The sequence below is a fragment of the Diceros bicornis genome, chromosome 27 (assembly GCF_020826845.1).
Source record: "Diceros bicornis minor isolate mBicDic1 chromosome 27, mDicBic1.mat.cur, whole genome shotgun sequence".
Classification (NCBI taxonomy): domain Eukaryota; kingdom Metazoa; phylum Chordata; class Mammalia; order Perissodactyla; family Rhinocerotidae; genus Diceros; species Diceros bicornis.
The window spans coordinates 17,297,135-17,441,313 of NC_080766.1; the positions used below are offsets into that span (position 1 = coordinate 17,297,135).

The following is a 144,179-nucleotide window of genomic DNA, read 5'->3' on the forward strand; positions in this document are numbered from 1 at the left end:
AATCTGGGCGGGGCTCACTGGAGACAGCTTTTCTCTACTCCAGTTGGCAGCTCAAAGGCTGGAATCATCAGAAGGTTCGCTGACTCATATGTCCAGCAGTTGATACTGTTGGTCGGAACACCTACACATAGGCTCTCCATGTGCTTCCTCACGACATGGTGGCTGGGTTCCAAGGACTAATTGTCCTAAGCATAAGAGCCAGGTAGAAGCTGAATCACCTTTTATGATCTAGCCTTAGAAGCCATACAACATCACTTTCACCACATTCTATCATCAAGGCCGTTGCAAGCCCTGGCCAGTTATACACGGAGGGAAAATAAGACTCTCCCTCTTGACGGAGAGGCAAGGTTCTGGTACCAGAAAATATTGTGTGGCCATTTTTGGAAAATCCAGTCTGCCACACAAGGATATAAGCTATGTACAAAGCATAATCCTGACACTGTAAAACACAAATATAAAATTACTAGCAGATTAGAAGAAAGGAGTAATAACATTTCATACTAATAGAGATAACTAATAGTATTTATATCTTGGTGGTAGAATTACAGGTAATTTTTATTTTCTTCTTCATGTACTTTTCTGAATTCCCCATAAATTTTATGGGTAAATATAATTGTTATGATTGAAAATATAAACATCCTTTTTAGAAAAGAGAATATATGAACAGCACTTGACACAACATTCTCATATGTAATACATTATGTGATCCTACCAATAATCCGATGGGCAAGAGGTACTCAACCAATTTTCAGGCCAACAATCTGAGACTAAGACAGGTTCACTGCTCGTCTGGGGTGGATCTGGACTTCAAATTCTAGGTTGTTGTTTCCAAAGTCTTGTTTTCCATTATACCGTAGTTCCCATGGTTTCTCTTTAAAAATGGGTTGGAAATTGCAACTAATATACTTACAACCTCTAGGGGAGAACCTCTTCTGCCATCTTCTTACTCCTTATTGCCACAGTGATAGAAAGAGGATTCCTCTTCCCTCTCTATGCCATTTTTTTGCTCTAGAGGTAAGTGTGGGGAAGAAGTAAAACCAAAAACCTTTGAGAAGCTTCTGAAAAGGTTTAGGGAAAAAAGAATGGGGAATGCAGAAGTTTGGGATGGAGACTTGGGAGAATTCTCTTGAGGAAGCATAAGTAGGAGCACAGGGATGGTTTGGGCTCCTGTTGAATACAGGCTCAAATAGCACAGGTAGGGACAGGGGCATGTCTTGATCTTGACCATGGTGATGCTGAGACAAGAAAGATGAGAAAAAAAGAAGCAGAGATGACTTCTCCAAGGACAGCAGTTTCTGTAAGGAAAAGCTTCTGGGGATGGACTAACAAAGGAGGGAGTACCTATTGCTAGGAACTGTTCATACATACATGAAAGATTTTCACAAGGTGGGTACTGGTAAGTCAGAAATTGCCAACAAATCTTAAAACAAAGGTGTCTATTTTGCTTAAGAATTCAGGAGCAATTAAATGAATTTGAAATGACCTAAACCAAAATTGTCTTTTGAGTTGAAGTTTGCTTCAAGATATGTTTAGGTTCAAATGGAATATCCCATTTTGGAGAGAGAAGAAAAACTTTAATCACATAAACAAACTGAAATAATAGTATCAATAAATGCATATGGATATACAGCTATGCGACACCACGAGTGAACGTCTCTCTGTTGACACACAGAGCCTAAATGAAAAGAATGCATCTCCATTTATTTTGAGTCCTACAGCATCAGCAGCGTCAACTCTACCAGTCACAGATTAGACCTCACGCTCAGACTCGCATTGTCTTCCGTACCCAAAGTCTACAGAGCTTGTGTTACAACCAAAGCCTTTTCCTTTGGATTAGTAAATATTGTTTGAGCCCTTAAGGTTCATGAATTTTAGCTTCTAGCCTATTGTAATAGTGTGAAGAGGGAGGCAAACATGAAAATATAATCAAATTAAATTTAGTGATCAAAAGATCGTTGTTCTGTGCTCAGGCAAATTGAATATTAAAAGTACATATTACTGAATGCTCATCAATATTTCTGATTCTTCTTCTTCTAGGTAACTATATAATTACATTTCCTACTCCCTTGAAGTTAAGCAGACCAATGCTTTGGTTGGTGTCATGTGAGAAGGTGTTACGTCTTTTAAAAGTCAGTGTTCAATTCATCACGTTCTTTCCCCTCTGCCATGGCAACCAGTGACATTTCCAGGTAGTGGAGGCTCCACCACCCTGGGTCCCAGAGTGAGCATGACCACGAACAGAGCCCCTGCCAACTCAAGTTGGACATGTAGCAAGACATAAAATAAACCTTTGTGGTTTTCAGTAACTGAGAGTTTAGGGTTGTTTGGTACTGCAACATAACTTAGCTTATCCTAATTGATACATCCAATGAAATTGATGGGCTTGGAATTATTGATGGTTAAGCATTTCTTTTTTTTTGTGTGTGAGGAACACCAGCCCTGAGCTAACATCCGTTGCCAATCCCCCTCTTTTTGCTGAGGAAGATCGGCCCTGGGCCAACATCCATGCCCGTCTTCCTCTACTTTATATAGGACACCACCACAGCATGGCTTGACAAGTGGTACATCGGTGAGGCGCCTGGGATCCGAACCTGCGAACCTCAGGCTGCTGCAGCAGAGCGCGCGCACTTAGATGGTTAAGCATTTCTTAAGCATAAGAGTGGTGGGAAATTTGAATTACTGGAAAGTAAGCTAAGTCCTCTGAAAACACATATCAAAGAAAAAAGAAATAAAAATGAAAAAAATCGTATAAAAAATATAAAAAAGTTTTTTAATCAAAAATAATGAAAGAAAAAAAAAGAAAAAAATGTCCATGCAAAAACCTGCACACTAATGTTTATAGCAGCTTTATTCATAATTGTCAAAACTTAGAAGCACAAGATGTCCTTCAATAGGTGAATGGATAAACAAACAGTGATACAAATATACAATGGAATATTATTCAGTAATAAAAAGAAATGAGCTATCAAGCTACAAAAAGACATGAACCTTAAATGCATATTGCTAAGTGAAAGAAGCCAATCTGAAAAGGCTACACACTATATGATTCCAGTTATATGACATTCTGGAGAAGGCAAAACTATGGAGACAGTAAAGTGGTCAGCGGTTGCAGGGGCTGGGAAGAGGTGGCGGTGAGGGCAGAGGTGGATGGGAGGAATGAATAGATGGAGCATAGGGAATTTTTAGGGCAGTGAAACTATTCCGTATGATACTATAATAATGAGTGCATGTCATTATACATTTGTCAAGACCCATAGAGTATATAATACAAAGAATGAACCTAAGTATAAATTATGGACTTTAGTTAACAATAATGTATTAATATTGGTTCATCAGTTGTAACAAATGTACCATACCAATTCAAGATGTTGATAGTAAGGGAAAGTGAGAGAGGGGATGGTGGTATGGAGGTATGTGGGAGATCTCTGTAGTTTCTGTTCAATTTATCTGTAAACCTGAAACTACTCAAAAAAATTAAGTAAAAAAAAAAAACTTGAAAAAAACCAAAGAATAATTTTACTGAATCAAATGCCAAAGAGCCATTTAAATTATTACAAATTGAATACATAAGTGGTGGCAGGTTGTTGCATTGAGGTTGATCTGGTGGGTTCAATTGTGGAACATTTGATGAGCAAGAAGAGTTATGAATCTGAATATTATGCTGGAGAGGACATGAAAAAAATTAAATGAAATTCTTGAAGAGAAGAGAATAGATTTACTAAATTATGGTTAATGGGAGGGAGGAAAAGAGTCTTTCAAAATAGCATGTGATTTAATCTTCAGGGCCAGAAATATGTCATCCTATGGTTAGAAATAATGTAGCACAACGTTGCTTAAGCAGGTGACCCTGGAGGAATGCGGCTCTGAGAACATCTATTTGGTGATCAGAAATAAGATAAGTAGGAGCAATCCACTTTGGGAATGGCAACACGAGGAGTTCTGCAAACCCACTCCCAAGCAAAACAACATAACTGGTGAAAAGTATTTTTAAAAAATGCTCTGAGAGTTTCCCTAAGGGCATACAGCAAATGAGGAAACATTTATTATGAGAGAATCCCCTTAAGTCTTGGTAAGAACAGTGAGAGTCTACGGCATTTGAGCCATGACCTGCTCCTTCTCCCCCACCACAGCTTTGTGTGATGGAAGGTCCACTCAAGTTGGGTGTGTCTGAGGTGAGGATCTGTGTCCCCAGCTCCCAGTTAAGGGTGTCAGTATCTCCTTGGAAGGGCCAGGTCACCAGCATTTCTCATCCTCTGCAAAGCTCTGTGTTAAGAGGCTAAATTCCAGGTGAGAGCCACTGCAAGTCAAGGGCTCTCTTCCTCTACCCAGGTTCCACTCTAAGGGCAGACAATCTACGTTAAGTGTGGCAGGTCAAGAATAGTTGGCTTTGATTGCCCTAAGCCCAGCTCATTCGTAGGTAGAGGTTCCCCACTGAGAATGGTAAACTGAGAAGACTCGAGGCCATCATCCCCATCTAGCACCCTCTCAGCACCCTCATAAAGCAGGGGTGTTAATCTGAGTGAAGCACGTCACTATCTCTGCCTCAGCAATGGAGCAGTGGCTCAGAAATTTTGCCCAGGGGATGAGGCAGGCCATAAGAACAGAGAGTTCTGAACTTTCCCCTTCGTTTAGAACAGAGTGTGAGGAAGTTCAAGAATAAAATGTTCTTGGGCCGGCCCCGTGGCTTAGCAGTTAAGTGCGAGCGCTCCGCTGCTGGCGGCCCAGGTTTGGATCCCGGGCGCGCACTGACGCACTGCTTCTCCCGCCATGCTGAGGCCGTGTCCCACATAGAGCAACTAGAAGGATGTGCAGCTATGACATACAACTATCTACTGGGGCTTTGGGGGGGAAAAATAAATAAATCAAATCAAAAAAAAAAAAAGAATAAAATGTTCTCGAAAACAACGAAGATCTTGGTGGTAAGCAATTGAGAGGAGGCTCATAAATCCATGAGCTAAATAAATAAGCTAAACTATAGGCTGGCTAGTTTACCAGAGAGAATCAGGAAAAGAGACAGCTAAGAGCCCTCCTGGGAACAGAACAAATCTCCAAGACTGGCCTCAAAAACCACTCTTGCAAAGGGGCCCAAATGTAATTGGATCAGACAATGGAGTTATTCATGCCCCAGGTCATTGTCAAAAACAACAGCGCAATGAGCAGGCAATTAGTGGAGCCTAACAGCTGGGTGTGACGCCAAAAGAGGCAGACAGCTTACCAGAGAGACCAGGGAAAGAGACAGCCAAAGAAGGCCCTGCTAAAACCAATGTCACCCCAGGGTGACTGTGTTGAAAGAAATTAAAGAAGATCTAAATATATGGGAAGTCACCCTATGTTCATGGATTGGAAGATTTAATCTTGTTAAGATGGCAACAGTCCCCAAATTGATTGACAAATTCAACACAATCCCTATCAAAATCCCACCTATCATTTTTGTAGAATTTATCAGTCTTATCCTAAAATTCTTATGTAAATTTAAGAAATCAACAATAGCCAAAACAATCTTGAAAAAGAAGAACAAATTTGGAAGACTCAGATTTTCTGACTTCAAAAATGGCTACAAAGCTACAGTAATCAAGATGGTGTGGTACTGGCATAGGATAATCACATAAATCAATGGAAGAAAATTGAGAATCCAGGAATGAACCCCCACATTTACAGTCAATTGACTTTACACCTTCATGCTGCATGTGTGGTAATATCCAAAGATCCAATCAAATTTTGATTGGTTGCCCATCCTGTTTTTGAGGAGTGACTATAACAACAAATTCATAGCACAGTTATTCATAATAGCTAAAAATGAAAACAACCCAAATGTCCATCAACTGATAAATGGATAAATAAAATATGGCATATACATACGATGGGAAATTATTCAGCAATAAAAGAGAAGGAAGTGCTGGTACATGCTACAACATGGGTGAACCCTGAAGACATTAAGCTAAGTGAACGAAACCATTCACTAAAGATCACATATTGTATGATTCCATTTATATGAAATGTCCAGAATATGTAAATCTAGAGACAGAAACTAGATTAGTAGTTATCTAATGACTCCATGAATATACTAAAAATCATTGAATTGTACACTTTAAATGGGTAACTGTACAGTATGTGAATTACATCTCCGTAAATATATTACATGAAAAAACGAGAGAAAGAAAGAGAGAGGAAGAGAGAGAGAAAGAGGAAAAGGAAGGAAGAAAGGAAAGCAGGAAGCAAGCAAGGAAGAAGCAATCTGATACGGAGGATGGTGTGTGTGCTCTGGCCTGTATTCCTGCTTCACTAAGAGTTTACTTGGTGATGATCAGAAGCAGGCTCGAAGTACTATACGGTCCCATTCACCTAGTGGCATCAACGTCACCATTATTTGAGAAAGTTGCACTTTTGACTATTCAAAGATGGTTGGCTCTGGGAACCTTCCTCACATTACTATCAGTTATGATTTGGAGCAAAAGAGTCCTGGAGTACAATTTAGCATCATCACCTCACCCTTAATCCTGTTTTGCTAATTGCTAAGGCCAGTTGGGTGAATCAGCACGAGGCTTAGACGGTGTGTTTGTTAGGCTGCTGTGTGGTTTGTTTAAGGGGAAATGTTAAGTTGATAAGGCCTCTTATCACTCTGTATGCCATCGTTTCACGTTCCACTTCTACAGGTCTGCAACCTTACCTGAGGATGAAGAGATGCTGGGAAAAAATTTGATTTTAGACGTCCAGACATACAAGAAACTCCTTATCTCTGATGAGAGTAGAAGAGTATAATTATTCTCTATTAATATAGTTAAGATTAGAAGCCCTCTTGATTTGCTTAAGCTAGAGAGGAGCTCAGAGGGAGAGAACAGCTTAGGGAGGGTCCCCTCTTCCTTAGCAAAACTAGGGACACTGTGCTTCAAACTTCTCTGTCCTCTCTCTCAATACACCTAGCCGTATCCATGGTCCCTCTAATCACATAAACGTCCACTTGAAAATGTCCCCTTTATTGGAGAAAGACAGCCTTGAAGCCAGAGGCTTCCATCTGTTTCTTCCCTGTGGCCTTATATTGGGCAGAAACCATGAGTCATGTTGCTCAGTCCTACCTGGCTAGGGAAAGGGGACTATTCCATCCCCACTGCAAACCCATCTCCTCATCCTGAAAATGCTCTGTATTGGCATTTTCCACTGCCATTTGGACATATAACATGAGCAGTTTCAACCAAGACATTATTTCCTCTCTTGGGGGTTGAGCACAAGAAATGTGTTGTTTCTGGACAGTTAAAATGCAACAGTTAAAAAACGTTTATGACATTAATTTTATGGTATCAGAATAAAAAGAAATTACATCTATCAGCCCTATTCCACCATATGAAAGAGGTGAGCTTCTGCCTTCACGTCAATTTAGCACTCTCATTAAGCATCTACTGAATCACTGAAAACATGTATTACTTTTCTAATACTCTTAAAACCTAGTAATTAGGTCTTATAGATAAGGTGCCACCGTCAAGGCCCTCTAATGAATGAATACTAATGCTAGTGAACTAGACCATATGTGGCACTGCACCCACAGGGACCCAGATTTCCTCAAGGATCTGAAGTAGCCTAATGTTAAGTCCAGCTCCTACCCTGGTGAGGGTCTTAACATCAAGCAGTTAGTTGTACACACTCACTAAGACAGCATGTTCTGCCTGAGTTTGATCCTGGATAGTTCAGGAGAATGTAGCCCTCTGGAACATGGACATATTCATGCGTGGCAGGAGAGGCAAGAATAATTGTCTCAGCACAGTGGTGTTTGCAAGGGCCGATAGCTAAAGGCAAACTACTAAGATGCTCACTGCTGTTTGTGGAAAGACATGGTGCAGCAGGTAATTAGAACTTTATCAGCAAAAACCCAAAGTTCCCACTCTCAAGAACCAGCTCCTCTTATCAGGAATTTCCGGGCTGATAGCATCTCTGCAGATTAGAGAAGGCAGAAGGGAAAATGCCTGGGTTGGCCCACAGGTCATGAGCCCTAGGGCTAGAGGTAGCTGGGGAGATTGGGCATTGCTTCAGGGAAATGGATGTGTCCACCTTATAAATTACTTTGTTGGTTTCCCAGACCAGGCAGGAGGAGGCAGTCTTCCATTTTTTGTGTGTGAAGAGATGTCCTTCCATTCATTCTTTGGGCATACATTTATTGAGTAACTGCTATGCATCAGGATTTGGACTCTGCATTGAGAATAAGATTAAGAAGATACACTTCTCGCCTTTAAAAGGAACACAAGGTATGTTGTCAACCACTCTAATGAGTGCAATAAGGGAGGTCTACACAAAGCATTATGGGATTGTAGAGGGCTGAACAACACACTGCCTGGAAGAATCATGGAGGGAGGGCTTCTTTGAGGAGGTAATATTTGTTAGGTTGTAAAGATAAACAAAAGTTTACAAGGCCGAGAATTGGGATGAGAGGAGAAAGGAGGGAGGTATTTTGGCAGAGAATGTTCCATGACTGAAGGCACTGATGCCAAGAAGGCAGAGTGCTCAGAAAACAGTGAATGCTTATTGGGAAGGTGTGAACACTGAAATAATTGATGATGATGGGCAGAAAGGTGAGATGGTGGGGGAAGGAGTTGAAAATGTGAACATGCAGGCAGAGCCAGGAGTCAATGGGCACACTACAAGATGTAGCAAGGCTAGCTGGCACACCAACTGGGTGGTGAAAGTCTTACGGGGATTTGCAGCTTGCTTATGGATGGACTGGCTACAACGGCTGCCAGAGGCAACCGTTCCAGTCTTCAGGGAAAACTGTCATTTTCTAACTATAAAAAAATCATCTCACTGTTCTATCCTTAAATTATCATTTCATAAAATTAGCTAAGGGAAAACACAATCGCAGACAATGTACCTGCACTGTGGCCCTGTACCGACAAGCTTTCAAAAACTTCAGGCTGTGACCCCCACACAATGTCAGGCCATTTCCTTTTCCAGATGTGACCTCCAAGGTGAAGGTTTATCAACAAAAATGAGCAAAATGGACAGTCCGAAAGGATCTTAAACTGTTCTCAAAGTTTAGAGCACCTACCCACGAAGTGTGGTAAAAGCAAAGACTAGAAAATAGAAGCTTGTCTAGGTCTTTGCGTCAAGAAAAAAGACTGTAAACAGACTGTTTGGAATGGTTCAAAAATCCTCTTCTTCTGACTGACTGTAGAAGTATACTATCTTAAATTCCGGTTATTGCTGGAAAGGTTTCTGTATTTACTTTTAGACACTCAAAAGAGGGCATCATAAGTGCAGCAGCACTTCCTCAGGACTGGAATTTATGGGATTTGAATTTTATTTCCAATTAGTTTGCTACCAACTAAAGAATACATTAATTCTGGTTTTTCAGAGCAGGAGTCTTTAACTTACCTATGAAGACATCATCTTTAAAATATTGTGAATATTACTGTACCAACCATTTAGAGAAATGTAGCAGTAATTTAATGCTAAATGATACCAAGATAGATTCCTTCACCAACACTTACAACGTGCTAGAGTTAGATACTTCTCTAAGTTTTATGGAATAAATGAAAAATGGCAGGCTTAATAACGAACATTTAAAACTTATTTTCTGTAACCAAATAGGTCACAGTTTAGTGAAACCAGTGGTAGGAAAAAAAAATTCACAATTATTTAAGGAGATTTCCACATTAAAAAGCTTAAAACACAACTCTGTATAGCATGAATGATCATAATCTGATTTGATTATTAAAGACTCTCCATGTTAGTCATTGGCACTCTATTATAGTCAAGAATCACTAACTGGTGGTTCTCTTCTCAAAAATCTCTTTTGGACAATTTTATTACTCAATGCGCTTGCTATCCTTTTCCAATATAACAAAACAAAACATGGTTCTGCATCTTTGATTCTGATGACAGTATCTATACATATAGCAAAGTGTAACTTTTCAACATTTTGATAATGTAGAAAGCTGGATGTATTTCTATTACTTATATATTTTTTAGACAATGTTTATAAACCTGTTAGGAGAAAAGCTGCACAATTTTCACTGTTAGATTATAATAGGCCTATTTTAGTGCCAGAAAATACAAACTCATCTTTGGGAAAATGCCTTCCTCCTAAATTATCATTAATATATTTGTAAAAATAAAAATTCGTGGGCCATTGGTTCACAAGGATAGTTTTCCTTTTTTTAAATAAACTGGTCTCTACTACTTATTACATATGGATATTGCTTATCAGTCTCAACTACTCAGTACCTATACACATATCGTATACAATTTTATATGTATGTGTGTGCATACACACACATGCATTTTTGGAAAATGATTGAAGACCTTTTTTCTTTTATTTAAAATAAACTTACGGGCCGGCCCCGTGGCTTAGCGGTTGAGTGCGTGCGCTCCGCTGCCGGCGGCCCAGGTTCGGATCCCGGGCGCGCACCCACGCACCGCTTCTCCGGCCATGCTGAGGCCACGTCCCACACACAGCAACTAGAAGGATGTGCAGCTGTAACATGCAACTATCTGCTGGGGCTTTGGGGGGAAAAAAAATAAATAAAATCTTAAAAATAAAATAAAATAAAATAAACTTAACCACCATCGAAAATTGGATAAAAACTCTTAAACAAGTATGTATCAAATCAACTATTTTTGAACACCGTACGAACTCTTTTCCACTTTAAAAATCTACAGTGATCATTCAGTAACACACCAAGTAAGAGAAGCAAGCCTGGGGAAGACAGGTCTTCAGCTGACTGTCTTTTTGAGCTATGTTTCAATTGCCCTGTCCCTAAATACACTAACTCGCTGCCCACCTTCTTTTTTCCCTTTATTTTTCTGAGAAAGGCAAAGCATCCTTGAAAACATATTGCTATTTTCATGAGCAGAGACTTTTATCTTTATGGAAAACCTAAAAACCAGAGAAAGCCCACAAAATCATAGTCATTTCAAACCACAGACAATGCATTTTTTTTCTCATTTATTCAAATTCACTGCAGGAAGTAAACACTAAGAGATTAAAAAACAAAACAAAAATTCACACTGCAGTATGTACAGTTTCATGACATCACATGAAGAAATTAAATTTCTAATAAAAATGACAAATTATATTACTGTAGAGCAGATAGCATCAAAATTGGTTGTGTAAACCCCAGAATGCACACCATGAATGGTGATGTGCCTGCATTCCAGGATGCTGGAATACTCCTGGTCTAAGATTATGTTTCCAATGGGATTAAAAAATTCATGAAAGTAGTTGTGTGAACTCTTTATGTTGAAAAGAGCTTGACTTGATTTTAAAAAGTTTTAAGACCCTTGGATTCAAAGCACATTCTTTCACAAAGCTTAAACCACAGAAGTCATGTCCAGAAATGGAATACTGCCACGTTGGGATGAACATCTGATCTGACTTGTTAAGACATTTTGCCAAATGCACAGATGCACAGGGTCCCCCATGCACTTTTCATGCAGCAGGTAATCACAACTTAAATAAAAGGTTTATTCTATACATTTGTCCAGACTTGCAACTGTATACATACATGCACAATTTTTTAAACCTGTCTGATTATATTTACACTTATACATGGAATATACAGAAACCAAAGAGATTAAAAGGCTTTTCTGTTGCATTAGAACAATACAAAATATGTATTTCTCATTAAGGAAATCACTATTTACATCACCTTTAAAAACCGATTTTAACATCTTCATGTAACAAGTCAATATATATATATACATATTATATATATATATATAAAATATATACTCTCACCAGTTTACTCTTCTGTAAGATGCAGCAGAGAATAAACAGGTAATGCTACCTTATCGATGTCAATGAGAGCTGTAGTACCCTTTCACAAATGACTTCATTAGGAAGAAACCGTCTAGATATCTTATTTTGTCCTTGAAAATGTGTGCATGTGTGCCCTTGTATCTACACATGCATAAACAAAGTGAATTTATGGATGGATGCCCTTTCTCATTGCTCTTCTTTAAAATCATACTAAACTCAAACTGGGGACATTCTCTAGTGAATCAGAACAGAATTCTTTGTGATCATGTTTATTCGTGTATTACATATCCTTATTCCTTTAACTGTTAACAAAACCACCCACCAACCAAAGAAACAAACAAAAAAACAGCACCGCTGGCCCTTGGTGTTCTTTTCCCTGACCTAAATTTCCCTCCCTTGTAAAAGCCCATTTTCCCCTAACCAAGGGGTACTACCAACATTTTTTCTAGCATACCTCTAAGGCTCCAGACTTTTCACAATGGTAGAAAAAAATGAATTGTTTCAAAGCTTATTTATATTGTGTAGACAATAAGATTGTTACTGAGTAAATATGGGATGGAGTAGAATATATTCACTGGCCAGTGGAATTTTCATTTCAGAATAAGCATGTGTCTTCATTGCTCCATGATGTAGCATAATGTTCACTCCTGACTATTATTTTATAATATATCCAGTAACTATTTACAAATCATTTTGAGAAAAAATAATCATTTAGGGTTTCAGATCATATTAGGAAATAATGCTCATTTTTAATATAAAAATCTTAGAAATAACTTCAAGTAGAACAACTTCAAATAGATTTCCTTCTAATTAATAGTTGATTATATAACAACTTTTTGATAGGTCAGTTGCTAATCTGGTTCACAATCAAAAACAAAAACATTATCTGGTGAATAAATTGTGGATTGTAAAAACTGAACTTAAAAACATGGACTTGTTTCAAGATTGAAACCCCACGTGGCTGAATAATATATTAAGTTCTTGCAAGACAACATCAATGTTCACTTTTAATCACTATTTTAAAATAACAGATCCGACGGAGTGACTGAGTACAATTCTGTCACGTATATGTGCCCTTTGCACTTTCTTGTTGAGTCAATCTGAGTTTAGTGCCTTTCTCGGGTTTGAAATAAATGTTTCCATCTTTGTCAGCACTGTCTGTGGGAAATGATTTTAATAGAAGTTAAGGATGTATTCAAGAGAAGCTTCCAAACCATCCTGGAATCACCTGAGTTTGGTAAGTGGCCCTGTTATTCCATCCCTAAGGCTAATTAAGGAGATGTTACTCAGTAAAACACATATATCATCACAGATTTTCCTGAGATGTTGAGCCAGATATGAAAGTTGTCCCCTCCACCCAATTTATTTTGTCATAAAAAGTATTCTGAACCCGATTTCCAAAGACATAATGAAAATATATGAACCACAATATTGCAAATTTTGAGTTGATGTGTGACTGTATTGGGGAAAATATAAGCATCAAATAGCTTTTTTATAGTGCTGTGTTCGAGAAAAGTCATAAGCAATGGTTCTCAAACTTCAGTGTGTAGAAGAAACACCTAGGAAGTGTTACGATGCAGATGGAAGATTCCAAAGTCCGCTTAGCAGAGATTCTTGTTCTGTAGATCTGAGATGCTGCCTAGGAATCTGCATTTTAAAAGGAGTGCTCCAGATGATTCTAATGCAGGTGGTCTGAGTCCAGCTTTAAGAAACCCTGGTCATAGGACTCACAGGTACCACAGAAATGGTGAGAAGTAACTTTTACAAGAGATGGTGACAACTGTCCAAAGAAAAGCCATTTTGCTTTCATTAAAAACAACTTCTTAAATATTCAACTATTCAGGAAACCACCTGAAGATAAATGTTAACTTTCCTAATTCTGTAAAAGGAGGAATATTAATTTAGTAAAGTAGTTAAAATACAAAAATGGAAATCTGCCTTTTTTTTTTTAAGGATCTATCAAACTTCCATCAATTGTAAGTAATTTTTAATAAGTAGTACAAGGTTTAAAGAAATATATATTGAAAAGGACTGGAGTGGAGCAGACACATTGGGAACCACAAAACCCCTTCCAAGAGTTAAAAATAAATATGTTTTTTAGCAAAAGTGAAAAATGTAAGCATATTTTTTCTAATTTATTTTTGAATTGGATAATGAGAAGTAAATCAACACCAGGTTTTTTAAATCATGAATTATCCTTCAAAGAGTTATTTAACAATTTGGACTTTAAAAAAATGTGTTATGTAGGCTAACTTCTGAAAAGCAAAGTAAAGTACCCTAATAAAGCCAGCAAAATGTATCAATCCACCATGGATGGAGGTTTACCTTTTAATTTATGCCTGTTATTTGTGATTATAAAAGAATCTCATTCAGAGGCTACTCACAGTTGCTGTCTGATGCATACAGAAGTGTTAAACAACCAATTGCTAGTTCAGTAGTTTCCTCATGACATGTAACGTAAAGCAAAAAGTAGTATGCATATTTAAACGTCACCAGTAACCAATACTTTTCAAAATGAAAAAAGTTTCAATTATACCATGCTTTTCTCAAATCATGCTCTTATTTATACAGATCTCAAGTTCAAACTGATTAGTTTTAAAAAGATCCAAAGCCGGACAGCAGGTCCACTTTATTCTGATTCTTTTTTTATTGTTAGCACATTTCCCAGCAGTCCATAAACTTCTCCATTTGCGCTGTGTGGGCAAGAGGCATTATTTCCCATACGGCTATTATAAGGGCTTCTTAAATTAAAGAAAGAAGCTTTAGTTTCTGTAGCAGGAAGTAACTCTTCTTTGATTGTAACCTGTGAGACACTTTCAGCAGATGAAGGCTCCCTCCAAATGTCCTTGTTCTGTGTTTCTTGACTGGTAACAGAATTGCCTCCTTTCTGGAGCATGTAATACAGGATTGGGTTAGTTTTGGTCAGTCTTGGAGAGTCTTTTTCATACTCATTCTTATCCACATCTGTGATAACCCACTTAATGGGGCCCTTCTCACTGGGCACAGAACACCCATTCGAAAACCCAGAGTCTGGTCTAGACCCCACACAGCCCAAGTACTCAGGGAAAGGAGGACTCATGGGAGTTTTTACTCCTCCTGGGTACGGAAATGTCCTGTTATCCACACAACTGTTGGGCTGAGTGGAACTGTACATCAGTCCATTTAAAGAAGAAATGCTGAATTCAGGTTTGCTATTGGTCATATTATTTTTGTGTCCTTTCTTTTTACTGTCGATAACAGAGTTACTTCTGTGCTGGGACAAATCTCTTACACAGTTTTCTGAGAGAAGCAGTTGTTTCAGAACATTGAAGCTTTTGCTTTCTCTGGCCCAACTCCTATGTTCACTTTCACTGGCTGAACCATGATTGGCAGGATACTTAAATTCAAGATCATTTCTGCTCAGTCTCAGCTCCTGCTGGTTAAGCAAGGACCCATACAGCACCTCTGGAGCACTGTGACTGTTTGCAGCATCGACTGTGTTATTTTTCATCCTCTTAAATGGGTTTTCTAAGGGCTCAGTATAAAGCTTCCTTTTCTTAGGGACCATGCAAAGACTCTTTGATTCCACAAGCGTCAGCTCACTATTTGTGTGACTGCTGTCTGGATCGTCTGCCAGGTAACTCTCTTGATTTTGTCTCAGCAATCGACTTAACAGACCATTCTTTGAGAAAGAAAAATCCTGAGGTGAAACGGGCTCCGATTTCAAGTCCTCGGATGCTGGTAAGGCAGCCGTGCTTCTCTGCGCGGGAGGAACCACACCTAAGAATGGGGCACCCTTAGCTTCGTGGCTCAAGCGCATATTTGTATCATGAATATGTAAGTCATCGCAGGGCTCAGATTTTATTTTTACCATCAATATTTGTTCACTTAAAGCTCTATCTGTATGTTCCTGAGTACTTTCATCTCTTAAAGGGATTTTCTCTTTCTTTTCATTCTTCCCTTTGTTGGGGTTTCCCAGGAGCAACTGGAGGACAGTGCGCCTTTCAAGCAGATTTTCTATTTCAGAACCAGAAAGTCCTGGTTCAGGGCCTGTTGCTTGACTACCGAACACTTTATTTTCTTCAACTGCATTTGTTTTACTTGCGAGCAGAGGGCTATTTAACCTATCAATCATACCTATAGGTTTATCCATGTTTACACTGAGCATCTGCTTACTGGGTCTCTGCTCTTCCCCTGACGTGGAAGACTGCATGCCACACTGCGCCAAATTTTGTAACAGTTTACTGGCACTGAAAGTTGTTGGGTTTTGTGCACCTTCATTTTGGACTGGTTTCTCTCCTTGTGATTCTTTGCTTTTGGTAAGGTCCATCAAGTGGTTAGATGGGGCATTCGTTGGCTTTTCAGACTGAGAGCTGCAGGCATATGGTGGGGAATTCCATTTGATGACCAGAGAGTGCTGGGAAAGATTGATGGGAGACTCTGCTTTGCTGGACGCAAGTAATGGTGGAGTGCTCACTGGAGTAGTCCTATTCATACTGGGGCTTTCTATTACTGAAGTCCTCGTGTAGTTCTGTGTGCTGAACTTTGTCACATCACTGTGTACTTCCTGAGGGCTGTCGTTTCTTTCTATATTTTCTTCATTCTTATGGCCGAGGAGTAACTGAAGAAGTGTTACTTTCTGATGTGAATTTAGCTTAGAATTCTTTGAGGTATCTTGATCTTCTTTGATATCTACATCGGGGGCTTTTGGATCCCAAGTGTTTAGCAAGGACTGAGTTAAGTTATCCAGAGAAACAGGCTGGTCAGGTTCTGGTTTTTCAATTCGGTGTTTGCAAGACAAGTCTATGGGAACACAGTTGGAATAAGAACTTTCATCACCACTGCTATCATCTGTAAAACTAGGATTGTTATCTGAGTATTCATCCACAGTTGTGGGTGTACTACTATCCTCAAAAATGCTTCCTCTCTCACTATGACTGTGTCCATTCATTGGCTTAGGTATGGTCTGGCTTTTAAGAAGATGTAAAAGCAAACTATTATTAGCAGCTTGTTTTATATTGTTTCTTTCCAGTGAGTTCTTATAGCCTGCATTTTTGGGGGAAGAAGGAACAATACCCATTGGATTTTGAAATGTTGTACTTCTGCTAGCCATTAGTTTGCTTGATGATGTTCTTGCCTGACCATTAAGATGGCTTGATATTCCTTTTGAGAGCTGAAAACTGCCAACATCCTTCTGGCCATTTTCTTGTAATCTGGCCATAGCAGCAAGTCTCTCACTTGCCGCTTGATTTGCATTTTGTGTTTTTAAAGCATGTTCCCGAGAATACTGCTGTAAATGGGCTTCGCTTGAAAGGAGTAATGCTAACTGGCTACAAGCAACACTAGGTTTGGGTGAAGTGGCAGGACTAGCCCTTTTTTCCACCATGCTTGCGACAGCCTGTAATCTCGCAGCACACGACAAGGGCTCACTCACAACCTTTGTTCCACCTTGTCCAACGTGATGAGGTGACTCCACGAACCGATCTCTGATGAGGTTTTTAGTTACGTCAGGCAGATTGCTATCAGGCTTTTGATCTTTAGCTTTACTTTTCTTCAACAAAGTTTTTAAGTGACTTGATGCAACACCGTAGCACCTTAAATCTTTCTCCACTTTTAAGGAATCATGACTGAGGGCATATCCTTGCTCCTTGAGGCTCTGCCTAATTTGTTGTGACAGAGCCACAGTCTGCAGCCTAGAGCTGAAAGACTGAAGCAAAGAGGCCAGTAATGTGCTATCCTGTTTGCCTTTAGGCACAGTGTCAACCATGCCAGCTAGCAAAGCTTCCTTCTTTACATTTATATTTACGATGGGATCAGACAACCTCTTCCGCTTCGCTGCATTCCAGTCCTCAGAAGACTGCAAGAGTCTGGCTTTTTTGAGATGCAGCATGCCAGACCCCTGATATGTATGTGTATTGAGAACTGGCCCATTACTTTGACAGGCGGGAAATGCATTACCAGAAATGTTAAAGTTCTGATCTTCTTCATTACGCCCAGCAGACTTCTTGTTGACGGCAGTACCTGATCCCTCTGCTGCCTGATGCATTAGTAATCCTTCTAGGTAAGTTAAAACAACAGAATCCTGGTGCACATCAGAGCCAAGCTCTTCTCCATGAGTCATGTTCAATAGAAGTGTTCACAAGGGCTTGGTTTCTAGTCACTTTAAAGAGTGGTTTCTGTGGGGATTGAGATGTAACTTTAACAAGTGAGTGTCAGTTTATCACCTTCCATGGTAATTAGAGAGGTACTCTTACATTCCGTCCAGGAATTCTGCTGGCAATGACGAGAGAGAAGCCAAGCACACCCGAGTGCAGGCTGACCACAGAGCTGATCAGCTCCTGGGGAGAAGCAGAAGGCTTCCTTCACACACACGTCTGCAGCAGCAAGTGGACAGAGTCCCTAGTGAATATACTGCTCCTCCTCCTTCATCTTTTGTGCCCCATTAAACGCAAATATCAGTGTTCTAAAAAAAACAAAAATAGAAGATAGTTAAGGAGGTGCAGAACTAGAATTATGCTGATACCTATAAGCAAAAGAATATAATATTTGTAAGCTTTTATGTGCATATATACATATAGATGTATTACAGTCACTTCTTCAGTAATTTATTTTATTGCCATCCCTATTGAATTTGAAATCTTTACTGGAAATCCTATGGATTAATCCATATTGTTAAAATGATTGAATCAATTAGAGAAAATACTTTAATGTTTATATAAAGTATATATTAACATTATACAAAAAATATATATTAACATTTATATAATGTCTTCCAAAGCCCAGCAAGTTTTTGAATTTTCATGAACACCCTTCTGCACAGTAACGTGAATGCTAAGTCTGCTTTCCAGCGCTGTAGCTCTACGAGGGAGCTGGAACTAGCGTCCTGACATTACTGGGAGCCTAGGAGGGAACAAAAGCTAAAGTGCAGACAGAGGAAGAGATGCACATGACAGGGACTCATCTGATGAGTCTGCTGTGGGGTTGAGGCCTACAGAACAGATTCACTTTTGACATCATCCCCCAAACATCAGACATTACATAAGTAATTTGTAGAATTTTTGTTTTCAAAGAAACGGAAGCACTTAAAAAATATAAGATGATTTTGTAGGCCTGTGCAAAGTGTGACAGTCTTAGTTATATTCATAAACATTTAAATATATTCACAAGCTTATTCACCCATAACTTTTACCATGACATTAAAAACAGAAGAGAGTGTGGGGCCGGCCCCGTGGCTTAGCGGTTAAGTGCGCGCGCTCCGCTGCTGGCAGCCCGGGTTCGGATCCCGGGCGCGCACCGACGCACTGCTTCTCTGGCCATGCTGAGGCCGTGTCCCACATACAGCAACTAGAAGGATGTGCAACTATGACATACAACTATCTACTGGGGCTTTGGGGGAAAAAAAAAAAAAAAAAAAAAACAGAAGAGAGTGCTTCTTTAGACACTTATTCAGGGCTATGAAGATTTAATGTGTCTGTTTTTAAAGCCTTACTCATGTGCTCTATGTAGACATTTTAATGTGAGGCCCATTCCTAGCAGATGCAGAAGACAGGTTACAGGTGAACCTGCCACCCTAAGTTTCTAGGATGTTCCCAATATAAAATACTCTTCTCCCTACCCATGCTATTTCTTTTTGTGTGACTTTGTTATAAATAAGTATAAACAAATTAAAACACTATATGTGATTTGAAAAAAACTTTTCAAAAGATTTTAAAATGAAAATAACTAAAAAAAAATGTGTTCAGGTGCTTGTACCAATTTTTAGTATAGAAAATATGGTTACTGTGACATGTATAAATATTAACTATGTGTATACACTAAAATACCACATCATCCTGTAGAAAAGTGGGCAAGAAACAAATTTACAATAGATTTAAAGGGAAGATGAATAATTGCTTTCAGAAAATCCTAAGTCAAGGTGGTTATTTTTCATTAATTTCTTTGAAAAGAAATTCTATAAACAGCACCAATTACATGAAGCAATGAGAGGAAAAAGAGTTTCTTATAGACACCTGTTTTTAATAAGATGAATCTGGGGGGCTGGCCTGGTGGCGCAGTGGTTAAGTGTGTGCGCTCTGCTGTGGCAGCCCGGGGTTCCCAGGTTCGGATACCGGGCGCGCATCGACACACTGCTTGCTAAGCCATGCTTTGGCGGCGTCCCATATAAAGTAGAGGAGGATGGGCACGGATGTTAGCCCAGGGCCAGTCTTCCTCAAGAAAAAAGGGGAGGATTGGCATCGGATGTTAGCTCAGGGCTAGTCTTCCTCACAAAAAAAAAAAAAAAAAAGATGAATCTGTAAATTAAGGATTGTGGTTACCGAGACGCTGCTTTAAGGCGGCACTCAGCAGCAACACCAACCACCCTTTTAGCAGAAAATGAACTGCCTGAGAAAGTAGGACTTCTGAGACTCCTTCAGGCCTGAATTCACTCAGACCCTGCTATTAAAAATTCTTCAGGGAATTGAGTGAGCCAAATTTCTTCAGATAATTTCTTTTTCTATCCCTTAACATCTAAAGTGGGAGAAGTAATTAACAATCCTTCCTATGTCTTGCATTTTCATTTCTATACTATAGAATTTAATTGAGAAATTTAGAAAAAAAAGAAAAGAAGGCATGATACTTGGATACAGTACAGCTCATTGGGACCTACAGATACATACACCATACATTTCACTTAAGTGTTAACCAGGTGTTTAACACGACTTGAGTACATTCAGTTAAAAATATCTCAACGTCAACACATATTTAAGAATTAGGCTTCTTTAGAGATTTGCAAGCAATATATTTTAAAACTGGAATATTTTATAAAATACTGTGATTCATGGCTTGTCAGTGGATCCAGGGGCCTATCCCTAACTTCAATAATGATTTTATTAGAGCTTGTAGACATGTCTCTTTAAAGGTACTCAACATTCTCTTCATAAACACAATAAAGAAGAGACCCTACTTGTATGGCACACACTTGTTAAATGATTTCTGTGTAAAAGGAACAGAATTATCCACAACATTTGGTTTACGGAGGGTAAGAGGGACCAAAGAGAGCAAAAGTACTGAGGGGGCAGGAAAAAAAAGAAAAAATAGAAAAAAAAAATACAAATGAACAAATGAAGGCCTCACAAATTTTGTAACTCTCATGAAGTTTTAGAAGGAAAACTTTAGTTTAGAAACTAAAATAGATTACATTAATATCCCATCTTTAAACATTAGGTTGGTAGACATGACAGGCAAAGTAAAGAAAGATTTGTTTAATGAACACTAAAAATATATATATATGAAGAGAAAAAAATAAAACTTAGTGATAAAATAAAAGCTGATTGAACAATTTTGTTTCAACTTAGCTGTCATTTTTATAGGGTGGTTCCAAAATATTTTTATTTTTATTTTTTTATTAATTTATTTTTTTGTGAGGAGGACCAGCCCTGAGCTAACATCCGCCAATCCTCCTCTTTTCGCTGAAGAAGACTGGCCCTGGGATAACATCCATGTCCATCTTCCTCCACTTTATATGGGCCGCCGCCACAGTATGGCTTGACAAGTGGTGCGTCAGTGCACGCCCAGGGTCCGAACCTGCGAACCCCGGGCCGTTGCAGCAGAGAGCGTGCACTTAACCGCTTGCACCACTGGGCTGGCCCCCTCCAAAATATTTTTAGAAAAACTGATTTTAACAAAAAATTTAGTGTAAGGTTTAGTATACCAAGAGTGACTTAATTTTGATTTTAGAATTATCATCCTAAAACAAAATCAGCTCTCTGTAATTTTAATAAATTCATTTAACCCTCCGTATACCAAGAAAAATTTACCCTCTGGGTCTAATGAACACCTTATTGATATTTAAGTCAATTTATGAATAATTTACAGAATAAGAATAAAGGGATAATGCAAAAGAATTTCATTAGAATTTTTAATAAGAACTTACACATAGCAAATCCAATTCTTAATCAACATATTTTCCAGGTTTTAAAAGACAACATATCCAAAATGGGCAAGGCACTCTGAAACTGACAGCTCTTCAACTGTCATGCACAAACCTGGAAATACCTTGTAAATACCGATTCCGATTTCAAATACATGTCTAAGAGGTTCTAGCTTAATCATCACTTGGGGGCCTTCTTTTGGTACTTGCATAATTCAAAGCATCTTACTTTAGAAAACTTCGACAGCTCACGATTATGTTGAAGAAAGGACAGAAATCTTCCTTGTTCCACAGTTGCAAAATATTTTTTAATTTTAGATTTATTAATATTAATTACGATGATCAATCCAATGAATTATTTCATTTCCATGTCATCTCTTTTCTTCCAATCTCTTTTATTACACACCAGTCTTCAGTATTTGTCCACTTATGAACTGTTTCAAATAAATCTGGGTGTGCCAACATCATAAAAGAAGAAACAATATTGCCTCACACCCTTTGAGAAAAAAGGGCAGTTGAGGTTCTTGTGACAAAATATGACGTCCTTCCTATTAAGCAACTAAATGGATGAAAATACCATATTTCCTTTCTGTCTGTAGAACTACATTGTTATGGTAACTATGTGAGGTGATGGATTGTTAACTAACCTTACGGTGGTAATCATTCTGCACTATTTGTGCATATCAAATCATCACATTGTACACCTTAAACTTACACAATGTTATATGTCAATTATATCTCAATAAAGCTAGAGAAAGAAAGAACTATATTGTTGCCTCACTGATTCTTGAGTTTGAGAAAATTCATCTGGGATATTGTCATCTGAAGACAACAGTCAGAGATGTTGCTTATACAATCAATGTCACTATCATCATTCATATCTAGAGTGCTACTATCAGTCTCTGCATTCATCCTCGGATTCATCTAATTGAAACACCTTCCTATGCCAACTTTCTTCTCTTTGACATTATGGACGGAAAATGAAAAATACTGAATTCTCTACTGTGTTTACTAAAAACTTAAAACAAAATAAGACGATGACAAAAATAGTGTTTCCAGACTTTTTTTTTACATTCTTGAAAGATAATATAGTATTAATGAGCTACGCAATAAGAAAACTGCGGATGACATAATGATGACATTTCACTATTACATCATCATTCTAGGCACTGCCATTATTTTCGTTTTGGCTTATAATTTTAGTCTTTATTTGGCACAGTTGGAAATAAATGATTAATTAATTCCCAAGATAACAAAATGGTTAAAGATATAGGAAAGATAAGATCACTAAGATTCCATAATGTATCTTTGATTTATAAAAGGTTCCAATGGACATATATGGTAATAGCAAGATACAATGCTTTTTTCTATTAAAAACATTCATTAAAACTTTAAAAAAGAATAAAAGTCATGTAATATAATCCTTCCTACTAGTTAGAAATATTTAAAAAAAAGCAAACAAAACAGACTTCAAAATTAAACTGGGTCCAAAGAACCCTGACAGTATACGAAGGGCTAATGCATTTCAAGACAATTTAATAAAATTCATGTATAACTACTTTACAGTGTTAAAATTATAAACTGATTCTTCCTTTTATTAATTTAAAATTGTTTATCAGATAAAAATATCTTTAAATTTTATAAAATTAAGATTTTACTGGTCCACTAACAAGTAGTGAAAAAAATTGTTATTGCAAGGCAGAATTATTAAAAAAAATAATAAAATAAAACTAAACCATGAAAAAATTCCAAGGAATCTTGACCATCTGCATAGACAGAATCTGAGAAAGATCCAAGCTTCAAGACGGACTAGTTTAACGAAATATCTAGCAAAATGCTTGCATTCAGAGTATATTTCTTAAAAAGCTATATTTTCTTTTTTTTAAAGTACCCAAAAGCTATGAAATTATGTTGCAGTGTAACTTTTTTTAAGAGCTCTAATCAATAAAAGACAGTTGTAAATAATTCACATATTAACAGTTCCTAAGTGGGTCCTACAGGGATTCTCTGAAGTACACTATTTCCATTGCAATGTGTTTTTCACTTTCTATTTGGAAATGGTTTATTAAGCAAAAGAGAAAGTTTGCTGAATGTTGAAACACTTTTTAAAATGGTAAAGTCCAAGTAATAAGATTTTAACTTGGATAAATGAAGGATGCATCTAACAGGATTCTTATCAGCAAAAAGATCCTCCTCTTAGCAAAAAGCGCAGGATTGGTAAAGGATCTGTCAGCTCAGGGCTAATCTTCCTCACACACACACACACAGAAGTTAGTTTTTGAAAAAAATTAAGAAAAAGAATAAAAGAAACATTCAATTGTTGCCATTTCACAGCTGGGAATAATAAGGGCATAGTAAAGGAGCAGGCCTGATATTTCTTTTCTTTTTTCTTTTTTTTTTTTGTGAGGAAGATCAGCCCTGAGCTAACAACCATGCTAATCCTCCTCTTTTTGCTGAGGAAGACTGGCTCTGAGCTAACATCTATTGCCAATCGTCCTTTTTTTTTTCCCCAAAGCCCCAGTAGATAGTTGTATGTCATAGTTGCACATCCTTCTAGTTGCCGTATGTGGGACGCGGCCTCAGCATGGCCGGAGAAGCGGTGCATTGGTGTGCGTCCGGGATCCGAACCCGGCCGCCAGTAGCGGAGCGCACACACTTAAGCGCTAAGCCACCGGGCCGGCCCCAGGCCTGATATTTCATTTATCAGAATATATTTCTAATTTCTTGAAAAAAAAAATCAAAATAAGTATATGTCCTTTGATATAATTTGAATTCCATGATAATAACTTTCTTTGTAGTATTATCTATCAAAAGACAAATGTGTGGTTGTACAGTTTGATGGGTGTCAAGAAAATAAACTTACCTAAAAACATTTTGCTTAAGTGAGGGTCCTCAACATTTGAAATTAGGCCGTAAGAGCTTCTTACCCTCTCCCAGGGGTTCTCATTTTAGATATAAATACTCTTCAGAGATGGGTAACAGAAGCCACTGACACCGCAGTGAGTAAAGCAGGTGTCCAGACAGCTCTCCACTGCAACCTGAGGGACTTACATATTTTTGCCCAAGGCCGTATTTGGGCAATATTAATGTCTGTTCAATGCCTAGAAGCCTAACTTCTAGGCCCATCAGCTTTAACCTGCTGTCAGCTGCTTCCACAGGAGTAAAACAGTGTCCCTCACATTCCCTATTCAAAGAGGCTCACTAGGAGACACTAGTGCTTGAATGACTCAAGTGCTCAACACAAGGACATATGTATGTGAGGACCTCTTCACCTCTAAAATTTTATTTCTATGATTCCAAGTAATTTATCAAATTGTAGTTGATAAAAATGATAAGCATTTTAACCAGAAAGATGATATACTGTAATAAAGTCGTGAAGATAGACCTGAACAACATGTTTTATAGTCTTTTTAGTGAATTCTAGAGGATGAAAATGATTTTAAAGTAGTCATACACTCTACCCACCCAATCCCCAAGTTATTTATCTTTATTACTTTCTTCACTGGGGTCACAGAACTTCAAACAGATCTTTATTTAAAAGGTAAATATGAGCTTATATTCAAACTGGAGCTTCTGCTTATCTCACAATGTTTATATACTGAATAAAATGCAATAGTCAAGATTTAGGATCCTTGATGACATAGATAAACGCATGAGAAAGGTGAAATAATTGTCCTGGTGACAGAAACAAATATCCTTTATAATTGATATAGCAAAATAAAGAAGAGCTTCTTTGTTCTGAATTATCCTCAGAGGGCTTATGTATGTGAATCAGATTCAATAAATCCACAATCCATTTTACTCTGCCTCTAAGGTTTATAAAAAAATTTAATTTTAAATCCAAATTAAGATGAAAATGTCGGAGATTTTAAGTTAAAAAGGTTCACAGAAGCAAAGGAGCTAGAGAAAGAGCTTAACAATTTCTATTCCAAAAATGCAATATCTTCCTGGATGCTGTGTTGCATTATCTTGAAAATATAGAAACTAGAATACTGTTAAATAAAATTAATTCTTATGTAATTTTTAAAAATCCAGGAAGAGAATTATATGATAAAGAATACATGTGATATTTATTTAGCATTAATATTAATGTCTGTTCAATGCCTTCTACTATTCTCAAAAAACCAAAACAATCTCTGAAGAAACACAAAATAATAAATTATTTTGGTAGCACATAAGTGTAAAAAAAAAAGAGTTTAAATATAAAACTAACAAAGGGTATAGCTTCTCCTAACCTTTTCCAAGTATGGTGCTTTCTACCAGTTTTGAAAAGCATAATATTTTCCAATCTATATCAAAATATGAAACATAATGGAAAATGGTGCTTTCTTCTCCTGGAATTGAGTGTTTATAGTGTGTATATATATATAGAGGAACATCCTTCGAGATTGGAGCATAAATTCTATTAAACTCAACTATGGTTCCCCACCCCTAAAATAGAGTTGACATACAGACACAAGCACAAGGTCACAGATCAGTAAGAAAGATTATCAACAGAACTGATGTAACAGCTGGCATCTGATCAAAGCTCCTGGGGTTTTTAGTACACTTACATTCTGCATTTTCTTACTTACAGGGTACACTCTGTTTTTTAAAATGTTCCCCATCTTTGAAGACAAGATCTTCATGCACTTTTTGTTATAAAGCATGTTCTGCTAAAAATGTTGCACTGGATCACAGAACAAGAAAGGAAACTAGTGTGGGTGTGTGTTTCAGAATCATGAGTTTTTACCTGTGTGTATGTATGCTTGCATACTTATTTATTCGTTTGTTTGTTACAGCTGATCTTTGCCATGTGAAAACTCTGAAATTAATTTAATTTGCAAGTACCTAAATTGACCATGCTCCTCCACACCTCCAAGTCTTTGTCCCAGATGAAATGGAAATTAATTGTATATTCCTCAATATCTTGGATCACTTCTTCCCAAATACACAGATTTAACTGCTAAAAATTGGTTCAACCAGGAAAGTTTTATAATGTACCCATAGTCTTCCATGATAATTTCCAAATTATACATATAGGAAGAAAGTGTGGTTATCAACAACGGCAACAAAAGTGATTCTTAATGGAATATATTATTGAACAGTGCAATTATCTAACAAAACCATGCCTTTTGTTTCAGCTGCTCAAACAAGATATTGAACTCATCTTAAATTACATTTATGAAACCAAGAGTTATGTGGTGAATGTTCTTATTGAAGCATTCCGATCAAGACATCATTTTTAAGGATGCATAATGCTGTTGGACTAAATTTATAATATAAAAGCTTTCCTTGTTACTACTCAGCCATAAGAAACGATGAAATCCAGCCATTTGTGACAACATGGATGGACATTGAGAGTATAATGCAAAGTGAAATAAGTCAGAGGGAGAAGGTCAAATACCGTATGATTTCCTTCATTAAGTAGTAGATAATAACAACAATAAACAAACACATAGGGACAGAGATTGGATTGGTGGTTACCAGAGGGGAAGGGGGGAGGGAGGAGGGTGAAAGAGATAATTCGGTACATGTGTGTGGTGATGGGTTGTAATTAGTATTTTGGTGGTGAACATGATGTAATCTATGCAGAAATAGAAGTACAATGATGTACACCTGAAACTTTTACAATGTTATAAACCAATGTTACTGCAATAAACAAAAAATTCAAAAAAAAAAAAAAGCTTTCCTTGTTAAATCAAGTATCACCTGCTGTAGCTTTATATAATTTGCAAATTATGATACATGTACATGTAAATGTTCTCAATTACCAGTTTTTCAGTTTGTGAAATTATTTTTGATGAATTAAATATTGTCTGAATGAAAATACCAGAAGTGTACTATCCTAGAAAGACTCCTAATTTCTCAATAACAAAGTAAAAAGGAAAACAATATATATCAACTTAAATACCACTGAAAATGGAACTTCCTTTACCAGGCAGAAGCAGACCGTGGGTATATCAAAATTACCAGTAATGGGCACTAATTTATACATCAAACTTTGATACACAGAATCTATCGACATATTTTCTTTTAACACAAACAGAATTCCTTATAAAATACACTATTAAAGTCTAGACAGAGGAATCACTTATCAATTAACAAATACATTTTTCTGTATGTGCTGCCTGGGGGAAAATGCTGCCTTGCTGTGAATGGACCATCAACTTTGACTTGACTTTCCAGAAATGATGATCATCATGACATCACTCTTGCCCACTCTGGCCCAGAACACAAAGCTTTCTAGATTGAAGGTTTTAGTCAGTCTGTGGCAGAGAAATATCACCACAGACACAATCCATGGACAGACAGACAGACATAGTGACAACACCTGTAAAGGGAGGAAGTCAATAACCCTAACAGGGTCCCACCCCATGGGATTAAGGAACAAAAACAAGAATATGCACGATGTACCTGGAGAATTTCCACGTCTTTAAATATTAACAGGTAACATTAAAATACGGTCTTCACCCAGGAAGATGAAGCTACTGGCACACATCAGTAGGCTATTTCCTTTAAATGGTTTCATTTTGATGGAAGAAACTGTCACCTGTACTTTTCCCTGACCTCTCTCGCTCCTCGGTACACACAAGCAAATGTCTGAAGTAATAATCTCAGCAGCTGTAGCCACTAACTGCCCATCTGGGGCCCAGCTGTGCTGCTGTCAGGTCTCGGGCACGTTGAGTGCAGGCAGGAGGGACAGCCTGCACGGCCCCTGCCACAGCCCCCGACACTCAGACACAGAGACAGACTGAGGCGGGGCAGGGAGGAGGCTCTAGGAGAGGCTCCTATGAGCTGGAGAAGCAGCAGGAGGAACAGCAGTCTAGGCAACGGTCAAGGCCTTTCTGACCTCACTTACTGGACCAAAAATATTTCAGAACAACTTTTACTTAGCAATTAAGATCATTAAAAACAACTATCTACTATTAGTGTTATATAATAAAATTAAAACATTTGTAACACCAAAAAATCAAATACTTTAGCTTTGTGAGAATCTCTATTATGTACATCATTTTTCTGGTTTTTTGAGATAGAATGATGATATGAAGAATGACACATATATACTATACTGATCACATCTCTGTTTATTAGTCTGTTCAACTCCAACATCAATTACTTAAATTATTTTTATTATTTTTATTTTTTTAAATTTTTTTTGTGAGGAGATCAGCCCTGTGCTAACATCTGCCAATCCTCTTCTTTTTTTGCTGAGGAAGACTGGCCCTGGGCTAACATCCATGCCCACCTTCCTCCACTTTATATGGGACGCCGCCACAGAATGGCTTGCCAAGCGTGCCCAGGACCCGAACCGGCAAACCCCGGGCCGCCACAACGGAGCGCGCGCACTTAACCACTTGCACCACTGGGCTGACCCCCAATTACTTAAATTCTTACATCAACATTTCTTCCTATTTATATTTTGCTTTGTTGTTTTGGTCCTCATTGTGCTTTCAATTACAGTATTTATATAAAATGAATAGTTTTTTTTAAATTCCTGTCATTACACATGAGGATATGAATAAGACATAACAGTGGGAGAAATAATGTGGTACAGAATAAAGAGCAAAGAACCTTCTGCTCATGTCCATCCCGCCTCATTCGCTCACACAATCCCTACCATCATCATCATTTGAAAATTAAATCATATAATACATTTTTTGAATCACATAATAAGCTCCATCTGTCTAGAATCAAGCTAAAGGAATAAGATATCTTTTTTTTTCTGTAAGTCTCAGCTGAGGACTCACGTCCTCCCTCCTTGGGAAGGCAGCCTTCCCTGAACTGCACAGGTTGAGGAGAGTTTTTCATCTCTGGGACTCCATGGCACTCAGTAGATCTTTCAGTCATCTCATTACAAACTGTATTTTGGTTTGTTTATGCCTGGCTCTCAACTACAGCGTAAACTCCTTATGGGCAAAGATTACATCTTTGTCATCCTTGCGTCCCAGCACCTGGCAGAGATAGCATTCCCAGCAGAACAAGCAACAACTCAACCTCTTGGAGCCTCAGTCTGTAATATGAGGGGTGGGATGTCAAAATTCTAAGGTACCTTAAGATTTAAAATGATATAATGCTATTTATAATGTTTGGTTTCAAATTCAAGACATCTCCCCCCACAAATAAATTAACAAAAGGAATTACAAAATTAAAGAGTAATAAAGTATTTTATCCTATGCAGAAAGTTCTGTGGTTTTGGAAAACATGTGTGACTAATATTCTGTTAGAAAAAACACAAGATTCAAACATTTTAGAAATAAATGAATTTTTAGAAGATTTTAAAGTTTTTATGAGGATCTTTATTTTAACATGTTTATAAAAAACTGATCATATTCATTTAGTTTCCTTTAGTCAGTGTCTCCTCAGTGAAGGTTTGTAAGACCTAATATGCCCACAGACTGTATGAAGAATGAACAAATCTTTCAAAATACTGGTACCATCAAGCTTCTCATCATTTTTCCTTCTCAAACTACTTACCCTATAGGAAGGTGAATAAAATCTATTTAATATTAAAATATTTCTAGGTTAAATTTTCTTATGATGGAGATGTATGAAGAAATGAAGTATCACATCGAAAGATTTAATCCCTAAAACCAGACAAATCAAACATCCTAAAAAATAGTTATAATAAAATGGGAAAAGAAAGCCTTTATGAATTAACTTTATACTGTCTATCAACAACTGAGAAACTGTTTCTCTATGCCCATTTGAAAAATCAATCACTGAAGTAGATAATAATCATACACCAAAGTACCTGAACCCTTTAAATTGTGTGATAAAGATGAATTTAAATTGGTTAAAGTTATTCCTAGGATGATCTTTTTCATCTGAACCTGCATTTGCTGAAGAGCTTCAAGTATGAGCTTTCACTGTGTTTGGCTAAGTAAAAATAATACCCTGCCATAAAGTGATTCAATTAGAATATGTAAAAATAATAAAGACTTTAAACCTGAAAAACTAAAAACCAATTCAACAAAAACAAACATTGTCCAAGCATTCTTGAATATTGATGCAAGAGGAGTCAACAAGTCTTTGCCCTGCCTTTTCTACTTCCAACCAGATCTGCATGCTGCTGTTACTGGCAATATAAAATCAAGGAAATTCATTCCTCGACCCATATTGAAAGGGTGAGCTCCAGGTCCCCTCTTGCTTCTCAGGTCTGAGAAGGCTAAGAAGTCATGTCCAGACAGTACCTAACTTTGATGCACATGGATAAGATTCCGAAAACCCAGTTTTCTAAAAATGTACAGTATGACAATCTTTAATATATATTAAAAACAAAACAAAATATATCTTACTGTCTTCCAAAAGCTATTTAGGCATTTGTTTTAAAGATATTATACAACCAAACCAAATTTCCTTGTCTATCATTATAAAATGTTGTGGGTTTTTCTTTTTGGCAGACACTTTATTCATTTGGATTAATAACTTCTTTTTAAAGCTAAACTGACAAACATCCTAGCCTCCATAATACTGAGAATACCAATTTGTAGAACTCGTATAGAATTGGCAGAGCAGCCAATTTTTATGAAGAGAAACCTACGTTCCTATAATGATCCATCACCAGCTATCATTTTCCTAACAGTACACCTTGAAAATCCATTCTACAAACACAACAGGATCACAGAATTTAAAGGTTAGAAGAGAGCTGAAGGTCATGTACCAACCAATTACCCATCTAATGTTTAAACCCCTTTATAACCTATTTGCTAACTCTGGTTGTCTAGTTTATTTCTGAAAACCTCTAGTGACCATGGACCGTCTTCCCAGGTGGTATCTTTTGGAATCAGATGGTTCTGGGTTCAATTTCTGGCTCTTCCACTCACCGACTGTTTGATCTTGGGCAAGCTAACAACTCTCTAAAGTTTTATTTATAAATGTGCAAAAACCAGTACCTATTTCTCAGAGCCGCTGTGAGGAATAAATGTGACAATGCTACTACAGTGCTCAGCACGGTGCCTGGCACAACACAGGTGGTCGGTAAGCGTTATCCATTGTTCAGAGAATTCGTTCCTTATTTGCACAACTGCAACAGTATAAAATTCTTCCCCGCACTGGGCCATAATCTCTCTCCCTTTAGTCTGATCATTAGTCCTTTCGGGGCCGCAGAAAACAAGGCTAATCTTTCAATTATCCTTCAAACATTAGAAAATAGCTGCCATATTCCACTAAGTCTATCACCTTGCTAAGGTCTAGATAAGACAGCTAAATTCCATGCTGACAGGAGTCTGGCGAAGGGCAAACTATGGAAGACAAATGTTCCTGGGCGCCAGTCTGCGGTGGGTGCTGCAAAGATGCGATTCTTTACAAATTCCTGACTGGTCAGAGTAGTGTAATAAAAGCTCCTGAGAGCTCTCAGCCACAGACTGTTGACTCCTATGGACCTTACTGTACATTAAACAAGCCCGGCTTTCTCTCAACTGCTTTGAGCCATACCTCCTCCTCAAATGAAATACCAAGATACATTTTCTTTGATTCTCTTCCCGGGTTGGTTACTATTACATGATCCTCATTCACTTTTTAACAAACAAGGGTACTAAAATTCAAAGCAATTGAGTGATTGGTTAATTGACCAATAAGTGGCTCATATAAAACCAAATTAGGATCTTCTGAATTAAAGCCTTTCCTATTATTTTAAATTTCCACAGATTATAACAAAAGTGAATTTGAAAACATTTGGTAAAGCAAACACTGTTGCAGCACCTCGAAAAGTCTGGATTACTTTTCCTATCTAAAATCTTGTCTCTGTTGTTATCTCTTGTTTTTACTAGAAAGGCCACAAAGCACAGTGGTTGAGAGAACAATCTGGACTCCTGACTCTGCAGTTCATCAGTGGGTGACTTCGGTCGAGTTACCTACCCATGCTGGGGCTCAGTTTCTTTAGCTGTAAAACAGGAATCATAATAGTACTACCCCATAAAACTGTTGTATTAAATTAAATATCCCTGGCATTTTCTAAGCATTCACTTAATGTTAACTATTCTATTACTTATGGACAGAGCACCAGACCAGTGGAGTTTCTCAAAAAAATTTTCTTCACTTGCCAGTCATCCCACATAAAGCTCCTTGAGAGCTAGGACCAATTCTGTGTTTGTATCTGCATGCCTGATAGACTAGAGGCACTCAAAATTATCTGTTGAATGCTTTAACATATTCAGTATATATCCTGACAAACTAAAAAAATACTTTAGATCTGTAAAATAATTTAATAACCTAGCTAATTAATTCTGTAATTTTGTAAGATATGTTTACTTAAACCAAAGAGTAATTTCATGTACAAAAGATGCCTATCATTTCTTTCTCCTCTAGATCTTTCTCTTAAAGGACCCGTTCCCTGACCACTAGCCACAGGAGAATGGACCAACATTGGGTACCTGACTGAAAAACCAGACCAATTCGCTTCCTTTCTTGGGATCTGGAATTCAAAGACACTGAAAATCTTCATTTTGGGGTTGCTTTACTGAGGCCACATTTCACAGATTAGTATGAGAGAAAAGAATGAAGTAGGCACATAGAGAGAAGCAGAGATGAGGAAGGCAAAAAGGAACAGAGACAAGAGGCAGCAGGAGTTACTGCGTGGTTTTCCAGTTTCAAGGAGTGGCAAGGTGCTCCTATCACTGCTTCCTGAAGTGCCTGCTCATGCCTCTAGTAAGTCCCCTGGACTTGAGCTTTGCCATCACAGCATCCCTAAGATACTGTAGTAACACTGTATAAAACTGCACCTTTTAACCCATGGTCCTAAAGACCTCTGCAAATATCAACACTCTTCCCTCACTTTTCCTACGTACCTCCACCTCATGTATGATCTGAGAGCAACATATTCCTGATTTTCACATGGGAAAAGCTAATGACACAAAGAGGTAAATAAGATATCCAAGGTCATACTTAATTAGAGTTTGTAGGGGCAGAGCTGATAATAGAATTTCAGATTTCTTATTCCCAGGAGCCTGAACTAACCAACAAACCAGCTGCCTCCCTTGATGGAACTAAAGTATGCCAATTATCCAAACTGTGTAGGAAACATTGACCAAAACAGGGGTTAACTGGACATTGGTTGTTTTAATTCCATAATCAGCTCTCTCCCTGAGCTACCCTGGGAGTGAATAACGTCTCTTTTGCAGGAACGGGAAGGAGGCCAGCACAGGCCATCTGGCCGAACATGTCCTTTCGTCAAGTTATCCCTGCAGCTGTGTGAACCTTACTGATGTCGAAGAACTTCACAGTTTAATTTGTTTTATCATTGTCCCTCTGCTCTATTAAATTTACAAGTAGATAAGTCTTTATGTTCATATTCGCCCAAGCAGTTTAACTGACTCTGAAGTTACTGAATCTACATGAACATATATACTCTATGTGTGTGTGTGTGGGCAGAGGGAACTGAAATTTTCTGACGTTAAAAACGATTTCTAATCTTCAAAAACAGAGTGATTCATTTAGACCATGGCACAAGAAAAAAAATCAAGCTTCGTTATTCTTTTCACATGAAAAATAAAACAAAATATTGGTCTTCCTCACCATCAAGGAAAAAAGGAACTGTGAAAGAGCACAGGCAGCCCATTTCCCTGTCCATTTCCCTAACTTCTTTCACTTTGTAATTTTGCTACGATGCCAACAGATCTGGACGATTATATCAAGAGCACTTCCTAAGACCTCCGAGTCAGATTCACATCCATCCCGCGGGTTCACACCAGGACTTTAGTGCCACCAGCCTACAGCAATAGTCAGGAGCTGCTCCAGGCCGTGGGCACGTATTTTCTCCCTCCCATCAGCTTCTCTCTTCCTGCCTCTTTCTAACCCTCCCCTCCTCTCAAATGGTTTTTACTCTCTCTTCTTCTTTTTTCCATCTTTTAATCCTCAAGTCTTGAACTACTTCTACCTGACGTACTCATGAATGCTGCTGGCATTCGGAACTACAAAGGCTCCTGATACTGACATGAAGACCACATTCCCTATGATGGGAATTGTGTATAGGGGTGGGATGAGTGGGCGATTAGTAATTCATAATGCAACTATTAATGCCCAACTGTGGGTCAGACTAGGGTTGTCCAAGCTCTAGATGATGAGCCTTGAGCAAGGTTTCTTTCTATTAACAGGACTTGGGTGGGATCAACAGAGAGAAGATGCTCAATCTGGCCATGTGGATCAATTCCCAGAGCTCTGGGGCTATGAGAGATACTGAAGAGAGAAAAAGTGACCATGTGTTACTATCGCTTTCTGCTTCACTTTACTCATTTAAAAGCAGAAGGCTCAACAAGATCCTCTTTAAGATTCTATTCTATCTCCTCAGGTTCTAGTTATTGTAGCTCCTTATTTTAAAGTCCTTCTTGAGAATGTTCTTAGTACAGCTAAGCCTAATCACTCCACCTTTCTTTCTCTTCTCCATCTTTTAGGACTGATGCTCCTTTCAGGGGGGTACTCTAGAGGGAATAAAATGCCTTCTTTCTTCTTCCGTCTTATCCGCAAAAGCGAGACTTCTGTAAGTGTCACTCTAAATTTTCTGTGGTTGAGCTTTAGAAATAATTATCATGGACATCAAAAGGAAATAAAAATACTTGCATAAATGATACCAAATTTTAAAAACGTGACTAGAATAAAGAAAGTAATACATTCTCCTATGAGAAGGAAGAAATCAGAGGTTCTCAGTGTTCCATTTACTTTCCCCACAACATTCTTAGAGCCCAGGCTCTAAATACTCCTGTATTGAAGAGGAAGATGACTAAAAATACTGTCCCATTTACATCTGAGATGGTGAGAAACCTCATCCAGGATTAAAAAGCGGCTTTTCCTTTAAGAATTTTTCCCCCTTTCTCTGACAAATGTTTTCTCCTCTATTTTGAATATCTTACAGTAACTAAAGGAGCTCAGCCTATTTTTGAAATAAATTACAGAGGCAAGGATATCACTTAAACAACTTAACCTACTAATTCAGCTTGACTGAGTTTTGTGGTTTATGATATATTGATAGAAATGGTTGATAAGTTTCTGCACTCCATTTACATAAGAGAATACTATTCAAACTTTCAAAACAAAAAATTTAATATTTTATAAAAAAAGTCTAACTGTAAACATGGTTTGCTACAAAATAATTACCAAAGTTGATTTATCAAGTAAGTGTCTCCTCCACCCTCCAAAAAGTATGTACACAACAGGAATACTCTCAGGAAGAGTGACACAAAGGGGAGGAAAAAAACTCCTTCAGTATACTAAAAATATCTACAGTATACTAAAAAAAGTCCCCAAATTTGTCAATATTTTTGTTCTAAATATATCATTCAGTAGCATACATATTATGAGGTAGAGCTGGTTATCTCTACTTTTAACTATATAATCAAGAAAAATGGTCATCAGAGAGTTGATACTAGCCAAATCTTATTAGTAAAATTATGACTGAGAAGGGATAAAATGATTAAACCTTCTTAAAATCTCTGTTCAATAATCAGTTTTTAGTTGAATTAAAAAAAATCTAAACAGGAAAAACAATTCTACAATGGCAGAGGGTAATCTCTGTATTTTGCAGCATTAAGTATTTATATCTTTGTGTTACCAGTGATGGCCTGGGGACAAAAGATGACTGGAAGTAACCAACTAAAATCCAGAACATTAACAACAACAAAAAATCAGGACTGAGAAACTCGACTTCATAAACTCTTCTACTGTACTGGCTACTCACAGGATAGACACCACTCTAACCCACCCCCTATCAACTTCAACAATTTATTTATTTATTTATTTTATTTAATTCATTCATCCATTTAGTTAGTTAGTGAGGAAGATTAGCCCTGAGCTAACATCCACTGCCAATCCTCCTCTTTTTGCTAAGGAAGATTGGCCCTGGGCTAGCATCCATGCCCATCTTCCCCCACTTTATATGGGACGCCACCACAGCATGGCTTGACAAGCGGTGTGTCGGTCCGTGCCCGAGATCTGAACCTTCGAACCGCGGGCCACTGAAGGGGAGCACGTGAACTTAACCACTACACCACCGGGCCGGATCCACAACTTCAACGATTTAAAATGAAGAAAATCTAAGAGTCAGATTTTCCATAGTTCACTTCTGAAAGAGCTTCTTTTACACCTTCCAACAATGTGTACCATCAAAAATTCCTTCCAGTTTTTATTTCTAAAGGATACCATGAGCTTTAAAAACAGTAACCCTGGGGCTCATGCACTAGCTCTGTAACTCTGGGTAAACCTGGGTCTCAGTTTAATGTGTCAGACACCTACTTATCTAATGGGACAGTTGTGAAGATTAAATAATGGATATAAAACAACCAACACAGCAAGTCCTCAAGAAATGCTAATTTACTTTTTTCCTCTTTGTGCTATTTATATCTCTGGTAGATACTGATGATAATTTACATAATTGTTTTAATATAATTTTAGACCCATTAGGCAAAATCTATCCTTTCCAAAATCAAAGAGTACATTGGAAACTAAAGTAAGTAGTGCTGTACTGCAAATGTTTTAGACACTCAAGTATTTTAAACAATCTTTTATATAATCATAGCACATACCAAGTTATCTGGTACTTATTTCTAATTTCTACTAACAGAATCTGCGATATACAGTAGAACCACACATTATATGGCTTTTACTATGACTCGGTACTTTAAACTATATGACACTGCTCAGTTGCAATAGGCCTACTGATCCCACTAGCCCATTGTTTATAAGATCAACTATTAAGAGCAAACTGCTGGGTCTTCATGCTGTACATTGAGCTTCCATGAGTGCTATCCGATTTTTTTTCTTATTTTCATTTAACTAGGTAACTATTAGTTTACCAAAAAGTTATCAGCTTTGTCAGTGATAAGATGTGGATCAACTTTAATTGTACTAAAGAAATGTGATTTTTTAAAAAATAAAATTTTTCATTTGAATTTCAAGAGACCTTTGCTTTTCACAGCAAAAAATATTGTTGACAGTGTAAATGCTCCAGAACAGGGATACTGTGAAGATACTTAATTTCGAAGATACCTAAAAAGTGGATAATGCACTGAAGCTAAGAGTTTGGACTTTGAATCTTAGTTCAGATACTTAGTTAACTTTTCTGAGATTCTGGGGATAATGTTACCTATTTGATAGGGCTGTGAAAAAGATTTAATGAAATAAGACATGCAAAGCACACAGCATTGTATTTGGTGTCCTCAGTACTCATAAGTAGAAGCAGATTCTATAGCAAATAAATTTTATTTTTCCCAAAAAGCAAAAAAAACCCAAAAAAACAAAAAAACTAAAAAACTATATTGACGTCCTGCATTTTTTCAGTACTATGAAAAATGATCCAAAACTTGTACCATTGCAGAGTAGTATAGGTAACAATAAAAAGCCAAAGATAAAGAATTATTCCAATTTTATACAAATTAAACAGTGGTACTACAATCAGAGCTTCTGGGCCAAATAAAACAAATGGCAAATCTAATTCGCATTCATGCACACAAATATACATACTACATAAAAGGAGCTATGAGATAAGAGGAAATCACAACATACATTTACCTGAAAGACCTGAATTTTAACCTAGGGTCTGTCACCTACTATCCTACAACCTTGGCAACTTGCTTAACTACTCTAAGGCTCAAGTTTCTCCCCTTACAAGAGAAGGAGAACAAGCTCTACCACAGAGATTAGTTGGGAGGGTTAAAGGCTGTACATGATGAGGTTTCTTAAATTTGGAATGCAAGGCCCCCTGAATGGTGGCTGTACACACCTGTGGGATCTGATATGTCAACAGCTTCCATCAAATCATCAAATAATTACCTGAACCCCAAAATCTTAAAAAATGTTGCAGGTTTGTCAAAACTCTCGAAAATCTTTAAAGCTATAAATGATTTTTAAGTATTACTATTTCCACAAATTAGTGTTCTGGGAGGCTGGTACAAATTAATTTTGTAAGAATTTTAACATTCCATGAACATGGGGGAAAGAGAATTCTTATACATGTAAACTTAAACCAATGCCTGCACCCATAGCTTAAGAAATTCCATCAAATAAGACTGAGAAACTCACTGATGATTACAGACACTATTTTTTATATAACATCATCTGACAACTGTGGTGCTAACTGGTTCAGCTGTGTGTGTGTACTACTGTACTAGCTTCCTACCTGGCACCCCTCCAATACATTCTCCACATTGTAGCCAATGCTCTTTGTAAAGATATATCCTCTTGGCTAAAAACCCATAATGGTTTCCTATTTCACTTCGAATAAAGTCTGAATTCCTCTCTAGGTCTACAAGGCCCTGCATAATCTGGCTCCAGTGAATAACCAATCTTATCTCATGTCACTTAGTCCCTTGCTCATTACACGCTACTCAGGTGCTGTCCAACAGAAATGTAATGAGAACCACAAACGTAATTTTAAATTTTTTAGTAGCCATATTTTTAAAAAGTTCTTAAAAAGGTAAAATTAATTTGAATATATTTTATTTAACCCAATATACCCAAAATATTATGGTATCAATATGAAATCAATATAAAATTCTTAAGATATTTTCATTCTTTTTATCATACTAAGTTTTCTAAATTGGTGTGTATTTTACACTTAGAGCACATCTCAACTGGGACAATCCACATGTGGCTCGTGGCTACTGTAACGGACAGCATAACTCTAGCTGCACATCTTCCTTCCATCTCGGGATGGACAGTTCTTTCCGGCCCTCCAGCCTCGCACGTCTGGTTCCCTCTTCCTGGAAGGCTCTTCCTGGCTCTTCTCATGGCTATTCTTTTGCCTCCTTCCTCAACTCAATTTAAACGTCACTTCCTAAGACGAGCTGTTCCCGTAGCCTTAGGAAACAGGTCTCCCCATTTATTCCCTAGCAGAGTACTGAGGAGGTCACAGTTGTCTGAAGACTTCTCTCATTTTGTAATTTTTTTTTTGCTTGCTTTTCCTTGCTTTTTAAATACTTGTTTACTGCCTGTCTTCCACCACTACACTCTAATTATTGCTCCACAAGGACAAGGATTAGTTTTACTCTGTTTGCCACAGACATGTCTGAGACACTGAAATTTTGCTGAATAAGTAGACATCTATACATATTCTTAGTTTCTCTCTAACCACTTATTTCTATACATGATACTGAAAAACAATTGGTGGCATAGAAAATATATATACACAGTTATTTAAATTATCATGCAAACCAAGTAAAGATGTTTATAAGGTATAAGAAATCTTTCTGATTTTCAAGTAATACATTTTTATTTTTATTTATATATTTACTTTTTTGTGAGGAAGATCAGCCCTGAGCTAACATCCATGCCAATCCTCCTCTTTTTTTGCTGAGGAAGACTGGCTCTGAGTTAACATCCATGCCGGTCTTCTTCCACTTTATGTGGGACGCCGCCACAGCATGGCTTGACAAGTGGTGCGTCAGTGCACGCCCGGGATCTGAACCCGGGCTGCCAGCAGCAGAGTGTGGGGACTTAACCAATACGCCATGGGGCTGGCCCCAGGTAGTACGTTTTTATAAAGATCAAAAGAAACAATCACTTCATTTAAAATTACAAATACTATCTAATGAAAAGTAAAACTTTAAATTCAGATCAAATCATAAGGCATTTCTAATATTCCTCTTTTCTGTGCTTTCCAGAGAAAAGTATTGTGTTAACTGCGGCGTATTTGGCATTCACATTTGTAGACTCAGATCACCCTAGTCTCCTAAAGATCTACAAGTCTACAGTCTATAATTGCTAAGTAATTTCTACAATTAAAGCGAGAAAAGAAAATTCTAGCAACTACAAGTGGCACTTGAACAAAGCTAAACTTTTTAGTTAAGATTTAAACAAATTAAACTTTACTTTTTTGGCTCTGGCTTCTCATTTTCCAAATTATTTACTATAATTCTAAAGTGAGATCCATGATTCACTTAGACATTTTATACTGTTAGGTGGAAAGGCGGTCACTGAAAATTACGAACAGTTTTTGATACATATTTTAATAAAGTCAATACAAACAAAAATCACATAACTGATCAAGACAAAGAGTATGTCGTTTGTGAGAGGGAATCATATTAAAGTTATGAATCATTTTTTTTTAGGTTGAAATCTGAGACTAAACAGGTAAAAAATAGGAATAAGAGTTTAGTGTCAGCAGATGGAAAGACTGTATCATTCACGTTGAAATACCCAACAGCTCTACCCCGTCATACTATGCTCACCGAGCCAAGTCCTCTGTTATTAACAGCAGTATAAAGTACACATCTGCAGAGGCCATGGCTGCCTTACATGAGACACGCAAACCCACAATCAAATAACTATGAGAGATATATAACGGTCCAGGAGCTATATGTGTCTTCATTTAATCTTCATTATAACCTGAAGGGGTAGATATTATAATAACCCCCACCTTGAAGATGGGCAAACTGAGGTTTACAGAGGTTAAATAGTTTGCCTGCAAACTTTGCTCTGCCCAACTGTTGAACCAAAGAATTAGGTCTGGACATTTTTTTTCCCCACTAATGGGAGGGAAAGGCTTAGACACAGTTTACTGCCATCCCTATATAAACGTAATTCTGAACGCGAGACAGCCAACTTCTCACATCACACCTCCTCTGCCCACTAGTCTCCCCACTGCTCCCATGCTTGGTCAATTTGCTTTCCTGACAGTATCTCTAGTTCCTTGTTCATTTCTCCGCTGGAAATAACCTAGTTATGAATCTCAGCTGGAAGAAGGCAAGTCTAGTCTTGTTAGACACTGATTTTAGGATGGACCTTCTCAGTCTAACTTGGACACCCATCTGACATGTCTGGGACCTATCTCCCTGGAGTCTAATCTTTCCATAACAATCTGAATTAGAATACTTCTTAAATTTGACAATCCAACATTTAATTATTCTCGAAGGAGGCCATGCTCAGCTAGTATCCCGCCTTGGAGGTCTCTACCCAGCAAGAATCTCAGTTGGCTGCCCCCTTTCTCTGCTCAGCCATGACCACACTATTAAAGAAAACACTGCCATAAAATATTAAATATTAATAGACTATAGTGTATTTAATTGTGATGGTACTATTCACAAATTTATTCTAATACGAACACTTTTATTGTATATAATGTTTTTTTCTTAGTTTTTAACATCTTTCTTATGTGATACCCAATATTCTGTCACTCTTTCTGGAATAAAGTAGTACACTGGGTCCACATTTATTAGGAGCCATCAATAATAGTATATGTGTATATATAAATATATAAAATACATAATATATAATTCATAACCAAATAGACTGTAAATTAAAGCAGACTGACATTATATCATTATAATTTTGCTTTAATTTACAGTCTGGTTATAAATTACATTTTACTGTGGCTACAGGTATAAGATCTGGCTAGTATCAACAGAACAATTATTATTTTAGAAGAATAAAATTGCGTAAAGAGTTGAGATTGTGTGAAAAAAGGATCACTCTTTAATTTTTTATAAAGCTAGGAAGTTTGCATTTTAGCCCCAGCTCAGCTACTAGGCAGTTTTATGACAGTGGCCAAGTAGCAAACTGTCTAAAACTCAGTTTTCTATCTGTTAAATGTACTCTTTATACTGATATCTAAGGTTCCTACCAGTTAAAAACTCTGGTTTAAGCCTAGCTAATGTTGGACACCAAACAATAAAAACATTTGTTCATTAACTGAGCTTAGAAAAGTGTCATCCACATATTTCACGTTGTCCTCATGAATGACTTTCATTTCATAGCTTAAATTAACAGTCATAATATGATGCCAAATGTTTGTTTTCTCCATAGATTTAATGCACCTAGATCTCTCTGACTTGAACACGCAGTTTTCTTGGATGTTCAAAATAATTCGTTGATGTTGGTTAATAAGTATAACGTACCTAGACTCACAAAATGAATCCAACAAGAAATAGATTTCATAGCTTTAAAAATTCAACATCACAGTAGGTCAAGCACATGAGGAACAAGGACGGAGGCAACCTGAGGTGAGGAAGAACTCTAAGCATGTTTGTCCACACAAGCTTGTCTATGCTCTGAGGAAGGACAGTTCAAGGCGCAGTCACCTGAACTACTCTGACTGGAAAACAATGCTGTAAACACAGTTCCTAGTTGGTTATAAAACACTGAAGGAACACTAGGTGTTCCTTCAACCCCTAGAATGCTTTCAGAAGAGAAGCTGATGCTAAACACTCACTACTCTGAGCACAGCACAAACTGAAACTGTAAACAGATGAGAAAAAACAAAGTGCGTGTGTTGAGGGTGATGGTTGAGTATTCTTTATTCACTTGACCAACAAATATTTACTGAGCAGTTACTTTGCGCCAGGTACAGTGTTAAGCATTGTGGATACTTTGGTAAACAAAAAACACAGCTCTTGTCTGTAAAAAACAATCTCCCACTCCTTTAAAAAAGAGGAGGAAGAAGAAGAATAACAAGAAAAGAAAACATCAATATCAATTTCCTCTTTTTGGTACTCCCTCCTTTATCTCCCATTGTGAGTTGGCTGAATATTAAACTTACGCATGCCGTGTATTTCTTTTAAGGGTGAAAGATCCAGAATTTTCAAAATTTGTAAGCTAATTACGAAATTAAAAGCTAAAATCAAAACTAGAAAGAGTTTAGAACATGTTTTATTTATTCTGGAAAATAAAATATTCTGATTCTCAGTTCTATGGTTTACTTTTCCTCTACACTTTCTCATTCACATTTTTCAATAAGGAAAAAAAAACTCCCACAAAACTAAGTGTATAAGAATACAGTACTAATAATTTTGATGGCTTATATTCAACTGAAAACATATTTAATAGTCTTAATTTTGCCATCGAGTTCAAAAGTTCTTTGAAAACATCTTTTCCCTTTTAAGTAACATGACTCCAAATAGTTAATTTTAATCAGTGTTTTATGTCATGATTTGGTATTTGTTATTTAACAAATGCTTGAACATGTTTCTCCATTCACCCATTTTCTATAAAAGTGTCTAGGAGCAAGTCTAGACCAATGTCCACTGCCTCTGATTACACTGATCCTCTGTAACCGGATGTCTTTACAATGTATAATTAGTATACACAGAACAATTATTCACACATTTAAATAGAACTAAATCTAAAAAATGTAAAGCTATATACTAATTTCAAGAATACAAAAGTAAACAATGGAAACCAACTTTAATTCCATGAGTAAGCTATTTTGCCTCCTCTCTCTTAAATCAAGTGCTCTGATTATAATCGAAGGATCAGGATGGGGACAGAGGAGGCAAAGGGCATTTGCAGTTCACATGTGGCAAGAGGCTTGGACAAGAGGAATTTCTCCTCTCCCCTCACAGCACAGATTTATACATAACCTGAAAAGTGCAGCTACAGCAACATTTCAAGAATGCCTGAAAATGGCAAGGGGTCAAATCCTAATCACAGATATTTCAATCATTTTGTGAAATATTAAAACATTTATTCAGTTCATACTAAGCAATCCTAAATTCTACACTTCAAGTCTCTATCTGAAAAACATTCACAGAAAAAAAAAACTAGAAGAAATGTTGCAATTTCCTTTCCCACAAGAGAATCAAACAGTACAATGTTTATACAAATGAAACATAGAAAAATAAATAAAACATTTCTTAATTTCCTTAATATAGTTTAAGGTGGTATAGTGGCTACCTCTTTTCTTTTTTTTCATGAAAACCTCTTTCCTATTCTCTGCACCACGTTATGTAGGACCTTTAACAATATAATGTACTGAAAAATAATTAAAAATCATTTCCTAAACTAATTAGGTTCATAACCACCTCCACGCATTCTCCCATTCATCTTGTGGTTAAAATCTCACAACATTAGCTTGAATTGCATCTCCGCCTGACACGTTTCAAGCAGTGAAGCAGATTAGTGTGCCTCAGAACACTTTACAGGCTTTCGTTATCAATCAGGTTAGTTCCAGTGAGGCTTGCAGCAAAATTATCTTATTCGAATGAACTCTGAGGGGCTGAAGTAAACAGAGCTGGAGCCCGCCGCTCTTCCTCACTTCCCATTCATTTATTTCCTTTTTCTTTACTTAGACTTACAGCACTTGCCATAGAAAGAGCGCATGTTAAATATCCCTGGAGTGTCACAATATGTAATACAATAAAACAGATTACAACCCTACCTTTCTTTCACAGCAGTGGTGCCAAGCACAGGTACACCGGAGCAATCAATTTGTTCTGCAGACAGTAAGGCTTTCCTGGAATACTAATGTACAATCTCTTTTCTTCCTCCTTTGCCTTGACTCCCCAATGCCCGGGTCCCGACCAATACAAGCAGGAGGGCGGTATGTCTTCTGCTGAGATAACCACAACTACTAATCAAGTCTACGTGTACAAGGGCACAGGATTAAACCTCCACCAAGCTTGAGTCAGGGTTTGAGAGCAGCTAAACACATGCACAGCACGGTCAAAATTACACACACACACACACACACACACACACCCACCCACGCCCGTGCCATGAAAATACAGATGTGTTTACTTTGGTGAACTAATTCACCACACTTTATCACTGATAATTTTTTATCTCAGGGGCATAAAATTATCTCCTGTTGAACTGAGGGTTTAGATCCAATAGTACCCAACAACAATCATGTTTTTCCAGAAACAACAATCATGATCAGTATTCTCTGCATTAAACTGTTCACTGTTTTTAAAACAAGGCAGTTTTCTAAACTGGACTATTCAGTATGGTTTACGTGGACTTATTCTTTCAAGTATTAACACAGGGTTAATAGACTCAGCAAGGATTCTTAAGATTTTGCACTTAAAAAAGTGCTGCAACAGCTCAAGTACACTTCTTCAAGAAAAGCACGTGTACCACCAACAATGAAAAGATGTCTAAAGGTTTTCTCTTATCTTGAAGTTTCACATGAAGTATAATCCGAAGCTATTTTAAAAATATTTTCAAGCCTCAAAAATTATTTTAAAAACATCTTTAACACTTTATAATTATGGTAGCATGTTGGTATATTTATCTCAGGAATCCAGAGTTTTGAGGTTCCTTTCAATTAAGCATTTTCACTTGGCTTTTTCTTTTATTCAAAATATGAAAAGGTATGCCTATCATTGAGAAGGGTGATGACAGAAGTTGTTAAATATTTTCTAACAACACGCATTACCTCATTTTAATTTGCCTGCCTTCCTTTTCACATAACTCTTGAAAAGTCCTGACAGTCAAGGGGCTGCAAACTGAGCAATAATTAACAACAAAACACTCTAGATAATCGGAAAAACTTATGAGGAGGCTTCCTACACCAGCTCTATTTTCACGTCAACAACTGTTTTAACACCGCTAAATACATGTGGCTTATTCTGCACTCTTCCTTTTTCTTAAAAAAAAAATTCAGCTGGAACAATTAAGAAATGCTAGGGCCTTCAATGAAGTATTGCAGTAATGTTTAATCGATACTGATGTGTCTGTCCTTGACACGCTGACCATGTCATCAGGCTACTGTCATGTGATATCATGTCATCTCCCCACCTGGCTGGTGACCTTGTCCTCTAAATGACCTACAGCTTCCCTCAAGTAGCAGGAGGCCCCTCCCCGCTGTCTCAGCAAGGTCGAATGGGTCAGCGTGTCCTCATCTGTAATCCACCACCATTTGTCAGCAGGGAGGCTGGAGGAGGCAGGCTTGCTACAAGGGGAGAATGCCCAATTAGGCAGCTGTCACACAAAGCATAGGCTGCAAAATTATCCCCTGTCAAAAGAAAGAGCAGCTGCGGGTGCCAATTACAGCAACCTTTCAACCCTTTAGGTACTGGAAACAACACAGAAGTAAATGAAGAACAATTAGTGATAACAAATCGATGAATTAGGACAGTAAATTAGAAATTACTAGCAGGTGAGCGTGGGTCATACATGCCATAAGGGCACACCAGACTCCAGGCAAGGGCAGGGATGCACAGAATCACACTACCCATTTCCTTGCATATAGATTTCCCCTCCAGCATTTTCTTTTTGCAAACCTAAAATCTTTTAAAATAGCCATAACCTAAAAGTGGATATACCTTTTTACTTTTCATGGAGGACTCAAATACATTGCTTCCGGAAAGGAGGAAAATCCTTCAGAATAATACGTCTAGTTAATTCTAAATTGTTCTTCTTATACGATCCATCAAGTTACCCCCTCAAAGTTAAACATGACCCACAAAATCCAAAATATCAGTTCAAACAATCACACTTAAAATATTACCCATCTTCACAAAGGACTTGCCCTGATTCTACTTTAGTCACACTTACAGGGAACCATCTCTTTAAGAAAGTAACTGGGATGAATTCTGAGAAAACTAGTATGTTAATATCATCATGTTGAAGTTAAATTTCTCTATACTATGTAATTTAGTGTATAAAGAAATAACTCCAATGTATGCTTCTACATATGATACACACAAGAAAATATCAACTATAAAATTACTCTCTCAGATTATTCTGCTTTAATCCTGCAGAGGTGATATACATTAAGTCTCAAGCATAGAAAGCCAATTCACTTGGACTCTATCCAACTAATGTCTGGTAGGGAGCCCTCGCAGGCAACAAAGGAGGGACAAGATGGGGAAACAAGCCCCACAAAGGAGAGGGAATCCAATATGGCTACTAAGCGTTTATGGACATGGCTTCATTGTGTCTTCCAAAAAGTGATGTATGTTCAGAAACAACTTTCTTAAAGTCCATTTTAAACTAAAATTATTTTTTTTTCCTTAGAACAAAGCATGTGTCTTCCTAAACCAATCCTTTGAAAGTTGAAAAACCTGCCTGATCAGTGCTAGAATTTCTAAAGCAGCAGGGGTCATGGCCCCACTAGAATCCTGAATCACAAATGGGTAAAGGTGAGAAAGCAGTGAGGCAACAAAGAAGCACTTTATTCATCCCCCTGACACATTACAACTAGATCACAATTGCCACGGGGAAAAGTTCATAATTCCTAGTCCCTGAGTCAAGCCAGTAGATAAAATTTCCAGGAGATAAATGTTACGGGGAGAAAACTTCTCCATTAAAAGTTTATCTGAGAATTTGATTTATAAATTATGTTTCACCCTTTAAAAAAATGGGCATTTACAAATTTTCTTAAGTTTAGAATGCAACCTTCTAAAGTGAGACAAGGAATTCAAGGAAAGAAATGGCAAGTAGATAGGAATGAAGGAGTTAATGCCCTTAGAATTCAGCTTCCATCATACATGGGTGACTATCTCTTTAAATGATTTAAATCCTCTCCATCAACTACAAAGCTGTTTTGAAGCCCTTTAGCTTTGTTCTTCACATGTGTTCTAATTAAGAAATGACCTTGTCACTACACACACAAGAAATCCAGGCTTATTTCCTACAGCAAAAATTCACAGAGCCCCCAAAAAAGAAAAAGGGGGGAAAAAGACTTCTTCCTCAGTTCCTCACTAAAGGCAGTTGTTGGTTGGCTGAACGCTGAAGCAGTTTCACTGCATAATTGTTGTTGTTGAATGTCACAGGGCGGGTTAGTGTGACCTTGAGCTGCAGCAGCAGCACAGCAAGGGTCGAGATGCCTGCAGGCGTCCTTGTACTGGATTTGCAAGACAAAAACCTTCAAACTGGCTGAAGGACATCTTAAATCTCTTCAAAGGTTTTCCGAACTAATCTGGGCTGCTCTTAGCAGGATCTGTGCCAGTGTGAGAAGCAAAATTAAAAACAAGGTCTTTGACAGGATGTTGTCTCCTCTTAACCCTTCCCAAGCAGAATGGAACAAATCACAAGCGTTCTGGAGAGATGGTTTACCTAGAAGCATTCTTTCATAACAAATTATGTAAGCAGCAGTCACAAAGGATGGGGCCACTATTAGTCCTCAAAACTAAACCCTCCCATTGCACTTACTAAAGAATTCGGGTCAATTTTTTTCTTGACCATATTTTAGTGTAGTGAATGTAAATTTAAAGCTCTATTTATCTTTCAGATTTGTAGCACAGTGATAGATTAGAACTAAGGAAGTATTTCCATCAACATTCATTTCTAGAATTTTCTTTTTCTTTTTTTTTAAAGCATAAGCTTTTAGATAAAGTCACCAACTTCATGGATATTACATATAGCTTACTAAAATTACAACAGGTGAAGAAAATTACACCATATGTTTACTAAATTCCTTATTCCTAACATGATGGATACACTGTTAAGAGGAGGAAAAAATCAGAATAGTGCAAGTGAACATAAGTAAAGCAAGATAAAGCCATCTCAGTCTTGTTATAGGAAATCAGCATGACATTTTGTCACTGTGTTGTAGTATTTTCAGTGCATGGGTCAAAAGAGAAGGTATTAATGCCGGCAGAGAGTGTGTGTGTTCCCTGGCAATGCTCTCAAAGTTTAATTTAGTAGCTATAGCTCTCAAAAAATGGTCTACGGGAACAAACAGCTGTAATACATAAAATGCAATACCCTAAAATCAGTGTATCTCCACCTACAACATGTTGGTTTGTCATCATCAGACACAAGGTATGTCACGATTGGTCGTAAAGAGTATTTAGTGTAAGATATAGAATTTATTAAGGTCCAATAGGTTGCAAATTATGCCCTGTGAAAAAAATAGACTAAGTAACTGCAAGATTATGCTGAGTAACAACCACACGTTCACTCCCTTGAATTCAGATATGGCTTCCTGAATGGGGCAGGAGAGGGTAAAGTAATCCCTAGTAAGTAGATAACACACACACACAGGAGTGAACAGTACATGTGAATTTCTTCTTTAGTGACTGTGCATAAGGAGACGAGTATATACTGTGCTAAATGCTATGGCTAAAGTCTGTAAAAAGTGCTCTAGGAACAGAGAGTGGGCAGTAGGTTTTCAGTTCACATGTGTATGTGCCTTAGGTGGTGGTCGGTGATGGTGAAAAAAATGAGGGAGAGCTGGCCAGGGATAAGAGAATGGTAGCCATTCTAGGTCACAGAAATAGCACTCAAAAGCAGGGAAGAGCTGAGTGTGATACAGGAAGGGGGTGGTCCACTGTGATCGCAGATTAGGCTGGAAATGCAATGGGGACCAAGGACTTTGAATCAAGGCCATGCCAAGGAGCTGGCCTTTATCTGGTGGGCAGTGCAAGGTTTACAGGCAATGGTGTGATTAAATTGCATGTTAAAAAACAAGAAGAAAAACAGAAGCTGTAGGATTGTTGATGGCTTGTGGGGGAGAAGAAACTGAGACGAATTAGTGCAGAGAAGAAAACATGGTCAAAATAAGGCAGGGGCAGAGGAACTGAAGAAAAACACAACTCTGAAAAACAATGAAGGCTGGGTTTGAATATTTAGAAATTAATTTGTATAACATAAATAGTGCTATAAAATAGGGTATTTTAATAGCAAATTCATTAAATCAAAAAATGATAAAAATAATTACTGTATCTCAAGCCGAAGTTTGTAAAACACCATATTGACATGATTTGTACAAAGTCTGAAGAAAACTAAGAACCCCTGGAGAGGTATTTAACAAAGAGAATCAGATTCTGTTGGGGATTTGAACTCTATACATTTCAAATAACAATGTTCATTAAGTATCAGGTAAGGATTTTGCTTAGTGAGGCAGCAACATGTACCTTTTCAGAACAGTGTGAGGGCATATTTTCCTTGGCTATAAGAGAGAGATGTCTAGGTTCACCCACGATGTGGTTGCTGGAGCTGTGAGTTTTATCAACACTAATGAGAATAAAATGAACTCAGCAAACATTTATTGAGTTTCTACTATGTTTTAGACACAGAATTAAAAAACAAGTCCCCAACAGTCTATCAGCTTCACGCCTCTAGTGTATCACTTATAATGGTAAGTCCCTAAACTACAGTCCACACCATGACACCATCACACAATAAAAAGACTATGAGTAAAAAGAACCCTGAGCTGTCAGTGATTTAAGTCTGCACGAGCAGCCATCTTGGTATTCCCATGCAGCTGACAGGTACACAATGCAATTCCAGAACTCTCTGGGAAGACCCAGTCCCCATGTAATTTGAAGAGAGTTGTCAAATACTCTAGACACTGACTGTCCTGCTAAGACTTCAGAAAGAATTTAACAGAATATCAGCCAAGGTAAGAGGGCAGGGAGTGAAAAAGAACAGGAGTCACTAGGGCCAAGTAACTATCTGCCAGAGAGCAGACTGTGCTTTTAGAAAAAGAGAGCCAGCATCAGGGATCGGGTTGAGGTAAGTGGAGGGGAAGGTCAAACAAAGGAGAGAAGAAGCAAACATTCTGAAGAGAAGACTTCTCACTCTCGCTAAGAAGAAATATACTTTACTCTGTTATCACTAAGAAAATGACCAAACCTCCAAACCCTCTGGAGTAAAAAGAATCATCACAGGAGAAGTACTTGGAGGTTCACAAGTCATGAACAGGGCTAGCACTTGAAAGCCAGGGTACTGACAGGGCACAACTAGGAATGACTTTACCAAGTATCCACAAATAAAATGACTTCTCCTTGAGTAAGCATCTCTGTCTTATAGCTGCCAAGCCAACACCGGTAATAGGTTCCAGTACATTCTATGTCTAGACATTAATAGAAGGGTGGGTAATATGATAAGCCTTGCAGATATTAAAAAAAAACAAACAATTTATTAATCCACAAAGTTAGGTTATAACATTATTGAAATAAAAATACAGAATATTTTGTTGGCAATTAGACAAGTAAATTCCTGTAAAGCAGCAATTCTCCAAGTGTGGTCCAGGGACCCCAAAGGTCCCCATGATCCATTCAGGAGGCAGATGAAGTCAAGACTACTTTTATAATATTAAACTGTTATCTGCTTTTTTGTCTGTCTCTCTCATGAGTGTACAATGGAGTTGTCCAGAGGCTACATGATAGGCGCCACTGCACTGGTGGCTAATGAGATGCATCCTATATATTCTTGTGTTTTAAAATTTTCTCAGTTTAAATTTCTAATATGGCAAATATTCGTTGATATGAACCTCATAAACAAAACTCTCTTATTTTTAATAAAATAATTTGAGTATAAAGGGGTCCTGAGACCAAAAAGTTTGAGAACTGCTGCTGATCCACTAAAATAAAGAGTCAAGAAGTACAAACTTGGTTCTGATTTTCAAACAAAATCTCTACTTTCTAATTTTTCAAGAATTCACACTATAGCTATGCCAGATAAATACTGTTCTCTATGCAGAAACGTCTCCAAGACCCAGGTGGGGAAAGAAAAAAATGACCTTTTTAAAAACGTTAGTAGACTGAAGGAGATACGAAATATCTCCCATCTTTGCACATCACTACTATTCTGAACTTACCATACAAGAAGTAACAAATCCACATATATTTATAAAGAAGCTGTTATGTGTTGAGAGCTGATGATGGAAGGACAGCTAAGTGACAAACCAGCCCTTAGTGGGCTCACAATCCTGTCAGGAAAAATATAATCAGCACCATAGTGAGAAACTACTAAGAAAAGGCATGAACTACATGGAAGAAGCATGGAAGGGCCGATTCTTGGGAAGAAGAAGGTGAAAACGCAGGAGACACTGTTCTTAGTAAAGGCACTCCACAGAGGTGGCCTGTGAATCGACTCCAGCAATAATCAAGGCTTTGCCAATTGGAAAAGCAGCTAAAATACATCCTTTAGGCGGTAGCAGAAGTATCAGCTCCAGTAGGGAAGAATTTGACAAAGTAATTTGATGTCTGTTGAATTTAGTGATGAAAGATTTGGATTTATAATTTCTTAATTTCCAATCTGTCATAGATAGAAGCTTTTTAAAAGTACAATGAAAGTAATTTATTTAAAAAACGAAGTGAAAACAATCAAAAACTGGTCCTTCGCCACAGGTATTTTTTTTGTGGGGGGTGAGGAAGATTAGCCCTGAGCTAACATCTGTTGCCAATCTACCTCTATTTACGTATGGGATGCCGCCACAGCAGGGCTTGATGAGTGGTGTGTAGGTCCACACCCGGGATCCGAACCCTCGAACCCTCGAACCCTGGGCCGTGGAAGCAGAGCAGGCAAACTAAACCACCACGGCACCGGGCGGCCCCCACCACAGCTATTTTGAGAAGCTCAGAGAACAAGCCGCAAGATGGCGGTAGGAGTGGCTAGAGCGGAAGATAAAAGCTCAAGCTAGAAGTTGGCACAGGTTGTACTACCAACTATTTTCTAAAGTAGATGCAAAAAAGAGAATAAACGAGGTCTGAAAATGACTAGTATATGTCTAATCCAGAATGGGGAAATTCTAGTTATCTAAATAAACTGCATAATAAGCTCTACTGTTAGAATCACACTAATTTCAGACGTGCAAACCATGTGCCACGTGGTTGAAAGGCAAATGTAGCAGAGAAATCACGGAGCATATCAGGTTCACCACAGTTAATTTAAGTGAAAAAGACCAGAGTTTGTATAAGAGAAAGTGAATTGACACTTTGATCAACACATGTTAATTATTTCCTTTGAAACCTTTCATGGGAAAGAAAACAACGGAGTTGACATGGAGGGTTGGTATAGTGGGGAATTTTCCTCCCAAAATGATGTTAGTTGTATCAATTAAGGTATTAAGTAAAAGACAAGGAAAATCAATTCTTTAAAGACACCAAATTCAGAAAAATGTTAATTATATTAATGTTTCCAATTTTAACAGTGATTAGGACTGATTAAGAAAGGCCTATTACTTTTCCACCGTCTTGATGCTATTGGGATCGCTGAATTATTTTGCTCAGAGAAGTAACACAAGGAAATTGGAGTTTTAGGAAGATCTCACGGCTGAGAGAGACGGGGACAAGGACAGAAGTAAGGAGGCCTAGCAACACAGGCGCTCCAGGTGAGGAATGAAGTCTGAACGAGATGCTGGCGTGGGAAGGGGGACTGAGGAATAGGTGGAGCAGTGTTGGAAACTACCAAGGCTTCATTTGAGCTCAGCATCCCAATTTTCCTGCCAGGCTGTTCATGAAGTCACTGAGATGGCCAAGTTAGTTTACTGCAGTTAATCCCAACTAAATGACTCACCCAGATTCTGGATTGATCTTGGTTTCACAGTACCATGTTCTCACTGAAAACTTTGTGTAGAAGTTCAAACATGTTTTCAAAGTGTTATTTCTTAAATTAAAAACATTACTTTGAGAAGTGTTTTTTAAAGTCTGGGGAAGGCATTCCATGTAGACAATTAGCCTCGCTTTACCAACTTGGCAACCCAGTCTGTTAGAACCAGCTGAATCACTGGCCACTTTTCTCTCTTCACACAGATACTTCTGTAACTGATAGAAAAGTTCTAGCACTCAAGACATATGTTGAAATAATCATCAATTTAATTGAACTAGAAAAAAAATGTACAATGAAGAACTCTTCCCAATGAGAAATCATGAGATATAACAATAAAAATTCCATTTAGTGAGAAAATCAGTACATTCAAGCGTTTAAGCTAAATTGATTTATGGTCAATTATCTAATTCTACCTGAGATATTCAGTGTTTTTTGTATTATCAATATTTATCAAAATTAGATAATAAATGTTACACTCCGAGATAGAGCACGGAAAGCTTTTGGAGTCCTATGAAATACGATAAAGAGTGCTTTTATTTTGTTAGTTATATGGGATGACTACTTCTTTCAAAAGGGGGAGCTAACAAGTGAGCAAGGGAAATCTGGCCTCAGACACCAAGGAGCTTTATAAACACTTCATGCTTTATGTGGTTTGCTATATTCATTTCATCAAATTCTTTTCCTTTATTTTCTAATCACCCTCTTCGGCCATTTAGAAGGACATTACTATACTTAAAAACACAGCGTCACTGTTTTTGGAGTATAGCTGTATGACAGACAAACTCCAGGAAAACCTCATGAAATATATTAGTTCCGAGTCTTCAACTGTATTCTACTGAACACTACCTCCTGAGATATATACAAGATCCTCCTTTTGGAGATTGACAGTCCACTGGCTAATGGAAGGTGTACTGAAAAGATATTACTACTCGACTTCGCCAAACTTATGTGACCATGGGCTCCTCATTCACATGGAAAAATTGTTTAACTAACCACATTTCAGAAAACATACACAACATATTCACTTTTAAAATCTTGAAACATTTTTAAATATATGTAAATAATATAGATAATCACTAACAATTCATTTTTATATGGTTTCAAAGTTGTTCACTGCACATTCTAAATAACCTGTCGTCTTTTCTATCTGGGAGAAAGATGTAAATTTGATCATTTTTAAAGGACAACTTATTGGCTAGTATATTTACCAGCTGGCTATCCATGATTTATTTATCCAACTGGTGTAAGTGGTTGTTGGTTACATGGTAAAACAAGGGTGTTTACAAATTAAAAACAACAACAAACTAATTATATCTTGCGGGTCACAAGAGTATGCATGGTTATAATTTTCATTTTAACAAAAATAAAAGTTGAGAATTGGGGTTCAATATCAACTATGTCTTATCAAATATAAAAGCAGATTTCAGACTATCAAACAGTCATTAACACATAATTATACCTGAATGAAAGATTTCTTAGTATTTATAAATAAAAATCTGGTTGATTTAAAATCTCAATTTAGAGGAAAAAATAATATATGAATATACGAAGAATGACTGGCAACCAAATAATTACTAATAATTTTATAGTGTTTTTATTTAATAAATATAATGTTTTAAAGATTTTCTTGCTGAAATTACCAGAAAGGATAAGCAGAGTGATTAAAATAAAAGATAAGTAGAATGATTAAAATAAAAAGTTCATCACTGGGTTTTCTTAATATAATCAGAATAGTGAAGAAAAAGGAGTTCGTATTATCACTGTGTCAACCATATTCAGGAAAGAACAAATTTGGCTCAAAGTGGCCATTCCCTTTTGAAACATGGTCCATGAAAACACCATGAATTTTAGGATATTCTATCCGCTCTCTCTTCCAACCAGTGTTTTCAGCTAGCGAACTGAAAGTGAACTCTTCACATCTAATTATGAGCACAATAATCAATCAGTGTCTCTTCCCTGTTTTCTTGGAGTGCTTCTGCCCAGGCATAAGCAGCATTAAGTCCAAGAGATTAAGACATGACAAATTCATTTAGGTTGCACCTATACTAGAAAACAGGAGTGTTAATCCAACTAGAATTAACTACTCACTCATCTCTTTCTGTTGCACTGCCCAGTTACTTACGTTAATTATTTTATCACTTCTCAGAAATGCTAATATAATACTTGCCCTGTAAGAGGTAACCATTTTATATAATTCAAAAAGTAATCATTGCCTTAGAATATAATAAACCCACAATAATCAAACATGCTTCTATTTTTCTCAAAACAGTAATTAACTTTTTATCTGAAATTGGATTGCTATTTCAGGTTGTTGTATTAACTGTCCATTTTCACTGATTTTTGGTAAAAACAAATTAGGTACCATCAACACAAATACTATTTCTTATTTCAAGTTTCCCAATCCCTCTCTCCAAAAGCAATCTACACCTCTGAATTCTCAAGAATATTTTTTGTGTCTTTCTTATGGCATTTAATCTCTTTCTACTGTTTGATTAAATATTACTATATTTATCCTTTCCCTGTAAGTTCCTTAACTATAGAATTGTATCTTATTCACTTTTTTTTAAAACCACATTGTCTAAATGAAATACTTTGTGCAAATAAAACACAAAATAAAAATCTGGTGAATACAGCTAATTTATAACTAAGAAAGGATTGTCTGAAATATATTAAAATAATGATGATTAAGAAGACTTAGGAACTCAGGAAAAATAATCTCACCACCTATCTCCAAAATTTGGGTCTCTGCTTTCTGAGAAAGGAAATTGAGAAGGCTGCTGAGAAGTAGCTCTGCTGTCATCTGAAGTCTTCAGATTCCCCACTCCTTCTTCAGTCCAGTATGCATCTTAAGAAGAGGAAAAAGATAGTTTGGCATCTATTTCAAACCAGATTCTAAAATACTTTTTGTGAAGTTCCATAAACTTTTCCCAATACCTTTTCTTGTTGAAGTTTCATGTAGAAGTCATTTGACAGAGAATTATGGATTGTTTATGAAATATCAATTGTTCATTAAAGGAAAGCAACAGATCTTTGCTTTCTAGACAATATATTTACTTAAAAGCAGTTTTTCAAAAAAAACTGTGATAAAGGTTTATAGTTGCCAGGATGCACTTATTAACCTTTGCTAATTTCAAATTTCTGTCAAATTAATTCAATTAAGTTACCTCTAACAATTCTCCCATAGGTATATTTCCAAAAAAAGGAAAAAAAACAGCTACAGTTTCTTTCATATTAAGCTTTTTCTTAATACTTTCAAAATACTACCTATGTAACCATTCCAGTAGAAATTGCCTTATGTTCATAAAAAGACTTGTAACACCAATGTCCAAAGCAGCTTTAGTTTTAATAGCCAAAAATTTGAAACAACTCAAATGCCTATCAATAGGTGAATAAATTATGATATATCCATACAATGGAATATTTACTACACAGCAACAAAGAAAGATACACTATTGATATAAACAACATGGGTGAATTTCAAAATGATTATGCTGAGTGCAAGAAGCCAGACAAAAAAGAATACACAGTGTGTCATTCTATTTGCATAAAACTGTAGAAGATGCACATTCATCTACAGGGAGAGAAAACAGATCAGTGGTTGCCTGGGGATGGAGGGGGAGGAAGGTACAGGAAGGAGGGATTACAAAAAGACATTATCTTAATTGTGGTGATGGTTTCATGGTTGTATACATATGTCAAAACTTATCAAATTGTACACCTGAAATATGTGCAGTTTACTATATGTCAATTACACCTCAATAAAGCTGTAAAAAAAAAATCAAATTTCTTAAAATGTTAAATGCTTCTTAATGTAGCAGTTCCAAGTCTAGGATTTATCCTAATGAAAAAGAAATGAGAATGTCATTATATCCATTATTTATTTCTAACAGTAAAAAATTTAAAAACAGCCATTAAATGTCAAAATAAGAAGTTTGGGACTAGTTAAATTATGATATATTACATGACAGGATACTATGTAGCCATTAAAATATCATATAATTATAGTATATAATTCCATATAACATTATATATTAAGTGATAAAAACAGGAAACAAAACATTGGTTGGTATAATTAAACATATACATGTTCAGTAAAACTGAATTTTTGTTTCAAAGGTATACAAAATAAATGTAGCAACTACTTCTGCATTTAGAGGTTAATTTTTATTCTCCCTTTTTTGATGATTTATATTTTCTAGTTTCTTTACAATAAACATGTATTACTTTTGTAATAAATAAAACAAATTAAAACATGAAAGTAGCCAACAGTCTACCACTGCCCACTCCCTAGTACAAGAGACATACTCCTAAGAGGTGGTGCACATTACAGAGCTCCAGGCTATCATGTCACCCCCACCAGCGACCTACCAAACAGTAGTGAGAAGAGGGCAGGTCTGACAGGATGAACTGGAGTAATAATCAGTAAGCTACTTGCTTTACCAGTTACAAAGCACTTTCACGGACATGACCTCATTTGATCTTCATAACTTAGTGAAACAAGCAGAGAAGGCATTATCCCATTCTATAAAGCGGAAACAGACAATGAGCAGGCTAGTTTAAGTGTCATGCCCCAAAATTATAGATCTTGGAATCCAATTGGGCCTTGACTATAAATTCTGATAGGAATTCTAAGAGGAGAAGGGAACAATCTCTTTTCCTGATTTATTTTTAACTAGAAGGCAGTAATTTACACAGGAACTTAAAAAATAACCATATTTGCAATCATATTAGCATTCCTATTAGAATGTGCCAGGGACCTTGGGAATTTCCTAAGTCCCTAATCCCCACTCTCAGAAGCTATACCCAAGGCAACCTTGCTCCTTGTCAACATTACCTACTGAACCATTGAAATTCAAGTAGAATTTAATTGTTCAGTTTTCAATTACATTTCTTTCCTTCTTGGAAAATAAAAAAGTATGACCTTTTATTTTAAAGTTGGAAAAAGAGAAACTAGCCATAACTATATTTATGAATGCTACAAATAGTGACCTACAAGTTGATGTCAAAAGATCTAACTTAATGGTACTTTAAAATACCACCTTTTGGGCCAAATCTTTTTTGGTACATGTGCAGATAAGGGTCTCCAGGGGCCGGCCCAGTGGCGCAAGCAGTTAAGTGCTCACGCTCCGCTGCGGGCGGCCCGGGGGTTCACTGGTTAGGATCCCAGGCGCGCACCGACGCACCACTTGGCAAGCCATGCTGTGGCGGCATCCCATATAAAGTAGAGGAAGATGGGCACGGATGTTAGCCCAGGGCCAGTCTTCCTCAGCAAAAAGAAAAGAGGAGGATTGGCATTGGATGTTAACTCAGGGCTGGTCCTCCAAAGAAAAAAAAAAAAAAGGGTCTCCAAACAAGGCACATTCAAGAGTAAAAGTAAACATCTTCAGAGGAACATTACTAATAAGCTGGTCAGTAAGTGCTGGTAAGGCCCTGAAGCACAGGAACCCTTACAGCTCCCACTTCTAGCAATACTCCCAGGCCTACGCGAGACTTAAAAGGTAACGACAGCCAGCTCTCGTTTACTGGGCTGTTACTGTGTGTCACACACTGCGCTAAACCCTTTATATACATGATCTTTAAAATAACCCTGTGAGATGACTATTCACACCGCCATTTTACAGATGAGGAAACTGAGTTTAAATTACCCCAAATCACAAAATTAATAAGAGCTTAAAATGGAATTCAAACTCTGGCATACTTTACTTGAAACAAAGACGAGGCCTTGGCAATTCTCTGGAACATAAATCCTGACTTTTCTCTAGTACTATTTACCTACAATGGTCTCAATTTAGGTAGTACAAAACACGTGGCAATGGTACATGAAGTTCATGGGTCTACATTTTCCACGTAAAGAGTTAAAAATATCCAGAGCCCACAATTTTTGTCTGATATTTTGCCACATTCTAGAACTGTTTGTTTCAAGGGTTGGTCTCTATTAAAGCACTGTTTTAATCTTTTTGAGCTAAACATATGATTGCATGAAAGATAAATTAAAAGAATATTTGAATAAAAATTAGCAAAAGATAAAAAATAAACTACTGTCACAGATTAATATTTAAAAATTGTTTTATATTAATAAATGGGCAAATTAGCCTTAAATCCAAGTCAGTGACACAGAATGTGCCAGATGTGTTCTGAACCATGAAGATAGGAAGTATATCTGTGAATAAGAAAACATTTAAATAACTTTGTTCTAATTATATTGTAGAATATTTTGCAATCATTAAAATATATGTTTTCAGAGGCTGGCCCCGTGGCGTACTGGTTAAGTCTGTTACGCCCAGCTTTGGCAGCCTGGGTTTATGGGTTTGGATCCTGGGCATGGACCTATACCACTCGTCAAGCCATGCTGTGGTGGCAACCCACATATAAAATAGAGAAAAACTGGCACAGATGTTAGCTCAGAGTGAATCTTCCTCACCAAAAACTAAATAAATAAATAAAATATATATGTTTTCAAAAACTATTTAATGACAGACATGGTAAAATGATCAGAATACAATGCTAAGAAAGCACGATACTAAGCTATCCATTTGTTAGTTGAACAAATTCTAGGAGCTGGGCACTGTGCTGGGTGTTGGCATTATGGAGTGAACCAGACAAATGCATTCCAAGTGCTGAGCTATCTTCACTGTATTCTTTGCATGAGGAGGGCCTTCTGGCTGTTTAGATATCAGTTTAAATGTCATTTCCTCAGAGAAGCTTTTCCTCATCGCTTTATGCAAAGTAGCTTCCTCTCTACCTCTTACTTTGTTTAAACTCTTTGATGATTTTATTTGTTCTCTGTTTCCTTGATTTTTTAAATCTGTCTCTATTGAGATACTCACGGGGTTCTTGTCCTGTATTCTATTAGTAAAGTATATCACATTAATTGATTGTTTCACTGTGAAAACAACTCTTCCTTTCTGGGACAAATGCCTACTACTAACACCACACTTAATGGTGAAAGACTGAACGCTTTCCCCTCCAACAGTGGGAAAAAGACAAGGATGTCTGTTCCAGCCACGACTACTCGACGTTGGTCCAGCGAGTCTACTCAATGCAATCAGGCAAGAAATACACACAGACAGACTGGAAAAGAAGGTAAAGCTGTCCTCATTTGCAAGCAGCACTATCTTCTACGTAGATAACTCTACAGAGTCTACAAAAAAGCTACTAAAATAAGAAAGTTAGAAAGGTTGCAGGATCCAAGATCCATATACAGAAATTAACTGCATTTCTATATACTTGAAATAAATAATCCAAAAACGAAATTCAAAAAATTCCACTCACAATAGTAGCAAAAAGAATAAGAGACTTAAGAGTAAATCTAACAAAAGAAGTGCAAAACTTGTACACTGAAAACTACAAAACATTGTTAGGGGAAATTAAAGATCTAAATAAACAAAGATACATTCTTATTAAGATGGCAATTATCCCCATATCGATCTATCAAAATCCCATCATGCTTTTTTTTTGGGAGAAATTGATCCTAAACTATACATGAAAGTATAAAGGACCTAGACTATTCAAAACAATTTTGGAAAAGAAGATTAAAGTTGCAAGACTTAAATTATCTAATTTCAAAACTGACTATAAAGCTATAATAACTAAGACAGTGTGATACTGGCATGGAGATAAACATATAGATAATGAAACAGGATAGAGAGCCCAGAATAAATTCTCACTTTCACGGTAATTTGATTTTTGACAAATGTGCCATGGCAATTCAGTGGTGACAGAATAGTCTTTTTAATAAATGGTGCTGGAACAGGTGGATATTCACATGCAAAAACAGATAAATAAGTATAAACCTTTCTCTCACAACATACAAAAATAATAATTCAAAATGGATCATAATTAGAATTGTAAGAACTAAAACTACAAACCTTCTAGAAGAAAGCATAGGAAAAAATCTTGTGCCCTTAAGTTAGGGAAAGATTTCTTCAATATGACAACAAAAGTGCAATCTAATTAAAAAAAAAAAAACGAATAATTGGACTTCATCAAATTCTTCAAAACACATAGTTTAGATAAAAGACATTTGCAAGTCATATACACGATAAAGAAATGGTATCAAGAATATTAAAACTCTTAGATATCAAGAATAAGAAAATGAACCAATTTTTAAAAATGGGCTAAAAATTTCAAGACATTTCACCAAAGATCCGTGAATGTTTAGTAAACACACAAAAAGACGCTCATCATTATTACTTATTAGAGAAACACAAATAAAACCACAGTGAGAGTCTACTATACATCCACTAGAATAGCTATAATTTCTTTAAAAGACTAAAAAATTCAAAGGTTGGGGAGGATAGGCAGAAATTGAAACCCTCATACATTGCTGATGAGAATGTAAAATGGCATAGCTACTTTGGAAAACAGTTTGGCAGTTTCTTAAAAAGTTAAACATACACTTATATACTTAACCATATGACCCAGGGATTTCTCTCCCGGGTATCTACCAAAGAGAAATGAAAACATGTCAACACAAAACTTGCATGCAAATGATCACTGCAGCATCAATCATCATAGCCAAAAACTGTAAACAACCCAAATATCTATCAAGTAATGAAGGGCTAAGCATAAAGTGGCAACTAAAAAAGAAATGAACTAATAATTCATGCAACAAGCATGAACCTCAGAAACATAACGCTTAGTGAAAGAAGCTAGGTACAAAAGACTCTATTTGTATGATTCCATTTATATATGAAATGTCTAGAAAAGCCAAAATTATAGGGAGACAAAGCAGATCATTTCCTAGGACAGGAGAAGGAAGCAGAAATTGACTGCAACGAGCATGAAGGAACTCTGTGGAGTGATGAAAATGCTCTAAAACTGGACTGTGGTGATGGCTGCACATCTGAATAAATTGAGTCAAAATCATCAAAATGAACACTTACAATGAGTGAATTGTATAGTATGTAAATTGTACCTCAATAAGGCTGTAAAAAATAAAAAAAGATATACTCTTTACAGAATCATAAATTGCTTTAAAATGAATCTGATGTAAAATAAGTTGCCATTTCTCTATTTAAAATAATAATCATAATTTAAGATAAGCTTAATGTATAACAATTACTCTTTAGAGAATGCAAAAGTAGACTTAACATGACTATTCACCTCTCTTATATGCTGCTGGTGGAAATGTAAAATGGTACAACTGCTAAGGAAAACAGTTTGGCAGTTCTTTAAAAAGTTAAACACAGAGTTAACCTACTACCCAGAAATTCTTACTCCTAAGTATAAACAGAAGGGAAATGAAAACTTATGTCCACACAAAAATCTGTATATGCATGTTCATAACAGAATTATTCATAACATCCAAAGACTAGAAACAAACTAAGTGTCCATCAACTGATGAAGGGGTAAACAAAATGTGATATATCCAATACAATGGAATATTATTCAGCCTTAAAATGTACATCAGCATGTACTGATATATGCTACAACACAGACAAACCTTGAAAATTATCATGCTGAGTAAAAGAAGCCAGTCACACAAAACCATGTATTGTATGATTTCATTTATGTGAAATGCCCAGAATGGGCAAATTCAGAGAGAGAAAACAGATTAGTAGTTGCCTAGGGCGGGGTGGGGGAAGGATGGGAATGGGGAGTGACTCCTAATGGGTATGGGGTTCCTTTTTAGGGTCATAAAAATGTTCAAAAGTTAGATGGTGCTGTTGGTTGCACACCTGTGTGTGACTATAAAGAACACTTTAAATGGATGAATTTTATTGTATGTGAATTATATCTCAATAAAGCTGGAAAAAAAAAGATGACTATTCGTCTAGTATTTATTAAAACACCAAAAGTAATTTCAGGGTGAAAACCTGGACTTCTAATCTAACTTATCTGCTTTTGAGCATGTCTCACATTTATCTGAACAGATTTGTTAGCATCAATTCATTGTGGTTAAATATAAATCACTTTTTAAAAATCAACTGTATTTTTACATACCAATAATGAACAGAAAATAACATTTAAAAAATATCCAACAAAATATACCTAATGAATAAAAGTAACTTGCAAATACTGCAAGTTCTATACAGATAACTTTTAGAAGACACTAAATACAACCTAAATAAATGGGATGACATACCGTGTTCATGATAGAAAGACTCAATACCAAAAAATGACAATTCTCCCCAAATTGAACCAACACATTTAAGGCAATGCCAATCGAAATCCAAAAGGTTTTACAAGTTGATTCTAAAATTTACAGTGGAGCAGTAAAAGCCCATAACAGACAAGCCATCCGACCAAAAAAGAATACAATAGGGACCTTGCCCTCCCTATACTGAGTCTTATTATAAAGCTGTACCAAGTAACTTAGTGTGCTCCTGGAAAAGAGACACTGACTGCTGAAGAAGAAACAGTCCTTCACACATAAGGAAAATGATATTTGACAAAAGTTGCACTGCAGATCATTGAAGAAAGCAGGAATCATTCAACAGTGTTGAAACAACTGGTTATTCATTTGGGAAACAAAGAGAAATTGATTCCTACTATACAACATATAAAAAATAAACTCCAGAGGGATTAAAACTTTAAGTAGAGAAGGCAAGTCTTTAATATTTTAAAAATAAAATACAAGAGAATATCTTTATGAACTCAGAGTAGGGAAGATTTTCCTCAGACAGAAAGGGCTAACTATAAAGTATATGATTAATAAATTCAACTGTATTATAATTAAAAACTTCTATTCATCAACAAATACAACAAAGAAAAATGAAAAGATTAACTATAACGTCACAAAGCACATTGCCAAAAAAGATTTTGATATACAGAATATGGGTGTGTGTGTACATGTATTCTATAACATTTTAATCAAAAATGGGCAAAATGCAGCGAGGCATTCTGTCAGAGCCTGAGCAGAATGAGGTGGGTGCCCACAGTGGAGTCAGAGCCCAAGCTCTGGAAGGGTGGTGTGGGGTGAACACTGGGTGTCATTGCCCAAGAAGGGGGAGGAGGGTGCCCACAAAACGATGCACCACGCTGTGCAATGTGAGTCCAAGTAGAGTGAGGAGGGCTTCCATGTGAAGGGTCTTTGAAGTTCAAATAGAATTTGGGGGGATGGGTGCAATGGATATGGCAGATTGACTACATACAGTGAGACTGATCAAAAAAGTAAATAAATTTACGTTCATGGTAGGCAAGTTTCTCACTCTTGAGGAAGGAGGTACAAAAAAGGCAGAAAATGTGATTTAACTCTAGTGTGGGAATGAAATTGCAGGCAGCAGTATGACTGATGAATGACATGTCAAAAGAACACAGAGGCCAACCTGAAAGGGATCCCACTGGCTAACTCAGGGCAAGACGAGCATCAAAATAAGTAACAATAGTAATGTGTTATAGCTCACTGAATAAAATACAGAATCATGAACTCACACTGATACAGATAAATCAATTAATTAAATAAAGTTTGATCAGGAAGGGGATACGTACATAGTTTCAAAGCATCTCCACACAAAATAATTATTAATTACAGAGGGAAAATGAGTAATGTCACAGTAGAGAAACCTGACAAACACGATCTTAATCAAGTAATCCAAGTGAACATCAACAGTAATGGGTCAAAATGAAAATTGTGTGCCACCTGATAAAATACAAAGGTAAGACAGCATAATATCTGTGATATTCCTGCCAAAAATTTCATAACTTGCATCTAATCATTAGGAAACAGCAGGCAAACCTAAAGAAAAGCACAGTCTACAGAATAACTGGCCTATATAGTCCTCAAAAGTGCCAAGGTCTTGAAAGTCAAAGACTGAAGAACTGTTCCAGATTGAAGGAGCCTAAAAAGATGTGACAAGTAAAATGCAAGGCGTGATTCGAAACTGGATCCTTTTGCTATAAAGGACATTACTGGGACGACTTGTAAAAATTGAATGAGATCTGAGGATTAGATGACAGTAACGCATCGATGTTAATTTCCTGATTTTGCTGGTTTTATTGTGGTTTATAGGACAATGTCCTTGTTTGTAGAAAATATATACTCGTTTATTCAGGGGTGATGGGGCATCAAATCAAATCTTCAGAAGAAAAAAATTTCTTCTTTATTGTACTTGCAACTTTTCTGTGTCTTATTTAAAAATTTAAAAATATAAAAACTAAATGCATTTAATGCATAGTTTTAAGTACGTAATGGACAAAAGGCATAAAAAGCATTTCGTGAAAGAAAAAGACCAATAGTGAATAATCACATGAAAAGATGTTCAACCTCATTAGTGATCACAGAAAAGCAAATTAAGACCACAATAAGATGCCATTTTACAGCCACTATTGGGGAAAGGTTAAGAAGCCTGACATGTCCAAGTTTTGGCAATGATTTGGCTCAATGGGAGCTTCGATATGTTACTAGTGGAATGTAAACTGGTCCAATGACTTTGGAAAACAATTGGGCATTATCTGGTGTAACTAAACATTCTCTACACTGCTACTCTTAGGTATACATCTCAGAGTTTTACACATGTGCATCAGAACACATATAAAAGAAGGTGGACATTAGCAATGCTTGTAGCTACGTATATATAATAGCTATATACATACACACACAGAAATATCTGTATCAGTGTATAGATACATTCTCAGAAACAAATAAAATAAGCAAACAAAAACACCCAACAACAACCCAGATGTCTACCGATAAGAAAATAAGTAAGTTCACACAACAGAATATTACTCAGCAGTGAAATAAATGAATGACAACTACATACAACAATACAAATAAATCTCAAAAGAACATAATGAATGAAAGAAACAAGTCTCAGAAGACTACATACAGAAAGCTACCATTTTTACGAAACTTAAAAAAGTAAAATTAAACAGTATATTATTTAAAGATCCATGTGATAAAACCAGTACTATCTATTAAAAGGAAAGTAAATGATTAACACAAAATTGGAGAGTGGTGGGGGTCAGGAGGGCAGTAGGGGCAGAGGCACAGGTGAGGCAAGGCACACGTTGAGAGATGGGAGTTGATGAGTAAAGTTCTAGCACCATGTTGGTTGGCGGGTTCTTGGGAGATCATTTTAATACTGTGCTTCATAATTTAAATATATTCTTGTTTATACAATAAAAAACAAGCTGCTATATTGTGGCAAATCAGAGTTTTACATTGACAAGAATCTTGTTTAGGTAAGCATCTTAATAATTTGCCCTCATGAACAAATGTTAACTGCGAGACAACATATTTTCCTAACTCCTTTAAAAAACAAAGACAAAAGACTATATAAAGAGATACACTCCCAAGAACTTGAAAGCAGACTTGCAGATAAAAACTTATAGCTTGGTCAATCAAAGAATGAGGCTAATTCACAACTACCATCAATTTGGTCTCAAATAAAACTAAGCATAAATGCTTGCTTAATTACTGCAAATTTGTAGAACTCTCTCATGGGAGATGGTCACTTTGTGAAAATTACTTAACACAAGAAATAGGCAACTGAAGTAATTCAATATACTTCAGGTTCTGAACAAAGAGCATTCCCCCTCCAAATATAAACATTTCCCCTCATTGGTCATCTGGCCAGTGGTCATATATTTACCCTGATTGGCCAAAAGTGTGATGAGAAAAGCCTAATCCATCTTAAAGAGCAAAATTCCTTTGCCCAATAAATAATTCCTTATATTTAGTACTTTTATCTGACAGAACAATTATAATTCAATTTTCTCAACAACCTTGCATTATAGGTAGGGCACATATTACCAAGCAATACCTACCTCATGCAGCATAATATTTAAAAAATTTTAAAGTAAGTTAGAAATGTTAATGGTGTTCTAAATCAAATTTTCTATCTAAATATTTCTTGAGTACCTATAATATGAAAGGTACTTTACAAGGTGCTTCTCGGCATTTTATGTGATGATGTGATGCACACAGATTGAAAACCTCAGCTATGTGCTCCATCCTTATATTAACAATCTGGTTCAAAGGCATCTTGGACTAATTCCTCTTCAAAAGAAAAGCCACTTGTCTTGATACATGTATCACTTAAGATATATTGCACCGATCCTTTCTCTTGGCTTGGATCACTCTGGAATAATATGCTTGAACCTTAACTATAGGCCCTACGACACTGAGGAAGTTGGAGTGGGGGAGGTCACCTATTTGTTAACACACGTCCTTTAGAAGGATCACTGTATCACGTTATAGAGGAAACAGACATCAACTAAATCCACATCATTGGTCCTTGTGGTGTATTTCTGTTTTTAAGTATATTTTCAACAAGGTTTGGGGCTTCAAAAAGGAGGCACTTATTCAGAGAATAAATATATTTAATATGCAATTTTTGAAACTAGAATACAGTAGGCACTAAATAAATGCTCAGTGTATAAATGCTTCTTTGCATACTCTGTTTTAAAATTACTTCCAGTATTTCCCTGTATTTGTTCAATGGAACATAAAATATCCCTCCCCATATATTTATTTCTCCATTTCCTATTCTCTTCTTACTGTTATTTTTTGAATTTATATTCTTTTAAAAGCCATTTCCTATTATTAATGGCTAATGTCATCCTTTTTAAAAACATATATTGATCCATCTTTCAGAAATATATATCCAGTTGTTTATTTGACATCTCCATTTGACATCCTTAAATTGTTTACTTGACATCTCAAATTTAACATGTCAATAACTGAGTCCCTGTTCTTCCTAATCTCAGATAATATCAACTCCATTCTTCTAATTATTCAGGCCAAAAACCTGGCTGCCATCCTAGATGCCTCTCCTCCTCTCACAGCCCACATCCAATTTGTCAGCAAATTCTGTGGGTTTTGCCTTGGAAATATCCAGAATCCAACTACTTCTCATTGCCCCCATTCAAGTCACCATCATCTCTCCTGGATTATTACAAAAGCCTCCTAACTGGTTCCTTTGCTTCTGTTTTTAATGCCCTTTGTGTCTTTTTAAGTATCAAAGTGATTCTGTGAAAATGTTATACTGGGTCACTCTTCTGCTCAAAACTGTCCAGTGGTTCCTCCCTCTGACCTCACTTCCTGTGAGTCTGACCTCATTCATCCCACTCGAGTCACAGGGCCTTTGACTAGAACACTCTTTTCCCCAGATAGCTGTAGCACTAGACACCAACTCAGCCTTTACTCAACTCATCTTCTAGGTGAGACCTTCGCTGGACATAATCTAAAATTTCATGCACCCCCTGCCCCAGATCTTCCATGTTCTCTTCTCTGCTTCAATTTTTATTTAGCACTTATTCACAAGATACCATGAAATTGAATTGCTTTATCTTGTTTGTCTCTCTCACCAATAAAATGCAAGCTCCTAGGGGGCAGCAGTTTTTCCCCTTTTGTTCAGTGTTCTATCCTCAGGGCCGAGAAGAATAACTGGAATTCAGTCGGCACTCAGAAATATACACTGAATGAATCAAGGCATGACTGTCTTATTCTGTGATCTCATAAGAAAGTCTGCAGAAATTAACAAACTGTGATCCTCCCTGGCTATGACAGACACCGTGTAGCCCTCTTAAAGACACCCTCCCCATCTTCCTTACGTGCCAGCAGAACGCTCACTCTCTTCCCCTTAGGAGGTGAATCCTGATTAGGTCAAGCCACTATGACAAGTAGTGTTTACTCTGACAATCAGGAGTTCAGACACAGGCATATGATCTAACTACGGCCAACAAAGTTTACTAGGAAATGTTTTCCTCACTTAAAAAAAAAAAAATTGCTGGCAAAAATGGCCAGCTTGCAACCATGAAGAGTGACACTGCCAAAATACTAAGACACAGAGGAGAAAATGGAAAATACCACACAAGTTCTTGTCTGTATGACAATTAACCACCTGCACCCCAAACTTCCTGTTGAATGAGATGATACATCTCTCATTGTTTAAGCTATTTTAGTAAGGTCTTCTATTACTTATATTTTAATCAATACAAAAATATTTTTCAAATATTCACACAGTTTCCTGCAATGTGTTAAGTCAAACTAAAATGAAGATTATGTCAGGTGTTTTTCCCCCTTTTTATGCTACATGCCTAAAGAACATGTTGTATGACAGTAAAACAAGATCTCTCGATGTGTCATGTTTTCTCATAGAAATAATTTTATAAATAGTGTGTTTGTTCTTAAACATACGACCAAAGCAAAGGCAATCCAAATATAGAGCTTTAAAATAATTTAAACAGTAAAATTATGCTCTAAACCACTATATGGCTAAACAGATTCTGCCAAACGATTAGTGCTCATCCAAAGGAAGAAAGAAAGGGAAGGAGGGTGAGAAGTTAGGTGGTTAAGAGGGAGGTGGGAGGTCCCAAGGCCAAATTAAATCAGGACGTGACTAACTGAGCATAAATAATTTTGCTTCCTTTGTGAGTGTACACACACTGGAAGGCGGCTGGGGGACACCTTCATTCGTCTGGGATGCTCCCCTTCATCACTGAAGTAATCCTAGACTGGAAGGGAGGGGACTTTGTGGGTCAGTGATGGTTTGAGTCAAAGGGCTCATCAGGTTTTGATTTTTAGCTCAAAGCCAAACCATTAGTTAGTAACAAAGCCAGAAATATAACTATCCAAAACTATAAGTCTTCAAGTTCTCAGTACAACAACCTACCAAACTATACCGCCACCTCATAAAAGTCTTATGAAAACTCCCATAAATGTAAAATCCTTATGTCATCAATAAGTTACTCTAGACATAATGGAACCAAAATAGAGGATACAAAAAATTAACTTTGTATAGGTTAAACTTAACTCTATACTTAATATAATATCTATAATATATGGTAGCTCTTTAATTATCAATCTTTTATTAGTTGTCATTTTGAAAAATTACTGGATGAATTATGACTTTGAAAAACAATTATTGAAAGCTCCTGAGAAAAGAATAGATTTTTAAAAATCTTCTCACCATATTCTACAACTATAAACAAAAGCAGTAAGAATTATTCCGTTAGTAAGACTTCAAAAAGTCATCATGAATCAACTTAACTGAGGACCTGAGTGCGGAGAGTATATCTGATCATGGCAAGGCTGACTATCTGTTGACCTCAGGCACAATCCTTGCCTCCTCTCGCTCTCCCCTGTTCTTTGGGTCACTCCATAAACAGGAAATGAGGCAGGAGGGAAAGCATATGCATGAATAAAGACTGGGTTAAAAGTATAGAGAAACGGAATGACGGAAAAGACGGATGCTGTCTTAGCCCATTCAGGCTGATATAACAGAATACCATAGACTGGCTGGCTTAGAAACAACCGAAATTTATTTCTCACAGTTTTGGAGGCTGGGAAGTCCAAGATCAAGGTGCAGGTAGATACGGTATTTGGTGAGAATCCAGCTTTCTGGCTCATAGAGAGCCATCTTTTTGCTATACCTCAGATGGCAGAAGGGAAAAAGGATCTCTCTCTCAGGCCTTTTTTATAAGGGCACTAATCTCATTTATGAGGGTTCTGCCTTCATCACCTAATCACCTCCCAAAGGCCCCATCTCCTAATACCACAGCCTTGGGGGTTCAGATTTCAACATATGAATTTTGAACAAATATGAACAAACATTCAGACCATAGCAGATGCAATGTAAAAATCTGTTTTTACAAAATATAAATTAAGGGCTGTTTTGACTACAAGAGATTCAGAATATTTCAGTATTTTATCTTAATGTAAGTCAACTAGATAAGCATTATATAAAATGAAAAGAAAAAAGTAGTTAATCGCAAAATTCCAACATTAACCACTACATCAAAAAAATTCAGAACTATTATTTTTATTTCCCACAAGTACTCAAGGCCATGTCCAAAGTGTACCTATGAACTAACAAGAATAACTAAAACTTAGCGTGTACTGTGTGCCAGGAACTGCATTAAGTGCTTTCTATGGTTAATTTCTTTAATTCTCAAAACAACCCTATAAAGTTATTCCCATTTTACAGAAGAGAACACTGATCCTTAGGAAGTAAGATAATCAGTCCAAAGTCAACAGTGACTAAGTAAGTGACACAGTTAGGACTCACACTTGTTCAAAACCACCACACCACAGTGTTTCAGTACTTGTCAAATTCAATCCATTTACCTGTAAACACTGCTTTGACTCTAATGTGGTTTCCTAAAGATGTTTAAGAAACTTCAAATATATTTCTATACTTTAATGACACAACACGGAATGCAAGTTTTTAAAACTATTTGCAGGGTTAATTCCTAGCTATTATGATTTTCATTAACCTGATGGCAAGTACACACCTGTTACTGACAATAGTGCCAAGTCATATATTATCTCACTTAATCATTACCTATGAAATAGATATTATCCAACTCTACAGATGAAAAAACTACAGCTCAGAGAGGGGAGTGACTTGCCCAGTCATACAACAGGTAAGGGGCAGGGCCGGGACTCAAATGCAGGTCAGCATGCTTCTATAACACATTCCACAAACCCACTACCTAGTGAGGCCTCCACAGTGTCACACCAATTGCTTTGGTCAACTGTCTTCTGATCATTTCATGAAAGACTAACAGCCTATTTTTATATCACTGGTCAAATTTTCTGCACCTAGAGCTATGCTGAGGACACAAATATAATTACTAGTCCTTGCCACCCCCACTAGCCTCTTTAAATAAAAATACATCTCTAGGGTAGTAGCCTCTGCCAATCTTTACTAACAAATTCACCAAATACACTGCTTTTGTTACTACCACAGCATAAGCACCCTGAATTTTCCTTACTGGAATAAAGCCCGTTAAACCCTTTGGCAGGAAAATCTCTAGGACCTTTTTAAGTATCAAAAAGCTGAGGGAATGTTGATACTTTAAAATCAATCTTGACCCAGTAAGAACTGGCACTAGGCCTTTTCTTTTCTTGCAGTCAGCAAAACTACAAACCTATAAAAATTCAAATAGTAGTAAAGGGCAGGCATTCTGAAGTACTTGCATATGTGGTGAGCCACTTCACAAACTTATACTGAAAACTTTTTTAACCTGGAATATATCTAGGTTAAAAAAGTTTAAAAACTATAACTTTAAAAACCTATAACTGCTACACAGTGAAAGAAAAAGCAAGCTCACGTGGGGTTTTATTAATTGTTTTCTCTGAAAACTGTTTTCCCTATAGAAAAAAAGAATATTATTACTGGCTCGTAGGCATCTTGCTTTATAGTTCAAATGTATTCAGACGCTGTTGTCTTTAACCCTGTATTAACCTAAATCTTTAGAAAAATCAAATGAAGGCCCGTTTAATCACCTAACAAAACCAAGCCAGTCCGTACGGGGAGAGCAGAGCTGGAGGAAGTGGAGAGAACTGGGTCAGTAGGTGGCAGATGTTAACTGGTTCAAACTTGAACGGAGTTCAAATGCGTGGACCAGGGTTTGTGAAAACTCTTAAAGTGGAGAGTAGAAGCAAAGAGAGAAAAATGCAAAATGTTGTGGAAGAAAAGGTCCTAATTTAGAAGGGTGTGCTACTGAGTAAAACAGTGGTCATCCAAAAACCTATCATTTCTTTTGAAAAATATAGAATTAACAATATTGTCAATAACATTATTTTTCTAAAACATCACACTGGTGACAACAAACTTTATTTCCTCATTTACTTTGCATAATTTTCCTGTGATGTAGGTTGTATCTTCATTTTACAGATCAGGAAACTAAGGCTCAGGCTAAATGATTTGCTGACAGTCTGTGTGGCGAGCTATGGCTCAAATATAAATCATGATTCTAAGATCAGCATTTTCCACGCCACTGTATTAAACTGTGGCCATGATGGTGGCTACTCTCAGTGTCTACACAAGAGGTAAAAGAGAAATATATCCTTTGGGTTAAATTTTACTTGATAAAGAAACGAAACAACTACTGCCTTCTCTCAGGAGTAAACAGAAATCCTAACCCTAATAAATATTTTCTTTTAAAATACAAGCTCAGGGCCGGCCCCGTGGCACAGTGGTTAAGTTTGGCGCACTCCACTTCAGTGGCCCAGGTTCGCAGGTTTGGCTTCTGGGCGTGGACCTACACCACTCGTTAGCCGTGCTGTGGCAGCCACCCACGTGCAAAACAGAGGCAGACAGGCACAGATGTTAGCTCAGGGCTAATCTTCCTCAGCAAAAAGTAAATAAATAAAATAAAATACAAGCTCACAAGCTAATGACTAGTGATAAGCCTATCAGACACAAGTCTACATGCTAGACTCTGAATGTTTTAAATCGTTCACATATATTCATTTCACACAATTTTGGTGTAAAAAAATAAAGTCAGCATGATAATCCCCATTTTACATTAAAGTAACCAAAATGAAGAAAGGTTACACAATTATAAGTCTTAAAAGCTAGGAAAATATCATTCTACTGTCACCAGACTAGGTTTAAATTATGTGACTTTCCAACAAATACTGTAATGACGTTTTTCACCCTTAATAGAAACTCATGAGAGTACTTAAATAAAATGAAAATGTTATCCATTTCTTATTTCCTGAAATTACTATGAAAATGGCAAATTAGCATGAACTCAGTATTAATACAAACTCCATGCACATATTTTTAATACACTTGTCAAAGTTAACTTTAATAACATTCACTGTCAGGTTATATCCATTTCTGTTAGGATAAATACTCAGATTTTTTTTCAGAATTTTTGTAATAAAAAATAAAACCAAAGGATTGATTTTTTAGCCACCATTAGAAAAAGCCTAAATATTTTCTAAACTTTATGAGCTAGGTAATAAAATAAGGGCTCTGTGTACTGACTGCCTAAATATATCTAGGTAGCCTATAAAGTTAACTTCTTAAACCTATTTAGTTGCCAAAAGAATATTATCCAAATTGCACATCATATTTTGTTATGAGTAAGGAAGACTTAGAAACCACAATCATTGCCTTCTCCTTAGAAATTCAGTCTGTTACCACTTTGTGTCACCAACATCTGAGCACTTAAACACACCAGACCACAGGGGCCTGCATTTTCAGGGCTTACTTGATGTGTGATGACAGTATTCATGGCTTAAGATGCTGCTTCTATGAAACTCATTTCCTCCCTGCACCTCAACCTATCTCTTTCTTTGAACTAATTTACAGCTACCACCCAGACATACATGATACCCAGATTTTGTTTTTTAGGGGGAAAAAAATCTCTGAAAGTCAGAAACTTGTTCCATTCCTAGACACTGTTCTCAGCACCAGAACTACACCCCAACAAATAAAAAAATTTTCATCATCCCGAATTCAGTCCCGTTCAGAACCTCCACTAGGCAGGTAAGCTATTTAGTTTTAAATAATCCTAGGAAATACAATTTGCAGGGATAGGGTCACCTTTAAGAAATTTATGGAAATCTGTGAATGATGTCCTTCAAAAAATGTATTTTATCTCAATGTAATTCAGTATGAAGAATTAAGGACCAATTTTGGAAAGTTAACAAAACTTTTAAATTCATTCATCTTTGAAACTGTTGCATTCCAAACAGGTAATTTATTACTTCCATCAAAGGCATCTGTATTTTCTTTCTTGTTTCAGATGAACAGTAAAGAGACTTATTATGGCAAACATTCAGCTAACATATTAAATCAATCTTGCCAGTATTCAAGTGAGGAATGTTAAAACCACATTCTATATATTTCACACTAAGTTATGCAAAAGAAATTTATATATTCAACAAAATACAGTTTGAGTACTATCACAAATACTTGTATCACACTTTGGAAACCGCAAATTTCTAACACACATGCTATCATTTCATCTTCATACAAACCATACAAAAAACTGTTGAACAATAAGTTTAAACAACTTGCATAATATAATACAGGAAAGATTTTTATCCTCTTTTTGATTGTTTTTAAAGTTGTTCTGGAGTTGTTCTTTCATCAATACTGATTACTCACCCTGCATGTGAGGCATCAAGCAAGGTGCTTTGTAAATCACAAATTTATAAAAGATATGGTCCCTTCCCTTTGGAAGTTTACAATCTTGCTGAAGAGATGAATACAATAAATGCAGTGTGAATGATACTCATCAATTACTAAGGAGAGTGGAAGAGGACACGTTACTTTCTTTAGGGTGATCATACAAATCACAGGATGGCAAGTGTTCTGGTAAAAGAAAACTGGTGGGGATCACAAGACATCTGAAATGAAGGTGGCAAAAACAGTGTGGCAGCATAAGAAATGTGCAATTATCATGTTTTAGGATGAGGCAGATGAAATATGATGCTGGGATAGGCAGGAGCCAGACAGAAACAGGATTTGGCCTTTATCTTGTGGGCAAAGGTCTTTGTTGAGAGTAACGATACTTTCTTCAGAAACTTTTATTGTGCTATAGTGCACAGAATGTTGGATAATAAAAACTAAAAGGCAAAAGACCAGTTAGAAAGCTACTGCAGGAACTAACAATCGCAAAGTACTAAAGCTTAAAACTGGAAAAATGGCAGTGGAAAGAGAAAGAAATAACCCAAAACTCATAATTTTTCCTATTCTAATGAAAGTGATTATTGAATTAGTCATATATATGGTTGTCTGCTATTATGTGTTGAATATATAAAGGCATAATATAAAACCAAAAACTTGCAAAAGGACTTGCAGGAAAAACTTTGCTTAAATCATCTCATAAAGTTACCTATTCTATAATGGAATAAACATTTACAACATCTCCTTTGAATGTATTCTAAGGTAGCATATACCATTTCTTAATATAAGTCTTTGATTATATTTTTGTACTATTTTAAAAACATTTATTGTAGGTGGCCTAAAAATAAAACTTTCAAAAACTACGATTATAAAATATCTGTATAAAATGAAAGACAATTTATACTATATAGAAATTACTTCTTAAAAAGTATGCCTAGTCCATACCAAAATACAATGTATATCTCTATAGTTTACAGGAACAAAAGAAATATCTTATAACTGTGCTTCTCAAACTGATTACTGACATTATTTCACGACCCAAATGGGAAAACACACATATGTATACCCAAAAGATATATTACCGGACCATAATAATAAACCCTATTTTTTGAAAACCTCATATCTACATATTACCTTTCATAGGGATATACATAACAATTTGATGAGTAAACTACTTCAACTGGTGCAAATTATCAAAATGTATTATTATATATAAAACTGAAAATTTTTATTTTCTCTTGCTTTAAATATCCCCTGCCCCAGAAAATCCATTAAGGCAAGTTTTCAGGAGTAAAAAAAAGTATACCTTCTTCATGAATTCAATAAATATTTAGTCAATAAAAACTTATGAGCTCCTTCTAGATGTCTAGCATTTTTCTAAAAACACTTTATTAAGGTATAACTGATACACAAAAAGCTGTACATATGTAATGTATACAACTTGATGAGTTTGGAGATAAGCATATACTAGTGCAACCATCACCACAATCAATGCCATAAACATATACATTACCTTCAAAAGTTTACTCCCGCCCTCTTTATTGATTTTTTATGTGATAAGAACACTTAACATAAGAACTACTTCTTAGGAAATTTTTAAATACTGTATTTTAAAAAATACAGTATTGTTAACTATAGGTACTATGTTGTACAGTAGATCTCTAGGATTTATTCATCTTGCATAATTCAAAGTTTGTACCTTTTGACCAACACCTCCCTGTTTCCTCCTTCCCCCAGTTCCTGGTAACCACCATACTACTCTCTGCTTCCATGAGTTTGACTATTTTAGTTTCCTCATATAAGTGGATCATGTAGTACTTGTTCTCCTGTGTCCGGCTCATTTCACATAGGATAACATCCTCTATGTTCATGCACGTTGTCACAAATGACAGGATTTCCTTCTTTGTTTAAGGTTGAATAATATTCCATTGTACGTAAATACCTTATTTTCTTTATCCATTCATTGATGATGGACACATGGGTTGCTTCCATGTCTTACCTATTGTGAATAGTGCGGCAACAAACATGGGAGTGTAGATTATCTCTTCAAGATCCCAATTTCATTTTCTTTGGATATATACCTAGAAGTAGGATTGCTGGATCACACGGTAGTTCTATTTTTAATTTTTTGAGGAACCACCATACTGTTTTCCATAGTGGCTGTCCCAATTGATGCCCAGCATTATTCCAGGTACTTTCAGATATATGTCAGTAATGAACACGACAGAAAAAGATTCCTGTCCTCAGGGAGCTTTCATTTTAGAAGGGGAAAACAATCAACAAACAACTAATTTTTTAAAAAAATAAATAAATTTCATGATTTTTTTTTTTTTTTTTTGTGAGGAGGACCAGCCCTGAGCTAACATCCAAAGCCAATCCTCCTCTTTTTTTTTTTTGCTGAGGAAGACTGGCCCTGGGCTAACATCCATGCCCATCTTCCTCTATTTTATATGGGACGCCGCCACAGCATGGCTTAACAAGCGGTGTGTCGGTGCACACCCGGGATCCGAACTGGCGAACCCCGGGCCGCCGCAGCGGAACGTGTGCACTTAACCGCTTGCGCCACCGAGCCGGCCCCAACTTCATGATATTTTTTAAAGGTGATAAGTGCTGTGGAAAAAGAAAAGAAGAGAGAGGAAAGGGAGGTGGCTTCCACTATAAGTGGAGTAGTCACCAGGCTGGGCCTCACTGAGAAGATGCCATGGCCTTATCAGCTACTGCAAGGACTTCAGTTGTACTGCAACTGAGATGAAGGCTTTTAAGCAGAGGAATAATTTTCTTTTTTTTCAAATAGCCAGTAAGATGTACTATTAGAACTGAGTGTCAAAAAGTATAGTTGATTTCCTTTAAAAGGGAAGAGGTAGTACTATAAAAAAAAATGTGCTGGTGGGCAGGGCTTTAACAACAACTATCTCGGATCTGCAACCCAAAATAACAGCTGACACATGCCATTATGGCAAGTGTTGCTCAAGGGGCTTTACCCTCACAACAACTCTCTATGTGACTGCTTTCACAGGTCAGTAGTCTCGTATCCACATTCCAAATTCTGAACACTAAAAAGCTCAAGCACACCAATTTGGTGGCAAAACCTGACCCAAGTTCATATGAGACAGTTCATAGTTCCGATTTATCCTACTCGGCAAATATGTACATGAAGAAATGTTAACCCTCAAAATCTAGGTAATCTTTAAATATCCTAATTAGGTACATCTAGATGGATACACACAACCCTCCTTTTTTTTTTTAAACTGCTCTATTTTATCCAGAAGATAGTACAGTTACATCATAAGGTTTACACATTCAAATTAAACCAGCTGTGATTTTAAAAAAAGGGAAAAAGAAACAAATAAAAAGAGTAAAATTCTATCCAGTATAGAATAAGATGGAAGATGTGAATCAGTTGTTAAAGATTTTGATTTTACAGTTTAAAAATACGTATTTTTCATACAACGTGCCCCCTAAACACTGGCTAATCGCTTTATTTGGGGTTCAACCAAAGAAAATGTTACTTATTCCAACACTGAAGGAAAAATAAGCTGTTTGAGACCTACTAAAAGATGGTATATTAGCATCTGGCATGGCATCTTTCTATTGGATTTTTAAGGATAATTTTAACTGGATAGGAATTTGACTAAAGCATTTCTTTAAAACACCCAAGCTGTGCTGTCCAATACGGCAGCCACTAGACAAACGCGGCTACGGAGCACTTGAAAAGTGATCTGTTTGAGTCGAGATGTTGTGTAAGTGAAAATCTACAGTGAATTTCAAAAACTTAGCATCATAAAATGAATGTACAATATCTCATAATTTTATATTAATTACACAATGAAATGATAATATTTTGCAGATATTGGGTTAAATATTTTATTAATTTTGCCAGTTTCTTTTTCCTTTTTTTAATGTGCCTACTAGGAAATTCAGAATTACATGTGTAGTTCCCATTACACTTCTACTGAACAGCACTGCTCTATAGTAAAGACTGAGAAAAAGATTAACATAAAATTCCTCAAGTACTTATGTTCTAGAATGAATAATTTCAATTAAAGTCACCAGTCAAGCAGATTAACACAAACACAGATAAAGATAGAAAAAAATATTCATCAGAAATCCTCAAGTAAGTTTTTTGTGACTCTAGAGTATCTATTATTTCAGATATTCAAAGAGGTATCCAAAAATTCAACAATAACATAAAAGCCTTCACTATACAAAATGTCTAATTTGTTTCAAAATCCGTTTTCAGTATTTCCACAGTCCTAAGTATGTATAGGAGAGTTTTGTGTCCTATTTTCCTTCACTAGGATTAGGATAGATCTAAATTTTGTAAACCAAATACACACTATAATGGAATCACAAAACAGGCAACCTTTTTTTTTTTTTTTTTTGCTGAGGAAGATTAGCCCTAAGCTAACATCTGTGCCCATCTTCCTTTGTTTTGCATATGGGACGCCACCACAGCATGGCTAGATGAGCAACACGTAGGTCTATGCCCAGGATTTGAACCTGTGAACCCTAGGCCGCCAAAACAGAGTACGTGAACCTAACCACTATGCCACCGCGCTGGCCCCAGGTCACTTATTTTTAATAGATGGGAAAATTTCATAACTCCTAACAAACAACTTTAGAGTTTACATAAAGTTGGAGAAAAATAACTCTATCTCATGATAAGATCTATCATTAGTAAGAGACACTGACTGACATTTCCTAACCATCCTTAAAAGCATTCCAGTATCTATTACACTAAAGTTAGACATGTACATACTCCACAACTCCACAACAGTTCCATTCCTGTGCATATACTCATCAGAAACGAATGCTTATTTCTACCAAAAGATACAAAGAAGTTCACAGCAGTCTTACTTGTAGCCCCAAATTGGAAAGAGATCAATGTCCACTTAGAGTAGAAGGGATAAATGGTGGTATAATCACTCAGCGGAATATAGATGATTGGGGGGAGGAGGGCAAATCATCTACATACATGGACGACTCTCATAGACATCACATCAAAAAAATCAGGCACAAAAGAGTTCACACCACATGATTCTAATTGTATAAAGTTCAAAAACACACAAAACTAATCTATGGTAAACAATGCCAAAGATTAGTTTCTGTTGGGTAGAGGCAGTACGGACCAGGAAAGACAGCCTTCTGTGGTAGGGTGTTAGTTACACAGGCTATGCTTATGTAAAAAATCATTGACCTAGCAAGAAAGAGTGTCTATTTGACTATATGAAGTTATACTTCAGTAAACTGTTTTTTTTTTAAATAAGTAACTTTTTTTTAAAAAAAGGGCCTGACATATCATGAGTTATTTTCAAAATAATTACTTAAACCAATTCCTATTCTGAATTTACACGAGAGTTTGTTTACTTAACCCTGCAGCTAAATTTAATTCCTTTTTAATAAAAAATAGGGGCTGGCCTGGTGGTGTAGTGGTTAAGTTCATGCGCTCTACTTTGGCAGCCCAGGGTTTGCAGGTTCAGATCCTGGGCACGGACCTATGCACCGCTTATCAAGCCATGCTGTGGCGGCATCCCTCATATAAAGTAGAGGAAGATGGGCACAGATGTTAGCCCAGGACCAGTAAAAAGAGGGCCAGTAAAAAATCCTCAGTAAAAAGAGGAGGATTGGCAACAGATGTTAGCTCAGGGCTAATCTTCCTCACCAAAAAAAAAAAAAAAACAAAAAAGAAAGAAAAAAGAAACCAGTTCCACTTTATTCAAACCTACTCAATTCTGAAATTCTACAATAAACTTTCATAAATGGATAATTCATAATGACTTTAAAAGTATAACAGTCCTCTTTATAACTAATAGATATAAACTATTTGAATGTTCATATCTTCAAATATTTAATTTTAATAGTTAATTCTTATCTTCAATTTAAAAAGATAACTTTAAATTCCACAAAATCCCAGAGTTTCTGATCATATTTCTTTCACTTATAAAGTATATATAGTAAAAATTAAATTTAATATTTGGGGGTTCATTTATAAGTTCTCTTACAGTCCTATTGTGCTTATTTAAATTTCTTATTCACTTTTACCTTCCCCCTCATAACTGACAGGAGGAGGGGAAATCCTGCTTTGCCAATAGCCAATAATGTTCAACACAGGGAGTCTCTACCGTAAAAGTTCAATATCATGTGCTACCGGAACATAAAAAGCTACAATCATACAATCCTAGAAATTCATACTACTCGACAAGTGATTAAGAAAATTTGTAAAGCTGATTTTTGTGTTACTTCATGTGAATATAAATCATGACTATCCAGTCAATAAAGTAAATATGTATTCAAAGAAGCTGACCTATTCACTACAACTTTAATAAATACATTATTTTATTAAATGTATTTATGTGTCCTTCCTTCATCTGTTTCTATTCCAAGCAAAACAGCTGGCAAGTTTTCTAAAAGGAAAACACAAGACCTAGGCGAGGTATAAAGGTGGACGCTGAGAAGAAAACCCTGGATACGGCTGACGGGGACTGTGTTCACCACTGACTTTAGTCAAATCAGCTGGTGTGTCCACCAGCTGGGTTGCAAAAGACAAAAACATAAAGCAGGTAAGTTTCTCAACTGATGGGGTCTTGGGTTGCAAAAGACAAAAACATAAAGCAGGTAAGTTTCTCAACTGATGATCTTAATATCCTTCCTTCCTAGTAGTACATCACATGCCCTGAGACTCAGGGTCTGCAAGTAGACGAATTATTATGCTACACCAATCTAACCACATGTGATAATGCAGATAGGGAACTTAGGTGATGGATGTTCAGAGGCAGAGTCAGGTGACCTGGTTGAACGTCCGTGGATTCTGATGACAGGCTGATGGAAATACATATGGCAGCTGATCCCTACACTAGAAGGTAGAGTTGTCATAGGCAGGAAGGACTTTAAGACTGCCTGATTATTTAATGTATATTTCACATTGTCTTAGATAAACAGGCACCTTTTACATCTCGTTTTCAAATCAAAACATTCTTTAAAATAAGTCTATACTGAAAAGGTAAAATGCAAATACTTCAGATGTTTAAAACAGGCAAAACTGGTTCCATCTAAACCAGATTTCTTTTACTCAACACAAAATTCAGAATTTACCAACACTGAAATATATCTCTAAATGTCAAACTAGTTTATCAATATCTGAAACTTAAAAAAAATAAATAACAAAATATGGCATAATATTCTTTCTTTCCTATAATTGGAAACCCTTAACTACATTTTAAAAAATGGATCAATGAGACAAAATACAATACCTCCTGGATATGTTTCTCCCAAAGGTTAAAATAATGGGTCCTGAGAACAGAGTTCCGAAATTGCTCACAATCCAAACACTCTCTGAAAATTAAGAGAAATAAGTGTTACTTCAAGTGCATCTCATCTCAAAGAATTTCAACAGCATGTTTTATAACAGAATCTTAACTACTGACTAAAATTATCTCAGAAAACAAGAAAAAAGATGTATTGCAAGATAAAAAATATTCTTAATTATACACGCTTTCCTTGGGCATAGCTGTTGCCTACATCTCATGAAAAATCTGCATTATAAAATGATTTACCAAAATACACTACCTGTCTGTCTTTATATTACATAAACACCATCACCTATTCTTAAGGGTGTGAGAAGTTAATGTCAGTGATGAAGAGGAATTCTGATCAACGATTCCGGGAGAAAAAGTATTAGAATTATTTGGCAGTCAACGTAGAGTTTGAAATACCTCTTTTTTTTTCCTAGACCACTAGGAACAAAAGTGTTCAACTCAGAATTAGAGCCATCCTAGATATAGAATGCCATCAACATGTAGGAAAGTTCATACTTTCAGGAACAAAAGAGTGAGTGAAAAAGTTTTTGGCCAGCAAGAGACACAGCCTACCCTTCAACACTGTGGTGGCTGAGGAAACTTCCCATTGATCAACGGGCCGATGGGCAATGAAGCTAGCTGCTGCTAAGGAAGGCATGACGCCAACTCCCTGATTCCACTATAGCAGCATTCCATTTGTGTCAGCCACTGCACTTGTATCTGGTTTACAATTCTAGAATTCTCAATTCCTATCCCATAGCCTATGATCAGTTCTCAAGGATTACAGCTTAGCCTCCAAATAAATCCATAAACCTGAACTTTAACCTCCCAAAATAAAGTAGCTATTTTCATTATCACTTCATTTCACCAGTGCCCTTCAGTCTCCTTAAAACTATACACAGGTACCAAATTTCTTTGAGGAATGCTTCCTCAACATCCCAGTGAAGCAGGCTCCTCAACCACTATGCTTCTAGGGCACTTTCTCCGTATCCTGCTTATTGTTAGCCCCCCTGTGAACCCTTCCTTCATCCTTGAATCCCCCAATACCTAGCACGGAGCAATGCACAGAGCTGATGCTCAGCGACTGTCTGCTCGATGAAGCAGTGAATCTTTGAGGCTTTATCAATTAATACACCACGCTGAAATAAAAATAATACCATAGAAGGAAAGAAGGCAGTTACATGGGCCAACCACAATGAAGAATACTTGCCTTTCTTTTAATCATTTCACACACACACACACACACACACACACACACACACGCTCAGTTCTTCATCAGCAAGACTCTTGGAGTGTCTGTGTCAATGCTCTCCCAACCCCTACAGACAATCAGCTCAGCTAGGTAGCACGTCAACTTTCTGCCCAGGTGAACTGGGACTCGGGTCCTGTTGTCCGAGGTCCTGCATCAACTCACATGATAATTGGACATTAATACAAATCCTCTAAGCACATACATCATCAGCTCCTAAGCTACCTTCCATCAGCAACAGGGAATGTCACCTATATGTGTAAGTCAAAGATATCTAGAATCATAACTAAGGGCAGAATGTTCCCACAATTTTAGAAGTAGACAGAAGGCATCGCCTTAAAATACAATTATAAGTTTTAGAGAGAAAAAACAAACAAAAAAACTCTGAAGAGATCCTCTAGTGATTAAAAAAAAAAAGCATTATCACTTTCTATTAGGACACTACTTTTTCAGCAGCTAAATAAAAACATTACCAAATCATTTTATGTAATAAAATTTAACCTTATTTTGACCTTCCTCTTAAAGCAGACAATCTTCTCTATCCAATAAGATTCCATCTGAACTATGGAAGATGATAGGCAATACCTTAATTGCATTCATTTACATGACTGAAACTATTCTGGGCTGAAGTCACTGACTGCAAGGTCACAGAATACAAAAAAAGTAAAATGTACGAAATACCGAGGAGGAATGATCCCCTTAGACAGGGTGGTAGCACATCTCCCTCCCTCGTTAGGAGATACAAAATTGCAATCAACAGGTGCAGACACCACTATTTGAAAGCACACATATACACATTGATTTTATAAATATAAGTACATATTAAAAATATACCACAAATATATATTGGAAGAAGTTCATCATATATTACAGTTTTCCTATTAAAATCAATGTGCCTGAATAAAGGCAACAGACAATTCTATGCCCCAATAGCACTTAAAATCAAAACACTGTCTCATGAAAACTTCTAACAAGTAAAATTCGAGTTACAAAGCTATCACAATTTTTAGGACAAGAATTGCAAACAGAGGATCCTAAGTATATTAAGAGTCTCTGCTTTTATTTTTTATAATCTAAACAAGCATACATTCAACTAATTTGCTTTGGAGGAGCTGACTTTACATGTCTCAAAGCCAATAATATCACATAAGTAAAAGTAGGGAAATAGAACAGACTGACAGAAATTGACTACCATAGGTTACAAGGGACAATACGTATTTCTCAAAAACCTCAGAATATATCCAAACACACATAAAAAAGTTAACCCTACAAAATATTTCCCTTTAGTTTTAGTAAAATTCTAACACAAACTAGAGATTGGCACTTGAATTTACTGGAGAAAAGAGAAGGAAACTAAAAGGACAGGATCTAGGGCACTTTAAAAATGTTTCTAATAGTAGTACAAATGTAGAGCATCAAACATTTGTTTTAGGTTTAGTACATCACCAGGAGATTCATTTAAGAAGTTTCTATCCACTAAATTAGATAAATCTCCCACATTTAATTCACTACCCAAGTGCTTTTACACTACTCAAGCCAATATTTTGCAATTTAAAAATGATTTAGTGAAAGAGAAGCAATGATATTATAAAATTTATGCTTCTTCACCTTCTCTCCCTTCATAGAAGGGCAAGACTTTTTTCATGTAAATCTGTATTAGATCCAAATCATTTCAACTGATGCTACTCCACAAAGACACAACGATGAATACATATTTATTTAAGTACTATATTCCTAAATAAATCCCAATAACGTGATGTCACTTTGTCCTTTGTAAATGAGAAATAAAATATCTCAATTTCTCTCTGTAAGTTAAGCCAATTCACTTTGGAATAGCTTAGTAGTAAAATAAATGCATACATATATTTTAAATACCAGTTACCATTATGATCCACATATAACTTTCAGTGACTGTATTTTCTTTAGATATTTTAATTTTCTTTCTATAAGAAGCAATTGAGGGCCTAATATGATATATATAATCTGTATAACTATGTAACAGGGAATTCATGATTCACATCCTTTGACAAGGATAACAGCATGGGGCCAATCAGAATCTTCTAATATTGCTTCCAGCGTTCTTGGTCACATTTTTATTTGGACTTAAATCTCAGGTTGATGATAATTTTCTGATAAAGATGATAACTTTTTGTTATTTCTCAAACACTTCCCTCTGTCCACTCAAAAGACTAAATGCTTTATGTTCTTAAAGCTCACGGATTATGATCACAATATCTAAAGTTCCATTTCATCCACATAAAATTAGAATTTTTCTTTCCTTGGATATCAGAATATGTTAAAGCCAATTTTTATAATCATACTCTAGAGTAGCCTTTGTATATCTTATATGGGCTACAACCCTGACCTGAAAACGAACTATATTAATGGCATCACTCTTACAGCTCTCAAAGTTGAAGAAAGAAATAAGTCCGAGTCTAGGTTCAGACACACTTTATTTTAACAACATGCATCAATCTCAGTTGAGCACAGTAAATCCACCCACAAAGCAAGTACGCGTATGCACGAGTGCGTGTGTGTCTGTGTATGTGCGTGCCTCTTTCCATTTTCTCTTTTCTTTTCCCTTTCCTCTTCCCCAGGAGGTCAAAGAACAAAATACTACACTTTTCAAATATATATAATGGTACGAAGATAAACTGTCCAACTGTCTGAAAAAGAAGTACCTAAATAAAGAAACTTAACCAATTCTCTATGTAAAATTAAATCCTGGACTTATAGAGTTGCTCAGATAACACTCAGAAAAGAACAACGTGACCCAAGTGTAAAGAACAGACCAAAAACACTCCATAAAACCAAGTGTATCTGGAATGGGCCATATCTCCATGTGAAACACCTGCTACGGCACATGTTAATTCACAATTCCGTCTAGGAAATATTCTTCTTCCTCTCTCACCTGTTGCCCCGCCCATCTTGCATTCAGCTCCATAAACAGCAGTTATCCCCATTGTAAACCAGTTGACGGTTAAAACAATGAGCCAACGAAGAAAGCGCAATCTTCTATAACTGACATTTACTGCAGTGGCCTTGGACTTCTAATCTTTACCAGACGGGCACACAAATCAATCCATCAGCTCATAAAGGTGTGCTTTTTTAACCTCTAAAACAGATGGGATTGGCCAGAAGTGTCTGGCATGTCAAACTGCTAATCACTGCTGCCCTTTGCACAAAATAACCCACTTAAGTTGAGGCATGGTTGCACTGTAACCGACATTAGTCTGTGGGAAACCCATTTAACTGTCACACACTCCTGCCACTACTGCTCTCCTTTAATTAAGCCTAATGCCTTATGCTTTGACCTTTTGTTCTAGCCTATTAACCCTATCTAGTACAAGTTCAATTATGTTAAACTAAAAACTTTGCTGTAAAATATTAAATGCCAAGCTCAAAAAATCATAAGGGACATCCTCCTAGCCCTTAGTTCTATGCACCCTGTTACTCAATGCATGCGACAGCAAAACCTCACTTTGGGAGTGATACTGATGCTTAGAGAGTCAAGAAGAACCAAATTATCATTCTAGTCCACCGCCTTATCTTACAAACTGAGGCCAGAAAACATTAAATGACTTGCCCATTTCACAGCCACATGGAAACCTATCGAATCTCTAGCTCTAATCCTTTCTTCTCCACGGTATCTCCAATTAATAGTTAAACCTCCCAGCAGCGTGTTAAGGATACTAATATTTTCACCACAAATTATTACCTTCCACCACCCTCTCGAATACACTACACAAACAGGCCTAAAGCAAAATAAATGGGCACATCAACAGAGTTTAGAAGTAGCTTTTCCTTTCCTCCCCACACTAAAACTCTCGATCCTCTCACCACTCCTTTTTTCCTTTTTAAAAGTAACAATGGTCATTGAGAACTGCTCAATTCTGCAACACTCACAAGGCAATATGCACGAAAATAAGTGTTTTTCTTTCCTGATGCTTCATTTAAGTATTCAATAGATCAAATGACTTAAGTTACAGAAAGCAATTACAACTTGCTTCTTATCCCCAGTGGACAAATTCACAGCTGGATAGCTTTAAAAATATCTCTTTTTTAGACCTACATGTATATGGATCGCTATTCACATTTACCAGAATTCCAAAAAATAAAAACAAAAACTTTAAAATTTACTGAAAGCAAAATCAAATGTAGTCCAAACTAACACACTATCATCACAGGGGTATTTTAGTTTTAGCAAAATGTGTGCTATTATTCCTTCTTCCATTTACTTCCTACAACTACAAAATTTTTTTACTACTCTCGCTGTGACACATGAAAAAAATTTAAAGCTCAATAACATAAAACAAAGTTTGGATTTCTATGACTCATGTGAGGAAATGCATATTAATTTTAGATTTTCAAAAGACTTAAAGTCAGATTTTAATTTCATCTTTCTTGTCAACTGCCCAAAGGTCCATTTTTACCTATTTTCAATATTAATCAATTGCCATTTTTGCCTTTAGCAACCTAGAACCTTACAGCTTAAGGCAATATGCCATTAAACGGAATACATAATAATTTTCAAAAGAAAAATCATTCAGAGTTGTGCTAAAATGATGAATAATTCCAATGACAGAATTTACTACTTTTTAAGAGGTAAAAAGACAATGTGGTGCAGGAGTTTAAAACTCAAAGTGAATGTGTTCACGTCACTGGAATGATACCTTCAAAGGAAAGCATCTCTTGGCGGTATCAGGAGGAATATACACCAGGATGTATAAAATGTAAAATATGTGGATGGACAAGTAGTCAAAGCTAAACAGACACTGGTAGCAGGGACAACTACCAGCAACTAACGATCCAGAGTCTCAACTGCCTTTTTTAGTGAAAAGGATAATAATATGGATTTAAATGAACATCATGCCTTAGTTACAAGAGTCAGTTTATGAAAGTAGAAATTAAGTCTGGATCTCTGCTGAGGAATCCAACAGTGGGAAACTCACACTAAGGTACAGAATTCATGCACTCTATAACATACTGACTGACAATGAGGAACACTGAACGCAGAAGGCAGTCCACACACTCAGGATAAGGCTGATGAACGCACCAAGTAGAATACACCACACATAAAGAGTAAATGTGCTAATTTTTCTACCCTTTTACTTTGGACAATAGCCAATTAGCCTGCATATCTTCTTTTGTTATGATTTATAAGCATGTGAATACACAGAAAAATATGTGAGCCACAAGATGTTTTTTCTGTTTACCAAAGACATCCACTTCCAAGCATGCATATCGTTAAGCTTAGTAAAAAAAATCTTTGTCTTCACAAAGCAAGAAACTGAGTTAAAGTGATTTTGAGAGCATTTGTTAAATCTCAATCCTGTAAATATATATCCCAGATAATCTATACATTTTCTTTGGCATTTGAAAATTGCTAGTCTAGAAATTTATAAGTTCTATTTTAAAATAATTTTCTTTTCTCCTTTAGCATTAGTAATCTAGTTGAACATAATAGTGTTCTAACAGTCAGAAACTAACCTCCAGTGAAGAGCAAATCCTAATTTTTAAAAAATAACAAAAGGGCTTCATATAGTACTTAAGTCCTGTAACTTAAGTAGGTTTTGAATTATAAAGTCATTCTTGATATCCTCTAACTTTTAAGGTTACTGAATGCCAAAATTAATTCTAGACACGAGATTCTGAGATGCCTCCATATTCCCAACCAATCAAATCCAATGCAATTAAATGTGTCAATCTGGTGGATCCTTGTGACTACCGGAAGTGAAGCTAAGGAAACTACCTATAAGGCTCTAGAAATATTTTGTTTCATTTCCTTAAAAGAAATCAAATGTTGCCCCCAAAGATTTTGTTGAATATGTTTTCTAATATATTGTAGTTTGTGTAATTTTGAAGAAACTTAGCATTACAAAACAATTTCAAGCGCCAAGTAATTATAATGTCACGAACAGTTAAGTTTCACTTTTTCCCTCATAATTAATACGCCTGGAAAGAAGACGATAAATTTTAAGGAAGAAATATTATTCCTTTCAGAATTTCTAATCTAAACAGACTAAAGAAAAAAATGTAGAACAGCAGATATTATGCATAAGTTATACATAATAATTAGCAGCTATTATGTATAAATACATAAAAGCTCCATTCCTGACCCCAAAAAGCCAGATTTTACCAACAGCTGGGATTGGTACAGTTCAATTCACCAAATGTTTATAACAGCCTTCTATGTGCCAGGCACCTACAGCACTGAGAATACACTGATGAATAAGCTCCTATTCATGGAGCTTACCATCTACTGAAGAAGACAGACGTTAAAACGAGTGTGACTATCACAATCAGGGGTACAGAGAACTGTGAGAGACAAATCTGATCTTGTTAGAGGATTGGAGACTGTAGAGAGCATCTACACTCTGCAGACCACTGTCCCACGAGTGAGAAGATTCCTTTCCAATTTGCTTCACAAGGTCAGGAATGTGTCAGTCTGTGGCCCACGTAACAGCTACCATTAGGTTTCTTCTCTCGCTCTTTCTCCGGGGGTGGAGCTGGATGCACATGGTTCAGGGCACAGTATCAGCACTAACAGCGCCCTCTCATCTTGGTACCTTTTCACAGGAGAATATGGGAATGGGGTCCATAACCTCTGCATTATGATGTTCCCAATCGAACCAAGAGACCCAACCACCTCCACAAATTGTTTCAGAACATTATTCTTTAATAATAAGTAGAGCTGGCCTGTGAATGTTCTGATCACACTAGTGAACTAAAGGTACCTGGCTCTGTTAATCTGCAAACAGAAATTCCCCCACTGATTTTTAAATAGAATTCAAAACACATATAACATGTAGAAACAAAGCCCCTGCCTGAACAGATGTGCACCTGTACTGTAAAACTTCTCTTTTGAAATTCTAAGCCTAGAAACTACACTCCAAGTACTAGAATGTCAAATGAATTATAAGACTGTTCTGAAGACCATATTTTAATAGCATGAGAAGAAAACAAGCTACAAAAACAAGGGTGACGTAGTTGGCCCTTTCTCACTCCACTTCTTGAGACCTAGTCCTTCTGGTTATCATGATCCTTCCTTGGGATTAGCTTGGACTTTACTGCTGGATCCATCACCAAAGTTTAGGTACTCCTTAACGCCTGGGACACAAGCCCCTCTTTCTGAGATTGCCTTAGCAAAAACAAACAAACAAAAAAGTGTGAAATAAATCAAGACAATTTCTCATCCTGGGTTTACCCAACTGCTAGCTGTATGAGTTTTAAAATTTATTTAAATTCTTAGGCGCTCCATTTCCTCTTCTGTAAAATACACATAATAAATGTTTTGGAAATTTAAAATTAACATGACAAAACTGGATACCCCTGCCAATTTAAAAAAAAAAAAAGGTCACGTGAGAAATAAGGAAAACAGGGAAAAGAGGAAACAAAAATAGAGAAAGAAGGAGGATTAAGAGAAAAAAAAAGTATATGAGTGCTAAATGCTGGCATTTATCACTCTTTGATTTACATTCCACACCAACTACCTATCTGCTGTGCTTTTCCGTTAAGCAAGATGCCTCTATAAACCAACTTGCTTGAAAATGGGGAAACAGGACAAGGTGCCTCTAGGACAAGTGCGTTTAAACCCAGAGCATCCACAGCCTTTATCAAATTCCCTTCCAACCTGAAAATCTAAGGATTCTACGAAATTACTTCAATTTGTGAAAGTCCAAGCAAAAGAAATTCAAAGTAAGACAAACAAACAAACAAAATCGAAGAAAACATGATGCTGATTCAGGTCGGTCAAGGATTACCAGGATAGGTCAGAGTAGCGTTTTATTAACAGAGCAAACAACGCATTGCTTTGACTTTTGCCTCAATAACATCAAACATCCGGACACCGGCAAAGAACCAGATGGTGAATACAAAACTTCCATCTTCAAGCCTTGGCCTCACGCAGATTCAGTCCATTTCAATTAAAATTTTTAAAAAGGCACGATGGCTTAAGGAAATAATATATATACATATCTGAACTCCAGAAAGATTTTTTCCTCAGATTGTTCACTTACAGTTTCTCTCTTCTTTGGCCAGATACAATATATTCTCTTAATTAAAGATCACAGTAAAACACTCCTTTGCAGCTTTTATACAAACCCTTTTGTTGATCCAACATTTACTCGGTAATTCAAAATACAAAGCATGCTAGAAAATACTATGTACATGAGCCTTACTACTCATCCTCTGTCTCCAGTACAGTTGCAATTTGACTGCACATTTTAGTGTAGAGGGAACCACTCAGCTTGATTCTTTTGGGTTCAAAATTCCATAAATTTTAAATGAGGCAAGTAAAAAGAGGTGGAGAGGTTTATAACTCCATTTCTCATGGCCTCAACAATAAAAGAACATGCCTGATGTGTACTTAAAAATACACTATCTGCCACAAACCTCTCTAACACAAAAATCTCTTTCCTGATCATGGTCTACTCCCAAAATGCTCCTTGGGTCTCTATTTCTGCTTCCTTCTGATAAATTCACAAACGCCTTGTCAATTTCCTCTTTGTGTTACAGAGCCTAGTTTATTAGCATAGTGTATAGTCTTTAAAATAAAAGTATTGTGGGTGAAGATAGGTAATAAAAAAATCACCTGAATAAACAAGAACTCTTGAATAGTCAAGAGTTTTAACTTTTCAACCAGGAAGAGCTATGGCTCTGAATTTGCTACAACCGCTCCTTGAAGTGCACAAACACAATTAGCCTTGGGAATACCCAGGATTAAGACCATGACAAGCTATTTTAATGAATTATATCAAGAAACATAGTTGCTTTCTCTGCCTCACAGAACACAATGGTAATTCTGTGGTACACTGTCCAAGGGCTACCATTTGGGGAGGGAAAAGAGCCTGCAGAGCTGCCCTTGGTGACTACATTTCCCTGATAAGGAAGCGCAAGGAGCAGGACATCAGCTCTCTGAGAGCATCATCTGCACAGAATCATCAGTTGGAAACAACACGCCTTCCCGGTGAGACCGGTCCTTGAGCATCCAGGCTGGGAGGACTGCATGTGCTGCGTGAGTTCTGTGGCTAACAGGCTGGGAGCAGGGTTTTTTGGTGACTTTCTAAAAATCGGATAGAGACTGGTTTTCTCTTCAAAAGATGGCATATTCTCATGATAAAGCAAACTATTACCAATGAAATTAGCTATGTGACCTCAGGCAAGTTGTTCAGGCCTCTCGGGGACTAGGTTTCTTTATCTGTAAAACAGAGGAAATGCACCTCTATGTCACACAGGTCACAGGGGATATATAAGGCAGCCAGCACAAAGCGTGGCACAAAGCAGGTGCCCGCAAATCCTCTTCCTGTCCCTGCTCCTCCTCCCAATGAAAAAGGAAAAGGCAAGTAACTAAATAACAACTTTTTTATATCTCAAGTTTTTACCCAATCATCTCTATTCCTTCTAAAACCACAGGCTTGAAATCTTGACTGTTTACTGTCAACAACAGCATATACTGATGTATAGAGTCAGGATCTCAGAATTTAGAAATCAAATCGAACCCTCTTGTTCTACAGATGCTGCCCGTGAGATAAAAGGACTTTCCTCTTATCTGTATCATCCATTGTTTCAGTAGCAGAACCTAAGCTAGAAAAGTATGTGTGGAATAACTAAACACAAATACTTTTTTAAAATATGTTTTTCAAAAATCAAACTTGAGCCTACATGACCCACTGTGCAAATATTCCCTTTAGGGGAAACACTGCCACTGTGATTAATTCATTTTGAGGATATTTCTTATACTCCATTTGGGAGTGTTTCATGTTTTCAAATACTTTTTCTTGATGTTCTCTATCTTCTTCTGTTGTCCTTCCTTCCTGCATTTGTTTCTTTTCCAGTGTATAAATCTACTCTACTGTAGATTGCTACAAATTCAGGAATTAAAAAAAATCTTAAAAAGTATGCTTTTCAAAAACCAGTTATAATCCCTTAAAAATTTCATATCTCTCAATTTCTACATAGATTCCTCAGGAAAGAAGTCCCTTTTTTATTTTGAACTTCTAATTCTCAAACTTTGATTGTGTCCGGTTGCACGTCAGGCTCTCTTATCCACATTATGTCATTAAATCACCACAACAATTATAATACTATTCTCATTTTAAGACTGTATATAAATGTAATGTCCTATCTTACTACTACAATGCTAAATTATCACCTGACTTTTTTAATGAGGTAACATATTTACCATGTTCACATGTTATGTACAGTATAGACAAATTCAACAATTAAAAGCACACACCTACAAGGAGAAGCTGGCTTAGCCACTATGTGACTTAAGCTTTTCTCTTATCTATCTGAAGATAATCACCTGACTTTTACCTAGTACTCTCACATAGCTGGTAAAGAAGGTAGAAGTAAAATAATCAAAGCATACTACTAACAACAGAAGCTCCTAACTCCTTAGTTCCTGAGTTGTCCTCAATCCATTAGCAAATTATAGATCTGAAAACAAGGAGTAGCCCTGACTGTCATTTAACAGGTGACTGAAAAATGACTTTCTTAATTAGAAGTCCAAGGGTGAGAGACTCCTTTCCACCAAAGCTCTGAATAAACACCAACATCAAGTCAAGCAGAGCTGCCCTGGTCCCAGTGGTATCTTAAGCTCATGACTCAAATTCCCAGCAGGCTTCTAGTTTAATATTTCTTGAAACACTAGGCTTAGTCACACAGTGACAGAGAATTTAAGGCAAATAAGGGTCTCTTCCTTCCATCCTTAAAACGTATTGTTGCTAAATGACACAAAGTAAAAGAGGCAAGATGGGTTTTAATTTAGATCTTTTATTCTCTGAGGTGTACCATGTTAAAAAATTTTCTGGGGAGAGTGAACTATGCTGGCTTTGAATTTCAAATACAACTATCAACCCTGTCAGAAAAGCAATTCTATTTCCAAGGGTCTTAACAAAATGCTTTTTTTACCCTAGCCTTACTTTTTGAAAGAGGAAGAAAAGAAGAAAAGAAAGTAGGAAGGATGGAAGGAAGGAAGGACGAAAGGAGGGAGGACGGTGGGGGGTGGGGGTGGGGCAGGGATGGATGGACGGATGTCATAAGCACCTTCCTAGCCAAAGTTTCAAGATATTCTGGAGTTCTTCGTGAACTTAGTTTGACCCAAAAACCAATCAGATGAATTATAATTTCTTTAACAGGTAATTATCCATAACATTATCTTCAAGAACAATCTATCTTAAAATAGGTATAGCCTTTAAAAAATATCTTAAAATTTCTAAGTAAATATAGTAGAGTCCTTTTTTCCATAACTCCAAAGAGGGAGTTTTTTCTACATTTTTGAGTTGCCAGTCTTCTAAATTCTTCAAATCTGCTTCTAATTATATTACTTCTAGAGTTCTAGGCTAAATGTTATCTGTAGCATGGTTCAAAGTATTAATTTTAACAAAATCCTAATACAATGGTAAAAAATATCAAATTTATTTTCTCCTCATTCTTGTTCCTCTCAATGTTCTATGAACTTAAGAAAAATTATCTTATGCTTCAGGTGTATTGATACTCTAAAATACCACAAGTTTTATAATGTTTTATTTGTAATTTTTGCAAGATAGTGTAAGAATCAGTTTGAATTTCAAGGTTCATAACGCAGCGTATGGACTATAACAGTGACAACAATTACTATTAGATCCTACTTATATTTATTATGAAAAATTAAAGCTACCCGTTATAAATGAAAAGAAAGTTCTGTTCTAAATGAACTCTAATTTTCAGAATCCTAAATATTCAATTATCCATCAAATTGAACATGAAATTTCATGGAACAAAAAAAACAGACGGGCATCTATAGCATAGTTTGCAAAGAAACCCTGATAAGACTTCAGAGGTCTCTTTGGTCCCAATTTTCCCCCTACCCTGAATCATAAGATAGTGTGCTAAGGAAAACATTCTTTCTGTAGTTATTTACATCGAGTTATCTTTATCAGAAATTCTATGAAAGAGTTCTCCAGTTCACTACCCAAATCTCCTGGGAAAACCCCAGACATTAAAAGAACAAAGAAAAGGTGATCTAATATTAATTCATTTTCTTCCAAACAAGCTCTAACTCCTGGTTCTATTCTGGTACCCAATCTTGATCCTCTACTTTAGACATATTTAAGAGACATTCAAAAACAAAGTGTGCACATGCACAAACGGGGGAATCTGTCGTTTCTCCTCCACCAACAACCACTATTTACATAATATTGCTGCCCTCATAAAAGGGAATCCATTACCAACAGCAATTCATGTCCCTGCTTCAGCATCAGGTGAAAACAGGATACGGAAACAAGAGCTCTCTCCTCCATTTACTTTTTGTTCATTCCCACCTCTGGACATCATCTTCAGTTCCATTCCATCGGCCTGCTTCACCATCTAATACTCCTGATTTCTACCTTCTCAAGTCTAGTGACCATCCTAGTGTTATATTTCTCTGATAATTGTGGTATCTAAATATTACAGAATAAATCTGCTCATTTTCCACCCACACGGTCCCCTCAAAAAACTGCAACTTAAGGAAATGCACCTGGAACAATTTAATTCACAGATTCAAACTCATTATTCTGAAAGGTCCCCCCTCCATATTCTGTTGAAAATGTTTCTTTGACTTTTCAATAGTAATCAAAAGTTGCTTTTCAGAAAATATTTCTCCAGTTGGAAGACACGGGTACAAAGGGCTTTGTTACTACAGCAAACGCGTTTTTCCCCAGTCTTCATCCATGTAACAGTAAATCACTATTAAAACAAAACAAAACAAAACCCACCCAGGTTGTGTATTAGCCACATGAAGGGACATAAGGAAAAAGCACAAGAGGAAAGAAACTTCACCCATCACAGCCAAGAAGGGAAGCTACCAATGAAAGCAATTTTCATGGGAGAAAACATCCAAAGATGCAGAAGCTATTTATTTTAGAAAAGGGGATAAGACAGTGAGAGAGCAATGAAGGGAGAGAGAGGCGTACCATAGACAGACAAACTAGAATCTTTCTCTCCATTACCCTATACTTCAAAAGCGAACTGTATCAGGCAATCTAAAGTTTGAAAAGCAAAACTGAACCTATCACAATTTAAAGTGAACAATTTTTTTCTTGATAAAAATTAGATGTTTTGAACTTATTTTGGGCAGAATTATCTTTTAACCTGACACACTAAACCACTGTTGCTTTTCCAGAACAACACTTAAAATATGAGCTTTTAAGTTTCTTATGATCTTAAAGTTTTAAAATTAGAAACCTACTGCCTTTAATGTCACATATCCTAAGCTACTCTGATTTAAAATGACTTCTATGCCATTGTCTTCTAGTATTGGTTTGCAATGGAATCTGTACAATTAATAACATTCTTCCCTCTCATCTTTCTAGAAAGCCAAGGATGACATATCTCCTTATCTCCCTATTTGTTCCATTAGATTGACATATTTTGCCTCATCTGTCACCTTTTATAAAACTCTGCTTTCAGATATGAGTTAATTCATTTTTAGTTGTCCTCAATGTTCTAAAATAGTGGTGTTTGGCAGAATTAATACAGTGCTCTAGTTCTCTCTGTTCAACTGGTATTTAATTAAAGATCTTGGAGGCCATCTTTCTCTCATGTTACACCATTTAAAGGAATGTTACTTCCTCCACGGACAATGTGATAAGCCACATGGCAACAAGGCTGCCTTCCTCAAGTCTCCCATTTAACAGATTGCTTTCCTGTGTATAAACTACCAGCAAGACAGATTACCACTTTATTTCACGTTGATTTCACTTTTCACATCTCTGAACCACAATTCTATAGTAGTCTACACTCTCTCATGTTTTGAATTTGCAGAATTTCTGGAGTTTTAACACTCCCTCATATTTTTGTTTTATCATTGTTTCTGTTTCACCTGGACATCAAAAAGTCCTAACGGCATTTAATCTGTAAGATTTCTTGAATCTCTGGTAGCCAATGTAGAAAGTCTTTAAGCAATAAGAGCTACCTTGGGGCACAAACTGAAAATTCCCTGTTTCAAATTCTTTTGAATTAATATCTTTTGGAGAATAGCCCACTCAACTTGATATATCAGAATTTTCAATTCTGAAGGTAGCAGGGATAATGTCAATTGGCACTTGCTATTTATTACACAAATAATTGTTCTCTTGGATGGCCTTTTGAAAGCTAGCACTTTTTAATCATTTTTTTGGCTATATCAGAACTGCAAGAGACATGTCAATTTAAGCAAACTTCAGGAGCAATAAACTAACAAACAGACTCTAGGTGGTGGTATAGGTTATTTTTTATCATGATGTTTTGCTCTTAAAACTGCAAGAGTCAGAAGAGCCTTTAGCCTCATTTAGACACTTCTTTATTGCGGACTTACAATATTTTAGGGTGTTTACATTAGTAAAATCCAAGTTCTGCAGTTTGCAGACACATGCAAGAAGTGAGTCCAACTAAGTCAAGTCTTTCCAAAGGCACTAAACCTGGTTTTCAACGACCTCAAAGGCACTGTAGAGAACTCCTTTGAGTAAAACCAACAATAAGCAGTCGTCTTCTTTTTTTTTTTTTTTCCAAATATATCTATTACTCACACTCCTAGAGCACTTTCAGGGCTAAGTATGGAAAGAGGTCTTTCCCCACCAGAATGTATGAAACAGACTAACAACCCTACAGCCTGTAGGGTAGCAGCTGTTCCACTGACTGACTCTTCTTTGTCTCTAGGAACTAATTCCAGGCAGAGAGAAGTTACCATCCCTGATGAAGCCACTACTCTCTGAATCAGTTAAACCCACTCGACATGACCAAACCGCTGGGCAAAACCAGAGCAACTAACTTCGAAGTTGAAAAACATTTCAACAGGCTCAAGGCAGCAACCCACACTTGGGTGCCAGGCAGATGAAGCACCGTTTATTTTAAAAGGTCCACTTATTTCAGTGTCTCTTCAACAAAGGTGGCAAACTGGTGATTAAACATTGAATAATTACATCAGGAAGATGCCACCCACTTGCTAAACCTATGATTCACTAATAAGCAGGTTCTATGCGATTCATAAATTTAAAGAATGATTTACCAAAGCCCTTTGCTTCACAAATTCCCCCCCGAAACGTAAAGAGCATTCATCATATATAAACCGACAACCATTTTCACTTTGGAAGACTACAGACGGTCTCTCTTCCTCTCAAGACAGTCCCCCCCCACACGCAATCTCACATTTAATCATTTACATTACCAGAGACAGACTCCACCTCAGTTCCACCAACTGAGTGAAAAGTCCTTGTAGCTAGGAACGTCTTAATTGTTTTTCCAAATAAAATGTCCTTTTAAAAACGCAAAAGTACTCATCATGCTGGTCTTTTACTATCTTCAGCACCCAATTAAATCACCAACGAGATAAAAGGTAGAAACTCCCGGAATGCTTCAGAGATCAACATGTGTCACGGACTCCCAGCTTGTTCGCCTCTAAGACACAGTTGATTCCTTTGTTCCTTCAGACTGAACACCAACTCTTGATTAAAATTTGGAAACTACTTTGGAAAGGATGGGAGGGTTTGCAGAATCTTTCCAGGGAAACCCTTCGTAAAACAATATCCACTAATAGTAAGAAGGATACAGAAGTAAGAGGAGAGAAAAGAAGCCTCCCAGGACCTCCACGGGACTCACCCGAAACGTGAGGCGGGTTTCTGGCTCAGGGGTAAAGTGATGGTTGAGGCCTCGGGTCCTGGGAGCCTCGCCCTCGGAGGGGAAGGACAAGTACCGACGGCCCGGGCCTGGGGGTCTGGGGTGGGCAGCGCGGCCCCTTTCCCTATTCACTTTTCCTGGCCCCGAGTCCGGCGAGCACGGCGCAGGGAGGCACTCGGGCGAGAGGCGGGGAGCTGCGCCCGGCGCCGCCCAGGACGCCCCGGGCAGCAGGAGCGAGAGCTGCGCGGCGAGCAGCGCCCGGGACTCGGGGCCCAGGGGCAGCCGAGCGGGGCGCGCCCCCGGCCCGGCCACCCGTGCCCAGCCGGCTCAGGGGACACGCCGCTCGGCACAGGGGCGGCACGGACGGGCCGGTGAGCCCGCGGCTAACTCCACAACTTGGCCGCCCCGCTGGCCGGGCCCCCGAGTTCCCGGGGAGATTCGGCCCCGGCTGGAGAGGCGCGATCTCCCCGGAAACGGTTCCTCCCGGCCGCCGAGGCCACCCCGCCGTCCGCGATCGCTCCCGCCGCCCCGACGCCCCCGCGGCCCTGCCCGCCAACGCCAGCGCCGCCGCGGGCCGCGCTCCGGGCCGTTTCCGGCGGCGCCGCCGCGGCCGCTCCCCGGAGCCCCCCGGCCGCGGCCGCCACTCACCCGAGGCCGCCGCGGCTCCGAGCCCCGGGCTCCGCGAGGCTCCCTCCGCGAAGGCGCCGCGCCGCCCCGTCCTCCCTCGGCGCCCCGGCCGGCTCTCCCCGCGCGCAGCAGCGCTGCCGGGCGCAGCGGCGGACGCAAGGCCACGGGCGGGCGCGCGCGGGCGGGCGCGGGGCCGGCTCGTCCCTCCGCCGCGGCCGCCGCCTCCTCCGCCGCCGCCGCCGCCTCCCGAGTTCGGGGCTCTGCTGCAATGTCTGCGAGGCTGACTTTGAGCGCCTCGCTCGCCGCCTGCCCGCAGCCGCGCTCCTCCCTCCGCCGCCGAGGCCGCCGCGGCCCAGTCCCTCCCCTCGCCGCTCCACGCCATTCAGCTGTTCAGCCAAGTTTCTTAACCCTTTTTTTCCCCTCCCGCCCATTGTCACCCGGGCCGCAGGCAGCCGCTCGGGGCCGGGCAGCTCGCGGGAGCTGAGCGGTCCCCTCGGTTTTGTGCTTATCCTCCTTGCCCGCCCTCCGGAGGGCCGGCGGGGGCTGCCGGGCCCCGGGCAGCGGAGGATCGCGTGGGCCGGGAGAGGTGGGGGCCCCTCGCGCCCGAGCCGGCCCCCTCCGCTCCGGCTCTGTCCAGCCGCCCCCGAAGCGCCTGGACAGCTCCTCCCGGAGGCCCGGGGCATCGTTCTGGCCACACGGGCCAAAGGCTCCTCTCGGGGACACAGCCTGGGGGCCGGGACGCCCCGGGTCCCCGCCTGGGTGCTGCCCTCCTCCCATGTCACCCCACACCACGCGCCCCTGGGCTCCCTCCCACCCACCCCCAATTTCCACCACCTTGTGATCTGTGTGTCCTGCTTTAATCCTGGGGGGCACAGGCACTAACTTCAGGTCACTCTGACTCCACGCCCAGCACGTAGTAGGCACCCAGGAATGAATGTGGAGTGACTCCAGAGGCAAACTGGGCAGGAGACCTGAGGAGTGCCCGGGGCAGCTCCTTGGACGGACGTAGGACCCAGGAGCAGGGTTTATCGTCAGCTGCTTTGTCACTGCGAAGTCACCAGCGGAGTCTGTCAGCGAATCTACATCATCCCTGGGAAGAATTTGACCCTACAAGACGAGGCAAAAAGAACAGGGCTGCCACTTCTTCGGCAGCTCTCTTCAGTTCAGTCTCCAGATAAGAAATAACAATTACATCACGAGGCCAGGGAGGCAGCGCTGTGGAGCCTCTCGGTTTCCTGCAGCCGAATCTCGCTGAACCCGCGTCTTAATTGGGGGGGACATGGATTGGTGAAGCAAGAGAGTGGAGGGAGGAGAGAGTCAGACGAAAAAGAATTTCCCCCTTCTCTTTGTATTTGCTGTTTTAAAATCTTATCCTCAACGCTGCCCAAACATCTAACTAGAACTATTAACACCCCTTCAACACCTCCCCAGATGTCAGGTTTCTTTTTGACTCCAGCGTCTAGCGTTTAGTAACTCGCCATGAAAAAATTACCAGGGGAAATGAGTGCCGTTGCTGAAATTGTTTTTGCTCGATATGAGAATGCTCAAGTACAGCTTAGCCTCACCCTAAACTCCGAAATGGTATGCCTGTGTTAAAACACTTATTACACAAAACAAATGAGTGGATGAGGCACTCCATTCTTATATGTAGGTTTTCATAGCCTTAAGAATTCGATAGCATTTGAAAATAGAGTTGCTAGTGCACTTAAAAAAAAAAAAAAAAAACCTATCCAAGTCATAAAACAGTATTCTATGCTTGTTATGTAATGGCTATCTTGTGCACTTAAAATTTCGTTTAACCTTTAAAAATATGAAGGAGAGTTTTGGAATACCTTCATAGTCTTAAAAGTGAAAGCCTTTTTTCAAATTAATGCTTAATAAATCTAGCACCTAGCACAGTCCTGGGCACATGGTAGGAATATTTTGCTTAATGATGATGGTGCATTTTAGAACAATTATTTTACATCACCCTAGTAATTCAACTGTGTGATCTGTTGCCATCTTATATAGTTTAAACTTCATGCGATGGCTTATTATTTGCATATACCACAGTTTGAAATCTGCTTAAGGCAACTTAGTAAAGTCTGCTGTTCTATATTGCATCATTTATCCAATATTGGATAAATGAGAGAACTGTTCCAGTTAGGTGATGATCAGCATAATTGGAGTATGGCCCTTTACGCAGTCAAACTTCTTTTTTAAAAAACTATTTTTGACTGTTACATGAAGATTTTCTAAAATGTATTATACATGTTTCTGTTTTCTTAAGTAGTTTATTGGACTTCGTTTGGCTTTTTCTTGAAAAGTCAGGGTTAATTTTATTAAAAGTATTTGTTGTTGTAGGTTGTAGTGGATTCAACAAATGCATCGACTTCCTGTTCTCTATCAGGCTTCTTCCTAGGTGTTAGGGACGCGCCCAGGAGGTATATAAGCCATCAATTGCTGCACTGATGGATTCCAGGATACTATGGCTTAGTGATTATCTCTGCCTTTTGTAGTTTCTCTCTCTCCCCCTTCACTAGCTGACAATCTGTTGTCCTTCCTCTGTTGCCAGCTTGCTTGCTTCTAATATTCTCCTCCTCCTCTGATTGGCAGCTTCTAGTCTGGTGCAGACTGGGAATGGGAATCCAGATAGCCTCACTTGTCACAATTCAGTCTAATGTAAGGGATTGATGTGCTCACCAAGGAGTAAGGCACATGAACCTTAATGCATAGATTTTGGGACCGATATTTGGACTACTCAAATGTTGCTTTGAAAAGCATTCTTTTTACTTCTTAACTGGGTTTGGATCATTGAGGTTGATAGATAACCTCCTGAAAAGTGAGGTACACAGTTAACCCAGCAAGCTGAGTATTGGTCCTACTCTCCAACACTAGTGTTAACAAGTCCACTGCCGTATGTTAGATGACTTAACAAAGCTGCTCACCTCTTATTATTAATCTATCTTCTCAACCCCACGGAAAGCCAATTGTTAAAATCCTGAACTCTTTTTGATAGTGCATTAGTGTTGAGTAAATTGCACACCTTTTGTAGAATTCATTTTTACTTAATGATGCTAATTGTGTTGGGGCTATTTTGTTGTTGTTCATTGTTTTTAAAAAATCAATACCTAAACTTCCTGGCTAAGAGAGTCATTGCAAGGATACTGGGGCATGTATGTAATATAAGAATGCCTATTAAGTAATTTGTATTTTGTACACAACTCCCGCTTTAACCAATTGTGATGCGAAAAAAGATGCCCTTCAGGTTATAAAGTTAAACGAAAGTATTTTTATAAAGCCAGAGTCCCTATGGGATCAGAGACTTATAGTTCAGGCTCAATATGTTTATCCACCACAAAGATGTAGTCTGAGAAAGGTATGCTTATGGTGTGCTCCCTGAATCTCTCCCATTATAGCATTTTTCCACTGGGTGTTTACTTGTCTGTATCCCACTCTAAATGCAAGCACTACAGACACAGAATCCATGTCCCTCTGGTTTGCATTTGGGTACCTCCACCGCCTACCCCTGTGCTCAGCAAACAGTAGGCATTTGGAGGATATCAGGCAAGATACTGTCATAGCGCAGAGGACAGAGTGTTTATTTCTACTTAGGGTGTGGGTGTGGGATGAGGGAGTTCAGAGAAAATTTTACAGGGAAAATAATGTCTCAGCTGGCTATTAAAAGGTAAGAAGAATTTGCCAAGTAGGCAAAGTGGGAATGGAGTTCTAATGGAAGGAAAAAGACTGTTTAGCAGTAAAGAGGTGTGAAGAAAACAAAAATGTACATTGAGAAGTATCAAACCCACATTATACACTATGAACTAGTGACTAATGAATTACGACAGCTGACAAAAATATATTCAGGTGGAACACCAGTGTAGTTATGCTGTTACAGTCCCTTAGTCTCGAGAGAAGTGCTGTCCAATAAAAATATATAAAGCGAGCCACAAACGTGAGCTACATATGTGCTTTTAAATTTTCTAGTAGCCACATTTAAAAAATAAAAAGAAACGGGTAAAATTAATTGTTATAATATACTTTCTTTAACCCAATATATCAAAATGTTATCATTTCAATGTGTACATAACATAAAAATTATTTATTAGATATTTTACATTCTTTTATTCACACTAAGTTTTCAAACTTCAGTGTGGTTTTACACTCATTGCACATAGATCTGGACTAGTCAAATTCAGATGCTCAATGCCCACGTGTGGCTAATGGCTGCCATATTGGACAGCACAGCTCAAGAGGACAGACGAAATCTTTTATAGTATAGTTAAAGGAGATTTTCTTACATTGAAAATCTAAATCTTGTTAAATTTAAGATTTTATTTGTGTTGATTACTTGTGTTTAGCTATACTATGTTGATATAGACCACTTTCTTGTGTCTCGGCTTTTATGCCAATTAGAGAATCAGCAAAGTTTACATTTTATGTACTGTGTCTTCATTAACCACACTGTAGTTACAGCTACTCCTATCTCTATTAACTCTGGTGGTGGACTGTAAACATAAACCGGCTTTATGGCGGAAATACAACACTATAAATTTGGAGTTGAATAAGCTTCAAGAAAGTCTTCCCTGGAACACCGAACTACCTCTATGCTAGTTACTGTCAAGCTTCTTCCTGGCTCTAGCAGCCCAGGGTTTTGCTCTTCAATTCTTCCATGCCCAGTTACTTGTGGACTATAAAATCCACCCCAGCCTTTGTTTGAGGCAGTACCTGCCTGAAGCTGCAGTGATAAGGATGTGCTGCAGCTCCCTGAGTACTGAGGAAGGTCTCAAGAGCTAAAATGAAGATGTTTAGACACCGTGTCTGCCGGTTACTGTGCAGTTTTCCCTAATGAGATTGGAGCCCTTTTACTTTCAATGGGGCTTGAGTGCCAAGGACTGACAAAACCAGGGCACTCAATTGCTACACTAAAATGAATCCTGAAAACTGGATCTTAAAGAAAAAGTCTGAAAATGATTGCATACACACAGCTGAAAGTGTGCAAGAAAAAGGCAATACTTCAGTGAAATGCAAATGTGGACGATGCCTTCTCATTCCCCAAAGAAAGAAATGTCCAGTATAGTTAGGGGGTCCAAAAAGCCAAGAAATCCCAACGAGGCTAAGGAGAACCTGTCAGTTTGGTGATGGGTCAGTTTAATATGTCTATACAATTGAAAGTAAATATTACATGGAATCCTATCCTTTTATGTAGAAATGGGTTATGTGGCTCTCACTAAGCAGTCCTTTCATAAATGAATATAAAATTTCTTTTTGTGATTTCACAAGCATACACCCCTATAAGAAATCAATTGGATAAAATATGATCCTATTAATTTTTAGAGATTTTATTCAGATAACCTTCAACTAAAGCAAAGCATATATCTGTTTTTCCAAATTATTCAGGGTTCTGTAGGGAAGTAAGCTATAAAGAAAACATGATGTATGTTTACCATTTGTGCAATTGTTTGAACCTCAAAAGAAATAGACATAGACTCTGACCCTGACATATCTGTTTTATATTTGTTTAGTTTAAGAAACATAAAATTCTTATATACTTTATCTTTTCACAAAACCGAACTAAAATTACCTTCACCCTCAAATACACACACACACACACACTCACACATACATACTCCTAAGATTTCACACAATTCAATGGGGAAAAAATAGTCTTTTCAGCAAATGGTGCTGGGGCAATTGATTATCCACATGGAAGAGAATGAAATTTGACCCCTTATTTGTACCATACACAAAAATTAACTCAAAATGGATCATAGACCTAAATGTAAGAACTAAACTATAAAACTCTTAGAAGGAAATATAGCAATGAATCTTCATGATCTTGGTTAGGCAAAGCCTTCTTAGATATGACACCAAAATCACAAGTGACAAAAGGAAAAAGAGGTATATTGGACTTAAATTAAAATTTTTTGTTTCAATGGACACTATCAAGAAAATGAAAAAGACAATCTACAGAATGGGAGAAAAAATTTGCAAATCATATATCTTATAAGAGAGTTGTATCTAGAATATATAAAAAACTCACAACTCAATAATAAAAAGACTAATACCCAATTTTTAAAATGAGCTAAGGATCTGAATAGACATTTCTCCAAAGAAGATATACGTTAAGCACGTGGGAAGATGCTCCACATCATCAGCTGCCAGAGAAATGCAAATCAACACTACAATGTGATACCACTTCACTCTCAGAAGAAATGGCTGTAATAATAATAATAATAATAAAACAGATAAGAACAAGTGGTGGTGAGGATGTACAGTAATTGGAAAACTTATATACTGCTGGTGAAAATTTGAAATGTTGCGCCACTTTGAAAGAAAATCTGGCAGTTCCTCAAAAAGCTAAACATAGAGTTACCATATGACCTGGCAATTCTACTCCTAAATTGGGAGTATATACCCTAGAGAAATGAACACTTTATCTCCACACAAAAACTTACACATTAATGTTCATACCAGTACTCTTTATCATGTCAGAAAAGGGAAACAACCCAAATATCTGACAACTGATGAATGGGTAAACAAAAGGTGGTGGTATATCCTTACAATGAAATACTACTCAGCAACAAAAAGGGAATGAACTACTGAAACATGCTACAACGTGAGTGAACTTGGAAAGACTATGCTGAGTCACAAAAGACCACATATCGTATGATTCCATTTATATGAAATGTCCGTAATATGCAAATCTATAGAGACAGAAAGTGGAGTAGTAATTACCTAGGTCTTGGGAGGGGTTTGGGAAGAAATGGGGATTGACTGTTAGTCGGTATAGGGTTTCTTTTTGGAGTGATAGAAGTGTTCCAAAATTGATTGTGGTGATGTTTTCACAACTCTGTGGATGTACTAAAAACCATTGAATTGTATACTTTAAATGGATGAGTTGTATGGTATGTGAACATTTAAATAAAGCTGTTATATATTGTAAAAAAAAAACAAAATAAGCACTAAAGGGCCTATCTTCTCATTTTGAAAAAAATAAACAACTTTGACATGTATCAGAAAATAAAGTCTGTAAATGTTAAAAAGAAAGCTACAATTCAAAATTATTTTTGTTTGATATTATTTGCCAAAAGTCAGCAAAATAATATATATATTTATAAAGCCAGAAAACTACATATTGGAAATAAACTTTGGCTGCTTTATGATTCATAAATGACATAGTACAGTAAGGGTAAAGGATAGTTTTATAAGGACAACCAAAGTGTCATTAATAGTGTGCATGATACTAAGAGTGTGTCTGTGCGTGTGTGGTCTTGCAGCAATACCAATATAGAATTCCAGGAGTGACCAAGGAAGAGAATCTCAGATAAACAACATATACCATTCATGTTTCACAAAGCTGCCTTGTACCAGATACATAACTCATTAATTTATAGTAGCAACTATCTGTACAAAAATAAATGATTACTCCTGTTACATAGTTCAGTGAACTATACTTCCTAAAAGCCAGATATCCAAGAAATCTAATTCCAGGTTCCATCTACATTTGGCTGCTAGTAACAGAATCAAGAACTAACAGTGACCTAACCGGGATAGAAGTTTACTTTTCTCCAATGTAAAAAAAGTCCACAAATGCATTTCTAGGGCTGATTTGATGATGCCGTAATTATTAGGCATCCATATTGCATCTATTCTGTCATTGTTAGCTCTCGGCTTTCATCCTAAAGGTTGCCTCATGATGTTAGTTGGCTACTGGAGCTCCAGTTATCAAGTCTGCATTCCAGGCAGGAAGAATGTGGGTGGCCTACCACCTTTCTAAGGAGTTTTCCTGAAAGGACCATCCAAAAACTCCTGCTAACATCTCACTGGATGTATCCAGAGGGAATGTGGGGTATATAGTATTTTAGCTGGGAATAATACTCAAATAAAATCAAGATTTTCTTTCTAAGGAGGAAGACAGGACTTGATATTGAGTGAGTATTAATTATCTTATGCTGGATAACAAATCACCAAAAACTTAGTAGCTTAAATCAAGAAACACTATTATCTCCTAGTTTCTTGGGAGTAAAGAATTCAGGAACAGTTTAGCTGAATTGTTTTGACACAAGGTCCCTCATATGGTTGCATCAGGATATTGGCAGGGTCTGCAGTCATCTGAAGACTTGTCTGGAGCTGGAGGATCCAATTTCAAGAAGGCTCCCTCACAAGGCTGTTGGCAAGAGGCTTCAGGTCCTCACATGGCTGTTGGCAGGAGGCCTCAGGTCCTTGCCACATGAGCCTCTCCACAAGCTGCTTGAGTATCCTAATAATGTGGCCGCTAACTACCCCCAGAGTGAGCTATCCAAGAGAAGGCAATGATGAAGTCACAGCGTCCTTTATAGCTTGGTCTCCTAATTCACACAGGGTACTTCCATTTTATTCTATTAATTAGAAGTAAATCACTAAATTAATTTCTCTTTTAAGGGGAAAGTCATCTTGAAGGGAAGAGTATGAAATAATTCGTGGATAGAGTTTAAAACCACTGCAATAGGCTGTTAGCCTTTTCTGTCATGGTCTGCTTCTTTGGTTTTCCAAACCAACATACATACCTTTGTTTTTATACATAGAACAGTCTCACAATCTCTCCAAGGGATCAAGGCCTAAGTCTCTTTCCACTACTGCATCAAATCTACTGACTAAGATTTCTGGGTGATATGCAGCCCTCTCCAAGAAGCCCAGATTGGCTGGCATCTAATAAACTAAAGACATGTTTTCAGCCATCAGCACCTTTAAGTTTTCAACGGTGGAAGAGGAATAGATCATTGCACTAAAACTGTCCAAGTGGAAAAGGGGGAAGGAGAAACACGTTAGTCCCTGTTCCATAATAATCATCAAAACCTACTGAGCGGGAATAGCCAGGACTCCCTGCCCTAGCATTTCAGGGAGTTCCTTGGTTGGCCAACCTGGCAGCTCCTGATTCTTTTTCTTGAATGTGTTTCTTCATGCCTTGTCCTCTGTTGCTCCTGGATCTGCTCCTGGAGGTTCATCCTTGTCAATTTTCCTCAACAAATATATCTGAGGTGAGTACAGCGGAGGATGCCCTTCTTGGAGACCTCATGAATTTTGAAATATTGGGGATTGTTTTAAAGTTTTAACAATCACAGACTATTGCAGACTAAGTTTGGGATTTCTTTGGGAAGATAATTCCTTCAAACATCCAACAACCTTGATTTGTTTCTATTCTATTCCATGTACAAACTACCATAGCCAAAAGTCTTGCCCAGACATGGTTTTTGAGCTTGCAGATTCTCATCTTTTATTTACTGGACTCTGTTGTGCTCTGCCTGTCCCTCTGGCCCTTAAATTAATGGTGGCTACCTTGAGAGCATCTGAAATAATAGGCTTAGATGGGGAAGCAATACAATTCATCATCTCTTGCCAGCAATTTCACTGTTGCTTTATGACAAAGCAAGAGTCTTACCTCCTGCTAAGACTGTAGTTTTGTGGACACAGCTTAAAACTTCTTCAAGTTCAGGTACAGAAACAGAAGACTTTTTCAACACTGCAGGGCCCAGATCACTGGACTCTCCATCAGTGTTGTTAGCAGGCATAGGAAGAGAATGCCTCCCTTAATAAATCTTTGCTTCCTTCCTCCTCTGTTTCCAGAAGGTTTGGTTCTAGTCTGAGTTCATCTAATTCATAAGATTTTGCCAAAAATAGCAAAAATGAACCACCACCTGCCAACACTATGAATTTGTTTTTCTATTTCTTCAAATGTTATAGGCTCAGTCAGCAAATAGCCTGCTTTTTAAGGTAAGCAAGTGATAGTTTAACTAAATATTTGGCTACCACATTAAAACTAGACCCTCACCACTCACTACCCAACTGCTTCTGCTAAGTCAGTGTCACCTATACTTTGCAGCATCTCATTTCTGGTACCAATTACAACAGAGGCCACGGTTCTTGGTGTCGGAAAATAAAACTAACTCTTTCTAGTTTTAGCAGAAAAGGGTTTATTATAATGTAATAGATAATTTACAAATTTTTGCTGGGCACCAGGAACCCGGCTTGGGTGATACATAGGAGAAATCTCCAGCTGCACGATGGGACAGCCAAGTGGAAACTCTACCCACCATCTGCCACTTAGAACTAATGAAGGTAGAGACTAACTACTAGAACCTCCATTACAACTCCGTAGAAGAACTAAACACCTCAACCACCATACTTGCCAAAACAGCCCCACAGATACTGCCTAATGATATTCATATCCACCTTCCATGTCCTACATGAGTACATCTGGTCGGCAGAAACCAGGTCACATGTGAAACTCGAGCTTCACCTGAGTCTGGGAAACGGATGTGACATTCAGCTTCCCAGTCTCTAGTAACCGGGAGAGCATGCTGGAGAGAAATGAGAGTGGTGGTGAGTGCCCTTCTGCAGTATTTGCCACAATCGTCAAAGGGTTATTTCCAGTAGAGAGCAAAATCCAAAGTTTCTGAAGCACATGGAGTATTTTAGATTGTAAAATGAGCAATAATTCATCCAAGGCTTATTAAATTTGAGTAAATTTCACGCTAGTCATATTTCAGTGTATTCTAGCTCTTGGAAAGTTGTTCAACCAGTGTTAACCAGAATACTCTATCTTGGTCTTGATGGGATACAAAAATGTACTTACTCTTGGATAGGGCATTTTTGGTTTTAAGGAAGAGAGACTTATGCCAATCAGAAAAAAGGAACTTCTGAGGTATAAAACACAGGGAATCTAAGATGATGCTGTCCCACCAGCACTCAGAAGACCAGAGCCCTTCATCATGGTGCTCCACCAATAATGTGCCTTCATTCCCACTTGTTCAGACTATCCATTGGTCTGATTCTCCAAAGACAAAATTTGATTAACTATTGGCCAGTCAGTGGACTGCTTATATGGGCAAGTATCCACCTTGGGTCTAATCAGCCATAGACAGGAGTGGAGGTGGGGGAAAGTTCACTTAGTACAAACAATTGACATTCCCAAGCCTGTTAATAGGGTTGGTAAAACTAGAAGGGTAAGATGGGTGCAGTAGATCAATAAAATAATGTTTCTAGTATAGACATTATCTTTTATACCATGTAAATTAAGACATAATATTGTAATGACATTATTAATCTTATTACAAACTGCCTACAAATTAAAGCTTGTGATTCATGTATACAAAATACATTATACATAGTCATTCTTTCACCAATTATTTATTGATTGCCTACTAAGTGCCATGTAGGACACTATATCAAGTTCTCTTGATACCAAATGAACAAACCATGGTTACTTGCTTTGTGGCACCCACAGGAAGAGATAGCTAATATTTAGTTTGATATGTTCTTTAATAAAGATATTGTTAAGATGGGTGTTATAGGGGAAGGAGGCATTGGTTCATATTTTGGGGGTTCAAGGGAAGGTTTCTTCCTTTGAGGAAAAGATTATTGAACTAGGTCATTAATGATGAATTTACCAGTGTGATTTGTTTTCTTATGGTCATCACTAATTAGCTTTCTAAAAGCTACTTACTATAATATCTTGTCATCAAATCATATTTTGCAGGTATTATTACCTTTCCAGGAAGCTTTGCTGATCGTCAATGTGTCAATATATAGAGCTAGAATGGTATTTTGTCAATTAGAAGTAGATTCAGACTCTTCGCATAGGGTAAAGTTTGTTTTTCTAATAGCCAGATGGTTTGCATGCACATCAGAACTTTTCAGGTCTCTTTGTAGTGGTGGTGGTTGTCATTTCCCCGATCTTTTCCTTGGTGTCAAGGCCAACCTTAAACAAGCTGTGAAATGTGACAACCTTACCTTAGGTACCAACACATCCCTTTTTCTAACTCACTTTTAGTGCAACTTCGTAATAACATTGTATACTTATGTACCAATTTTCTTTCCAACACACCATCAATTGTTTTATGTACTACTAAGAAAGAAAATTGCAATCAAATAATGACACAATGCTTTTTTATCACATAAAGTTTAATTTTATACTTATTGGAGGAGGCTTTTTAAACTTATTTATACATAGATTTAAAAAATCTTTTGTCACTCTTAAGTATGAATAAAAGGACAACATAAGTGAAATACATTCTTTAGGGTGTTCCTAATGTTTTCACATGAGTCTGTCTCTCAAGAATCACTTTTTGACTCAGTCATCCATGTCAATGTTTTGTTTTTCTTAAAATACAATTTAATCTTTTGTTCCGTCAAGAAGTACTGGTGATGCAGCATTTCTTAAAAAAGTGCTCCACTACTATCTCTGGAATTTTCTTTCCAATCTACTGACCTCCATTGAGCGTGTTTTGATGTAGATGCACTGGAAACGACACCCACAGACAGTGACTGTAAGACACATCCCATTTCGGAGATGTTAAAACATTAAATGATGAATTAATGGTATATGACATAGAATCAAAGACATATGGCATTACTTGATAACTTCCAAAGTGTTATTGCATACATCGTGTCTCCTGATTACCATCAAAATAATGTAAGATAGGTCAGGTAGGTATTGATTCTCATTTTATAAGTGAAGTACTGAATGTCCCCCAAATTGAGTAACTTGCCCCAATGACAAAGCTTATAAGGAGTAGATTTGGTACTATGTCTGGTAGAACTGAGGCATTTTATTCATAATCCAAGTCTCTTTCCACCAATTCATGCTACTTCTCGTCACGCTTTTTGGATATTCATAGCCCTACACTGTGAATCTCAACCTCCTACCTATCACTTACCCTCAACCATTGAAAAATTTAATCCAACAGTTCACAAACTGTGCTCTGGAAAAATACTGATGTTTCAAGATTTTCTGCTCTTCAAAATCAAATCATAGTTATCTTTTCCCAATTTGCAGGGGAAAAAATCAGCTAACAGTTAGTTTTCTAAATCATATTTTTCACATATTTTTTCTTTAAACCCAGTTTCTGCTACCATTTGACCGTACTAGAACCTTGTTTCATATGGTATTGAATTTACACAAAACATATAGTCATTTTTAGTTTATGATAGCAACATTTCAGGCTGTTAAGAAAAAAACTTTGCCACAAGTGTTTTATTTCTTGAACAAATACTAAAACTTTTTATTTCATTCATTCTTCTAGAAGCCTGCTGTCTTCCAACGACACAGATATACCAGTGGCTCAGATATACTAATCCCTGGTAATAAGGTGGCTAGTTATTGTGTCAGATTCCTTAGAAAAGGTCTTAGAAAATTCTCAACGAGTGAATTGAAGAGTGGGAATTTGAGACACTTTGTAGACCAATGAAGGGTTAGTGTTTGTCAGTCAGGCTTTTTCAAATTTCTTCAATCACATAATATGAAGAAGACATTCTACTTGTACGAGAGTCCTTCCTGTGATTAATACTTTTTTTCCAGCCCATTTTGTGGGGAGTAGCTCAAGCCCGCATCAAAGAACCAAATTTACAGGTTCTTTCCACCCAGGAAGAAGCTGATGCACTTAATCAATAGTTGCTGGAAACCAGGCTGACTCTCACTCCTTCAACGCATTGTATGTTTAAAGCGTGTATAATTTAATCCTGTTTGAATGATGTGTGAAAGAGAACTGACATAAAATAGCAAGAGAGCTCTGAAGTGAACTGAGCTATATAATTTGGGCATTCTTAATATCACCTTTAAAGGAACTTGAAATATATTTGATGGTGGGAGAAATTTTAGTATAGGTTTGAAAAATACCAAACAGCATCTGTTGCCTTCTCCATTTTGATTAAAACATGCTCACAGGGAAAATAGTGGTTTGTCTGTTAAGTCAAACACTAATGAAACATTTGCTAAAATAATCTATTTAATTTGGACACTTGGCAATAAAGTGCACTCATTGGATCATTTGCCTGTATTTTGATCCTTCAGAGTTAGCTGAGCACAACTAAGTCTAACATGTAAATGAGCTCTTTGTTGAAACCTGGGCATATGCATTTCTCATGCTCTGTTGTGTTCTACTCTGGTGAAGAGAGATAAGAAACGTTATTGTAATGGCATTAAAGGTTTTTCATTGACATATCTAAAACCCATGAGCCTGAACTGTCTCATTTAGTCACGTCCTGTTTCTATATATCTTATGGATCAAAGGCACCATGATTATAAGGCTCAGGTGAGTAATGAGGATGAGCGATATTAATCAAGTCATCACAAAAAGAGTTTGTAATTAATGTTCAGATGCTGTATATATGCTTTTTGAATTAGCCTATGCTAGTTAAAATGAAAATACAATATTTTTGACATGTGAAATAAAATAAATGCAGTAGCTATTCCAGTAGAAAATAGAAATAACTCATATTATCACTATATACCATTATTTTATAGATATTAGACTAATCATTTTAGAATTCAAAATGGTTCCTGTTCCAAAATTACTGTTTTAAATTTTATATATGTATGTGTGTTTGTGTGTGTGTATATATACACACACAGCACCCCTCCCCCCACCCCCACACACATATCATTATGGACTTTGTGTGAACATCTACCACTTGCAGTGCATTAGGTAAGTAACTAGTGAATGAAAACAAAAGAAAAAGGTTGTCCTTTCAGCTTCTTCTGGCACCCTACAAAACCGAAAGTGTCACTCACACACATGTACTTGGAAAAACTGACCTGAATATGCCCTTCTGGAAGATCTAAGTGGCTAGATCATTGCATTGAAAGCTTTCATTGGTTTTGGGAAGTTTTTGTACTATTAAAAGAATAGCAAAGTGATGACCTTTTGAGAAGCTTATGCCATTACCATAGCCTGAGATGGTCTTCCTTTTATTTTTTGTCTATCAAAAGACAGAGTCAGCTCAAATGCCACTCTCTACATAAAACTTTCCTTCCATAGTATGTTTCTTATACTCTTTTGTTAGTACTTACTTCATCTAGGCTTGAATATGGTTGAATTTCCAAATGCCTTACACCCTGTTGGACTGTGAACACCAGCAAGGCGGGGACCCTGTCAGATCTGGGAGAAGCTAGAGGCAATGTCATTGGAGGCAGCAGTTGAAGTGGTGTAATGGAGATGACAAGACATGTGGCAGAGGTAGCAGGGGCTGCGGCAAAGGAAAAGTTGCCAGCAGGCATAACAGTGGCAGGGGTTGAGGAAGCAAAGAAGATGTAATAGAAGTGGAGCCAAAAGAGGAGTCAGCAAGGTTGGCCTCAGGTCTGTCCATCAGGAGCAGACTCAGATACTGGAACACATTCCCATACCTCCTCCCATAGCACTGCTACCACCTAGAATTAAAGATAATAGCATGCAATTTTAGAAGACATTCTTTTTTATCATAGAGGTGTCACTTAACATTCTTTCTCTGGATGAATCCTTTCTCATCTCTAACACCTGATGCCAGAAACATAGTTTCCCAAGGATCTTCTTAGTTGAAGGTCAGGGATTGGAGCAGATTGGTATCAGGCAATTAAAATGTCAGAGATCATACCGAGACACCAGTTAATTGTTAAGAGACTATTTCTTCTTCTTGGTCAAGTATTCCTGAGGATTAGCACAGTGCCTGGCCCATATTTAGACCTCAATAAATATTTGTAAAGTGAGTGACTAATAATAAATTATATTTATTTGAGACTTATGTATGTCAGACATGGTGCAAACTACTTTACAAATACTGTGTTAATAGTAGTTACTATTATTTCTATTTTATAGAGAAGCAAACTGGAACTGAAGAGATTAAATAACTTGTTCAAAGTTACACAGCTAGCAAGTGGTGAAACTGGGATTTGTACCAAAGAAACCTACACCCATATGTTACACTACCTCCCTATACTGAAAGCGTGCAAGAATGAATGATGGAACACTCTGCACTTGCCTAAGAGACAATCATTCTCTAGGTTAATGGTGCTCCAAGAGTACAAAGTTGCTTAATGCCAGTATGAAGTCTCAAGGCACTGCCTATCCTTATGAAGAATTTGTTTATGAAAAAGTAACTAATTTTTTACTTGAAATTGGATGGAACACTCTATCAAAATTTTCCAACTTTTTTTAAGCTTAACACATCTACATGATAAAAAGAAACTTAAAATGACAACTACTTCAGCAAAGAATGATAAGCGAAAGACCAGATGCTACATATTTTCAACTGCAAAAATATCACGGGCAGCCAGCTGTATCTTCTAAAATTTCATGATGTCATCATATGGCTTCAGGATCTATTTAGTGGGTTTGTCATCTTATTAGCTTATCTCTGCTTCCAGTCATGCACCAGGCTTTAATTGCATAGGTTTGTTTATAACTTTGTTAGAACTAGAGTTCTGGTTTCATATTTCATGCAAGAAGTGTCTTACAGGATAGTGCACAAAAATTTGCCACCCTGCACAATATCTAGTGACCCAATGCAAACTGATGTCACTGTTCCATTTTTCTGAAGAGGTCATTGCTTCCTGGCATGGAGCTATCACACAAGTGACTCAGAGTTTTTGATCTTGTTCAACTTTTCCCAAAAGTTCAAGTCTAGGATGATGATTTCAAAGTGTGATGGAAGCAAAGTATTTCAGTTCAGCAAGTTTTAATGTCACCGTGAAATTTACCATGTTTTACCGGAATCAGTTACACTGTTAGGTTCAGAGAGATGTCAATTATATCAAGGAAAGAAATAATTTTGCATTTCCCACTCTTTTACTCTGAATTTAAGTGTCCCATTTCTTTGCTCCCCAGCTGTATTCACCTTTTTATTCAGTCTTAAATCCACATTCTTTTGCAGGTCAATATTTCCTATTAAATAATTTTAGATAAGCCAGTGTCAGATATTTTCTCAGAGATCTGACGCTGGGGTTCACCACTTTCTAAATTTTTGAAAATGAAACCGCTAGGATTTATTGCCCAGTAGAAGAGCTGTTCCTCATGGCCCCACCAGAGCTGGGTTGGGTCTTCCTGGGGAATGAACGGCAAGTTCTCTCCATAAGACAGGACCCCTACGTGTATTTACTGGTTAATCAGAAAAAAACAAGATCCTCTTTCTTTCTCTCAGCACCTTATATGAGTAAAACCTATTATTTAGGATTCTTTTCTGGACAATTAAAACTTAATCCAAACTACTGTAAGGTGGGGGAAAAACTTGAATGGATTAGCTTATGTAACTGAGAAGTTCAGGAGTAGGCATGGGTTCGGGGGGGCTGGTTTAGGCAAGAGCTCAAGCAGTGTCCTGTGGGTCTTGATTTCTCTCAGTCCTCTTGGCAGGACGCAGCTCTCCAACCTTTGTATGTTTGCTTCCTTTGTATCTTCGTTCTCACCTCCATTCACAGAGACAAGATGGAGGAAACATCTCCTGGCTTTAACTCCCCCAGATTCCCAGGCCAGTAGAAAAGGACAAATCTGATCCCTCAAAAGGGCAATATAAATTCCCCTAAATCATTGTTATTGGCTCTGATTGGTCTGACTTGGGCCATGGGATCACTGGGAGCCAATTACTGTTGCCAGGAAAATGTGACGCTTTGATTGGCCAGTCCTGGATCATGTGCCACCTCTGGAGTCAAGGTAGCATTTTCTCATCAGGGACCTTAAGAACTGAGACTAGAGGGAGAACAGATCCCCAAACGGATAAATTAGAAACAGTTATCAGAATAGGGTGAATGGATATTGGGCACCTACTAAACAATATGTTTCCACTATGGTGCCATTTCAGTTATCCATTCTACTCCTTCCAATCTTTGGATATTTTCCATTTCTCTTTCTTTTCCCAGATCTTTCAGCAAGCACATTAAACAGTTCATCTCTGTTTTCTTGGGAATTCTTTGCTTCTGGGCAGTCATCTTATATCTGGCCTTTCTATATTCATTCTTGGGTCATGCCCACACCACTTTAATTTGCCCTTTTTGTGTATTATTGAGTTTTGTTGTTGCTGTTTTCTTTGATTACTATCCTGAAACATTCCATTTTGACACCTGTTAATGTAGTTGTTTCTTCATTTTATGTTGCCCAGATTTGAGGATAAATGTTGGAATATTGAATGAGTAGCCAGTAAACATCTAAGTAGTCTTTTATGCAGGTAATATTTTTTTAGTAGCAAAAGAGAAAATTCAGTGCTTAGAACTAAGTAGAGTGCATAGATATGAAAGCATTAAGAATGAAAAGAAAAAAATAAATTAAAATTATTAAAACATCTCATTTTAATCCCTAAACTCAACCTTTTCCTCATAAAGCCTTTTTATATGCACAATTAACAATAACAAATAAATTTATTCGAGTTTTGCCTCCCCTTTATGACCATGCCCACTGGAGCTGTTAATGAGCAGGAAAATGATTAAGAGGCAGGTGGCAGAGGAGCTAAGGATGTGAATCAAAGAGTCTAGATAATGCACAAACTCAATAGTGAGTGCTAAATAATTGATACCTGGTGTAGACAACACACAAACAGAGGACACTGATGTACAGAGCAAAATACTATTGTTGCTAATGGGCTCAGGTTACCAGCTACCATACACCAAGAATGGCTTTTTATATTCAGTTCTGACAATTATACAATTGATGTTTTTGAGCCAGCATATTCTAAAATGAATTCTCCTGGAGGCCCTTGGATATACCTTTTTCATTTGGTAAAATAGCCATTAGATAACAATAGAATGGATACCAAAGTCTGTCATATATTTACTTCAACAAAATCATCATATGTACGGATTGATTTATTAGTAGAATGCAATTTTTAAAACCGATAATATCTGCATGAGGAACTAAATTCAAAAGATAAAGTACACAGGGAAAGTAAATCTTTCTCTGTCCCTCAGCTTCCAGTTCTCCTCTCCAGAAATACCCACTATTACCAGTTTCTTATGTATCCTGCTATAGACAATCTAAGCATTTGCAAACATGTTTCTCTACAAACACAAATTTATAGTTATAAATGCATTTATAAACACATTATTATGTACTTTACTTTTTCACTTATTAATATATGTTAGAAATTTCTAATGGTTAAATTACTAACAAAGATGTTGAAGAGCAGGTTTCTAATATGAATTCTACCATTTGGAAAAATAGTGTTATAACTGCTATGATAGGAGCCATAAAATAATTAAACCAAAACACCCCCTTGACCAGTAAACATATGAAAAGAATGCAAAATAAAAATCAAATGAGAAAATAATTTTTACCTATTGAATAAGCAAATAATAATAACAACAGTAAAATAGTAGTAATAAAACCTATAATGCCTATAGTCAATTGCTGAAGCCAGAAACCTGGGAATATTTTTTGCTTTCTTTCTCTGCTTTTTTCATGTTTAATCTTTCACTAAGGCCTGCCTTGTCATTCTCTAAAATATACATATTAAAATCTCTTCATAGGATATAGCTAAGTTGCAACCAGATCCCTGACCCACAGAAACTATAGGGTAATAAATATTTGTTGTTTTAAACTGGTATGGTTTGGAGTAATTTGTTACACATTTCCATATAACCAATACATATCTAAAAGCACCGTGTTTTTTATAGTTATAGTATTTTTTAAACTTTGTAATTCGTCATTGTGATATTTGTATTAATCATTGTGATATTTATTTAATGTCTATTCTCCCCTTTTTTAAGCTGCATGTCCAGGAGAGTGAGGTCCTTGTATGTTTGGTCTCTAAAGTATCTATAGCATTTACCACAGTTCATGAAATTCATTTGTCGAATAAAAGAATGAATAAATGAATTGACATTCTGGATGTGCTGCTGGTGGGAGTGTAGAGTGGTACAAGGCAAATTTATCACTTTACATCAAAGGTCTTAACTATGCAAACTCTTTGACCTGGCAATTCTATTGTTAGGAATTTATCCTAGAATATAAAAGTTTAACTAGAATTAATGTTTATTGTAACTGTGTTTATAATAATAAAATAGTGTAAACAATCTGCGTCTAACAATAGAGGATTAAATTATGATGCATCCTCTGTATCCATTAAAAATTGTGTATAGAAAAAATATCGATCAATATGGAGTGTGTTCACTATATGTTGCTGAGTGATATAAGCAAGTTACAAATTAGAAAAATAGCAATAGCTCATGTTTACTGAGTGTTTCGTGTGTGCCAGTTACTGCAATACACACCTTTCATGTCTGATCTCATATGTGCATATATATGTAGAATGTTTGTGTGTGTGTGTGTGTGCGCGCGCACGTGTGCGTGCTATTAGACCTGGAAAATGTCTGGAAGGACATACCACTAAAACACTTACAGTGATTATCTCTGAAAGGAAAGGTGGGATTCTTATTTTTGCGTTTTGTTTCTTTCCCTCATTTTTCTATAACAGGAAAGAAACTAAGGTCCAAAATGCCAAAAGGAAAGTTGCCAAATGATAAGAGTCACAGACACCAAAGCTAGAAAATGGATCCAGATAGACAAACAGCAGAGCAATAGGTCAGGGTTTAGGCAGGGATCCAGGACAGGCCTAGAATAAGGAACTATTGTTAATGGTTCTACTGGGATATGCTGCCACTTTTCTAACATAATAGGGATCCTGTAAAGTCTGGAAAGACTCTGAGTAGTACCTTGGTTAGGCACTGACATGATCAGGCATGTGTGTGCTGTCCAAACTGAATTGTCTTGCTAAGTTACAGTATGGTCTGGATAGGCAGAAGGTCCCCAGATCAGAGGAGCTCTCAGAGAAGTGTCTGTTCTACTGAGCCCTGCTGGTTTGTATGACCTGCTATGTGCTTGGTACTGATTGTTCAAGATTTAGACAGTGTGCAGGCTGAAGCATTTAAAGAACATAGCCCATGTCACCTATCTACTCTGGTTGTGTTGGGTTTTCTAGGCTGCAGTGTTAAGATGCCTTGTCATCACTTGCCTAGAGACCTGACTCAAATTTAGCATCGATTGCCAGAATTTCCTGTTTCATAAGCAGTGTTGATTTTAGGCAGGACCAAGTTTCTAGAGATGTAGGCTCTGAGATTTCTCTTACCAGGATGCTCTTGTAGCCTCAGCTGCAGTGGTGGTAGAAGGTTAGGTGTTGTCTGGATAAGGGTCAGAGTTTTCAACTATTGGAATGCTGAAGGCTTATCCATGGGCCAGATTACCCATTTCAGTTCTTGAGGAGGTCTTTATTGGCATGGACAGAATGAAAAGGTAGGGTATGAACCACTATTTGTATCTAGAAAATCACAGGAATTGTTGGCTATCTTTGATTGTTCCTCCCTTCCATGATTAGTGATATTTGCGTTGTTCTAAAAATTCCACTTCCAAACTTCTCAATATGTTATTGGTATTAGTGCAGAGATGGTATATTCACATTATGTTTAGAACAATCCCAATCAGGAACTAGTGGAAAGGAGCTCAATGATATATATCAAAATGACAACATTTATAATTAGATTTGATCCAGAATCCTTAGAACCAATTATTGGGACACTTAGTGGAATTATAATGCATTCAAAAGTTTGGAAAACTGTCTTCCATTTGCCATCCTCTCAGGTCAACAGTTCGGCTTGCAGATGCAGCAGTCAGATGGCGTCAGATGACCTCAACCTCCCTAGAGCTGATTCAAGTAGACGTAATGGTCCCAAAAGGGAATCTCTTTAAGACTCTGGCAGATGTGGGGAGAAACCCCAAAGTTTTCTGTTCTTTTCCAAAAGGGATGCCATAGAATTTAATGAGTGTTAAATATGTGTCTCTATCTACACAACTATGAATATGTACAAAGTGATTACACTTGCTGAGCAAAAACCTGTGTAATGGGCAGAGGCAGCTACACAAAATCGTTTCCCTTGCCTAGTCTGTGTTACCAGATTTCCCAGCTTTCAGCTCCCGTGGCACTGCCCAGTCACATGGGCACAGATTGGTTTTAGGATAATTGCTGTGTCCCCTGCATCAATGCATGGAGAAAGCAGCTATCTGATGCCTCACAGTCCACCAGGATCAGAATTGGGTGTGAGTCCGTTCTGGCTTTAATACCTTGGAATGCAGAATATCTGCCTCTCCTCTCTGCCTAGGGTGTGATGAGGGTATGAAAGATGGCCTGGCCTGCTCCCTTCTTCAGTGGGCTGGTTACTCTTGGATTGGGCACCTGTACACAAAGTAGCCCATTAGCACAGTTTTACCCCTTCTAGCTGAGGCAGTGAGTGTAGCCTGAAGGCACTCTTGAACCTTTACATTTTGTCCTCTAGTGCCACAGTCCGTAGGTACCAGGCTTGACGATTGGCTACAACTTCAAGTATCTTGCTCGGAGAATAGGAAGGAAGGGGAAAAGGAAGGTCAGCAAGGGTCCCTGGTTGAGAACAGAATGGATGATGATGCTCAGACAGGATTGGCAGATATGTTTAACCAAATTGTCAATTTAAGTATTGTTTATATCAACAAGGGGTTGCTGGTTAAGCCATTCAGTACAAGCCCTTCGACTCACTCTGGAGAAAATACCAGTCAGTGTAAATTGTATGTGTGGACTACAGAACAGATCAACAGACCCCGAGAATCATTTATTTTAATCTGAGTACAAACTGGAAACAAAGAACCGTACATAAATACAAGTACTTTTCTTTTAGTAAATGTGTAATTTTTTTTCATAAACATAAATGGTAGCTAAAAGCTAACAGCTTATTTGTGAAACAATTAAAAGTTAAAGGATTGTTCCACAGAAAATTAGTGTGTCAGAATTAGACCAGAAACTAAATCCCCAAATATCTAATATTGAGTTTTCTACCTGGCTAGGTTATTGACCACTATATAGCTTAAATTTGTCTTATTGATCTAAGTAAGATAAAAAGAGATGAGATTTCCTGGAAAAGGAATGTCTGTTTCTTTAGTATCAATATTTTTATTTGACATCTGTCAAGTCAAACCCACATTTGTTTTTAATCATTCCAACTTACTAAAAACTATTGTTTTATGCTATCATTTTGGAATGCAAAACCATCGATCTTTCTGGAAAAATTACAATAAAGCATGTTTGATCACCCTTTTCCATGACCCAGCTCTATCCATCTTGGGGGGAAAAAAAACTCCTATAAAAAAGATCTAGGTCAGGGCCTGGCCCGGTGGCGCAAGCGGTTGGGTGCGCACGCTCCGCTGCAGCGGCCCGGGGTGCGCTGGTTCGGATCCCGGGCGCGCACCGACGCACTGCTTTGGCAAGCCATGCTGTGGCGGCGTCCCATATAAAGTGGAGGAGGATGGGCACGGATGTTAGCCCAGGGCCGTCCTCCTCGGCAAAAAAAAAGAGGAGGATTGGCAGATGTTAGCACAGGGCTGATCTCCTCACAAAAAAAAAAAAAAAAGATCTAGGTCATTATAAAGAAAAATGGTTCTTCAAAGCTCTATTGATTGCCAAAAAAACTATTACTGTGAAAAGAGAAATTTTCAACTACTCCTAAAATAATTGACTGGACATATGTTATATGTGACCCAATGGCACTAAAAAGAATTTCGTTTAATCAACAAAATAGATCTTTCACATAAAAATTGGCCTCCTATAATGACATACAATAATCACCAGTTTTATAGTGGACTCCAATAGTAAAGAAGCCCTTCCGAAAGCAATTGACTTTTAAGTGGTCTCTTTTTTTTACATCATCAGAGTCACCTGCTGTCCAAACTAAATTGTCTTGGTCAGTTACAGTATAGTCTGGATGGGCAGAAGGTCCCCAGGTCAGAGGAGCTTTCAGAGAGGTATCTGTTCCACTAAAGCCCTGCTGGTTTATGTGACGTGGCATCTGCTTGGTGCAGACTGCCCAGGATTAAGACAACATGTAACTTGAACAAAAAGATGACAACATACAACTATTTGGAAGAGATTTTTTTTTTTTTAAGAGTAGATTGAGATTTAGGAAATTTGGCTACAATGTGAGTAGGTCTCTTTTTTTTGGACTTGATTTTCTTACCTAAAAAAATGAGGAGGGAATTGAAGTAGATAATGTCTAATTCCCTTTTCACTGCTAAGATGCTATGATTTTATTAATGCACGCTCATGCCTGTTAATACGTTAGTGGATGACAATGTGTTCATGTGTGTTCATCTGTTGAGGCATTTTCATCTTTACCCAAGGTGAAATCCCTTTTATTATGACTCTCAACTTAAGTTTCATCTTATGACTAACACTTTCTACTCAGTTTTAGCTGGTGTAGTCTTTCACTTAAAGTTATCAGAAATTAGAATTTTATGAGTAAAAATTATTTCAACAGTAATAAATGTGAAAGAATGTTGGACAATAGCTTGTCCTCTGTCTACAGAAAATTCTTTGAGAACCTGGCATTCCTGACCCAGCTGAGATTTCTGTTGGTTTGGGTAGTGAGGGAGGGAAGAAAGGAGAGATACTGTGTGCTCTGAAGTGACTGGCAGTCTGCAGCCACTCAAAAATGAAGAAATCAGTTAAAACCACAAAAGCTGTCAAAATGAGAACTATAAAAATATATTATCTGCCACCAAGCATTATAAAAAAATAGTTTAAAATAATTAGAGTAATTGCTATGTTGAAAATCAGGATTATCCATTACTGTTCCGAAGCACATTTGAATAAATTTTACAAAACAAGTGTTTGCCTTGATTTTCTCATTATCTTGATCCTGAAATTGATTCTATGTCTACATGTGAGTATTGGATCAATCACTTTTAGTTGAATCTCTTTTTTTCCATCTTGATAATTCAGTTACGCTCAGTTGATGAATAAACTTATTCAACCTGATTCAGTGAGAGGACCATTGAAAGCACAAAATCAGCTTTTTTTGCAAATAGGTCTTCCTCCACATAAACCCAGGATAAAGGTCCACTTTGCATTCGTTCATTTAAATTTATCAAAATTTTCCTGGCTTTCATGACTGCAGACCACGAAGTAGAGCTCTCAGGTAAACTGGTTTCTTTGCAGATTGCCAAAGGAATGCGCAATTGCCTTTCATATTGAATTAAGTTCAACCTTTTCCTAACTTCACTTCTTCTTACACACACATACACATACACACACACACACACACGTTATGCAAAGAAACGTGTGCAAAGAAATACCTGCACAACTCTATAGAAATTTGGGAAAATTAAAGAAAGACAAAATTTACTTGTAATCCTATCACTCAATCATCAACATTTTAGTTTGCTTTTTATCTTAGTCTTTTTTCTAAGACATAAACATAAACACACACACACACACACACAAATACAAACAAGATGGTTCCCATCTGTCTTATCTATTTATCTAGCTATCTGTCTTATCTATCCATCTATGTATCAATGTCTATCTATCTGCTTATGTGGATATGTATGTACACATATGGATTATACTATATATGCAGTTTATCATTTTTCCTTTTTTATTACTTTTTAAAAATTTCACCATTGTGTCATGGGCATGTCCCTATATTTATTAAGTAGTCTTCAATGATTTTATTGCCACATAATATGTCATCAAAATATTGACCATAGTTTATTTACGTATTTCTTTATTATTGAACATTAAAGGTTTCATTCAGAATTTATTTTATTTTTGAAGACTGTTCCAGATTTGTATTTCTGATAAGTCTGCCACCCCAACCAACTATTTATGTCCTGATCTTCATATTTATTATGTTTAATGGCTCTGTTGTCTCAACCTTAGTCATCTGGTCGGACCTGATTGAAGGGGCTTCCCACTGTTATTTTGTTTTGATGACACCACATATCAGTAAGAAAATTCTTCTTTTCCAAACAAACTGTTCTTTTCTCTTTGGTGCCCACTCAGTGTCTTCAATTATATAAATGAGAAGAAATCTGATTGACTCATAAGAGGGAAAAAGAATTAGCAGTTTCCTTTGACTGTTACCTTTTATATAGAAGGATTTATAGAAGGATCCACACCACCTCAAGATTGTGGTTATGGGGCTGGCTGGTGACGCAAGCAGTTAGGTTCGTGCACTCTGCTGTGGCGGCCCGGGCTTCGCAGGTTCGGATCCCGGGCGCGCACCAACGCACCGCTTGTTGAGCCATGCTGTGGCGGTGGCCCATATAGAGTGGAGGAAGATGGCCACGGATGTTAGCTCAGGGCCAATCTTCCTCAAGAAAAAAGGGGAGGATTAGCATCGGATGTTAGCTCAGGACTAGTCCTCCTCACAAAAAAAAAAAAAAAAAAGGATAGTGGTTATCTCTGAGGAGGGGTGGAGGTGGGGGAATAGAACAAGGAGTTATGCAAAGGGGCTTCATTAGCATCTCTAACATTCTGTTTCTTGAAGAGAAGACACAACCAGAAGCACATTTTGCAAAATACTAATATTAGTTATATCTGGATGGTGGGTAGAAGAGTATTTCTTATATTAATCTCAGTACTTTTCTGTATGTTTGAAATGTTTTATAATTTTAAAACTCCTTAAATATATTTTTTAAAGTTCTGCTGTAAAATGTCGTGGAGGAGACTAATGTGTTCGTTTTGGGGGGGAGGTGGGGACTAAGACCTGGTGGATAGTGGGGGATGGGGTTAAACCCGATTGATGGTCACAGGAAATTGCATTTGAAGGGAGGGGGCATCTGGCCAGGAGGACTGAGTGGGGAGATAGCCACAGGATGCTGGGAGGGCCTTGTTCGAGCGTCCAGCCTCTGGCAGTGCAGCGTTCCCTTGAATGAGAACTTCCTCTGCATGCCCCAGGCCATATGACAAGGGCCCCTCTTCTCAGGACTGGAGAGGACTTATGCTCTGACACTTCACTTGTCACAAGCCAGGTGTGAATGACAGACTTTGCTTGGTCCATGTATGATTATGCCAGATGGACATCTCCCACAATGGCCCAGGATGGCTGGAAATAGAAGTGCCCTTGTCATCAAATGTAAACGTGGTTCGAAAGTACATACATTCCCCACATCCTGACTCCCCCCTTTTCCCCTCTGCCACTCCGCTGGGGCCCTAACACACTATTCTTAAACCTGTTACCTCTGAGACACATGTCCTCCAAAGTTAGTAAAGAACCAAATACAAAAGCTATTTGTTGGCAAAGAGAAGTTGTTTATCTTAGGCACAGTGTTGGCAATGGTGTTGAAACTGGCCTTTTGCTCACCTCTAGTGGGATAGCAAATTGGGACAATTTGCCAATAAGTGTCATGGGCACTATACTTTCTGACCTAGTGATTCTTTATCTTAAAGAAAGAACCAGAAATGTGAACAAGTTGTTCACCGCAGTGCTATTCATAATACAAACTAGTAGAAACTGCTTATATGTCCAACAATAGGGAAATGCACAAATTAGTGCCATTAGAGCTTTACAATGGAACATTCTACAACCGTTAAAAATAATAGAATAATTTGCAGTCATTAAAAATCATAGTATAGAAGCATATTTGTTTGCAAGACGAAAATATTCACAATGTATTTGTTCAAGGAAAAGAACAGGATACAATACAGTTATACGTATTAGTTCCAATTTTATAAAGTATGTATGCATACTTGTACATACAAATGACAGAGGAAATATTTCAATATGTTATTACCTTATGATTTTTATTTATTCTTCATTCATTTCTATTTTGCAACTGTCCTACAATAAATGTTTTAATTTCGATAATAAAAAATAAACTTTAGAAAAAAATTAGACACTAAAATCATAAACATTTTGCAGTCTCCCATTCACTTTTTTAAAAAATATTATTTTATTGAGGTCATATTGACATAACATTGTGTGAATTTCAGGTGTACATTATTTAATTATACATCAGTTTCTGTATAGACTACTTCCATTCGCCTTTTTAGTAGACATTTCATGTAAAAGAGAGTTAGTCCTGGTGTCAAAAAATGAGGACTTATCTTTCGTCCAACATTTGATTTTTGTCTCTCTGGTCCACAGATCTGTCATCTGTAAAACTGGATGATAATACACACCCTAGTGAGTTAGTACTCAGCGTATGAGGGCCTTCAAAATCTGTGCCCATTTTTTGTTTTCAGCTTTCTCTCCTCTACTTCCTTGTAACCTTTTGACCCTTCTCCTGGGAACTTCATTCACCTGTTCTTTCTCCTGCAAACCATCCTCCCATCCCATGTAAAAGTCACTGCCTCCTCTTCCATGTACTTACCACGTGCTGCAGTGTTCCCATCACCCCCAAAGACCGTGAGCCCCTTGTGGTAGTTTTAACGTTGTATTCACCTTTATCCCGTTAGCGTCCAGCACAGTTCCTGACACACTGTCAATAAATATTTGTCTAGCAAATGAATAAAGGACAACATGTATTATGAAAGCAATTTGCTAACTGCAAAGCTATAAAGTAAAGTAAGTATTTATAAAGTAAATATTTCTTACATTATATATGCAAAGGTCTTAACATTAAGTGTACGTTAGCAAAACAATACAGTGTGTAAGAATTGAATAATAACTCAAGATTATAGTGATCATTTGTAAATTTGACCAAATATTCTGGCGGTTTTAAAATGAATGACAAATTTTCCTGGCCTAAACCACAAAGAAAAATCAAAATAAACTTAATATTTTTGAGATACAGTTAAGAAGAAACCCACTAGGATCCACTAGGAATAGCATATAATGTAAGGCTCTTAGACAGAAAAAATAAGCAATATAGATACGCAGTCAGAAATGCTTACCTGGTGCTGCTGTCATAATATCGTGATTGTTAAGCACAATACAGGAGTGCAAATTATAGTAAGCCACAGAGTGAGGCCATCAGTGCCAGTCTATTGTTATGAAAGCTAATATAACATGGGGATACATTTGCATACACCAGTAAGCATAAAATGCTGCAGTGGCCAGCAAACCATCTAGAAGCTCAGACTAAGCCAGGCCCACAGAAGGCTTTGTCCCATCTGGGGCTCTATATTTTTTAAGTGATTGGGAAAGTTGGAAACGAACCAGAGAAGAGCAACAAAAATAATTAGTGTTGGCAAATGGACCTATGGGGAACAAAAGGGAAAAGAACTTGGAATTATTTGAGCTGGAGAAGAAATTGCTGCAGGGTGACCTCATAATCATTTTCAACTGATGAAAGGGTATGATAAGGATAATAGGTGTCGGGATCGAGGGTGCCAATGAATTATTTTCCTCCTCACTTCCGGTTTCCAAATTTCCAGAACCAATTGAGAACAGACACAAGCAACCAGGTGAGAATTCAAGGACAGAATCAGCTTTGCTACCCTGAACAGTCATGGTTTCCTGCGTCGGAAGGTGCAGCTTGGGCCTGAGACACAAGTAAGATGTTCTATTACTTTGCTGAGTTTCTTTCCTCCATTCACCACTCGGTTTCCACTACTCAGCTCCACACATCTCAACTCAAGGTCCAATCGAGTAGATAGTTAGGTCACAAAGCAAGACACTTACACGTGGGCCCAGGGATGTTTATAGTCAGCCTCACGTGTAGTTCAAGGAAAAGAGAGAACCAAGAGACCAGGCCAGATGAGAGCAGTAATTTTGCTCCTGTCTTACCAAGAAGAAAAGCGGAAACAAAGAGAGAGATAGGAAGTGCCCTCCTCAGTGCTTCTTCCAAAAAAGGAGAGCTCAAGAGATCCTCAGTGTAGAAATAGTGGTGAGCTGAGGAACAGCATTCACCTTCCCCCTCACCAAAAGGAGTCAGGGATCCCCATTTTTTTAATACACAGACCAACTTTCCAAAAGGAAGATCTCCCTTGAAATCAAGAATAATGCTGAATATTTCTGAGAGAATGACATAACTCTCTGAAGGACAATTTAAAATTTTCTCTGGAGACTTTCTGGCAATGCTAATCATTTGATCAACATTATTCAAAGTGTGCTTCTGCGTAACAGTGGTTCCACGGGATGTTAACAGGGATCACATGAAACAAAGGTTTTGTGGTCAAATCCAAGTTTAACACAAGGTTAAACCAAGTTAAATCGTTTTCTATACTGAAGGTCATAATAAAGCTTTCACTATTATAATATTTATTGTGAATCTCCACTTTTTCCAGAACTTTTCTTCGTCTTTCTCTTTTTTTTTTTTTTTGGCAGAGTGTATAGCTTGGCTTGCATTTTATGAAATATGCTTTGGAAAACGTAGCCTTAGATGGTTTCATTAACTTAACATGGAGACAGACAAAAAGTTGGATCTCCTCTACAAGCCTCTTCGAGCTCTACTATTTCATGACTGAGTTTGGTGCAGTGACTCATCTTATTACAAACTGTAATCACAACCTTTCACCAAGCTTAAACCTACAAGCGATTGGTACAATTTTTTTAATGGAGGTGAGCCTTGGACTGGACCCTGCTGATTACTTCTCATTGGTAGACAATACAGCTTTGTATCAACATTGTATACTGACAAAAGCATGGAAAAACATAATCCAAATTCATTTACAAATGTTTTCTGTGTCTATCTGAGGGTAGCAGCAAAGTGGTTGCTGCTCTGATGGTTAGAGTAGGGTGCTATGAGCTTAAGTTTAATATTGGACAGTGTTACTTTATTCCATTGCCATTTACAATCTTATTATGCCTTGACTTAGGAGAGGCCCAGCAAGAACAGGAAAAATTCGAGGTTGCTTCTGCATAACAAATCACAGTATGGCTTTCCCTACAGTAACACACCAAGCTAGAGAAGAAAGAAATTTTCCCTCACAAGGAAAGGATATTATTAACCCAAAAGGGCCTATGGTATCTGTCTTTTTTGTTTTACATAAGAACCTTGTGACAATTTTTAGATTCTGAAAATGTTCCCTTTAAAGTTCTCTGTTCTTGTGGATAATGAAGTGGCATCTGAAACAACGTACTCCATTCAGTTCTGTGCTTTGGCAGGAAGCGGCTGATAGAAATTGCTTCCATAGGCAGGGAAACCTGCTGAGGCTGCACGACAGTTGTGGAAGGAGGGCTCTCTCAGCTGCTTTCAGGGTTTTGCAGCTTGGTTGGTTAGTCCAGAGGATGGTAATTAAAAGATCCCTTCAAGGGAGAGAATTCCTTCAAGAAAAGCAAGATTTATGAGTAAATTAGGAGAGCTTCACAATTCTGGTGCCACGTGCTGCATGTAGCTGGGAGTGTGGACTGTTCTGTGACTCAGAAGCATACCTGAGTGCCTCTGAGAAAACCCAGAGTCTTGTTTTATGCCTCGTGCTCCAAGTTTCTTAAAAGTTGCCCCGCTGTCAGTGTATGTGTTGTACCACCTTTTATAAGAGAGCACCGAGAATGAGAGAGCATATTATATTTCCAGCTCTGACGTACTTGTTCTGGCTATATTGTTTGGAATCTGCCATTTAGACTGAAGATTTATCAGCCACTCTGTCAGTTCTGTCAGTAAGGAACTGGATATGAGGTCCGTCTTGGATGAAGTGATGAGAATGAGGCATCTGATAGATAAATGAAACATCAAATATGATCACAGGCATAGGGAAAGTCTGGCCACACATTGCAAGGAGCCAAGAGAGCCAGATCTGCACTCTGAAGTTTGCCAGAACAAGCAGAGCTAAATATACACATATTCCTGTTGCCCACTAACCCTCAAGCCTTCACCTACTTTGCTGAGAAACTTAATGCTTTCAAACAAAGCTACAGACCTGAAGCATAACCCATGTCTACACAAATACTAAACCTTCTACACAACTAGAATTCATCTGGTCACCAATGACCTGAAATAAATGAAAGGAACTGGGTCATGCAATGTCCCCTTTGCAGCATATTTGCAAATAACAGCACCAAAGACCACCAGCCCAGGCTGGGAATGTATCAAGGGTATATTCACAGCTTATACTAGGACTTTAGGGAAAGAAATTATTTTTTATGTTGTACTATAGATACCTGGATAAACAAAAAATCAAATGTTTTTGTTAAAAAGCAAATTAATCCTTTTCTTCCTCCGAAGACTTATAATCTATTCATGACAATTGGTATATAGCAATACTCTTCAAAACCAAGGAGAGCATAAACCATTTTCACCCAAACAAGCTGTCCCAGTAGGAGGGTTTTCAGGACCCGCAGAGAAAGAGTCAATATGGTTAAAGAGACAGCAGTTGGCCAACTGTGCCATATGCAAGGAGAGATGAGAACAGAGGGTACCGTCAGGAAAGACAAACACAGGCATCACAGTATTCTTCAGGCTCTTCAAATAACCGTCATTGTGATTTTTAACGGTTATGTGAAATAAAGACAGCCCAGAGAAAAATGGGCAAAGGAAATGAGTAGGCATTTTACAGATTAGAACATCTAAATGGCCAACGAATATAGGGAAAAATATATATTTCATCAACCTAACTAGTTACTAGGGAAATGGAAAATAAAGTAACAATGAGATATCATTACCCTCACTCATCAAATTGTAAAAACAAATGGTTTATGTCCAGTTTTCCATTAGGTTGTGGGGAAAAGGACATCTTGATACGTTGCTGTAGACATGTAAACTGTTTAGGCTATCTCGGGAAGCACTTTGGCAATATCTCTTAACATCAAATATATGTCTGTGTATACATTCCCATATGTTCTTCTGGCTCAACAATCCTACTTTGAGACACTATTCCCTAAAAATAAAAGCACCAATATATAAAGATGTCTATTGCATCATTATTTGTGATAGCAACAAAACTGGAAACAATCTGAATACCCATAAATAGACGAATAATTGAGTAAATTGTGGTATGTTCATACTAGGGTTTATGACACAACCATTAAAAAGAAATGTGTTAATTTTATCCCAGTTGCCCTTGAAAGATTTCAGCAATAGGTGGCTAGTTGGAAAAGCAAGATGCAGAGTAGTATATGGAATACGAGTCCATTTTGGGGTAAAATAGCAAACTCGTATGTAATATACTTGCATATAATTGCTTAGGAGAAAGATGTGGATGGAAGAAGGAAAGAAAAAGGAGAAGAGGTAAATAATGTCTAAAAAATAAAGTCCACAGAATTAAAAAAATCATATTACTATGACCTTATTTAAATAATATCATATAGGTAGGTGTATATAAACAGAGATGCCAAGTGATAGTCACTGAAATGTTAATGGGCTTCCGAGAGGTGGAACTTCAGGTCAACTTTATTCTTTTCCTTATACATTTCTATCTTTTTTATAATAAACATGTATTATTTTTTATCAGAAAAATAAAGAGATGTTTTCGATTAGATAAAAACTTTAAGATAAAACCTCACCATTGTTTCTATAAAATATTTTACACAGATTAGTGTGAATTGTGCAATGGCCAATGAAAGTGGTGGGAGAGAGGCTAAGGAGAGGAGCATTTGAGCCAAAATGTGCATTCTTTTTATTTCCTGCACTCTGGGTCTATTCAAATCTCGTCTCCTGCCGAGGGATTCAGTGCAGAACTAAAATATGATGACTTACTTGGCAACAGCAAAAAAAACAGCATTTACTCAAATGCAATAAAGATAAGCAATAAGTTTCAGTGATGCATATAGCATGTTCTCTGCTCGCCTGCTTGTTCTTTCTTCTCTCAGCAGAAGTTCAACTGAAAATAAGCTCAAACAGCAATTCGCCAAATTAGCTGGTCACCTCACTTGTGACCAAATCACATCCTACAGAGAGATGCTGAACCCCAAGCTTTTGCTTCCTGCAATATATGTAATTTGAAGAGCCTTCACTTAGCAAGTGAAGGGGTAGCCTAGCCAGTTTGAGTTATCTGGAAATGAGATGCAGGAATCATATTCGTGCATGATAACACACATAATTCCCAAGTTAGCTCTCCCCAAACTACCCAACTCTCAAAAAACGGTAAAGCAAAAAATACACATTTTCTCTTTTTCCTGTCCTTTCCCAGCCTCAAAAGAAGATAAAATCATAAATGCTTAGTGAAATCCTAAAAAGCAAGCTGTAGGAAGAAATAAAAAGAAGAAAATAGAACTTTGATAATGCAAGGGCTAGATAATCAAGAATTTGATGCATGATGCAATCAACCCTTATCCACAGGGGCTGGCGGTGTTTATGTTTCTTGTGCGTCCATTCTCTCCCTGATTGGTCTCCTGATTGACAGTGCTAGGTACTATCAACAACTCTGAACCAATCAGTGTGCACAGAACTTACTCTTTGTAGCTTGGGTCTTCTGATTGGCTAACATGAAGAGAGTCTACCCTCTGGAGGAAGTGACAGTATCATGTGAACTGACCCATTAGGAAGATGAGCAGTTCCCCAAAAGAAAAAATGCTAGGCAAACCGAAAAGTATTAGCTGTTCACTGTGCCGAGATGATCTTGAGCAGTAATACTCCAGGTACTATCCTAATGTGACACTTTTTTTTCTACTCTATCTTTTAACGTATTTGACCAGTACAAGCAATATATAAATGCAAAAGAATTGATTTTTTTCCATGGGGATCCAGAATGAAGATTTTCCTCTATAGACTTATTCTGAAAAATTATTTCTAGAGGTAACCCTTATTTGTTTTTCTTGTTGGCCACTGATAGCACTGCCATATACCCTCAGAAAGGATGACACTTGATTCTTTATAGTAAACCCTTTTTGTTTGCTATTATTAGGAAAATCAAAATGTTACCCTTGAGCCAGCCCTGATGGCCTAGCGATTAAAGTTTGGTGCGCTCCACTTTGGTGGCCTGGGTTCGATTCCTGGGCACAGAACCACACCACTTGTCTGTCAGTATCCATGCTGTGGTGGCGGCTCACATAGAAGAGCTAGAAGGACTTACAACTCAATATACAACTATGTACTGGGGCTTTGGGGAGGGAAAAATAAATAAATAAATAAATAAAAACAAGAGAGAGGAAGATTGGCAAAGGATGTTAGCTCAGGGTGAATCTTTCCCAGCAAAAAAAAAAAAAAAAAAAAATTTACTCTTTAGTACTTCTAATTATTGATTAAAATTCTGTGACAAGAATTCTCTACGAGAAACCCAGAAACGTCCTTTCTTTTTGGAAATTCATCCTAACAACTAGAATAGGTAACCTTTCCAGATGTCAAGCCACTCCTTAGACTGCCTATATTAGTTTTCTGTTCCTGTGTAACAAATTACTACTATCTTAACAGCTTAAAACAACATGCATTTATTATCTCACAGCCGTGACAGTCAGCAGAGCATGTGGACACAGCTGGGCTCTTTGCTCAGAGTCCACCAAGGCTGAAATTAAGGCTTTGCCATGGCTGCACTGTATTGTGGAGCCTCTGGGAAAGAACCCACTTCCAAGCTTATTCAAGTTGTTGGCAGAATCTAGTGCCTGTGGTTGTAGGACTGAGGTTGCCATTTCTTTGCTGGCTGTCAGCAGGGAGCCACTCTCAGTTGTTATCTATCAGCCTGCATTCCTCCTCAGGTGGCCCCCTCCATTTCAGAGCCAGCAATGGGCCACTGAGCCCTTCCATGCTTTGAATCTGTCTGATCTCCTCTTCTGCCACCATTTGGAGAAAGCTCTTTGCTTTAGGGGCTCATGTGATTTGATCAGGGCCACTCGGATAACGTCCCTTTCTCAAAGTCTACTGTGCCATATAACATAACATAATCACAAGAGTGATATCTTATCAAATTAGTAGTTTCTAGCGATTAAGGATTAAGGCAGGACATCTTTGGGGACCATTTTAGAAATTCTGCCTACCACCTTGCCTCTTCCTCATCCTCCTCCTAGCCAACACTTCTCTCAGTACAGTTCCATACTAAGTGCTTTATATGGATTATCTTATTTAATATTTACAACATCTCTATGAGGTGGGTACTATTGTCAGCTCCAAAAGGACCCAGGCGTAGGCAGCTAAATTCTTTGCTCAGGGTTACAAGCCAGAAATTGGTGGTGGATATGAACCCAGGCCTGACTCTTAGGATTTCATTCTAAACTGCCTCCCTAGTTTGTCTATATCACTAATCTTTCAGCAGTAACTTTTCGTTGTTGTTGTTGAGGTAGATTGGCCCTGAGCTAACATCTGTTACCAATCTTCTTCTTTTTGCTTGAGGAAGATTCACCTTGAGCTAACATCTGTGCCCATCTTCCTCTATTTTGTATGTGGGTCACCACCACAGCGTGGCTGACGAGTGGTGTAGGTCCACGCTGCGGATCTGAACCCGCGAACCCAGGCAGCTGAAGCAGAGTGTGCTGAACTCAACCACTATGCCACAGGGCCGGCCCCCAACAGTAACCTTTTATAATAACAAATTATAAAGTTAGCTAAAAATAACAAAGTTTCAAAATTACATTTATGTAACATTTAATGTTATTAGTTTTAACTATATTATTTCATATGGACAATATATAATAAACCATTACGCATGTTGTAAACCTAAAGAAAATATTTTAATTTTCAATAATAAGTAAACTTTACCACATTTTAAATGCAAAAGAAGAGCCACTGTCATTTTCATTACATGCATTTTGAATTCTGTTTCTAGTAGAAATGGTTATTTGGACTCAGCCAAGGTCACAATTGGCAGAATATCTTTGTGAGTATATTATTAAAGGCACCACTTCTGACCTCTGGGCAGACCATTCAGAGAAAGGAGGCCCCTCTGGGTGGGTGAATTAGAAAAAGGAACCCTGTCTTTTGGGCTGTGAAACATGGACTGGCTTTCATGACCATCCACACCCTTGGCAGGCTGCCCCATGCATGCACAGCTGGACAACCACAGGCAGAGGCCCACCCTGAGCTGTGCACATTCTCCAAGCCCCACCTTGCAAATAGCAGCACTCATTTATAAAACTGCTACAAGCATTATGCAATCTCTTGCTGTGGGCCTAAAGTTGCTGGTCTGTGCAGGATCAAATATCTGTCCAGCGCCTTCCATTAGATCAAATACTGAGGAGACGGACCCAAGATACCAAGGGAAATGTTTTACAAATTATACTGTAGCTAATGAAATGAATTTTATGGGTCTCAATTTAGAGAGATTTTTGCACCGTATCATTGATTAGACCCTTCACATTAATCTTTTCCGTTTTATGATTTAACTATAGAAACACAGTGAGGGGGGGAGTCAGAAAAATAATCTTTTGGGTATTTCTAAATAGCCCAGTTTACATTTTATAACCAAGTCCAAGAATTAGAACCCAAAAGACAGGAATAAAGAATTTACTGTGTATAATAGTCAACAACTAATAACACTGGCATTCAAATTTGGACTGTTTTTATTCATTTAGTATAGAATTTATGAATTCCCATAAACCATTCATGTTTCACTTAGTACTCTTTTGAGTCTTTTGAGTACTAAAGCATTTTTTTAATGCAGCACATTAGTGTCAGGATTTCCAAAGTAAGAGGCTAAATTACGTATTGTCTTGAAAGGAAATAATATTTGTTTTCACTTTTACGGCATAAGCTGTAATGAAAAAAAAAAAAACCCCAAAACTTAAAAAAGTTGTTGCTGCAGAAAATATATCTCTTTTCTCTAAGACCCACAGTTTGTGACTTTCATTTACAGTGTTTTGCTTCTAATCTCAAACTTTACTATAATAGTCAAACATTTAGAATATGAGTCCCCAGGGGCCTGGGTCAAAGTCCAGGCTGAGAGATTGGTACTGTTGCCTACAGGGCAGCAATAAAAACTCAGTGACTTGTCATAACACCCAGTACTGAAACCTGTTTAAAGGTCTGGTGTATTTGTTTGAGTTAAATATTTTTCCAAATTAAACTTCTGGTGGCACAAAAATTTCCAATGTGATTTTTAAATTCTATTTATTTTGTAATTCTTCTTTAGAAGCATGTGGTTTATGATTTCCCTTTTGATTAAAGAAATTAAAAAAAAACAAACCATAGTGCTCACCATAGATGACACTGTTAGTCAAAGCTATTTCACTGCTTAATCATGAAACAGATCCAACTTGGAAACAATACCAAAGATTCATTCTCTGAAATGGAAGACATACAACTTATCATTCTTGGGTGAAAAAGCACAAAGTTGATTAATCAGAAGCCTTAGCTGGGAGGAATTTGTATCTTACACTTGACAAATAAAACAAACTGTAATCATGGATTTATTTTTTAAGTCCCTCCCCGGAACCTATACAAGTCATATATTGTGATCATTCCCTGGTTAGATTAATCTTCTGCACGTTCTTCATTTGCTGCAGTGACTGTTCAACCAGTATTGATACTCAGAATACTGATGCAAAATGCTGCCATCTGAGCACCATAGAAGAAAGGCTCAAGGATCCACGAGTCCAGAGAGTAAATAAAGTAGAATAACCCATTATATATTAGCATCTCATTTGATTAAGGGGTCTAATTCTTTGGTTGTTTTCCTTTAGGCCAGTTGAAGTGGAAAATGTGCAGATTTCCAGATGATAAACATCTTGTCCAAAAGCCATTGGACTGTGGTCCATTATGTATCTATACTAATGTAATTCATCAACTAAATGTCAAATATCCATATTGTGCTATGAGAAGTTTTAGGCTTGGTCTTCAGGTTTAAGATGCATTCCCTATGTCGTTCCTTGGCCTTTAAAAGGTAGAAGGCGGTGGAAAGAGGGCATGATACAATTTTCCTTTTCCTTTTCTTAGCATGGTTTTTCCTTGCCTGTTTTTATTCTAGAAAGTGTTTTAGTAAACTTTCTCTAGTTTATACCTTACATTTTCTAAAGCTAAAGAGAAAGGCTGCATTCAATTTTTTGACAGCTTTTGGTTTTCACACTACATTGGCAAAAAGAGAAATGAGAGATGTCACTGTACAACCCAACTGGAAGATCCCTCTAGTATCTGGATATCTCAGGAGTGAGTGCTGGTGGAGCCATGGTTCTGAATCCAGTGAGGAATTAGGCAATCTCTTATGTTGTTTAGCTCTGCGAACTTGGATTCACACAGCATTATGCAAGGTTATCTTTGCTCTTATGAACATATTTTTTGTTTCTTGTTGCCTTTTGGGATTGTTTAAAAAATCCACAAGTTGATTTATTTCGTGACATAAAAAAAAGTATACTTTAAAAAGAAAATCAGTAAACTGGCATGAAACTCTCAGCGGGAAAAACGTACAATATGAAATTGAGTTGTGACTTGAAAAAGTGTCAGGTAGAGTGCACAGAAGCTCATTAATGAACCAGCATATAGACCAAGTTCCAAAATGACTGATGAGTGTTTTTTAAATAGCAAAAAAATTATGTTGAGTAGAAACCTGTGTGGGCTTGAGTAGATAACTATTTTTCTTTAATTGAGAAAGAAAGTAGAATACCAAAATAAACAAAAATGGCAGGAAAAGTGTTATGAACACTAGCAAAAAATCTGAGAGTTGACTTAGATGATATGTATTGATTTAGATAGCATAAGGGAATTTATTGCGAGAAAAGGAATATAGCTTTCATGGTTTCTAGTTTTTGAAACCAAATCATTTTATTTTCAAGAGAGATTTCCCTAAATTATTGTTTTATTTTTATCATGTAGCACATAAGTGACCAGAGAATGAAATAAAAGAAAAAAATGTATTGAAAGTATGTAATAATGCAAGATGCAGGTCTGGATTTTGTCTGACAGGCTACAAGTCCAAAGCTGACCAGTTATCTCAACGTTAGTCCAAGAGTGGGGATATAACTGGCAAGGAGGAAACTTTAGAGAGTCATCGTGTCAAGCTGCCTGCTTTGAGAATACAAAAATCGGCAATATTAAAAATACCACTTAAAAATTTTTTCCCATTATCCATGAACAATCCTGGAGGCCAGGTTAATTCTATCTAGTGTTTAGAAAAATGTTAAGAAATCTAAAAAGCATGACAGGAGCCCAGTTTGTGCACTACTCTATCAGTTTCCTTTTTCCTTCCTAATGTCGTTGAGATTGTCAATGTACAGTGGTGACGCCACCACTGCCTCTGACAAATGGAACACAACTCGTTTGTCTGAGATGATTCCTTCTCATTCAGGAGCTCCTGTATCAGGGATGGATAATGGTAAATGCGGGAGGAGACTAGACCACTCTAAAGATGGCAGAGAAGCTCCGCGCTTAGCCTTGAACCTGACTGCTAGACAATGTAGCTGTGTGATTTTGGGAAGTTGTAAAAACTGTGCCTTAGTTTGCTCACCTCCAAAGTGGGAATAATAATAGTATATGCACCTAGGGTGGGAATAATAATAGTACATGCCCCTAGGGTTAATGAGAGGATTAAATAAATTAAGAGAAGCACTTGACAAAGTTCCTGGCACACAGTAAGTGCTATATGTATTAACTACTATTATTGTTATTATTATTAGAAGAGAATTTGAAAAAGCTACTATGGATAATAGAATATAATATTCTATCCATATTAAACTATGGATAATAGAATAACTTTTTATTCCAGCTCCCTACAATTCAGTGAGAACAAAATTAATTATGGATGAATTCCAACAAAGCTAAGAACTCCAAACCAATGCAAATATAGTTTCTCCTTAATTTAGAAATTCTTCCTTCTCTGAGAGTATTATGCTGAGTGAAATAAGTCAGACAGAGAAAGAAAAATACTATATGACTTCACTTATATGCAGAAGATAAACAAACAAACATATGGATATGGACGGAGAACAGATTGGTGGTTACCAGAGGAGTAGGGGGTGGGGGGTGGAGCGAATGGGGTAAAGGAGCACATATGTATGGTGATGGATAGAAACTAGACTTTTGGTGGTGAACACGATGCAGTCTATACAGAAGCTGAGATATAATGATGTACACCTGAAATCTATATGATGTTATAAACCAATGTGACCTCAGTAAAATAAATTAATAAATAAATAAGAAATTCTTTCTTCACGTGGTATTGATATCAGCTATACTTCACTCATTTATTCACTCAACAAATATTTATTAATCACCTCATGTATGCCAGGCATTAGTCTCAATACGAGGAATATAATAATGAACAAACATTACCTGAAAAAATGGACCTTTTTGTCAGATGGTGAGTAAATTTTTACCGTGGACCACGTGGTTCATGGGGACAAATCTGTCTAGATTTCTCTAACGTGGGCCTTTAAGTTTGGTACCTAAAACTAAAGGTACCAAAAGATGGAAAGAGATGCCACAGGGACGTGGGAGGAGGCCAAAAGTGAATTTTGTTACTTCAAAAACGTGCTCAGTCTTGTACCATAGAGAGGAATAAACTTTTCCTCTTCCGTTCTCTCTTCCTCTCCCTTCTTTATTCATCCTGGGACCAATCTGTGACTATGATTCTCTAAATAGGTTCTGGTTCTAGACCAAATAGATGGACTAAATAGGCATTCACAGAATGCCTGGGGTCCTAACTATGATGTAGAACATTATTTCTATTACAAGTGTTAATGCTCTGAAGAACCTACTTGCAAATAAAATTTTTTGGAGCACAATTCATTTGTCTGTTGGGGTCTGCATTTTTATTATTATTGTGATAATTTTCTGGTTCTGATAATGAGTGTTATGAATGCAGGAGAATAAATGTTGATGTTTTCATTTTCTTTATGTGTCCTACACTCATTTTTTTCCTGTATAGTTATTACATAGGTTAAAGATATTAACTTTATTTTCAATAGTGAGTCCCAAAATAACTTAAGGGATAACAAAAGGGACAGATGGGTGGTTTATACTTGAAAAGTGATTAATTTACATGGCTCCAAATTGGAACAAAGAGATTTGCACATAAACTAAGCCAGAGAATAAAAGAGAGGAACACCGTCTATTCCTTTCTCCATAATTTGCTACCACTACGGGTCAGTACGTGGTAATACTTTCAAATGTAATCCTTGTCTCATTCAAAAGAAAAATGCCAAGTGAGAAAAGAAACAGAAATGGCAATTTGTTATTTTGGGAGAAAAAGTTTTCTAGAAAGTTCTAATTAGCAAATTTGTTTTGACTTTTCTTTCCTCTATTAATCAACAGTGTTGCTACTCCGATGTCAGCCCTTACCTGGTTCTGCCATGTTTGAAATGATGATTCAAGTAACTGACAATAAAAATATTGTGTAATTTCCATAAACAAACCAGATAAACGTCACAAAATGCTCAATTTATGATGTTAAAATAGTGATGTCTGAGAAAGCAGTAGTACATGATGGCCCTTGTCATCTAGCTGCTCTGAACTAGGCCATCAAGGAAATAGATCAAGATTTCTTCCATAAAAACTTATTTTAGAAATCTTTCCTTGCCATCCTTGACTGTCTATAGAATTTCCCTAGTGCTGTTTGGCATTTGGTTTCTGCCATCAGCGTTATCCTCACTACGTGACTCTGAACTTATTTTGTGAAAGAGACTGAGATCTCATACACGTCTTTTTGTGTACTTGCTTCCAGAACACACATATTAGCATTGCAAAATGTTGGATGTCCAGATGTCTCTCACACTTTTCATTTGATTATAGCTTAAGGGTTGGAAAACTTTCAGAAATGAGCTGCCGTGTTCCCATCCGGATCCCAGTGCTTCTAGTGTCTGATGGGGGTATGAGAGACAGCGAGAACCACTACCTCTGTTCAAAAGTATCTTCTCTTCACTGTTTTAGAGATTTATGCTTGTTCATTATTTTAATCAATGTAGTCAGATTCTCTCCTCCTATGAGGTGACCAGAACACTGAGGAATTGAGATTTGGTGGGAAAGGAAAGAGGGACAATTGCGAATGCGTGCGCACGCATGTGCATGCCACACTGGAGGTATTTAACAGCTAGAAGACAGTATGAAGGAATGAGATAAAATTTGGGTTGAGAGGGCCGGCCCCGTGGCTTAGCGGTTAAGTGCGCGCAATCTGCTGCTGGCGGCCCTGGTTCGGATCCTGGGTGCGCAAGGACGCACCGCTTCTCCGGCCATGCTGAGGCCGCGTTCCACGTACAGCAACTAGAAGGCTGTGCATCTATGACATACAACTGTCTACTGGGGCTTTGGGGGAAAAAAATAAATAAATAAAATTAAAAAAAAAAAATTTGAGTTGAGAGAAGGTAGGTTCCCGAAGACAAGATATGGGCTGAGAAAGGAGGTGTCAGCCTCTCAATGACCGGTTATCTCCTTGATGATTTATCTAGACCCTAGGGGCAGTAAGAGCTTTGAAAGCCACTGAAAGCCAGGAATGTCCTCATTATTAGAACTTGTTCTAACATGTTTTGTTGGGAATATACTACAGAGGAGAGAGACTATGGATGGAGACTGTATTTTACTAATGCCAAATGAAATAGTCAAAGTATTCTTCTTGATGAGAAGGAAATAATCCAACGACCACATTTGATTGGTTCTAAGTGAACTGACCATTTTGCATGACGTGCATTAACATTTACAATCTATGCTACCAAACATCTGTATAAAATGTGCTGAACTACTTATGTGATGACTTTCCCCATGATCTCATCTTCATATTTGGACTGAAATTCCCCAGCTGTGACTTACAGAAGTGCTTGCTCATGTGCTGTGTCATTCTTGCTCCTTATTTCAACAAATATTGAGAAAGCACCTACAGCATTCTAAGGAATAGATGGTGCTAAAGATACAGTAGTGGTGCCTTTTTAAAATTTAGTCTCGGGAAGGCAAGTATTAAATGTACGTTACTCTAATGGAATTATTTAATAGCCATTGTGCTAAGCCCAAAAAAGAAATATGAAGCGTCATGAGAACATGCAACAGTGAGAAACAAACTTAATCTAGGGAGAGAAGGAAAACTTTTCTGGAGGGATCAAAGGGTGAGAGGTCAAGGGGTGTAGCAGGGCACTGATGGTCCCAGCAGAGGGAAAAGCTGGGTGAAGACTTTGATGCATTTTTCTTTTTAACTTTTAATTTTGAAATAATTATAGACTCACAGGAAGTTGTAAAAGTGTACATAGAATACTGTGAATCTTTCACCAGTCTCCCTCGATGATGACATCTCGTACGACTGTAGTATAATATCAAAACCAAAAGATTGACATTGGTATAATATTAGTAAGTAGACTGCAGTCCTTATTCCATTTTCATCAGTTTTTACATGCATTCATCTGTGTGTGTGTGTAGTTGCATGCAATTTGGCCTCACGTAAAGATTCGTGTGATGACCCCCACAGTTAGGGCACAGAACTGTTCTGTCACTACAAAAGATCTCCCTTGTGCTTTCCCTTTAGAGCTGTATCAATGCCTCACCTCTGTCTCTATTTCTTGGTGACTACCAACCTGTCCTCTTATCTCTATAGTTTTCTCATTTCTAGAATGTTATACAAATGAATCATACAGTATTCAACCATTCTGATATTGGCTTTTTTCACTAATAATGATGCCCTTGAGACCCATCCAAGTTGTTGCATGGGTCTATAGTTTGCACCTTTTGATTGCTGAGTAGTATAGTTTGTACCTTTTCATTGCTGAGTAGTATTCCATCATATAAATGTATCAGAGTTTGTTTAACCATTAACTTACTGAAGGACACTTGGGTTAATTTCCATTTGGGGCTATTACAAATAAAGCCTCTGTGAACATTTGTGTATC

General features: G+C 37.4%; 1 protein-coding gene across 9 annotated transcripts; it reads right to left on the reverse strand.

The window, feature by feature from the left end:
* Positions 1 to 10,913: 10,913 nt before the first annotated feature.
* NRIP1 (nuclear receptor interacting protein 1) lies at positions 10,914 to 101,276 on the reverse strand. 9 transcript variants are annotated; one of them, XM_058522934.1, is made up of 4 exons: positions 100,979 to 101,276; positions 82,606 to 82,687; positions 56,259 to 56,382; positions 10,914 to 18,185 (listed from the first exon to the last, which is right to left on the reverse strand). In XM_058522934.1, exon 4 carries the CDS (start codon positions 17,841 to 17,843, stop codon positions 14,373 to 14,375), a length of 3,471 nt encoding a protein of 1,156 aa, XP_058378917.1. In that variant the 5' UTR covers positions 17,844 to 18,185; positions 56,259 to 56,382; positions 82,606 to 82,687; positions 100,979 to 101,276; the 3' UTR covers positions 10,914 to 14,372. The 9 variants fall into 9 exon arrangements, with proteins under 9 accessions (XP_058378917.1, XP_058378916.1, XP_058378921.1 ...); XM_058522933.1 differs by lacking the exon at positions 100,979 to 101,276 and adding an exon at positions 100,166 to 100,437; XM_058522938.1 differs by lacking the exon at positions 100,979 to 101,276 and adding an exon at positions 99,500 to 100,147 and having other exon boundaries at positions 56,262 to 56,382.
* Between the last annotated feature and the right edge of the window lie 42,903 nt (positions 101,277 to 144,179).

Excerpts from the sequence above, each read along its gene's own strand:
- NRIP1 (XM_058522934.1), bottom strand. The coding sequence starts at position 17,843 with ATGACTCATGGAGAAGAGCTTGGCTCTGATGTGCACCAGGATTCTGTT.